At 41.8% G+C, this 144,179-nt stretch overlaps 6 protein-coding genes and 2 non-coding genes across 12 annotated transcripts; 3 read left to right on the plus strand and 5 right to left on the minus strand.

The window, feature by feature from the left end:
- Window positions 1–9,884: 9,884 nt before the first annotated feature.
- Window positions 9,885–10,737, plus strand: LOC143114848 (histone H2A-like). Its single transcript, XM_076276663.1, has 2 exons — window positions 9,885–9,945; window positions 10,256–10,737. Exon 2 carries the CDS (start codon window positions 10,258–10,260, stop codon window positions 10,666–10,668), a length of 411 nt encoding a protein of 136 aa, XP_076132778.1. The 5' UTR covers window positions 9,885–9,945; window positions 10,256–10,257; the 3' UTR covers window positions 10,669–10,737.
- Window positions 10,738–12,858: 2,121 nt separating this feature from the next.
- On the minus strand, window positions 12,859–26,336 carry naca (nascent polypeptide associated complex subunit alpha). Of its 2 annotated transcripts, XM_076275501.1 has the most exons (9): window positions 26,249–26,336; window positions 24,990–25,065; window positions 22,367–23,158; window positions 19,184–19,269; window positions 17,578–17,655; window positions 15,869–16,015; window positions 15,507–15,635; window positions 13,273–13,395; window positions 12,859–12,978 (listed from the first exon to the last, which is right to left on the minus strand). In XM_076275501.1, the coding sequence occupies exons 2-9, from the start codon at window positions 25,057–25,059 to the stop codon at window positions 12,964–12,966; spliced, it is 1,440 nt and encodes a 479-aa protein (XP_076131616.1). In that variant the 5' UTR covers window positions 25,060–25,065; window positions 26,249–26,336; the 3' UTR covers window positions 12,859–12,963. The 2 variants fall into 2 exon arrangements, with proteins under 2 accessions (XP_076131616.1, XP_076131617.1); XM_076275502.1 differs by lacking the exon at window positions 22,367–23,158.
- LOC143115664 (small nucleolar RNA SNORD59) lies at window positions 13,048–13,122 on the minus strand. Its single transcript, XR_012985267.1, has one exon. It is a non-coding gene; the product is annotated as a small nucleolar RNA SNORD59 (small nucleolar RNA).
- Window positions 15,730–15,805, minus strand: LOC143115665 (small nucleolar RNA SNORD59). The gene has a single exon (XR_012985268.1). It is a non-coding gene; the product is annotated as a small nucleolar RNA SNORD59 (small nucleolar RNA).
- tfip11 (tuftelin interacting protein 11) lies at window positions 26,333–43,644 on the plus strand. The gene is made up of 14 exons (XM_076275499.1): window positions 26,333–26,400; window positions 27,335–27,541; window positions 27,708–27,870; window positions 28,116–28,272; window positions 28,415–28,542; window positions 28,628–28,783; window positions 28,938–29,129; window positions 30,348–30,662; window positions 33,263–33,369; window positions 35,150–35,318; window positions 40,441–40,684; window positions 40,806–40,948; window positions 42,576–42,741; window positions 43,138–43,644. Exons 2-14 carry the CDS (start codon window positions 27,339–27,341, stop codon window positions 43,485–43,487), a joined length of 2,493 nt encoding a protein of 830 aa, XP_076131614.1. The 5' UTR covers window positions 26,333–26,400; window positions 27,335–27,338; the 3' UTR covers window positions 43,488–43,644.
- On the minus strand, window positions 43,638–52,963 carry prim1 (DNA primase subunit 1). The gene is made up of 13 exons (XM_076275503.1): window positions 52,717–52,963; window positions 52,206–52,363; window positions 48,483–48,589; window positions 47,250–47,323; window positions 46,956–47,092; window positions 46,533–46,591; window positions 46,229–46,339; window positions 45,392–45,482; window positions 44,924–45,059; window positions 44,603–44,672; window positions 44,404–44,510; window positions 44,165–44,263; window positions 43,638–43,922 (listed from the first exon to the last, which is right to left on the minus strand). The coding sequence occupies exons 1-13, from the start codon at window positions 52,823–52,825 to the stop codon at window positions 43,903–43,905; spliced, it is 1,278 nt and encodes a 425-aa protein (XP_076131618.1). The 5' UTR covers window positions 52,826–52,963; the 3' UTR covers window positions 43,638–43,902.
- Window positions 52,964–68,829: 15,866 nt separating this feature from the next.
- rnd1a (Rho family GTPase 1a) lies at window positions 68,830–84,598 on the minus strand. Of its 2 annotated transcripts, XM_076275996.1 has the most exons (6): window positions 84,579–84,598; window positions 81,395–81,476; window positions 80,712–80,799; window positions 73,076–73,185; window positions 72,628–72,762; window positions 68,830–71,489 (listed from the first exon to the last, which is right to left on the minus strand). In XM_076275996.1, the coding sequence occupies exons 1-6, from the start codon at window positions 84,596–84,598 to the stop codon at window positions 71,244–71,246; spliced, it is 681 nt and encodes a 226-aa protein (XP_076132111.1). In that variant the 3' UTR covers window positions 68,830–71,243. The 2 variants fall into 2 exon arrangements, with proteins under 2 accessions (XP_076132111.1, XP_076132110.1); XM_076275995.1 differs by lacking the exon at window positions 84,579–84,598 and having other exon boundaries at window positions 81,395–81,623.
- Window positions 84,599–87,359: 2,761 nt separating this feature from the next.
- Window positions 87,360–120,912, plus strand: LOC143114286 (YTH domain-containing family protein 1-like). Of its 3 annotated transcripts, none has more exons than XM_076275813.1 (6): window positions 87,360–87,439; window positions 88,572–88,596; window positions 89,058–89,137; window positions 94,548–96,263; window positions 118,071–118,121; window positions 118,449–120,912. In XM_076275813.1, exons 1-6 carry the CDS (start codon window positions 87,383–87,385, stop codon window positions 118,473–118,475), a joined length of 1,956 nt encoding a protein of 651 aa, XP_076131928.1. In that variant the 5' UTR covers window positions 87,360–87,382; the 3' UTR covers window positions 118,476–120,912. The 3 variants fall into 3 exon arrangements, with proteins under 3 accessions (XP_076131928.1, XP_076131929.1, XP_076131930.1); XM_076275814.1 differs by having other exon boundaries at window positions 94,548–96,254; XM_076275815.1 differs by lacking the exon at window positions 87,360–87,439 and adding an exon at window positions 87,447–87,824.
- Window positions 120,913–144,179: the final 23,267 nt, after the last annotated feature.

Genomic DNA, 144,179 nt, shown 5'->3' on the forward strand with positions numbered 1-144,179 from the left:
TTCGTGAATTACTGCTAGTAAAAAAAAATAGCAGTCCTAAAGTTACACGTGACGAAGTTACGAGTGCAAGCATCTCATATCAAATGACCATGGCATTACCTAAACAACATAAATCCCAATTAGCAACATACATCTCCTCCCTATAGCTAGCCACACAAAAAATTAATGATACTAAATCTCTGCTTAGCATGCTTCTCCGCTTAGCATTCTAATAACAGAAGGGGCACATTTATGTTGACCACTACAACATGACTCATTATGTCTGTAACGTTAACTGTATAAAACACTTACTTTCATAAAGGACGCACACCATCCAGCACATGGAAACCGATATTTTAGGTTCTTGGCCACAAACTCAAAACGTGTCTCTCTGAAGCCCTGTTCTAGAATCTTTGCTCTGAAGGCTGTGTTGCTAAGGCGACATCAACTAAACGAAATTATAGTCTTTCAGTATTAAATGTGTACGTGTGATTCCGAATGGATGTGTGTGGTTTGCAATTAGGATAAACAAGAAATAACATTTCCAATAATTTCCCATGATAAATGACATAATATTTGCACCTTCCTTACTTGTGAATCTCACACCGTATTTCAAGTAGGCTACACTAGTGAAATGTAATACAACGCTGCCACCTAGCGTTCAGATAGGTAGGCTATTTAACATTAACGTGACGCTTGTTTATTCTTTCGTCAACTCCATGCTTTTAGGAAAACAATCTTTTTATCATAGTTCCCTCTTCAATGGCGATTACCAGCTCATTTTTGTAACAGAGATAGCTGTTTATTGTCCCTAGGTTTACAGAAACACCTATTCATATTAATACAGGAAATCAAGTTAACGCTGCCGACCACTGCTTTGTCTATTACATGGCCCAGAATGCCTTGCATGTCTTTACAACAAAACAACACAGTAAAACCTAAATGCCCGTAAACATATGCATTTGCATACTTGTAACATTTTTAATAATACTCTCCCATTATGATATGTAACAATAATGAAAAATGTAATTTGAATACCGTCAATGTGAAAACAACTTTATTATGTAAGCTATATATAGCTACTGTTCTCCTTGCTATTTCAGTTCGTAAGTCCATACTATCCCATGGCAGAGCAAGGATTTCATGATTGGGCAAGGTTGCCTGGAGACGTTGTGGCTGCCCAGAGACATTGAGCATACTTGGAAGGCATTGTGATAGAAGGTGAATGGTGAGAGTTACCAAATACCTGTGGGTGGTTTGCCAAATGATGGAAACTTTTGGAATATTTCTTTCTTTTTTTAGCTTATGCACCCTCACACTGGAGTCCCCAGTTCATATACAAAATTTGGTATCGATATGTGACAGTGTTCCTGAGATATGGACGACTTCCTGTTTCGGAGCTTCGCCGCCAATTTCAATTGGCTGTGACGGGCAAACGCTTTTGAAAATCAAAAATCCTTCCGCTAACATTTGTGAGGCTTGGTCCAAGGATAATGTACGTCAAGTTTCGTGGCGTTCGGACCAAATTTGTGACCTGTGAAAATTTAGTTTCACTTTCTGTTCAATCCAATATGGCGGACGAACGGCACGCCCACCTGACATCATCTTCGCGACCAACTTACACTTGTACTGACCGGACGTTTTAAAGTTGGAACGGTGTCTCTGTCTCAAAGGGCCTAGGCGCTAGGGCTGACAAAAAATTAGGGAGACGGGAAAAATAATAATAAAAATAATAATAAATATAACCGCAAGCGGTGATTTACGGGGTCCGAGCAAAACGAACATGATGGCATAGCTTTTTAGCTTTACATATGCTTTGATTGTTTGGGCACAATTGTTCAAAAGAAACGTGATCGGATTTCGGTTATCGGATTTCAGTTACCGGATTTCAGCTATCGGATTGGATCAAATCTTGAAAATGGGTTGTTCAAAGGGAAACAAGGATCCTGAAATTGGATTAGATCACAATCTATTCTTGGTTTTGATCTGGATAAAACCTTCACTTTGTGTCGTTCAAAACTTTTGAGTTGGATTGGAATAAATTTGATGCATAAAATTAGGATTACCCTGTGCTGTAAAATTATAGTGTGCTAACCTCCACAACCCAACAGTATTCTAACAATACTTGATTCTACAGGACTATTTATTTGTTGTGGATAAGATGAAGGGTTTGATAATGGAAGGCAGTGTTTCCCACAGAATTGAATTGTATTTGTGGTGGTGGGTTCTGTGTCGGAGTCAATAAGATAAACAGCGTATAATTATACAGTTATACTTGCCTTGCACTACAAGTCCATATTGACAAGTAGCTGTAATGCTGTAATGTTATAGTGTGCTAACCTCCACAACCCAACAGCATTCTATTCTAGTATGCTAACCTCCACAACCCAACAGTATTTTAACACTAATGCTTCAGGTGGGATTTGAACACTCAACATAAGGATGACCAGTACACGGCATTATCCCACTAAGCCACTGTCAATCCTACATCTTTGCCAGTCACATTCACATGGTGAAAATGTGTATTGGTAAACACACAAGAAAAACTCCAAGTATACATTTGACAATAAAATGAAGGGCTTTCCTGAAAGAGAACACCTGAAAACGTTTGGAAATTCTGTGACAATTAGACATTTGTAGAGAAGAACAGTAATGGATGAAATATAAATATGATAGACTTAATGATGAAGGAAAAATAGTAAACAAAGAAGTTCCCCTATATGTCTTCGAATGTGTCGGCATTCTGATTCTTGGCAACTAATGAGTGTGAATGTTGATTGCCTGATGTCATTCAGGTGCTGTTCAATGGTGTGACTCTTCAATAACCAATAGCATGTGCATCTTGAGCCTAAAGCTCTAGCAGGATTCGAACTCTCAACCTAACAAACACCAGCACTAGACATTATCCCACTCTGCCACTGACAATCATACACATTCAGCAGTCACATTCAAATGGTGAAAATGTGTGTTGGTAAACACACAAGAAAAACTCCAAGTATACATTTGACAATAAAATGAAGGGCTTTCCTGAAAGAGAACACCTGAAAACGTTTGGAAATTCTGTGACAATTAGACATTTGTAGAGAAGAACAGTAATGGATGAAATATAAATATGATAGACTTAATGATGAAGGAAAAATAGTAAACAAAGAAGTTCCCCTATATGTCTTCGAGTGTGTCGGCATTCTGATTCTTGGCAACTAATGAGTGTGAATGTTGATTGCCTGATGTCATTCAGGTGCTGTTCAATGGTGTGACTCTTCAATAACCAATAGCATGTGCATCTTGAGCCTAAAGCTCTAGCAGGATTCGAACTCTCAACCTAACAAACACCAGCACTAGACATTATCCCACTCTGCCACTGGCAATCATACACATTCAGCAGTCACATTCAAATGGTGAAAATGTGTGTTGGTAAACACACAAGAAAAACTCCAAGTATACATTTGACAATAAAATGAAGGGCTTTCCTGAAAGAGTACACCTGAAAACTTTTGGATATTCTGGGGCAATTAGACATTTATAGAGAAGAACAGTAATGGATGAAATATAAATATGATAGACTTAATGATGAAGGAAAAATAGTAAACAAAGAAGTTCCCCTATATGTCATAGAGTGTGTCTGATTCTTGGCAACTAATGAGTGTGAATGTTAATTGCCTGATGTCATTCAGGTGCTGTTCAATGGTGTCAATCTTCAATAACCAATAGCATGTGCATCTTGAGCTTCAAGCTCTAGCAGGATTCGAACTCTCAACCTAACAAACACCAGCAGTGTGTAATGAGTGTGAATGTTAATTGCCTGATGTCATTCAGGTGCTGTTCAATGGTGTGACTCAGAAGGCTCAATGGTATGGAGTGATGACACGGAGATGGCAGGTTTCGGTGCAACACAAGTTAACTTTATTTGAGTTTCAATTCATCTGTTCTTTTGTTCTTTACTTGTATGTGTGCTGCATCAAAGAGGAAACAAACAGAAAATGGAGTAATCAGTGAAATGGGGTAAATCAGTACAGATCCCAACTCACAAACAAACCAATTGACATTTGAACAATAAACTGAAATCATATGGCTATATAAGGTACAACTAAACAATACTTGACATCCCAAGTCAACCAACATCACCTAATCATCTCTCACATGGGACTCCAACACACCAAACCAACAAACAAAGACCTTAACTTTACACATGATGGCAGAGCTACTCTACAAACTGATAAACATCACAAAAGTCATAGTGAGGGTGATTAAAGTGATGACTTACGTTAACTCAAAGACGCACACAGAGCAGGACACACTGGAGTGCTGGGTTGAGATGAACAAAAGAGCGAACTGAGGGCGAGCAAACAATTTATCCTGGTCTGAGCCCCTGCTCCGGAGCTACAGGGTTTCCCAGCGGGTAAACTTTGGAAAGATTTGCAAAGATTTGGAAAAGATTTTTGAAAGACTACAGTCTCAGACCCTCTCACATCTAAAGACAAGTAGTAGAGTTTTAAGTCACAGACTATGATTTTGCAATGACTAGGGATCTTGCAGGGTCACTATTTACAAGACTGCAACATGATTCCTTTAAATTATTACCCATTGTGCAATAGATAAACAGGAACTGAAAATTATAGCCTACTAAACTCAAAGTCGTATTTTCATGTTTCTGCAGCATTGTTTCATGCGTGACATCCTTAACCGATATGGAGTTGTTCTGTCAAGTGGAAGAGCCGACTAAATATGTATAAGAAATGACAAATATTATAAGAATAACAAATAATTATAGGCTACAGCTTATAATTATACAGTAATACTTGCCTTGCACTACAAGTCCATATTGACAAGTAGCTGTAATGTTATAGTGTGTTATCCTCCACAACCCAACAGCATTCTATTGTAGTATGCTAACATCCACAACTCACTAATGCTTCAAGTGGGATTTGAACTCTCAACCTAAGGATCACCAGTACAAGGCATTATCCCACTGAGCCACTGTCAATCCTACATGTTGGCCAGTCACATTCACATGGTGAAAATGTGTATTGGTAAACACACAAGAAAAACTCCAAGCATGGAGGGGCGATTAGACATTTGTAGAGATGAACACTAATAGATTAAATATAAATATGATAGACTTAATGATGAAGGAAAAATAGTAAACAAAGAAGTTCCCCTGAATGTCATAGAGTGTCTCGGCATTCTGATTCTTGGCAACTGATGAGTGTGAATGTTGATTGCCTGATGTCATTCAGGTGCTGTTCAATGGTGTGAATCTTCAATAACCAATAGTATTCGAGCTAGAGCCTAAAGCACTACCGGGGATTCGAACCCTCAACCTAACAAACACCAGCACTAGGCATTATCCCACTGAGCCACTGACAATCCTACATACTGGGTAGTCACATTCACATGGTGAAAATGTGTGTTGGTAAACTGAAAACTGAAAACTTTTGGATATTCTGGGGCAATTAGACATTTATAGAGAAGAACAGTAATGGATGAAATATAAATATGATAGACTTAATGATGAAGGAAAAATAGTAAACAAAGAAGTTCCCCTATATGTCATAGAGTGTGTCGGCATTCTGATTCTTGGCAACTAATGAGTGTGAATGTTAATTGTCTGATGTCATTCAGGTGCTGTTCAATAGTGTGAATCTTCAAAAACCAATAGCATGTGCATCTTGAGCCTAAAGCTCTAGCAGGATTCGAACTCTCAACCTAACAAACACCAGCACTAGGCATTATCCCACTCTGCCACTGACAATCATACACATTCAGCAGTCACATTCAAATGGTGAAAATGTGTGTTGGTAAACACACAAGAAAAACTCCAAGTATACATTTGACAATAAAATGAAGGGCTTTCCTGAAAGAGTACACCTGAAAACTTTTGGATATTCTGGGGCAATTTGACATTTATAGAGAAGAACAGTAATGGATGAAATATAAATATGATAGACTTAATGATGAAGGAAAAATAGTAAACAAAGAAGTTCCCCTATATGTCATAGAGTGTGTCGGCATTCTGATTCTTGGCAACTAATGAGTGTGAATGTTAATTGTCTGATGTCATTCAGGTGCTGTTCAATAGTGTGAATCTTCAATAACCAATAGCATGTGCATCTTGAGCCTAAAGCTCTAGCAGGATTCGAACTCTCAACCTAACAAACACCAGCACTAGGCATTATCCCACTCAGCCACTGACAATCATACACATTGAGCAGTCACATTCAAATGGTGAAAATGTGTGTTGGCAAACACACAACATCAAGAAAATTCCTAGCATACATTTGACAATAGAATTAAGGGCTTTATAAAAAAGAGTACATATCTGAAAATGTGCACTGTTAATGGTATCCACCTAATGATGTTTGTATGGTTGTTATCCAAGAAAAAAAAATTACTCATATAGGAATATAGGTGATATAGGAGAAATGGGCTGAGTGGTCGAACTTTATTGGCCTATATCTCTGAAATGGAACAACGTATCCAAATTCTTTTGATAACTTTTGTGAGGCTTTGTCTAAACATTGTCTGTGAGAATTTTGTTGAAGATTTGATAATTTTTGAAGCCTGTGAAACTTTTTATGATGTTTGGCTTTTCTCTGAAATTGTGGCAAAAGTAAACATTTTTAGAGCATAAGACCAGGGTGAAAAAGATGCATCTGAATGTAGAGATTAATATGATGAAATAATTTTGAGTCTAGGTGAATCTGGTAAGGAGAAATAAGCGTTTTTGACAAGAGCGCCACCTTTGGGTGCAGTACCCCAAATTTGGGTTATGGGTAGTGGGGGGTACTGGTAACAATACTTGAAAATGTCAAGTTTCTAGGACTTACGGTTTATAGGAATATAGGTGATCTAGGAAAAAAGGCCTAAGTGGTCTAACTTTATTGGCCTATATCTCTGAAATGGAACAAAATATCAAAATTCTGAGCGATAACTTTTGTGAGGCTTGGTCTAAACATTGTCTGTGAGAATTTTGGTGAAGATTCGATTATTTTTGAAGAGTGTGAAACTTTTTATAATGTTTGGCTTTTCCATGAAATTGTGGAAAAAGTAAACATTTGTAGACCATAAGACCAGGGCCAAAAAGATGCATCTGAGTTTAGAGATTAATATTCTGAAATAATTTTGAGTCTAGGTGAATCTGGTAAGGAGAAATAAGCATAATTAACTTTTTTTTTCAATAGCGCCACCTTTGGGTGCAGTACCCCAAATTTTGGGTTATGGGTAGAGGGGGGTACTGGTAACCATACCTGAAAATTTCAAGAGTTTTGGAGTTACGGTTTAGGCTGCAGTATGACTTTTACAGAATTTTGGCCAAAAAATGAACGGTACAGAAACAATAGGGTTCCTGCAGCTACGCTGCTCGGACCCCTAATAAAACTTAAGAAGAACAATAAGTGTGCTGCTTTGCAAGCACACTTAATAAAATAAAAACGGACGAAACAGCCTTCAACCATGTCATGAGTGTTGGCGTTGTATAGTTTGTCCTCCAGAGGGCACTCTACACCGTCCCTGCTGGCAACACTCGTGTATAACGCGCCACTCATCCTGCAACCTGCTGATCCAGCCAGAGTCGGGCAGAGAGAACCAGTTATCCGCGAGTGAGATCATCAGTGAAGTGTGTTCATGGTGATTTGGTCACGAGACATACATTGCTTGAAATAACAATTAAAAGAACATCCCCATCAGTTCTCTTAACTCAAATAAGCATGACAAAATTCGTGAAAACAATGTCCAGTTTTGCTGCTGTTAAATAAGCCGAGAGTGAAGCTAGTTTTTATTAGCTAGTAATTACGTTACGTTAACTACACTGTAGTTGACTGTCTGTCATTTTAACTTTTGACAATGTGACTGAAGATGTATTTCTTTAATAGCATGACAGTTATAGCAGTGAGACGTATCATCTCTCCCCGGCCTGTTATATGTTTTACAATTTGCAGTATGACGTTATCCATTGCTAAATTAGGGCTCATCATAGACTAGCTAACCACAAAGCTAGCTAATGCTATGAATATCAGTGGAAGACCGCTAACGTTAACATTAATGAGCTTGGAAACCACAACAAACGTATTCTGCCTAAATAAAGTAAGTACAGTCCCTGCATTGTAAAATGTAAATTAGACGTGAGAGGAGTGAACATTTAGACATAGAGAAAAAGTATCAAACGTAGCTTGTGCAAAACGTAGCTTGTGCATAAAAGTTAGCTTTTCTTTTACACGTGTGTGAAATCCAATGACGCCAAGTGTACGCTTCAGACTGTCGTTCAGCCGCAGCAGAGTTACATAATGGATTTAGATCACTAAATAGTAGGTTTTAGAGTGCAGGCAGCAACTGATGATTGAAAATGGTTTGATGTAGCTTGATGGAAATAATTTTAAAAGTGCAGGTAAAGGGATAAGCAAGCTGACATTGTAATTATAAGGTAGCTTAAGGCAATAGGGACTAAATATTACACACGCACACTCAAACATTTAAGAGTGACCTTTATCTTGTTTAATGATAATACAAATGATGATGATAGTAATAATGTCATCATTATTTTTTGTAATTATTAAGTCTTAGTTCAAAGTTATATTTATGAAGCTTGTTGTTATTGTGTTTTTGTTCAAAAAACTAAGTTTTATATCTTAACTAAGTTTCTATTTTTATACATTTTATTTATCAGAACTTTAATATATTTCAATGTTCCTCTGTTCCACTGTGACAATATTATTTAAAAATAAACAAGTTTGTTTTTGAAATGCATTATCATATTATTTTAGTCAATACTCATAAATAACTACAAATAACTAATGTTAGGGAAATCTGTTAATGTTTTGTTGCGCGTTTCTGAAAATATATATATATATCGGCCGATATATCGGAATATCGGATTTTTAAATCAACAAATATTTGTATCGGTATCGGCCTTCAAAATCCTTTATCGGTCGGGCTCTAATGAAAACCAATAGTGACCTCTGTCCAACACCAAACAGGAAGGGGCAAAGTAGGCGACAGCTGTAGCCTATGATTATTTGTTATTCCAATAATATTTGTAATTTCTTATACATATTTAGTCGGCTCTTCCACGTGACAGAAAAACTCTATATCGGTTAGGGATGTCACGCATGAAACAATGCTGCAGAAACACGAAAATACGACTTTGAGTTTAGTAGGCTATTTCAGTTCCTGTTTATCTATTGCACGATGGGTAATAATTTAAAGGAATCTAGTTGCAGTCTTGTAAATAGTGACCCTGCAAGATTAAAACTCTACTACTTGTCTTTAGATGTGAGAGGGTCTGAGACTGTAGTCTTTAAAAAAATATTTTCCAAATCTTTGCAAATCTTTCCAAAGTCTGTCAGTGTAAGGAGGGCTTAATTTGCACAAGCAGATTCAGGGACATATTTTGTGCAACCCATGGGACTATTTTGATTGGTTGAAAAAGAAGTTTAATATGGGACCTTTAAAGTCATCAGTCAGTCTATCAACAACTTTTAAACTATCTACATTTAACTTTTAAACTATCTACATTTAACTACATCTACTTTTAAACGATCAGCATCCATTACACTATGTATCAACATCAATTAAACTTTCTGTCTATCATCATTTATTAAACTATCTGTCTATCAATAACTTTTAAATTATTTACATTTAAACTATCAACTTTCATTAAACTATGCAACCACCATGCGTAACCATCTCTGCATTATCTGTTTTAACTATGATATTTTACATCACAATTTTTGCATTTTTATGCACTGGTAATTCCTTGGAATTGCATTTCTAGTTCTCTTTAATGGACTAATTGCACCAATAAAGTCGTTGCACAGGGCAGGCTACTGCTTGAAAACAGGTGCTGGCAATTGACTTCAATCAAGAATTGTGGTGAGCACACGTGCACACGTTGCTATAAAACACACGGGCAGGGTTTGAGCAGCAGTGGATTTGTCCTGTTGAATTTCCTCATCGCGCACTGAATACTGAGTAAGTAGGCCTACAATGTTTTCACACTTATTGTGTAAAAACTGATTGAAAAGTCACTATTCTGTTTCTAAGAAATAATCTGATAGGCCTAATTATAATTTAGCTATTTAGGCATGCCGTCTAATTTGCTTAATTTGTTATTCGTAGCCAAAGCCGTTTAGCGTGATCCATTTCTGTTTTGGTTTTATGTTTCATTTAGCTCACTCCTGCGCTATAAAGATAAAGCACATATGCTGTAACTTGCCCAGCTGGCTGGCTTTCAAAGATTTATCTAACTCTAGGTATCACTAACACCACCTCTCCTTTGCAGAAATGTCCGGTCGTGGAAAGAAAGTCGCCGCCGTTAAGGCCAAGTCCAGCATGACTCGTTCTTCCCGCGCTGGTCTACAATTCCCTGTCGGTCGTATCGCCCGCTTGCTGCGCAAAGGCAACTATGCAAAGCGCATTGGAAGCGGGGCGTCCGTCTACCTGGCTGCCGTGATCGAGTACCTGTGCGCCGAGATTTTGGAGTTGGCTGGTAACGCCAGCAAGGATAACAAGAAAAGGAGGATCTCACCCCGTCACATCCAGCTCGCTGTTAGGAACGACGAGGAGCTCAACACCCTGCTCGGAGGGGTAACTATCTCGGAGGGCGGTGTTCTTCCAAACATCCACGCTCAGCTGCTACCCAAGAAGACCATGAGGGCTGACACAAGCAAAGATGTGAATTCCCAAGAGTTTTAGCTGATTTTTAAAAAATGTAATATAAAGCATTTTAATTGTTTTTGTCTTTAATAATAAAAAAAACCTTTTAGATATTTGTTTTGTCTTTTTTTAATGCGGATCAGTTAAGATCTATTGCTCCCCCCTTCACCCCGTGAGGGAATCACTGAAAACCCATGATTCAATGGATCCGTCGTTTGTCTGGCATGGGCTGGCCTTGTCTGATGATTGATGTATATATATCTATATTGTATGATGATGGATGTGTGTGTGTGTGTGTGTGTATATATATATATATATATATATATAATATATTGTATGATGATGGATGTGTGTATATATATATAGTATGATGATGGATGTGTATATATATATATATATATATATATATATATATTGTATGATGATGGATGGAACAGTGCATTCAAGAGAGCAGAGGGCAGCAGGTTTAAACAGACATTTGTTTTTTCTGAAATTGAGTAAACAGTTGTATTTAAATTATTTGTTTACAAGACGTGCTGCACTTTTGAAAAGTGTTTGGAAATGGGATTTTCAAGACTGACCTGCAGCGCAATTTCAAATTTGCTAACAGGGTCCACCCCAGGCTAACCACTGGAGCGGTTTGGTGGGTACTATGAAGGGGAACACTTTCTGCACTGGAGCGGTGGGTACTCTGTGCTCAGGACCAAACTGAGGCAATATTTTATTTTGTAGGAACCATCAAGCATTCTGTGTGAGTGGGCTAGTTTTTAAATTTCATTTTGCAGGAGCCATCAAGCATTCTGTGTGAGTGGGCTAGTTTGTGAATGGAGAAAAGGGTGGGGAAAAATAAGTGAAATGTAGTTGATTTCATTGTTGCGACGTCAGCTTCCAGGCTCAACGGTCATCCTCCTACTATGGTTGTTATACAGTAGTTACCATTCATAAGCATTGATATGGAACGGTGATTAAACTTTTTTTTTACCAGATCTACTTCATAGGTGTATACTGTTATTCAGAATGAATAACCAATCAGAAAAGAGTATTTCTTCTCTCTGGGTGATAAGTGAAATTTAAAGTATTCCCTTAATTTTGTTGCAACAGTGTAAAAATGATCCCAACGTCCCATTTCTGGAGTAGACTTGGTGGATTGTTGAGGTCACAGTAGCAGTGATGCCAGTGAGTAGAGTATATAAGTATACAGTGATGCCAGTGAGTAGAGTATGTAGGTATACAGTGACAGCATTTGGCAGCATAAGCTCTTTATACAAGGTTCCTAAAAATTTTCCATTTCAAAATTCCATACTTTTTCCATACTCAAATGTTCAAACTTCTCGGTAGATTTTTCTGACCGCATTCTAGATATTGTCAATGGAGTGTTCTACTAGCATTGTGAAGAGCTGTATAATAATGTTTATTATTAACTTGTTAGCCCTCAGAAAACACTTGCCCATTGTTGGATACTTTTCGATGGGGAAGTGCTGTGTTGGAAGGTGCACTCGCATTTGATACAGCATACTACATTATGTTGGAGACTAGTGCACTGCTGGCAGAGGCCTCAGAAACCACCGTAAACAGTATTATTTGTTTGCAATAACAGTTTATCAGATAATGCAGCATCCATGTCTTGGTAACTTTTACAAAATCAAAAAAGTCTACCAGTGTTTTAGCCAAAAATAGCAGAGCTAGGTATAGGGCACGTGCGTAGAACTGGGGTTTTCGATTTGGTTTTGGTACCAGGGTCCCCTTGTGGGAGAGAATTATTTCTGAGGACCCCCATTCAATTGTATCTTGATGATGTGGACTGACATCTTAAGCTACACAACAGTAGGAATGGTTTATTATGACCTGAGTGAAGTGATTAGTACTGTAGATGCAATAGTCTGGAAACACAAATATTTCTCCATACCCTTGTTTCTTTTTTCCATACTTATCCAGACCTGGAAATTATTAAAATCAAATTCCATACTTTTCCAGGTTTTCCATACTGCGTAGGAACCCTGTTTATAAGTCATCAACACACCCACTATTGTAGCTAGTCTTCATTCTGTAAGTCACTCACACTTTATTGCATGAAGAGATCAGCTGCTCTAGGGAGCAAATTAGCATTATGTTTTCATATATTAGCATTATGTGTTCATATATTGTGTCTTGCATGCGCAAGTCCATCCATTCAAATACATCAGTGTCTGAGGATCAGCTGCACCCAGAAGAAATCATGTGGAGGGGGTGTTCACTTTTTGTCAAGCCACACCTTTATTTCGCTTGGGTATAAAGTGTACAAATAATAGTAGATTAAATCAGCAACATCTCATTTCAATCCCGACTGGAGTCCTCCTACATCGTCAGTTCCTGGAAAGAAAAACACAGAGGTAAGTATGAAAGCCAGGGCTTATATAGCCAACAAAACAACAGGAGTGCTCTTCTCAGGACAGAAAGGCTGGCTTCAGCAGACTCAGAAGAACGAAAGTCATACTGTTAAGTCATCACCGAAGAGTGGACATCAGTTCAAACTGTATATTACTGGCAAAAATGTGGATATGATGAATTTCTTGTATTGGTGGGAAAATAATAACAATAATTTATTAATAATAATAATAATACATTTTAAAAAAGACTAGCATGAACAACAGAGCAGGTGTTTACCATGATGGCGTTGACGATGTCATTGTTATTGTTCTTCAGGGCCCGTACAGCCTTTGCCCGCGATACGTTGGCTTGTGACATCACGAGTTCAATGTCCTTCACCTCGACCCCAGTCTCATCAACCTAAAAATAAACAAACAAATAAAAATAAAGAAATTCACCAGATCATTTTGCTTTGTAGAGGCGTATTCCCTGCAGAGCTGAACAAGGTTAGTGGAATCTGCAGACATCAGATTTGCATCAGCAAATTCAAAAACTGTTCAGCCTCTGCAGTCTTAATTTGCATTTTACACTCGACTATACTATACTCTATAGTATATAGGGCTGCACGATATATCTAAAATCTATCGTTATCGCGATATCAACACTTGCGATGGACATACCGCAAAGATTACTTAATTTTCGATAAATTCGATACATTTTCTGTGCCGTGCGCATTCCATACAGTCTATGGTGTATTCACATTCTGAATGTCAACATATTTTACCAAACTGATGCGGTCATGCAGCCCAAGAAGCCCGTCCCCTACCAGTTTAGGTGTGTGGTGTTTTAGGTGTTAAAGCGGGAGCTAAGTCGTGATGGCTGAAAATAGTGAGTCGAGCGAGGTAGGCTACAGGTGAAGAGGAATTAGTGACTAAAAGGAAAAGCACGTCTGTTATATGGGAATATTTTGGTTTTATGAAGGATGCCGTGTTACAAACACAGCGCAAATGCGTCCTTCTCCACCGTGTTAAAATAAACAATTTCTTTCGTTATCGTTATATCAGAAGTTGTCTTTCACTGTCTGTAAGGCTTGTATTTCATGATTTGCATTTAGCAAAAGCCCCAGACAGCAGCACAGAGGTAATCAGGATTCGTTATTTGTAAAAGTTGTTTAACCTACTTCTGGACTGTGCGATTGCAGCCCAATTACTTTCACTTTCCGCTGCCCTCGTAGTCGGCATGCCGGTAGCCTAATAACGTGGGATGCGCAGCGTACTGTATGAGGTTACAGACTGAGATGATTGCCGCGATATAGCTTAAGTAGGCCTAGCTTCTTTGCTAGGCCCATCAAAGGCTGGCAATGTGGAATATTCCGCTGGTTGGTGCACAAGTGTTCAGATTGGCTGTCCACCCGTCTTTTATGAGGATTAGGAGCAGATCTTCCACACAACTTCGATAGCCTAGTCAGTAGGTCTCTTAGCTGTCCACTTTCATCAGGCCATATAGGCTACATGATATTTTATATTATTTAAAAATTATACATTTATTTCTGTAATTATACATTTACCCCCCCCCCCCCAACCCTACAGTGTATGTTTGCAGCAAGCAGAATGAAAAAAAAAACATTAAATATACTGCTCAAAAAAATTAAGGGAACACTTCAATCATACACTGAATCACTCTGTCACTGTTTGGTTCTGAGCACAAGTAAAACTTTTGAGGCGAGTGTTTTATTTTGCAAGAACTGTCAGACATTCTGTGAATGTAGTTTGAGAATGGAGAAAAGGGTGGAAGGTTTCAAAATATGTGTGGAAAACCTTTATTGAGCAGTATATTTAAATATCGCAAATTATATCGTTATCGCAGTACTCAATAATGGTATCGCATATCGCATGTTTTCCTAATATCGTGCAGCCCTAATAGTATACTATACTCTATACTATACTATACTCTATACTATACTATACTCTATACTCTACTCTATACTCTACTCTACTCTATACTCTACTCTACTCTATACTCTACTCTACTCTACACTCTACTCTACTCTCTACTCTCTACTCTCTACTCTCTACTCTCTACTCTACACTCTACACTATACTATACTCTACACTATACTCTACACTATACTCTACACTCTACACTATACTCTACACTATACTCTACTCTACACTATACTCTACTCTATACTCTACTCTATACTATACTATACTCTATTCTATACTCTACTCTATTCTATACTCTATACTATACTCTATACTATACTCTATTCTATACTCTATACTATACTCTATACTATACTCTATACTATACTATACTCTATACTATACTATACTCTATACTAGAGTAGGATGCCATATAGGGCATTTTACACTCGACTATACTATACTCTATACTATACTATACTCTATACTATACTCTATACTATACTCTATACTAGAGTAGGATGCCATATAGGGCGGGGGGGTCCAAGCATTGTCATGTAGTGAGTAATAAGATCCTTGTGATAAGTGGTGCCACAAGAGACCAACCTCTTCCTCTTCGCTCTCCTCCTGTACGGTGGGCGTCTGTGTGTTCTCTTGGATGTTTGAGACGGCCTCTCCCTGCACCTTGAACTTCTCTGCAGCCGCCAGCTGGGCTTGCTGGGACAGATCCTCGATCTGACGGACGAGAGGAAGGGCAGACAAATGCACATCTTTTAACCTACAGATTTGGCAGTGGAGTCATGACCAAAACACACCAAACAGGACGATTCCCCCTCAGCACAGATGGATTTGGCTTCAGCAGACTCAGAAGAACGAAAGTCATACTGTTACATCATCACAGAGGGCAAGGCATTTTAGACAACACAAGTGATCCCTTTTCAAAATTTAACTGGGATTCCTTTTCTTACCTTAGCCTCACCAAACACAATGTAGGTATCTGAAGCGGGACTTTTGTACACGTCTGGTTTGGTGATGACGAACAGGATGTTCTTGGACTTGCGGATGGTTACCCTGGTGACTCCAGTCACCTGGCGGAGACCCAGCTTGGACATAGCCTGAGACAAATGGAGGGTCGAGATTAAAGGAATTATCCGGAGTAAAATGCACTTTAGATCGATTTCCGGATGATTGGGGGTACATACGTTGAGTTGACATCAAAATTATGTCATTCGGATGTGTTTTGAGAAAGTTCGATTGTACCGTTTTCAGTCACAACTCGTAGCCTGGAAGTGAGCGGGGCATTTCAAAAAACGCTATTTTTGTACCTCTTCTACAGTTCCAAACAACATAACACTTACGTGGTAGTGAGTAGAGGGTCCCTAAAGCCAAACCGAAGTATCCCGAGGTCTTTATGTGGTCGAATAGAGAGTCCAGAATGAATTTCATCAAGCCAGTACCTTTCCGGGAATGTTGCCATCTTTGCCGCCACCTTGAGGGGAAAGTCCGTAGGAGTCTTATTGCTGTGTAACACGCTCTGGAAATTCACAATTTCGTCGCCGTTTAAAAAAAAAAAAAAAAAAAAAAAATAGTCCAGTCCATACAACTTCATTTCAATTTCGAAAGAAATACGGGACTATGTTTAAAAAAAAAAAAAAAAAAAAAACGGCGACGAAATTGTGAATTTCCAGAGCGTGTTACAAACACACTCAGCAATAAGACTCCTACGGACTTTCCCCTCAAGGTGGCGGCAAAGATGGCAACATTTCTGTAAAGGTACTGGCTTGATGAAATTCATTCTGGACTCTCTATTCGACCACATAAAGACCTCGGGATACTTCAGTTTGGCTTTAGGGACCCTCTACTCACTACCATGTAACTGTTATGTTGTTTGGAACTGTAGAAGAGGTATAGAAATAGCGTTTTGTAGCGGCGCAATTGAAATGCCCCGCTCACTTCCAGGCTACGAGTTGTGACTGAAAACGGTACAATCGAACTTTCTCAAAACACATCCGAATGACATAATTTTGATGTCAACTCAACGTATGTACCCCCAATCATCCGGAAATCGATCTAAAGTGCATTTTACTCCGGATAATTCCTTTAACACACACACACACACACGGATCACACTGAGCAGCGGCAAGAGACAAATGGAGGGTCGAGGTTAACGCGCACACGCACGCACGGATCACACTAAGCAGCGGCAAGTTTCCTATTGTTCTCTTCAGTTCGCCAGCGGAATGGTGGCAGCGCTAGCATAACTAGTGTTGAACAAGCCGAGCGTTAAACTTGTTTCAACTTTCAAAGCGCAACACGAGCGTATTCAATTGTCAGTTTTGGCAAACCGTTTGTGTTACTTATGAACGAGATATAACTTATGGTCTGAGCATTGCGTTACGCTTGCCAAGGTGATCCCCACCTAAGGGAAAATACAACATCTAACACTCGATTGATTTTCAGCTTAATGGTGATTGAATCAAAGGCATTGTGAAAGCACAGGAGACACTTCATATATGTGTGCTCAATAGCATCACTAGCCTATTAGACTTCATATAAGTATGCTCAATAGTATGACTAGCCTATTAGACTTCATATAGGTATGCTCAATAGTATGACTAGCATGTTAGACTTCATATAAGTATGCTCAATAGCATGTCTAGCCTGTTAGACTTCATACCTTTCTGGCCTTCTTTTCACTTCGGCTTTGTTTTGCTTTGCTGACTGGCTCCTCATCGATTTCAGCAGCAGCTGCAAGCTATGACAGGAAGGAGGTGCATCAAATTCTCTTCAAATACATAATTCCGACAGATAATGTTCTTACAATAGTCACTTGTCACAAAAACACACATCACACAATCAGATGATTGACAGTAGCAGGTATAGGCCAACTAACAGACCCAAATTGAGCGTGAAACTGAACCAGGAAATAAAGTTCTGATCAGGGCTTACACAGCAGGGCTTCTGATGCCTGGAGTCATCAGATAAAGTTCTGATCAGGGCTTACACAGCAGGGCTGTTTAAATCTTCAAAACAATTATATATTGTAAATACAATAAACAACCTGGCCCATGTCTGAATTCCAGCAGAGTCCGAGATTTTTTAAAAGGAACATGCCACCTTTATGGAAAGTTAGCTTATTTCCTGACTACCTTATAGTTAGATAAGAGGTATATGCTCTTCTGTTTCAGTATAGCTCTTTTAGCTATAGGCTAACTTGAGCAACTCCACTTCCAGTCAATTATGCCAAGATAAACCAACGGTGTCAAACTGGGTTATTGCACGCACAGATAAGGGTATGCATCCTCTTATCCAACTCCAGGATCGACAGTAAATAAGGCAATATCCAAAAAATATGTCCTGTTCTTCTAAGCCCTGTGTGGTGGTGTATGTGGTGACCTGTGCCTGCTGTAAGCCCCGTGTGGTGGTGTATGTGGTGTGTGGTGGTGTGTGTGGTGTATGTGGTTACCTGCACCTGCTGTAAGCCCTGTGTGGTGGTGTATGTGGTGTGTGGTGGTGTATGTGGTTACCTGCACCTGCTGTAAGCCCTGTGTGGTGGTGTATGTGGTGTGTGGTGGTGTATGTGGTGTGTGGTGGTGTATGTGGTGTGTGGTGGTGTATGTGGTTACCTGCACCTGCTGTAAGCCCTGTGTGGTGGTGTATGTGGTGTGTGGTGGTGTATGTGGTGTGTGGTGGTGTATGTGGTTACCTGCACCTGCTGTAAGCCCTGTGTGGTGGTGTATGTGGTGTGTGGTGGTGTATGTGGTTACCTGCACCTGCTGTAAGCCCTGTGTGGTGGTGTGTGGTGGTGTGTATGTGGTGGTGTGTGTGTATGTGGTGGTGTGTGTGGTGTATATGGTGGTGTATGTGGTGGTGTGTGTGGTGGTGTGTATGTGGTGGTGTGTATGTGGTGGTGTGTGTGGTGTGTATGTGGTGGTGTGTATGTGGTGGTGTGTATGTGGTGGTGTGTATGTGGTGGTGTGTATGTGGTGGGGTGTATGTGGTGTGTGGTGGTGTGTATGTGGTGGTGTATGTGGTGTGTATGTGGTGGTGTATGTGGTGTGTGGTGGTGTGTGTGGTGGTGTGTATGTGGTGGTGTATGTGGTGTGTGGTGGTGTGTATGTGGTGGTGTATGTGGTGGTGTATGTGGTGTGTATGTGGTGGTGTATGTGGTGTGTATGTGGTGGTGTATGTGGTGTGTGGTGGTGTGTATGTGGTGTGTGGTGGTGTGTATGTGGTGGTGTATGTGGTGTGTGGTGGTGTGTATGTGGTGTGTGTGTCCTTACCTGTGCCTGCTGTGTCTGTGTCTGTGCGGAATCCTGTTCCTCCAGCTCAGGCACGGACTCGTCGCTGTCGGATTCAGTACCAGACCCTGCATGGCACCCAGAGAAGAGTTTCAGTGTGTGGTGTATGTGGTGTGTGGTGTATGTGGTGGTGTGTGGAGAAGAGTTTCAGTCTCAACAGCAGCAGCTCTACAGCAGTCCACTGAGCACAACATGAACAGCTTACAATTCACATAACCGACTGAATACATGTAGAATTCTGCAACACTGTGGGAGGGTGAGAGCCAATGTGCAATGCAAATAATGTGTGTGGACTGTGGATGGAATACTCGTCACTACAAATTTCAGATGAAATTATGTATAATACAAAATAAACCAAAACAAATGAAAAGCCCATACCACCCATAACACATCACCCCATTTTCTCTCTGAAACAGGCCAGTTTAGGGAAAAAAAAGGTACAAAATGTAAAACTCTATAACCAACACAAATAAAATAGAAAACTTTAGTAGTGTGAAGCTGTATATTGCGCATGTGGCTGTGGAGCACTACTGAGCAAAGTGGTCAGACTGTACACACAGAAAGGGTGAGAAAGAAACAGACAGACACATAAGAGGCAAAGAAGTACCCTTGTTGTTCTTGATCACAGGCTCCGGTTTTGATGGGGCTTTAGTGGGAGCTGGGGCAGGAGTGGGCACAGGCTTTGGGGCAGCTACAGGTGTAGGAGTAGGCTTTTGAGCAGCTTCTGGAGCAGGCTTTGGGGCAGCTACAGGTGTAGGAGTAGGCTTTTGAGCGGGTTCTGGAGCAGGGGCAGGCTTTGGGGCAGGTGCTGCTACATGTTTCTGGGCAGGTGCAGGGGCAGCCTCTGGGGGTGCTACAGTGGCAACAACAGGAGTGGCCTTGGGTGGAGCCTGCTCAACTGTTGGGGGCTGGAAGACAGGCATAGTAACTGGCTTCGCAGGGGGGATAAGTGGGGGAAGATCATCATCATCATCATCAAGGAGAGGTGCGACCACTGAGGGCTTGACCTCAGTCTTTGTCTCAGTTGGTGGAGCAACCACCACAGGCACAGGTTGAACTTTTGGAGGCTCAGGGGCAATCTTGGGAGACACCAGTGCCATTTTAGGTGGACTACAAGCCACAGCTTCAGCAAAAGACTTGGGAGCTGGAGCAGCTGGTTGAGAGGTAATTTTGAATGACACAGGAGTTGCCGTTTTGGGAGAGGATGGCAGATCAGGGAGAGGAAACGATGTTTTTTTTTTAACTTCGATTGGCTTGGCCTCAGACACTTTGGGTTTAACCTCAACTGGTTCAGCCACAACCACTACAGGTTTAACATCTACAGGCAGAGCCTCAACCGGTTTGGGTTTAACTTCTACAGGCAGAGCCTCAACCACTTTGGGTTTAACTTCTACTGGCAGAGCCTCAACCACTTTGGGTTTAACTTCTACTGGCAGAGCCTCAACCGGTTTGGGTTTAACTTCTACTGGCAGAGCCTCAACCGGTTTGGGTTTAACTTCTACTGGCAGAGCTTCAACCACTTTGGGTTTAACTTCTACAGGCAGAGCCTCAACCGGTTTGGGTTTAACTTCTACCTGCTTAGGTTCAACTTGTTTGGCCTCAACTACTTTGGGTTTGGCCTCAACTACTTTGGGTTTGGCCTCAACTACTTTGGGTTTGGCCTCAACTGGCTCAGCCTCAGGCACTAAAGGTTTTGATTCAACTGGTTTGGCTTCAACTTCAGCTACTTTGCACTCAGCTGGAGCAGACAAAATGGGGGGCTGAGGGGCAGTGACACAAACTTCTGGTGCAGCAGCTGGGACTTCTGACCTAACAGGCTTAAAGGACTCAGTCTTCTTGGGCTTCACAGGTTTGGCCTTGACCACTTTGGGTGCAGCCATGTCTCCATGACTTGACCCTGGAGAGCCAACTGGTGGGGAAGCCAGAGGGGAAGCCAAAGGAGAAAGAGTAGGGGTACCACGAGGACCAGAAGAAGATTTGGGAGAGGTAGGTGAGGAAGAGGAAGCAGACAGTGAGGAACGTTTTCTTCTACCAGAAGGGACAGGTTTAGGGGCAGTGGACCGTAGGGAGGAGGACAACTTATGTCCAGCCTTGCCCTCTTTGGGCTTGGCAGGAGCTGCAGCCGCTGCGGCAGGAGCAGAGGGTGTGGCTGAAGAAAATAAATAAACTCAAGTTGGAAACATTGTTTTCTCTTAACTGCATGGTAGCAAATCCCAAACCATGCATGTCTAGACGGATTGAGGAGGGCCAAGGGGCGATCGAATACAAACGTGTTAAGAGTGCAAACTTTGTGTTCGTCACAAACCTGCTGGCTCAGCAGCAAGAGATGCAAAGTAGCACCCATGCCTCACAACATGTCAAATCTTGTTAAGGGGAGGGAACGCCAAAACTGTTAAAAGCACTACACATTCACCAGACTTTGGCTTAGTCAAAGCCAAATCAATGAACACACACACAAACACACACACAACGAAGCTAATATCCAAGCTTAGCTTAGTTGTAAGTTAAAATTAAGCAGCAAATTTTTAATTTAGCACATCAACCAAAACCATTTGAATTTAGCACATCAACTTGGACCATGACGGCTAGTAAATCAAGATTGGGGGAGGAGCAACCATTTCACAAGTGCTTCTACAGGCGAATTTAAAGTCAGATTTACAAACTAAAGTGTGTGAAGCGGACCACTTCCTTGCATGCGACAAGTATGACACTTTATATTACCAAGCATTTCATTAGACGTTCAACTGTAAAGTTTTGGTTATGCCCACTAACACACAAGGTTAGACAACAATTAATTAGTACAGGAACCAGTCTACAACACTGCAAAGCCTGAGGTATATAGAACAACAAATAGACAAAAATATATAACAAGATCATATAAGTTATGGTAGGGCCTTTATAACTGACCTGCTTCGTCATTTGAGGTTTAACCTTAAGATGCAACTGCCTGACCGACCGCATTTCTGTTCAAATCAAATTGTGCCTGTAAATGCTAGTGATTTCCAGCTGCTAAGACAAAATCTGCACCGTTTCCATGTGACGAGTGCAAATACTTGGGTGTCGTGAGAATGGCTAACGAATGTTGCAGAGGACACGCAAGAGACAAGAGAGGCAGCTGCTTTTCAAAATAAGCAGCAGTTTCAGACTTCACACAAAATCACCCACCTGACAGGTGCCGTGAAGTGAGGGAGGGGCCAGCGCAATTAGGCTCCACCTTGGCCTGGACAGCCTGAGAGAAGATGGTAACCGGTTCTGCCTTCTCCAAAGGAGTTCCATTTTGAGTTGCTATGTCGATGGTAACCGTTGGTGGCTGTTCCAATTTTGTCAAGTCTGCTTCATCAGTAGGATTTAGACTCACAGCTTTTAAGTTCTCAGACAAAGTTTCACTATCCGCAGGTCCATCAACTTCAGCAGGTTCTTCAGCAACGGGTGCAGAATCAGGTTCAGTGGCTTCTTGGGCAGAGAGATCTTTGAGAGATTCTTGGTCTTCTGCAGCTTCCTTCGGCACTTCGGTGGCGGGTTCTTCTGTAGGCTCCTTCAACTCTTCTGTGGCGGGCACTTCTTCCTTAGCAACAGAATCCTCCTCGATGACTGCTTCAGAATCTTGAGCAGGCACTTCACTAGAAGCACACACTTCTGTGGAGGCAGCTAGTACAGCGGCAGTTTCTTCTGTGGAGGCAGCTGGTGCCGGGGCAGTTTCTTCTGTGGCTTGTTCAAGCTTCACATCAGAAGATGGCTGTTCCTCAGCAGTCACAGAAGCTTCAGGCACTTGTTTAGCCAGAACTTCGCCATTCTCCTGACCTTGCGCAACTTCGGCTGGAGTAATGGGGCTTTCCACAGGTTGGTCTACCACCGCTGTGGCTTCCGAAGCCACAATAGAAGTTTCCACTGACACAATCTTGGTAATTTCAGGCACAGCCGCCTCAGGGGAGATGGTGGCGCTCAACACCCCCGAAGCTGAGAGGAAGGAGAGGAGGAATAGCAGGAATAGTAGGGGGAAAGGTAGTCACAGCGAGAGTATCAGCAAAAGCTGACAAATTTGCAAGAGGGGAGATTTCGTGCCACGTGATCATTAAGTGTAAAGACACATGTTCCTTAAAGATGCAGGTAGATGATGAATACGCTCATGTTTACCAAGATCAGGAACTCTGACGCCTTCTCACTTTGATCACTTTGACACAAAATGGCAACCAGCTTAGAAACCAACTGGACAACACATCTTTCAAGAATATTAACGTTCTTATGGAAAACTGTGCTTTCTGATAGTGTTATTGTGTGTTCGACAAAAAAACGTTTAAGTGTGCCCTTTTCCCAGCATCTCCATGCAGTGCTTACATTCAGAATACGTGTGAGGATCTTCACACCCCTAGTAGCATACCCAGACAGTTTGAAAGAACACCTTGCGGTGTGTGAAATGGTTTAAAACTAGGGTAGTCTTACTCTAATGAAGTGGGAAATAGAGTGAAGGCGGAGTCAGGAGAACAAGTGGGCTGGACGAGTGGATGTAGCTTTAACTTTACTGGGTTTACTCTTTAACGTTACATTTTTAAAATGTGATATTCCAACCAGCCAAAGTACAAGCAAATAATAGCAATTTTACAAGGTGCCGCTAGAACAGCTCATCTACAGGACATACACCATGAGCTTCCAAATTAGTATCTATCCAAAATGTTGACCGTTTCTTCCAGCCCAAACCATCTTTATGAGGGTTTCCATGGGTTACTTGTCATCTTGATTCTTCTTCATCTTCAACTCTTCAATGGCATCATTATATAAAGTTCCATGGCACCAGACTGAACAATACAGGTACAGTTGTCTCTATTAAAAACATTCATAGATTGCTTGCAGTCTTGAAGAAGTCCACTCTTCTTCAATACAATTCTTCATCGAATGGACAGAAGATTCCAGCAAGGGTAACCGCAGAAGCGTGTCAGTACCGTCTATACGCTTTTGTCTATGTATCCTTTGGAAGCTCATGTGATGCCTTGCTTACACTTGAGAAGCTTTGCATGTCCAAGGCTGGATGGAAATGGATATTTACCCAGCCTAACAAAATGTATTAAGTTTTGGCTATGTGTGAACTTTGCTTTTAGTAATGTATATTTTGTGAAACATTATCAAAGGTGAATGTAGCACAAAGAATAAATGAATTGTATAGTTATTCCTATGAAAAAAAAGAAACTAACTTCACTTTAACGTTATACAAAATATGGTATCCCATGAGAAATAAATGATGAATGGAAAATCCATAGGGTGATGACTTAAAAGAATGATTAACAAAATATGAATATGTTTTGAAAGGGTACAAGTAAAGTAAGTTTCATTCCATCACTACTCATGCAGCAATATGCATCATGTTTCATGCACAGAGAAATCCTGTACATCTAATCACCAAATTTCAAGTGTAATCTCATTCAGTGCAGGCAACAAGGTTTTTTTTAAGGGGGAAAGTGGTCCTGGATCAGGAATCCTACTCAGAACAAGACCTTGCACGCTACGACAACCAACTAAAACTTTTCTTGACTGGTGTGACAGCTGAGTAGACAAACTGAGAGAAGCGGAAACAAATGTATCTGGGACAAAATGGGCCACAAATTGCCTTAACTGGTGTCTGTGTCAGGGACAGGTGTTGCACAACTTAAATGGGCCACAGCCTGCCTTAACTGGTTTGTGTTTCAGTTTAAATATCAGTAGTAACCTAACAGCACTGAATAGATTCTGAGTTCCAGGACCACATTGTTAGCCAGAGGGTTTAGTAGGAGCATGCATGGCTCAGAAAATTACGAACCAGTCTCCACTTGTGGCTGCTGCATCTCCTGCTCTGTCACTGGGACAGTTTCTGTGGCTTCACCGGGCATGTTTGCCTGTAACACACATACATTTATAAGCTTCCACAATCAATGGGTATTTTGTTCTTCCTTTTTCTTCACTCTTGATAAGATCACATAATAACTAGATATATATTTAGAAAACGTCAGTTATATCACTAAATACAAATGAATCTGGATTAGCCAGTAAAACAGTCATGTTCCTTTAGCATTCCCCGACACTTGCCTACTGCACATTTATACAGCAACATAATGACCACAATGATTATAAGACTAAATATCTATACACAGAATGAGAAGACGCAGTTAGAAGAACGTGTTTACTTAATTAGATAGCGGCCAACTTAAAATTCACATGTAGCCTAGCATCGCGTTACCCAACTTCATCAGAAAAAGGTAACAACCAAACGGAGAGTTAGCTCTACGTTACAGCGTCAGACTAAAAAGCTGCACACCTACAGATCCATGTTGCTAAAAACATTTATTCTGAATTCAGTTTCTTACGCCAAACTCTGGCGCTTTCTTAGAGACCGTATTACATGTTTTCACGTGGTAACTAAGGTTAGTGGTCGGGTCGGCTCGGCTCACTCGTAGAGAATGGCTCTAGCCAGCGTGCTAGTCCAAAACATGAACCGGGTGACAACTCGCAGGTATCTTAAATGTGTAAACAAACTGCTCTACAATGTAGCTTCGGCCTACACAATCTCAACTCTACAGTGGCAGCTCTGCGAACAAAGCCTTGGGTTATCATAACACTGACAGCACTGCCCATACTGGATAGCATGGTTAGCGAGTTGCCTCTTTCAGCCTCTCGAGGAACTGGAATATATCTAGCTAGCTAGCTAGCTAGTCAAGATAACCCGTCAATCGACAGCACTGATTAGATCTAATACCAAGTTACTGGCTAACATATAATATTCATGTTACACACGAACATCAAGAGCAACATCAATTGAATTAACTATTCCACAAAAACATGAGCCAAACAAGTTTAGCCAACTCTGAACAGGATAGCCAGCTAATAACTGTGTGCCTCTCCCCCATTTTGTACTGACAGTCGATCGGTTGAGTTAGGATATTTTTTCATTCAAAGCGTTGTCCAGGTTAATATTTATATCAAACGACCGACCAAACACTTAACCACAACTGAATCGAAAACTGGACAATTTTACAAGCGATTAAAATGTTAGATGCAAGTAGATTGATAACACCAACTCACTAGGTCAGGACTCGGGATCCAAGATGGCTGTGAGAGAGAGAATCTGACCTTAGACGCGCTGTGATATCACAGTTATCGATATTTCTTGTTCCGGGTCGACACTGCGGTAGGTAGGAAGCACGGAGCATCCAGCTAACAAGCTAGCAAGCTAGGTGAGTTACCGTTTGTTTATTATTTTCCTGTGACTGCGACTGACGTAATTTTTTGTTTTCCAAGTCTGCTGGTGCTATAGAGAAACGAACTACGCAAGGCACATTGTGTCTTATTATCCGCTGCAGCTAACGTTAGCTTGTTAGAAAACCATCTGTACCAGGCGATTTAGCTAGCTAACATTAGCGTTTCATCCTTCGTAAGGTAAGAACCATAGATAACAACAGCTTGGCGCTGTCAATACTTTGGGATAAGTTCACACCAGCGTCCAATGTTGGCGTTAATCATTCGTCTGTGGTGAAAATCAGAGTTCTGCATAGAGTGTATTCCCATTTGCAGGCTCTCAATATCTGGTGTATGCTAACTGTTACTCTGCAACCTCATCACCTATAAAGTAATGTTAATCCAACTTTTCCCAATCTTAAACTACCAGTGGGCGCTTGAAATAGGGTATAGTACACATGAATCAGTAACTACCGGTAATTTCAAATGCAAGCATGGATACATTTGGGGATAACTGATCAGTCACTAACGTTGTGGTAGCAAACAGATGATCACTCATATATATGATATATTTTTGATGACATGATTGACAGTAATATTTAAGACCTGTGGCTTTCTAAAGAAAATGACAATCTATGCATCATGGAAAAGTGCATGAACGAACCAGGTGTGGTTGAGGAAGAAAACATATTGTTGTTTAATGTAACTGTTGCAGCGCCTGTTATTGATGGCCTGTTTAAGCTATTCTTGTAATTTAACTTGTAGTGAATTGAAATGTCATATCTTGTGTTGGCAATATTAGTTTTAATAGTCTGATTATGTACTGCTTTCATTTCTGGTATTTCATTATGTGCCAGGTCATATCTCACCACAGCCCTGCAGTTGTTCAGTTAAAATGTATAACACCACGTGATTCACCTGACTTTCCCACAGGATCATGTCTATGTCCCACCTGTATGGGCGTAGAGAGGAGGAAGAGGATGGGGTGGAAATTGAGAAGTTTGAGATCTCAGAGTGGGACCTGGCCAACGAGTTCAACCCTGATCGCCGGCGCCACAAGCAGACCAAAGAGGAAGCGACTTATGGCATCTGGGCTGAGCACGACTCTGATGAGGAGCGGCCAAGTTTCGGCGGGAAAAGGTACGTGTTCAGCTGTATTGAAAGCTGTGATGAGGTGAACGATGATGACAAAGTATTGTCGACCATGACAGTGCTCAATCTAGTTGAATCAGACTTCCATCGTTCAATGTCGACACTCTTACTTACATGTCATGAAAATGATTTGTATGTTGTTTTTTCTTAACAGAAGCAAGGATTACTCGGCACCTGTGAGCTTTGTGAGTGCTGGGATTCGTAAGACTGCGGCAGAAGAGAAGCAGGAACAGGGCTCAGATGAATCAGACGCCGACGGAGAAGCTCCCCCAGCTCCCCCACCTTCTCGTGCTGCCGCACCCAAGAAATTACAAACTGTGAGCTCCGTTTCTCAGTCTCCGACTATAATCTGTGGTTCCTCATTCCTCTGGTTAATACAGACTAGCTACACATACGCTATTGTCATTGTTATTGTTTATATTTAATTAATACAGCTAGGGATTTTGGTTGCAAAACTAAATAGCATACCTGTCTTAACCATTAACCATTGAGTCAGTCTACATCTGAAGTTCACCATATGTTCATCTATATTGATCTATATTTTATTGTTTGAAATGACCAGGGTAGCAACTTCAAGAGTTCCCAGAGGGGGTTTGCTGGGAACATCAGGCCCGGCCAGGACTTGGGCACGTGGGAAAAGCACACTCGAGGAATCGGACAGAAGCTCCTGCAGAAGATGGGTTACGTAGCAGGCCAGGGCCTGGGGAAGAACGCCCAGGGTAAACAAACGTCTCCCTATGCCACTTGGCATTCAGTATACCCTTTGGAATGTGGATCCATGGATGTTGAACAGAGGATGTTGAACCATAGTGTTGTTTTCTGCCAGTGGTAAATAATGGTGTTGCACCCCTTTACCTCTAGGTATTGTGAACCCAATTGAGGCCAAGGTCAGAAAAGGCAAAGGAGCCGTGGGGGCCTATGGTCGGGAGCGGACCCAGCAGTCCCTGCAAGACTTCCCCGTGGTAGATTCTGAAGAAGAGGAGGAGAAGGTAACCAAGTGTGCCAGTGAGACAGTATGCTCCAGCAGCCTTGTTTCTCAGTCTTTCAGCCATCCTCGTGTCTTCTGGTTTGCAGGAGTTTCAGAAGGAGCTCGGGCAGTGGCGTCGAGAGCCAGGCGTTGGGAAGAAGAAGCCAAAGTACTCCTACAGAACCGTGGAGGAGCTGAAGGCTCATGGGAAGGTGTCGGACAGGGGCATGGTCACCCCAGCTGGAGAGCTGGCCAAGGTCAAGGTGAGAAGTCTAACTGGCCAAGGTCAAGGTGAGAAGTCTGTAACTCTGTCTGGTGAGAAGTCTGTAACGCTGAGAATTCTGTCTCTTCTCTCTCTCTCTCTCTCTCTCTCTCTCTCTCTCTCTCTCTCTCTCTCTCTCTCTCTCTCTCTCTCAGGTGATCGATATGACTGGCAGGGAGCAGAGGGTCTACTACAGCTACAGTCAGATGAGCCAGAAGCACAGCGTGCCTGAGGAACCCACGCTGAGTGAAGCCGTACGGGAGCAGAAGCCCTCGGGCTTCGCCCTGCCAGAACTCGAGCACAACCTCAAGCTGCTCATCGAGCTAACTGAACAGGAGATCCTACAGGTACATCCCACTCATCTGATCTGAAGCTTCAGGGGCCTTTTGGCTTCATTCAGATAGGATAGGGAAGAGGGACAGTGAGTGGGGGGAGAGAGGAGATGACCGCGGGTTGGTTGTGTGTGTGTGTGTGTGTGAGTGAGAGAGAGAGAGGGTTGGGGGGCTGGGGTCGGATCGGGAGATGACCGCGGGGTGTGTGTGTGTGTGTGTGTGAGTGAGAGTGGGGGGGCTGGGGTTGGATCGGGAGATGACCACGGGGTGTGTGTGTGTGTGTGTGTGTGTGTGTGTGTGTGTGTGTGTGTGTGTGTGTGTGTGTGTGTGTGTGTGTGTGTGTGTGTGTGTGTGTGTGTGAGTGGGGGGGCTGGGGTTGGATCGGGAGATGACCACGGGGTCTGTGTGTGTGTGTGTGTGTGTGTGTGTTAGTGAGAGTGGGGGGGCTGGGGTTGGATCGGGAGATGACCACGGGTTGGGATGTAGTATGGAAACTGCATCCATTTGTGCCACAGCTCCCCAATTCTATTGATTTGGATAAACCTTTAAATAATTGCCTTTTTTTGTATGTCTCCATTTATCCCTCTCTCGGTCTCTCTCTCTTCTCTCTCTCCCTCTCCCCCCCCCCTCTCTCCTCTCTCTTCTCTCCCCCCCCCTCTCTCTCCTCTCTCTCTTCTCTCTCTCCCTCCCCCCCCCTCTCTCCTCTCTCTTCTCTCCCCCCCCTCTCTCTCCTCTCTCTCTTCTCTCTCTCCCTCCCCCCCCCTCTCCTCTCTCTTCTCTCCCCCCCCTCTCTCTCCTCTCTCTCTTCTCTCTCTCCCTCTCCCCCCCCCTCTCTCCTCTCTCTTCTCTCCCCCCCCCCTCTCTCTCCTCTCTCTCTTCTCTCTCTCCCTCCCCCCCCCTCTCTCCTCTCTCTTCTCTCCCCCCCCTCTCTCTCCTCTCTCTCTTCTCTCTCTCCCTCCCCCCCCCCTCTCCTCTCTCTTCTCTCCCCCCCCTCTCTCTCCTCTCTCTCTTCTCTCTCTCCCTCTCCCCCCCCCTCTCTCCTCTCTCTTCTCTCCCCCCCCTCTCTCTTCTCTCTCTCTTCTCTCTCTCCTCTCTCTCTCCCTCCCCCCCCCCTCTCTCCTCTCTCTTCTCTCCCCCCCCTCTCTCTCCTCTCTCTCTTCTCTCTCTCCCTCTCCCCCCCCCTCTCTCCTCTCTCTTCTCTCCCCCCCTCTCTCTCCTCCCATCCTGCTCCAGAGTGCGCGTCAGCTGCAGCACGAGCGTGACACGGTGGTGTCTCTGTCCCATGAGAGCAGCGTGCTGCAGGAGCGGCTGAGTGAGGAGGACGCGGCTCTGAGGCGGCTGGAGGAGGTGCTGGAGCTGGTGGAGCGCTTCGAGGCCGGGGAAGGCCACGGTGACCAGCCCATCACGCTGCAGGAGTGCGCCGAGGTCTTTGAGAAGCTGCAGACTGGTTTCTACCAGGAGTACAAGACCCTGGGGCTGTCCGATCTGGCAGTGTCAGTGCTCCACCCCTTACTGAAGGGGAAGCTTAGCAGTTGGAATCCTTTAAAGGTGAGCAGTGTCAGTGCTCCACCCCTTACTGAAGGGGAAGCTTAGCAGTTGGAATCCTTTGAAGGTTAAAAACGAGTTCATACTCAAACGCATTTTAAAAATAACTCTACAGCCAATCAAATTACACCCCGCACTTCTGTGCTACAAAAGCAATGTGTTGGTTGGCGTTGGACTGTTAATGGTTTGGTCTCAACCACGATGTTATGGGTATACACTATGTTTGTATCCAATTTACAGAGTCTGGCCTGTGCTCAAACACAGGAGTTTATTTGAGCGCAAACACCTCATAGACAGCTAGAGCCGTGGACTGCCCCTTTAATCAGAGACTTTATAATGTGGAGACACAGCACTCAAAAAATCCTCCATAGAAATGCATGGGGCTAGTTTATATGGCCGTTGTCTACACATATCCCACCCCTTCCTCGGCAAAACGTCGACATGTGAATACGTTAAGCCAATCATGTGGTGTGATGTGAATACATTGAGCCAATCATATGGTGTGTTGTGAAGACATCGTGCCAATCATGTGTTGTGATCTCGCCGCTGGAGAAAGATTGGTGTCGTGAATCCTTGCGCACGCGCAGTTCGACCCAAAGACTGTGCCCGATGAGTGCCCATAAAACGTTGGTATATGGCCGCCGAGTGGAGGGACTTGCCTAAAAGGACTTTGCTTTAATGGAGCGCAAACGCCTCATAGACAGCTAGAGTCATGGACTTCTCCTTTAATGGAGCGCAAACGCCTCATAGACAGCTAGAGGACTGACATTTTATTTGGGGTGAAAAGGATTTAAAGTAGTGCTGAAACGATTACATTTTTTAATCGCGATTAATCGCTGAATTCCTATAGTTAATCACGATTAATCACATATTTTATCACATGATTAAAATTCTATTATTTTGTATTTCTTAACTTTCCAGGAGTCCATATTGACAATATAAAACAATTATTGTGTATCTTGATTGGGATTCAAATGAAAGCAAAGCAAGTTAGCCTAAATGTATTAACTTAACTTTAGACGTAGGTCTATTTGATTATTTCAAATCAAATTTCAAAAGATGTGCAGCAGGCCTTGAGGCAACACAATATAGGCCTATTCTTCAGAAATATAGCTGATATAAACTGAAATAAATGCTACCGCAGAAGTGCATGCACAAAATGTACACACATTATAAGGGCCATAACAAACAGAAAATACTAAATAAGTATAAATACTATAACTTATTCATACTATATTCATTATCTTTGAGTTCAGTTGAAAAGAATGGAGTCGAAAGCAGAGTGCATGCATTCATGTCGGCATTGGTGTCCACAGCAATTTAAAACACCATTCAGCCGACCGCGGGAGTTCAGAACTGCGTTGGTGTTTATTATCTCCACGACTACGACGAGGAGGAGGACTAGGAGGAAGTAAAGTTCTTAGAATATTTGCTGCTAGGAAGTGTCTGGCAGTTTGAGGACATCAAAGCCACATAAAGCCAAAGAGTCAAAATAGTAGCAGCCAAAGAGGATTGTTGATAACAGAACAAGTGACGGGGAAAAAATCTTTGACGGCACACAACTAATGCGTCAGCCTACTACTCTTTGGCCGGCTCGTAAGCCCAACCAAGTGTGTGCAGCATGCCTTTACGTAGCCTAGCCTACTAACAGGGCATCATCATAAAGATACATTTAATCTGCATCACGCCCCATTTTAGCGGAAAGTTAACATTATATCATTGATTCCAATGGGAAAGACAGCTAGTAATCACACGTTGACGTTACATCTAGTTATTAATTCACAGAACATTCAAAGCTACACTTACAATAATATCCCATGTAAAACAGTTAGCTTGCTAGCTATAGTTAACTGAGGAACTTTAGTATAACATAGCCAATTATCTCCTAGTTGTAGGAAATAGGCTACGTTCATATTACAAGTGATAGAATGAATGTGTGACTTATGTTTAGTTGATGTTATGACATGTAAAGTTAAGCTTGCCGAACTTAGTTATAGTCAGCCATGGGCAGTTTGACTGTGCCTACATTCATGACACTCCTGTTAGTAAACTGCAAGAACAACAAATAGGAACATAATGGTCATATTAATCCCATAAACACACAGATAACTCTTACACCAACCTTATTTTGTGCCTTTTATTCACATTTGTTTCAAGATTTAGTAAGTATATAAGCCCTTTTCGCTCCCCATTTCGATGCAGCGTAGGTTTTCTATTATATCCAAACAGTCATCTATGATCTTTCCCCTAAAAGGGGGCGTGTACGTGCAGCACATACAACGTTCCATTCCATTCGTCAGTGCGTATTGTTTAGTTTCCGGTCTAGCTGGATCCGGTGTGGTGTTGTAGTTGTTCTAACGTTACTAGTTGTTGCAACAGCATGTGAAAAAACTACAAAGTTTGTTAGGCCAAAAAGAACGTTAATCTCGCGATAAACAAATTGACGCCGTTAAAATAGGTTTGCGTTAACGTCGTTAATAACGCATTTAACTGACAGCACTAATTTAAAGTCATGGACTGCACCTTTAATGGAGCTTTTGTCTGTTAGTTCCAGCAAACTGTGCCTCAAGTGGTTTGCTAATGCTAACAACCCTCTCCTGTAGGACTGCTCTTACGGATTGGAGGAGGTGGGCCAGTGGAGAGCCATACTAGAGTCGGGCCAGATGCATCATGGCGCACCTGACGCCTCCAATATGGACCCCTACCACAGGTACTCGAACCCATTCATCAGATCTGCAGAGCAACAGTATGACCGGAGTGCTGTCCCCTCATTAGTAAACAATACACATCCACTCTCTGGAGTATGAAGTCATACAAATAGTAGTCAGCAATACAGATTGTGTACTGTGTAGTAAGTTTGTAAATAGAAGTAGTAGTAGCTTACTAGATGGTAAATTCTCAGATCAGCTGTGTGACATTCCGCAGCAGTAGCTTTCGTGTGTGTGACATTCCGCAGTAGTAGCGTTTGTGTGTGACATTCCGCAGTAGTAGCTCTTGTTTATTGTCTATAGGATCCCCATTAGCTGGGGCATTAGTACCAGCGATAGATCAGTTTGAGGCCCCTAACAACCGTCGTTAAGGACAAACTCGGAGGACAAGCAAACCCAGAGCCGTATAGCAAGACATTGAAGCAAAGACGCATGGTGCTTGAAAATAGTTAACATTTGTCAGAGAAAAGACTGAATTTCCTGCGTGCATTACAAGGGACATCTCTTTTTTTTGTCATGTGTCAGTTTAAAGCAACACCAAAGAGTTTTTTGTACCTTAAAATAATGTTTCCAAAATCGTTTAATTGGTTCATCAACTCGTAATAGGGTGAACGGCACTTTCTGCATTCGCTTCGCAGCCCTCTATCGGCTATAACCGCACTATGTAAGTTTGCCGGATCGGGTAGCGGATCTGTAGTTCGATGGAATGAGACATGAGAAACTACAAATTTTACTTGCATCTGATGTCGCAATACATCCTACTTTCATAAAATCATGCAACATATTCTACATTGTCTGTGAACATTGTTATTTGCAAAGATGGTGCTGGATAAACAAATAGTGCGTGCGACAGAGGAAAAGTTCTTTGGTGTTGCTTTAAAGCTAAAAATGCCAATAAAGTAGGCTATTGCTATTTAAAATAAGCCCAAAGACATTTGGATACGAAGCATTATGAAGTTACGAAGTTATGCCACAAATGTCATCTTCATCTTGCTCAAGAGGAAAAACTGAAATGATATAGGCTAATATAGGCTTGTTTCTGTTCCTTTTTTATGCTCAATGAGACCGGACGCTAACATTTCACACAAATTACAAGATGCAGGGTAGCCTAAAGTTTAGTTCACACTCCATTTGAGTTGATTGTTTTAAGAAAGTAGACATGGGCTTGCAAGTAACGTTATTGCATACTATAAAGTACCCTAGCCTAGCTAATCAGTCATGTATCTATAGACTACTTTCCTGTCAGTTACCATCCAGCACAATGCATTTTCTGCATTGTATTTCTGTCAATCGTCCAATGTGTGGCTCACGGCTTAGGCTATTTTATCAAAGTAATTATCCTCTGACATCCGGGGAAAATGATTGCCCGTCATAATGTAGCCTATGAGTAGGCAATGTTCTCACTTTGATCTAAATGTAAACTAATTGTTTGTGCAGTCGATATAAGCCTGACCTAATCTTACAGGCCAAATGTTTAGCCTACCTTCCGTAAAACATCAGTATAGGCATATGTAAACCCGCTTCACCTCTAGATGAACACAATCCAGACTCGGCATCGAAATATTTAGACAATATGCTTTTATTATTCATCTTATATCAAGTTCAGCAAGCTTGCATTCTATGCGCTGTCCGTGTTAACAAATTAGTGCTTGTCCTTTCAGTTTGTTCTTGACGTTGTTAGGGACCTGAAACCGATCTGTTCTTCCTGGGTTCCGACAGTCTTGTGTGTGACATTCCACAGTAGTAGCTGTTGTGTGTGACATGCGTGATTGTGTTGGTCAGGTTGCTATGGGAGGTGTGGCTCCCTGTGATGAGGACCGCGGTGACCCAGTGGCAGCCCAGGAACGTGGGGCCCATGGTGGACTGCATAGAGTGCTGGGCCCCCATTCTGCCGCTCTGGATCCTCGATCATGTCTTGGAGCAGCTCATATTCCCCAGGCTACAAAGAGAGGTAACATGCAAACACTCACACTCACTGTTTCTCGAGGCAAAGTCACAGTCCTGCTTTATTTGGGGTCATAGACAGTGAAATATTTAAGCAATATAGCACGAGTGAGAGTGGGGTTGGTCATGGATATTCCCACGGGTGTTGTTCGGCCGTAGCCACGAGGCCAGAGGCCGAGTGACGCAGGCAACAACAGCCGTGGGAATATCCATGACCAATCCCACGATCACGAGTGCTATATTGCTTTTATACAACAATTATACCACAAACTAAATAATCTGAAAACACCCCAATATTGTTTAAAAATGTTAATTTCGACATCGTTCTTACGCATCAAAAAATAGTTCCCTTTTCAATAGACAGCGTCTTGGTTGCTAGGTAACCAACATTCCAGATCCCTCTTTACGGGTCTTTGTGGTTTACGTGTCTTCTTGAAAGAAATGTTGAAAGTCGGGCTGAAATCACATTCATATCTAGGTTTGCTGCATGCATGTTATAAGGACACTGGGCCATGTCATGTAAGGGACATGGTACTGCAAAAAAACAGAAACATAGCCTACATTGCAGAACCACTCAACTTTATTAATTTATGGTGAATAAATGTTACACTACTGTGCACAGCCTGACGTGACGATGCTAGCACGTTAGCAGCGGTTAGCTAACTATGCTAACGTTAGTTATCTACAAGTCTCCTCCAAGTGACAATCATATTATACACAATGCTGGCAATGCTGAGAACAATTAGCATCCTCGTTTATCTTACTTACATTAAGTTGACTGTGTGGCTTAATCCACAGATGTGGTGAAGCACTGTTTCGTTATGGTTTGCTAAGGAGTAACCCATTGCTTAAAATAGTGGAGAGCTGGGATGAGAACATTGTGTCAAATCTTCGCATTGTATCGCGGAGTGATTTATTATTAGCTGTGCAAAGTCTGAGTTGAAATGTCCAGGGATATTCCAACTCATGGAACGTCTCTCAGCCAATCAGAAACAAATAAATAGTTCCATAGAACCCAATTGTTGTATAACACAGAATATAGGTGCCTATTCAATAAAGTCTCAATTATCACATGGATACACTTAATTGCTGCAGTTCAGCAGTCAATGTCAGGTGAAGTGAAGTGCACTAAGCTAGTGAATGGTTGGGCTAGTGTTAGTAAATGGTTGATGCTAGTGTTAGTAACTGGTTGATGCCAGTGTTAGTAAATGGTTGAGCTAGTGTTAGTAAATGGTTGTTAGTAAATGGTTGAGCTAGTGTTAGTAAATGGTTGATCAGTCCCTCCAGGAATTTGCAATGTTTGGATCACAACAATTAATGCAAATTCAACAAATCCCCACTATTTCTGGGTGACCTTGTAATTTTTTACAACTTTTCCGCAAATTTGACCAATCATTAGCCTGACGAGCCAGATCCATATCAACATGTAGGATCTGGGAACTCGCCATTGGCAGTGCTCAATCCGAGGGGCGGGATAAACGGTTGTCTTTCAAATTCCCTCTGCATGCAATAGGATAGCACTACAACTCATGAGTCCCATGCGTTTTCCCACCAGCGGAGCTAGTTGGCTAGTTGATCCAAACTTTTGGCAACTTAAAAAAAAGCTTAACTCGAGTCACGCTGTTCGCCAGCCTTTAATTTACAGGACAGTAGAGAACGACAGGAAGCGAGTGGGAGAGAGAGTCGGGGTGGGATCCGGAAAGGACCACGGGGCGGGAATCGAACCCGGGTCGCCGGCATACGGTGCAGGTGCCCCAGCCAGCCGCGCCACGGCTGGGGCCTGCCATCATTATGCTAAGCCCGTCCACGACTCTATACACAATGTGATTGGCCTGATCGAAGTTTAATTTTTCCAGCTCGCAAGCCAACGGAGAGTTGCTAGACTACCCTGGCTGCAAATTACATTGCTAGGGTGCGTTTAGATTTCTAGGCTAACCAATCATCGTAGTTTCTAGGGATGCACGATATATCGGCGGCCGATATATTATTAGCCGATAAGTGAAAAAATTAAAATATTATTATCGGTCCGATAACAGAATTCTGGCCGATAATTTGCGCCGATATTTTTTAAAGTCCTAATTTAGGTCTACGTAAGGTCCGTCTGAGACTGAGCTACTTGAGCTTGGTTGGCTATACTTTTTCCTCAATATAATGTCAGCGGTGTGAATGTATTTCACCACTCTAACAAAATCTGTGGATATGCGTTCATTTGGGACATCCTCTCGTGAATGATCCGCCATTTAACCTTACCAGAGCGGAGCTCAGCCCAATCTCGAGCCGTCTTGTGCTGGTGTGTTTGCACTTTACCGCGCTGGTCGGGGAAACAAATAAACAAACTCGTTAGTGGGACGAGTACATAAGTAGGCCTAGTTCTAAGTTGTGTTTTAGTATTATATTTGCAATACTTTAGCTTGGGTTTTGTATTATTACCTAGAAATATGCTAGCCATTCGTGCTTCAGTTCCAGACAGGTCATCATAATAAGTTATCAAAACCTTCAGGGCTAACGCCTTTCATTTCTGCTGCAGCAGATTGTGCGCAACAGAGTAGACGGACATAAGATACAGTCTGAGGAGTAGGGCTGGGCGATAAAACGATAGCGATATGTATCGCAATAGACATGTAATCGATATCAATAAAAAATGCGTTCGATAGAACATTCGATAATTAAAAGCAACACACACCTCCCGCCTTACGTTGTCCATAAATAAATAGGCTAAATATATCTTGCATTGTAGTTAGTATGTGCAACTCTACCAGAGTAGAAGATAGAAGTAGGCCTACCTCAACACAGACTCTCAATGAGTCCTTGCCCCATGCGCTCTCTCTCTCTCTCTCTCTCTCTCTAGGTGCATCCCTCCTCAGCATGCGCATGTAATCCAAACATTCACAATCGTGCAAGATGACTGAATTGCTATTAAATCCGGTTAGCATCATTAGCACGCTGCACAAATTTGTTCAAAACTGTTGCATTCAAATTGACTGCTAAATTCTAATCAACTCAATCCCGATGCAAATGGAAAAGTATTTTCCAAGACTCAAACGAGCCTGTCCCAAGGAGAAAAACTGAACAGTCTAACCAGTAGACTTACTAGTATAAACCAGCAAATTACTTTGTTTACAATATTTCCAGGCTTCAACCAGTGCTGCTTATGTGCACAATTATTTATTTGAGTGTTTTTCATGATTGTGTTGCTATTTCTTTTCCCTGTTTGCTTTGATTGATAACTGAGGTGATTCAAATCAGAGGACGGTTAAGTTTAAAATAAAAGTGTTTTAAATGGAACTTTTTTTCCCCTTCTGGTCCTTATCTGAAATAGATTTTAAAAAAATCAATAATTATCGATATCGATCGATATGAAATACTTATATCGTGATACAGTTTTCAGCCATATCGCCCAGCCCTACTGAGGAGTTCCAGCTTTATTCAGTTACCCGCAGTTGAAACTAAACCTAAGTTTCCCTCACAAACTCTGATTTGGTCGCTATACTGTAGCTTATTCCAAGCTGAGCCGTTTGAGCGTTTAGTCCTAAATGAAAACGATTCAAACTCTCTAGCCACTCACTCGCAATTCACTGACGTCAGGTTCCCTTAAAGGAGCCACACATACTGTAGGGCTAGGCTACTGTTATGTTGTTGACTGCCACACTATTGAGGACTATGAGTTCTGTCCATCATTTGGTGGTAGGTCAAATTACTGCGATAAAATTATGCTTATTAATAGGCCTGTCACGATAACAAATTTTGCTGGACGATAAATTGTCTCAGAAATTATTGCGATAAGCGATAATATTGTCGTTCTGAGAATTTTCCTCGGGAAGAGGAAGACTGCCCACTTGTTGTGTTTTTTTTCCCCAACTGGGAAAACTGCAGCGGATGATTGTGTTTTAGATGCATATGCATGTTTGTTGTGTTGCCGCTTTTAATTGCGACTGTTTTCCAACAAATGCGACACACCGACTCGCACGCGTTCAGTGGTTCACCACGGGCATTCGGTTTAAATCCGAAATTCTCCCACACTGCAGCTGTCGCGTTTGGCTTAGAAACAATTCCATCTTTTTTGTCTTTATTAGGCGTAGCCTACTGGAACTCGCAACTAGCTTTCTCTCTGCCTAGTGCCTACCGGTATACTTCTCACGCGGCTTTTTAGCTGCACTCTGTGGTAGGATACGCCAGTAGTCCCGCCTCCCCACACACCATGCGACTGACAAGTGACTGACTATGCAAAAAGTTATTTCCACTCGTAGCCGAACACAGTGAGATGCAAGCCTTCCAATCCACTCAGAAGTAATTAGGCTACTCTCACGTCCTTAAAGTGACAGGCACTCAATTAGACTGACACAAGACCAATACAATGTAATGACTTTAAAGAGAAGTGTAGCCTAATATTTTAAAAATCAATATGAAATATTGAAATTACTAAATACTTAGTTGGCTGTTAGTAATTATGCAGGTCACAGTATGAATTACAACATATATGAATGTATTGATATATATATATATATATATATATATGACATGATGAATCTCAATGTCCCCCCTCAGGTCTAAGCCCTGAACCCTCAAAAACTTAACTGTGAGTGAGCCCTCATGCATTTCACAATGTATAAGTCCTCACAAAGTTAGCCGGAATCAAAATTTGTGAGGGGGTACATTCAGATTCAGCCACTGTGTGTTAGCAGACAATTTAACTGGGGATCATAGAACATAGTGCCCTGGGAATATAGGTGTTAGTAAATGGTGCTAGTAAATGGTTGATATGCTAGTGTTAGTAAATGGTTGATGCTAGCTAGTGTTAGTAACTGGTTGATGCCAGTGTTAGTAACTGGTTGATGCCAGTGTTAGTAACTGGTTGATATGCTAGTGTTAGTAAATGGTTGATGCCAGTGTTAGTAAATGGTTGATATGCTAGTGTTAGTAAATGGTTGATGCTAGTGTTAGTAAATGGTTGATGCCAGTGTTAGTAAATGGTTGATATGCTAGTGTTAGTAAATGGTTGATGCCAGTGTTAGTAAATGGTTGATATGCTAGTGTTAGTAAATGGTTGATGCTAGCTAGTGTTAGTAACTGGTTGGACTCTACCTGACGTATCTGCTCTCTGAGGCTTGTTCTGGCTTGTGCTTGTGCAGGTGGACAGCTGGAACCCGCTGACCGACACAGTGCCCATCCACGCCTGGCTGCACCCATGGCTGCCCCTCTTGCAGGGCCGTCTGGAGCCGCTGTACCCGCCTATCCGCACCAAGCTGGCCAACGCCCTGCAGCGCTGGCACCCTAGCGACGGCTCTGCCCGCCTCATCCTGCAGCCCTGGAAGGACGTGTTCACGTCTGGCGCCTGGGAGGCCTTCATGGTCAAGAACATTGTACCCAAGCTAGGTCGGTCAAGTCATCTGAAGCTCTGGTTTAGCCTTGGGACTTGGCCAATCTGTTTTCATATCCTGGAATTCTTGATGGGCTTGTGTGCCTGATCTGTGTGCATATTCGCTCTTTTCTTCAGAACTGTGTCTGTCCGAGTTGGTGGTCAACCCGCACCAGCAGCACATGGACCCGTTTCACTGGGTGATGGACTGGGAGGGCATGCTCTCGCCCTCCTGCATGGTCGGCTTGCTCGACAAGAACTTCTTCCGCAAATGGCTGCAGGTTTGTGCTGCTGAAGATAGGAGAGGGAGTCTCGTGTAAAACACACCAGGCGTGTCATGTAAAACACACCAGGGGGGTATTCCATCAACCTCGCTAATGAAGGCTGCGCTTAACAGAAATAGCCTGGCTTGAACTAGCGTAGACTTTCACTTGGGGCTGAAGCCGTTCCGATACATGTCGTAAAATTAAGACAATACTAGACGATTTCTGTTCGATTTGGCAAGTGCCATCTACAGTATTTTCATCGCAAGTCATTAAATTAACAGAGAGAAAAAAATAAATTGCCTACAGAAATTGGAGAATAAAGCATACATTTAAAACAACAATGCTAATGATTTAAAATCAATTGCAAGTTTGATTGGCATCACTCTTAGACACATAAACTATACAGTCTATGCTTGAACAAAACTAGTGAATGAATAAATAGTATAAACTCAAAAACAACTTATGGATATCCATATGGATATTCAAAACTATCTATAGCCTAGCTTAGGCTACGTTCTTAGATTAAAAGAGTTCACTCCAAATTATTGTCTAGGTGTAGGTGGTCATAAAATAAATTAGTATCAACATAATAGTATTGTCTCCCATAAGTCCCAAAGTGTTTGAAATAAAATTATCTGAAATGCAATGGCTTTCAATTCAATTTATGCCTAGTATTTAATCTGTGTAGCACACAGTTGATTTGACATTCATGAACAATCGTCGACACATGAAGCAGTTTTAATTGTTAACTGCCTAGGCTACAGAATTATCTTTTGGCTTGCATCAGATATAATATAGCCCACTGGCAAAGCTGTCACTGAACAACCTACCAAATGTGCATGACCCTTTATCAGCAGTAGACATATGTCTTTAATCAAAGATTATAACTAAAAATGCCATTATCAAGGTGATAAACTATGGAGCCTTAATACTTTGAAGCGAACCTGCGAACACGCAAGAATGTAAATCCTTTCCTATACCGTCTCGCTGCACGTTACACCACCACCGAACGTAAATGACGCAGAGTAGCAAGATTCCTAGAACCACACGCAAAACATTTTAAGTCGCATAATCTTAAATTCTTTGGAGCTAGTGACTGTGTAAATCCATGCTTGGTGACACTGTCGGAAAAAAACATTTCTAGGCCTACTTCTATTTTTGAAGTCGTAGGCTACAGGTGACGAAAGCACAGGTTGACGGAAGCATCTTTTTAAACGCGTTTTCCGACTGATTGGTTTTTTTTTGCAACACAGCTTAATTTAGCTTTAAAGTTAACCTGCTACAGAGCAGGTTAGTTCTGTGGCATAAATTCCCATAGTTACCAAGCTGGGATTCACGTTAACCTCATTAATGGAACGGAATTCTCAATAAAATTAGCGAGACTTATCGAAATACCGGTAAGCCAGGTTTGGCCTTTAGCGAGGTTGGTGGAATACCCCCCAGGCGTCTCGTGTAAAACAAACCAGCGTCTCTGTGAAATTTGTGTGGTCTTCTATGGTAGTACAAGTAGGAATATTGTCTTGCAGCATACCATTGTACTATGCATACTGTACCATTGTACTATGGATACTGTTGTACCATTGTTTTTAAGATGGTGTTGACTTACCTTAATCAATGGCCTGTTTGTGTGTGTGTGGTGTAGGTGCTGTGCTCTTGGCTCAGTAACAATCCTAACTATGAGGAGATCACCAAGTGGTATCTGGGCTGGAAGTCCATGTTCTCAGATACACTGCTGGCTCAGCCGCTGGTGAAGGACAAGTTCAACGAGGCCCTGGACATCATGAACAGAGCAGTGTCCTCCGGCATAGGTCAGCCATCTTGCACTGTACTCTAGCATAGGTCAGCCATCTTGCACTGTACTCTAGCATAGGTCAGCCATCTTGCACTGTACAAACCCTCTAGTCTCTAGCATAGGTCAGCCATCTTGCACTGTACTCTAGCATAGGTCAGCCATCTTGCACTGTACAAAACCCTCTGGTCTCTAGCATAGGTCAGCCATCTTGCACTGTACTCTAGCATAGGTCAGCCATCTTGCACTGTACAAAAACCTCTAGTCTCTAGATTGCATATGTGCAATCACGGTTTTCAGTCTTTCCTTCCTGGGTTCTGGTTGCCTTTATTATTATTATTATTATTATTATTATTATTATACGGTCGGACTCGTCCGTATGCTCAGTGTCTTACCTGGCCTCTACTGCCCACAGGTGACTACATGCAGCCAGGTGCGCGTGAGAATATCGCTTACCTCACACACACGGAGCGTCGGAGGGACTTCCAGTACCGCGCTGCCCAGGAGCGGCAGGAGGCGGAGAGTGTGGCCCAGCGGGGCATCGGCGCCATGGCCGTGCCCACCAACTTCAAGGACCTGGTGCAGGCCAAGGCCGTGGAGAACGGCATCGTCTTCCTGCCTCTGGTGGGCCGGCGGCACGAGGGCAAGCAGCTGTACACGCTCGGCCGCATCACGGTCTACATCGACCGCGGCGTGGTGTTCGTGCAGGGCGAGAGGACCTGGGTGCCCACCTCTCTCCAGAGCATCATCGACATGGCCAAGTAGCGAGACAGACGGAGAAAGGCCTGAGGCTTGGTGTATGTATGTGTTGGTGTTACGTAGAACGCTGTAGCTTGTACTGTTTTTATACAGTTTGTAAATGTTAACCCTCTTACAGAAACAGAATTATGATTTCTAATAAATCGCTTCTTTGATATATAAACTTGTTTTATTCATTAAAAAAAGTGAGTGACCAGAGCTTTTTACAGATGGAAAAGAGTCTGCATAGTGATCTTGTTTACTAAGTTTACAATTTAGTAAAAAGGTTTGTAATTAAACCTTTAAACTACTAATGTATGTCTCTGTACATCAAGTGGAATCATGAAACCTGCTGCACTGAACATGTCTCCTGGGGCAGTTAGCTGGTCAGAATTCAGTGCGTCTACAGGGCGGTGTGAAGGCTGGAACGCTCAGCCCTGGGTTAAAAGTCCTTCTGGAGGTCTGTGAAATTAGAAATGAAAAATGTAAATATCTTGAAAAAGGTAGTGATTACATTACACTGTTTTCATACTCTACATAGATTACTCCTGTCCGTTTAAACATGTTTTGAGCAATGATGAGCATGTTTTGAGTGACGAGCATGTTTTGAGCAATGATGAGCATGTTTTGAGTGACGAGCATGTTTTGAGTGACGAGCGATGACGAGCATGTTTTGAGTGACGAGCGATGACGAGCGATCTTACCGCTCTTCCTCAGCATCTCCCCTTTGCGAGAGCGAGCCATCCCATCCAGGAATCGGTCAAAATGCTTCACATACTTAGCAAGGCTTGTTCTCTTGTAGTCTGGGCAGGGAATAAAAAGCCATTATTATTCTACACAAATATACTCCAAGTTAAAATCAAGAATTGTGCTGATTAATATGCTTGTGGTGACCAGATAGTGGAAGAAAAATCAATCTTGAAATCGTCCGCACAAGTCTCACCTCTGGCTTTGCGTCGCTCAGCTGCGTCCACCTCGTTTTCATTCTCCTTCTCCCCCTCGTCTTCCTCATCGGCAGCCCTGGGCTTGTCCAGCTCCTCACAGATCAGGCTAGAAACAGAATGGCCATAATGCTCAAGGCCTGCTACATTTGGTTCTACTGAGACAGAATGTCCAAAACATTTATCTTTTTGGTGACTCACCAGATTGTTGGAACTTCAAAAGGATCAAATGAGTCTAGTTCTTCAAGGTCAATTGGCACAGAGATTCGCCCTGTGTGTGTGACAAATTATTATTCATATTATTCAGGATAGTATTGTAATTAGTCACTCCAAACAATTTTGCAATCAGATCCAATAATCAAAATAAATATGAGTAAACACATTTAAGGTTTTAACAGTCCAGGATGCTTTTTAGTAGCTGTGAGCAACATTCAAAAAGTGGAAAGAAAATGTGCAACACAACCCCTTCCTGAAGATGCCCCCAGAGGCAACGCAGAGCAAAGGTGTGACCCTCATCCTCACCAGTTTTGGGGTGGACGCTGAAAGGGCTCTTCAGTAAGTGGTTGACTCCTTTGCTGACGTTGACGTCGAGTCTGGGATAGCAGTACTGCAGCATGATCTCCTTATCGATATACTGGCATCCTTTCTTGGACGTCACCTGCGCTCCCATCACAGGCAGAGGACAGACGGGGAAAGGTGAAGTGAGATTCAGTTTCACAGAACCGAGCAAACTTCCGTGCTTGTATTTAAAAAGGTATTTTATTGATTAATAACAGCCTTATTCTTAACAGGCCGTAAAGCCTTGTATTTAAAAATGTATTTTATTGATTAATGACAGCCTTATTCTTAACAGGCGTAAAGCCTTGGGTCAGTTAGGGATGTGTTTTCAGAATATGTCTAAATCTGCATCGGATCATTCCATTGACTCCAGAATATGTCTAAATCTGCATCGGATCATTCCATTGACTCCAGAAGCAGTAGTTCACGGACCCGCTGGTGCTGCACCACACTGCAGAGCCTGTTCCAGCGCTTCTGAGGGTTCTTTTCACTCTGGAACTGGGTCTGCAAGTCCTCTCGCACCTGTAGGACCATGAAGTTAAGGACTAACACGTCACAAAGCGCAGTCTCCTCAGAGCAGATCCACTCCTCTCTGAGCTAGTGTGGAAAATAGACATCATGTACAGCAGTGGTCCCCAAACTTTTTCTTCCGAGGGCCGGCTCACTATGCCTGGCTCTAAGAGAGGGCCAGAGACTCGGAGTATATCAACCATAAATAGCTTAGTGCTGTGAACAACAGCAGTCTACCTTAGTTGAATATTCCATTACATTTAATCATAGGCTACTGCAATTTAATACCATTGTTAGCTATGTTTATGTTGCCATCATGCCATATCAGTGTAAAATGTAGCTCACATGAAATAATACTAATAAAAAGACTCTGAACTCTGTTTCTTTGCATACATAGCTCAAGTTGTGAACGAGCAATATCCTACAAATAATTTAAAGTTATCAAACTATGAGAGTTTTATGAAGTGTTGGCAAAAACATCTGAAATGACCACCATTCTAACTTTCACTCACCTGAAGAGAACTTTCTATGAACATTTGTGAACTCTGTATGAACATTTGAACGAGTGCATTCTGCTGCCAAAGCCTTAGTGCAACCTGAGAGAAATGGCCAAATAGAGCCAACTGCTAACCTCCAGGCCAGGCAATGGTGTTCCCTGTACCACTCACAAACAACCGTATACAGTGCATCAGTGTTTACCAACCCCTTTGATTGCATTAACATATATTTCTTGATATACAACATCATTTTTGAAGGATATCTTCGGGCACAAGAGCCAGCACTTTGTCCACAGTCTTGCTGTTGCCCAATATGTCCTGATCAGTGAGGGCATACTTGGGAAAGTAGCGCTCAACCACAACAAGAGATTCTCTGTAAAAAAACAGACAGTTGATAACATTACAGATTTGTAACCACTTTGAGCATGTTTACAGCCAGCAAATAATGTAAATCAATGGTATTTATTGTAAAACAAGTCGTGGTCTGACTTGGTCAATTTTACAACCTGGCTTTTCTAAGTGATATTTGGAGAGCAATAAAACATACACACCCAGTAACACCCTACCTGATGAACGGATGTAGAGGATCTGACAGCTGAACCTTCTTCATGGTCTCTTCACCACCCTAGTAAACCGGAAACACTGAAATAACTGACCACATCCAATACAGATTTAGAAACAAAATACTTGGGTGGGTGAATGTATGAGAATTTCCTGTTAGAACCAACCTAACTATACAGTCTATAGTTTGAACGAAATACCTTGACTAGACTGAGGTACTCTTGACTAGACTGGGGTACTCATACTAGACTGAGGTACTCGTACTAGACTGAGGTACTCATACTAGACTGAGGTACTACTCGTACTAGACTGAGGTACTCATACTAGACTGAGGTACTACTCGTACTAGACTGAGGTACTACTCGTACTAGACTGAGGTACTACTCGTACTAGACTGAGGTACTCATACTAGACTGAGGTACTCGTACCTTGACTAGACTGAGGTACTCTGCAACAGCAGAACGAGCTGCCACCGACAGCTTCCTCGCTGCATCATCACACACCCAGCAGTGGATCCCTCTCCGGCCAGAGTACACCCACAGAAGGTACCGGAAGCCAAAGTCCTCTGGAATCAGTCAAATAGAGGAATCAAATATGTTGTTACAGGATTATTGATATCAAAGGTTTGTCAATGGAATGGCCTCATGTTCTCTTCAGTGTCTTAGGCTTTCCAAATATAGCATGAGGTTGTTAAAAGCTACACTGACGTGTCTGATGCTAACCTCTCAGTGCCCGGTTAAGAATTCTGATGGCAATGGTCATCAACGTCCAGCATTTGGCACAAATGTCAGCAGCACTGCAAAACACAACAACGGGATTTCAAACACTAGTGTCAAAAGTAACTAGTGTTCGCGTCACTATATGTGACTAAATTTCAGGTGTGTGTGTGTGTGTGTGTGTGTGGGCTTCAGGTGTGTGTGTGTGTGGGCTTCAGGTGTGTGTGTGTGTGTGTGGGCTTCAGGTGTGTGTGTGTGTGTGGGCTTCAGGTGTGTGTGTGTGTGTGTGGGCTTCAGGTGTGTGTGTGTGGGCTTCAGATGTGTGTGTGTGGGCTTCAGATGTGTGTGTGTGGGCTTCAGATGTGTGTGTGTGGGCTTCAGGTGTGTGTGTGTGTGTGGGCTTCAGGGGTGTGTGTGTGTGTGTGTGTGTGTGTGTGTGGGCTTCAGGTGTGTGTGTGTGTGTGTGTGTGGGCTTCAGGTGTGTGTATTTTAAATAACGTTGTTTGTTGCTGCTACCTACGTTATCTCCAGTGGTTCAACAGTTTCACTTGCACAGGTGAGCACACACATTGAATGAGCGCTCACACCACAACCCCCTAATGCTACACCTCTTTATTTGATAACACTAAATTAAAAAATATTTCCTAATCTGGAAAATGTTTAGTTTCCTTTTCTTTCGGTCCGCGGGTCTGATACCATTAAATTGTGCCGCAAATTATCCGCAGACCAGCAATCTCCTCGTCGAGGAGGCCCTAAACCTGCAGATCATAGACAGATAGATAGATAGATAGATACTTTATTGATCCCCAAGGGGAAATTCAAGAAATAAAGCAAAAGATAAAGCATGCTCTGGGAACAGAACACAGTTGCACACGCGCACACACACACACACACACACACACGCACACTAACCCTGCAGATCATAGACAGATAAAGCTCTGGGAACAGAACACAGTTGCATGTCCAGTGTAGCCATCGGTCTATTTACACAGAAAATGACAAGTGTCTTGGTGCGGTTTGGGGTGGGCCGCATCCCCACTTCCAACGTCACTGTGTGTGGGTATGTGTGTGTTTGTGTGTGTGTGGGGGTGTGTGTGTGTGTGTTTGTGTGTGTGTGTGTGTGTGGGGGTGTGTGTGTGTGTGTTTGTGTGTGTGTGTGTGTGTGTGTGTGTGGGTGTGTGTGGGTGTGTGTATGTGTGTGTGTGTGTGTGTGTGTGTGTGTGTTGGGGGGTACAATACCTGCAGCATGTTCTGACATCATCATAGTCGGTCATATCAATATCAAATACCAGTTCCTTCTCCAGGGCTTGGAATGCTCCGGACTTCACGGTGTTGTGTTGATTGGGCTAAGAAAAAGTACATTTAGATTTTAGAGCAGGGCAGTGGTGGAGGCTAAACGCAAGTATACGCAGTTTATCCACCTCTGAAATTTCAGAAATAGAGTCTATCCACCTCTCAAAAGAGTTTATTCACCAATTTCAACTTTTAACATTTAAAAATCACACTGTATTATCCACATTCACAATATGTACACTCTAGGAACTATTTACAGCAATACCACTGATATTGGCTCCCCATTGGCTCCCTATACCCAGATAGCAAAATCAGATTGGCAGATAGTGGACCGCTGGTGGTATGCCGCGGGTGGCGTGCCACTTGTGGTCCACCGTTGGACCACCATCACTTTAAGTTTAACTTGTCATAAATATTAAGAACATTTATTAAAATGATATATGGAGTATAACTGAACAAATGAAAAAGATTTTAGACCAATAGTGGCAAAATATTGGGCAATTTGTCTGTAACCCGCCAGCGGACCGTCAGAGAACCAATGAGCAAAATGCTAGCGGAGCACCAGATCTGCCCCCAGTGGACCGCCCGCCCCTTGCTATCTGGGAAGCCAGAATGAAATGGAAATCTCTCACTTTGGCCGTAGGACTCTGGATCTGCTCCTTGTTATTTGAATTCAGTGATCAAGACGTACAGTACTGTACATCCCCAACCGCCCACTGCTCTTCTGATGAGCGTCTGTTGTGTCGACCAGTCATAAACACTAGGTCAAATTCAAGACTCTTTTCCTCAGTGGTTCCATGTTGGTGGAATGAGTTGCCCAGTGCTCTCCGTTCCTGTGATAGTTTTGGTTCGTTTAAGAGGGGTCTAAAGACATTCCTATTCAACATGTACTTAGTTCTTTAAGCGCTTCTTATGCGTTATGGTTTGTATAGTATTGTTTTATTTTCATCAGGCTGTTGATTCATTTGACATTGTTGTTTATTGTTGTTATTCTCCTTAATGTAATCTTACCATGTCATTGACTTTATATTATTGATTGAATGAACATTATTGTTTATTATTGCTGTTTTCCCTTATTTACATTGTTTATTTCATTAGGCTATTGATTGAATTAACATTGTTGTTTATTATTGCTATTCTCCTTATTATAGTCTGCTATAGTATAGCTCCTTGGCTATCAATTTGGTAACGATAACGGGCTATTTGACGTCTTTAGAACACTAAACATATTGGAGGTGTCAAATGTTGAGTTACTCCAGTCTACATTTTTTGACGTTAATCACTCCTATGATGTATTGCTATTGTCTATCCAAAGTAAAATGCCTGTTTCGAAGTTAACTGATGGTCAAATCAACCAAAACTCAGATTGTTTGCACCTCCAAGTTGTGTGTGGGGCAGTTCCAGTGTTATGGATGTGACAATTGGACTCATATTGGTAAACAAAATGCCTTAGAGTGGGGGCAAAATTAGTATCAGTGAATTAATTTGCTTTTAATAACATTAATAACTTTTAATGTAACCTCTGTCCTCTGAATACTGAGAAATTCTCAAATTTCATATAATCAATTTCATCCTAAGAATACTTGGCATTTTATCAGCGTTATGGATGTGACATGAAATGGACACACTTTTGTGAGAGATTACAGGTTTTCTACAAAATTTTGAAGGAAACTGCCGAAACTATGATATATGTAGCATGAAGGAGACTTGAATGAACACAAAAAGTGTGTTTTTGAAACTGCGTCATTTTCGTAATGCATTATGTAGGAAAAACTGGCGTTATGGATGTGACGGTTTCACGTTATGGATGTGACATGTCTGAACCAGTCCTCGACAAACTACATAAAACACATAATTAAGTAGTGAATTTTGATATGAAAAAATTGAAATAGTAATCATGAAACACCAGGGAACATGAAACTTGGTGGCCACTTCCCTAAATAACTAGCCCTACCTGAACCGTTGCACCCAAGATAACAAAATATTTATGGTATGTTAGTCTCAACAGCCCGCATCAGCCTAACCCATACCCACTCATTTGTGATTTGCACACATAAAGTACATGCACACACACGTGCACACACGCACATGCACACACACACATGCACGCACGCACAGTACAGACAGGCAAGCACACACACATATAAACACATACAGACAGGCAAGCACACACACATGCACAAACACCCACCCACATGAATGGAGACACAGGCACGCATACGCATGTGCGCATGCAAACACACACACACACACACACATATGCACACACTCATTTACATGCACATGAGTTGAAGGAGTAGGAGATGGAGACAAATTGACAAGCGTGATTTTTTGCGAAGAGAATATGCAGGACTGAGAGGCGGTCATATTTTGTACCGCTATGCGGTACATCTAGTTTATTGCTGCCGTTACTCAGGTTACTCTGTGGGTATTAGCTACAGAGGACCTGACACTTCAAATGCTGGCATATCGCGTCACATTTAAAATTAAAGTGTGTTAAGCAGATGTGAACGGCAGGCTGAACAGATCTGCAACAGAAGGAGGTTGCTATGTTAACTCCAGCTGCAAAGTCAGCCATCTTCACCAGCTAACACGATAATCCAGTTACTGTACAACAACAGTATGACAGTTACGGGAAGATAATTTTTCGATTTTCGTTATTAGGCCACTTGAAAATAGGCTATGGCTAGGCTAATCACTGGAGGTATTTTAATATTATGTTTGTTTTGCTAATGGTTAGGCAAGGCCTCCCTGTGGTTTTGATCAATCTAAAAATCTTTGAAATTGTAAACACTAAGGTGAAATGCGTTGAAACTGACATGCCACCAGAACAGACGTTTTATCGGCTTTGAGGTATAATAAAGTCTCCAGTCTTGTAAATTCACATTATGTAACATCCATAACGTCACATCCATAACGCACCATTAAAGGTTTTAAAAGTAAGAAAGAGGCACAATTTGGTCATTACACTTTACATTGATATAAATCAGCTTTGCACAGACACTATGGACATTGTCGCATCAACACTGTATGTGTAGCATAAACTTTTCCTATAAAACGTTATGGATGTGACATGGCCATGGAACTTGCTGACTTAAAAACAAAAGCCTTACAAATGTAAGGAGTTGTGCTCTTAAAGGCAAGCTGAGCATAGACATTGCTCTACCATTCCCTTGTCAATCTGGAATTTGTCAAATGACACAATTTGTTTGAACCTTGGGTCCATTTATCCACTTTTTAAATATGTATAATATTACCATGTGAAAAATGTTGTTTCTGTATGGTTGCACACCATATTTATGATGTAAAAAGAGTGTAATTCTCCATCAAATTCAATCAGATCAGTTACAAACAATAAAATATAGACCTAAATGAAGATTTTAACAACAGTTCTATTTGCGTATGCACAACTTTTTTTTTCGATGGTAAGGATGACCTTTGCATGGAATTGCCACCTCACCGTGATCACAGAAATCATAGTTTACCCAATACCCACCTCTTATTTTACCACTACATCCCTGTTTTAGAGATACATTTAACTTCCCTGTGTTGTGTTGATTAGGCTGAGACAGAGTACATTTAGATTTAGATACATTTAAGGGAGTGGTGGACATCCTTGAGAAGATAAAGACAGCGTCATTTCATACTGTACGCTAGTAGAAATGTTACCCTGTGGCTGTATACGGCTCCAATGTCAATTTTGTACGGGTTCATCTTCTGCATCTCTTTCTCCAGCTCATTCTGCGTGCTGAAAGACTGGTATCGGACATAGATGTCATCTTTGAGGGTGAAGGAGAACTCACGGTTCTGGAAGTAGCCCTTGGTTACTGTCAGGTCAGAAATGTTTAGATCATCACAGATGCAAGCTACTGATGAATAATAACTTTCCAATCTTAGCCTGGAAATCGAACGAATCTGATGCCTCGTTAAATTTGCTCTAGCATTAAAAGATAAAAGTGATATTATTAGTTCCTTCACTGAACTTCCCAGACAACTTGCTGTGTAAGCTTTCAAACAGCGTAACGTTAGGGTTGGTTGTTGTTAGTTAGTTGGCTGATGTTTACCTTATAAATTCTGAGATACAATGAATAAAGTCTACCATATGAATCTATGATTAGTTAGGCAGGGCAGCTGGGTTTAATTTCAGAGACAGATACAGACAGATACATAGGCTACTCACCACCTCCATAACTTAGCCACCGATAGTACTGTGAGAAAGGGAACAGGCGGCGATAGTACAATGGTAACAAGTCTGGTAAACTGGCAGGATCATAATCTGTGGCTGGCATGTCTACGGCAAAATAGGGGGAAAAAACAATCTGTGCAGCAGTATATGCGATGGCAATATGCGTTAAGTAGCCTACTTCAATAATTTAATTCTTCCGTCCGCTCGCTGACAGCCAACTTGCAACAAATGCGCGCGGGAAACTGAAGGTAAATAGGAAATAACGTAATTTCCGAGGTGAATGGATCGATGGGATATGTAGTCAATTTCTCTGTTCTATTACATTACTGTCGCTTCATGCCACCAGGTGGCACCCTCTCTCAAACTGAGTGCATGTGATCCAGCTCAGCGTCTTCACCCATTCCTTATGAAACCACTGATCACATGCGCTTGCCCCCTCCTCCTCCTCCACCAACCCGCTCCACTGCACTGCAGACAGTCACACAGAGGAGAAGAAAGATGTACTATCACACAGCACAGCAGATGAGTCATGAGCCCCCAAAGGGATCAGGAAACTGTGATGCCAACGGCATCTGCATCTCATATTCAGGCCAAGGAGTCCTCATTTCCATCTTACAACATATTCCATGCATCCATATATTAAATGATAAATAAGTATACAAACACACACACACACACACTCATTCACACACACACACACACTCTCGCTAACACACACACACACACACACACACACTCTATCTCATATACACACACACACACACACACAGTCAAGTTCCGCATAATTTACAAAAGTCCCTCCGGTCCTCCAACAAGGACCAGCTGGCTACACCCCGCACCAGACTGAAGACCTTTGGGGGCCTTTTGCTCCGCTGTGCCTCTTCTGTGGGCCTGTTAAAAAAACACCTCAAAACACATCTCTTCACTGTGGAAAAAGATGTGCATTGAAAACCAGGGTGTAAATTTCAGCACGGGATTGCGGGTATTGCGCATAAGTTATTAAGCATTGCGCATAATTTATTAAGTCCCGCAACTCTAGCCATCATAATGCGAGAAATTCCCGCACACATTTTACAGCGCTGTCTGATAACGTTAATCTAATAATGGAGCGGCCTGAATGCGGGACTATTGACTGGACGGACCAACTCTGACTTCAATTGAACGTAGCCCCATGCAAAGACACACACACGTACGCAGGACCACTTTGCGGGTGCCTCTCTCTCTCAGCAGGATTTGTCACAGCTGAAGTCAAATTATAGCCTAGGTGCTTCTACATCAACTGCCATCGACAGAAAAGGAAAACAAAAGTTTAGCGATCAGGAACCGTCAGGAATTTTGCAGACACAGAAGCATGACAGCCTATAACGCGAGAGAACATGGATGTGTTCTCCATTTAAGGGAACGTTATAATCGATTGTGGACGTGAACAGACAGCTACAGACACAGAGCGCATAGTAGGCCATTCATTACGTGAAAGATAATTTGTAGCAAAACAGCGATCAAATATGTCAGTGAGTTTTGTTTTCAAATGTTTTCATGCATGTCTAGATAACGGGTGAGGAATGTTTAGGAGACAGACTATCATAAATCCTCAAATTATGGCTGGGATCCTCAAATTATGGCTGGGGTCCTCAAATTATGGCTGGGGTCTTTCATTTAGGCTGCACAAAGCACAGCACCTTTACTTGGGGCAGGCTTGTATTCGAGGCAGCTAGGCCTTTATTTCTTATCTGGTGCGTTTTATTGTGAGACATAGCCTAAGGCCTACTTTTCGCTTGGAGCGGCATACCGGTAGGCTATCAAAAGCAGAAGATGTTCGATTTGGGATTTAATTACGTTTGGACTGTTTAATTATATTGCTAAATATCGGGACTGATGACCACTGAAATCTGTGGGGTATTTGATGGTTCACTGTTCATTATTGTGGGGTATTTGATGGTTCACTATTCATTATTGTGGGGTATTTGATGGTTCACTGTTCATTATTGCGAGACAAGGCAGCCGCTTTCCTTCCTGCATAGAGCGTGTGCTGTGCTGGAATGGAAGAGCTCTACGATAGCCTAAGTCTAAGCCTAGTTATTTCTTTTAATTATGCATGATTTACTTTTTTACAAAATTCGTAGGCTGATGCCTGGCAGCAACAATTGTGTTTAAATGGTCACTGCAGAGTGTATAGCCGGCTTCAGACCGTCAAGCCTCATGACCCTGAGACCTTTGTGTTCAGACTGTCAGGCCATTAGCCTCTCCGCATTACACCTCGACACGCCCTCGCTTGTGAAAACGTCACCAATACCACCCATTTTCAAACAGTATAAGCATAAAGTCGTGTATCTCTTTCCTATACTGTATGCTCCACCACTAGTCAGTGAAAGGCCACTATGGATGACCTATGTGTGAACTAGTGAATGGCCACTAGCTGTCTGTCTACTGAAGCTGTCTGTCTGCATGAGAGCAGAAGCTGTCTGTCTACTGAAGCTGTCTGTCTGCATGAGAGCAGAAGCTGTCTGTCTGCATGAGAGCAGAAGCTGTCTGTCTGCTGAGACTGAGCGGAGGGAGCACGGGGTGTCATGGCGATGGACCCCATGACATCTGCTGCTTCCCATCTGCTTACCCACACTCTTCAGGATGTATAGGTGGCAGTATGATCTGAGGCAGGACGTATAGTATGATCTGAGGCAGGACGTATAGTATGATCTGAGGCAGGATGTATAGGTGGCAGTATGATCTGAGGCAGGACGTATAGTATGATCTGAGGCAGGATGTATAGTATGATCTGAGGCAGGATGTATAATATGATCTGAGGCAGGATGTATAGTATGATCTGAGGCAGGATGTATAGGTGGCAGTATGATCTGAGGCAGGATGTATAGGTGGCAGTATGATCTGAGGCAGGACGTATAGTATGATCTGAGGCAGGACGTATAGTATGATCTGAGGCAGGACGTATAGTATGATCTGAGGCAGGATGTATAGGTGGCAGTATGATCTGAGGCAGGACGTATAGTATGATCTGAGGCAGGGTGTATAGTATGATCTAAGGCAGGATGTATAGTATGATCTGAGGCAGAATCTATAGATGTCAGTCTGATCTGAGGCATATAGTAGATTCCGGTTCCGGCGCCGACGAGAGAGGCAGCCTGTCGAGGTAGCTCCATGTCTTTGCTTGAATTTCCCCTTGGGGATCAATAAAGTATCAATCTATCTATCTAGTATGATCTGAGGCAGGATGTATAGTATGATCTGAGGCAGGATGTATAGGTGGCAGTATGATCTGAGGCAGGATGTATAGTATGATCTGAGGCAGGATGTATAGGTGGCAGTATGATCTGAGGCAGGATGTATAGTATGATCTGAGGCAGGATGTATAGTATGATCTGAGGCAGGATGTATAGGTGGCAGTGTTACTAGGCTGAACTGATGCTTATTCGGTGCTCAACCAGTGCCTCCACAAACACAATTTTTAGAAGATGTTTTTCCTTTCTCCACACAGCCTCGTGGTGATGAGCTCTTTCTTGGGAGGTGAAAATAGCATGAAAGGAAGGTCCATTTTAGTAGGTCATCAGGCCCATGCAGGAAGGTTACAGGATTATAGGAAGTGTTGGATGAAAAGATGAATACTCCAAAGGACACACTGTAATTGGTATGGGGCCAATATGCTGCCACCTCCTCTTTTCCAGTGTGTGTTTTTGTCCTGGGTAGCTGGATATGACATTTTCCTTTTCATAAGGAGAGATTAGGGTGCTATACGGATGTGCTTCAGAGGATACACAAGCACATAAAGAAAGCTAGTTGGATCTCAATTGTATGGTCAAATGGTAGATCCAAAGCTAGTTGGATCTCAATTGTATGGTCAAATGGTAGATCCAAAGCTAGTTGGATCTCAATTGTATGGTCAAATGGTAGATCCAAAGCTAGTTGGATCTCAATTGTATGGTCAAATGGTAGATCCAAAGCTAGTTGGATCTCAATTGTATGGTCAAGTGGTAGATCCAAAGCTAGTTTGATCTCAATTGTATGGTCAAATGGTAGATCCAAAGCTAGTTTGATCTCAATTGTATGGTCAAATGGTAGATCCAAAGCTAGTTTGATCTCAATTGTATGGTCAAGTGGTAGATCCAAAGCTAGTTTGATCTCAATTGTATGGTCAAATGGTAGATCCAAAGCTAGTTTGATCTCAATTGTATGGTCAAATGGTAGATCCGTACTCTACTCTCTGCTGATATCTGTAGAAAAATAAAGAGGTAAGGAGAGAAATTAAGAAAGAAAGGCATTTCTAGCAAGACATTATAGCAATGTGGTTGATAAGGAACACACAGACTTTCTTTCCCAGGGGCCGGCACCCCAACCCTGACCCCTCGACCCCCCCCCCCCCCCTTGACCCTTGGAGTATTCCAATTGAGTTGGGCACCCCCCCCCCCCCCCCCCCCCCACACACACACACACCCTGACCCATGGGTCCTCCCGTGCAGGTCATGGCTGTTGTGGGTCCTCCCGTGCAGGTCATGGCTGTAGTGGGTCCTCCCGTGCAGGTCATGGCTGTAGTGTGGTCAGCTGGCTGTCTGTATGTCTGAATGCCTGTAGATTAAACAGCAAACAACATTAAACAAACACACAACCGGGTTGTACATGTCTGGCCCAAAGGAACAGTACACTTGTTGTGGAGCAGTCTTTGATTGGTCAGAAGGAGCAGTCTTTGATTGAGCAGTCTTTGATTGGTCAGAGGGAGCAGTCTTTACAGTTTTTTACAATTGTTTACACACGTTTTCAAAACTCTGTGTCTATTTTTCAAAACTCCACACACAAAACCCACAACTGCTCACACAAAATGCAAAATGCCTCAAATCTCCAGCAAAATGACACACAACATTCAAAATGTCAAAAACACATGTTTAAAGCAAACATTCGCCTCACATTACAAACACTTTTGTCATAATATGACATTTTGGATACATCATGTACACACTGTTGCTCAAAATCTAAAGCTCTTCTGTCTTAGGCTTTCTATATGTATTTCCATACAAGAGTGAAAGTTACGGTATCAACAAAGAGAAGTTGAAATACACAGTAAAAATGCAAGCAATATTAAAACCAAAAATAGTGATTTTTCCCCAAATAATTTGCTGTTGTGAATACAGTATTTTACAGCAAACAAGAAAAAAAGCAAAGAAGAATACAGTGACCACCAGATGTACATGGAGTTTTGAAAACACTGACTTAGTTTTTTTCTTCTAAAGACAAGTGTGTGTGTGTGTGTGTGTGTGTGTGTGTGTGTGTGTGTGTGTGTGTGTGTGTGTGTGTGGGAGGTGGGTGGGGGGGGGGTCGTGTACAGTATGTATTCATAGGCCTTCAACTGCAGAAACAAACAATTCTACAGTAAGCTTTCCTAAGGCATTTCTGGAGGCACAGAAAAATGTATTGAGCTAATGGTACTGTAACATGGGGACAAACAAAAATAGAGTAAAAAGACACATTTTACATAAAGTCAACTTTTTGTAGAACATTACTGTAAGCTAAAGTCCGATTACTGTATTTTCTCTATTTTTAAAGTATCTGCATTGGTTCTGAATATTTCAACCGGAAATCCTCTAGGAGCAGATTGAAAGGGTCTATACCTACAGTATATACAGAGTATATCTATTCATAGACCTATACTAAGGCAATGATTGGATGGTGTTCAGTAAAGTAAAGAGTGTTTGTACATGTGAAGAGAAAGAGTGAAGCACTGGTGATTTAGTGTGGCATTTTGATGGGTTGTGTTTGAAGAACGAAATCAAGTTACTTCCTGTTAGATTTTTGTGTGTTAGGTAGAAAATTGTGTGTGGTGTTTTGCAAAATGTGTTCTAGTCAATTGAAAACTGAGTCAAACACTGAGAATTAGTGTATGGTTTTGCAGATTTGGTGTCGGGTTATGATGTTTAGAGGACATGTTTAGAAAATTGTGTGACAAGCAGAGATTTAGTGTGTATGCAGTTGAAAAAAACTGTATTTCAACCGGAAATCCTCTAGGAGCAGATTGAAAGGGTCTATACCTATATAGAGAGTATATTTATTCATAGACCTATACTATGGCAATGATTGGATGGTGTTCAGTAAAGTAAAGAGTGTTTGCACATGTGAAGAGAAAGAGTGAAGCACTGGTGATTTAGTGTGGCATTTTGATGGGTTGTGTTTGAAGAACGAAATCAAGTTACTTCCTGTTAGATTTTTGTGTGTTAGGTAGAAAATTGTGTGTGGTGTTTTGCAAAATGTGTTTTAGTCAATTGAAAACTGAGTCAAACACTGAAAATTAGTGTATGGTTTTGCAGATTTGGTGTCGGGTTATGATGTTTGGAGGACATGTTTAGAAAATTGTGTGACAAGCAAAGATTTAGTGTGTAAGCAGTTGAAAAAAACTGTAATTGGTCAGGAAGAGATTAAGAAAAGCCTTTTGTAGGAGAGAATGAATGTCAAGTCAAGTCAGTTTTATTTTTATAGCGCATTTAACATGCATCGAGTGCAACCCAAACGCTCCACATACAAGACATTACATTACATTACATTACATTACATTACATTTGGCTGACGCATTTTTAACCAAAGCGACTAACAACATGGTAAACAGTTTAAGTTTTAGAGCAATTCTCAACAATATTAGGACAATTTAAAAAAACATAAGAATAAGTACAGTAAGAATAAGTGCATCAGTGAGTGCTGTTTTTAACAGTTACGTGTCGGCTGGTGAGTGCTAGGATCAGCAAGACTTGTTGTAAGTGTTGCTATGAGAGGAGATGTTCTCTAAAGAGCTGGGTCTTCAGGAGTTTTTTGAAAATGGAGAGGGATGTCCCTGCCCTTGTAGGAACTGGCAGTGTGTTCCACCAACGAGGAACAACAGATGAGAAAAGTTTGGATTGGCCTGAGCGTACCGGAGGTAGAGCTAGACGTCGTTCGTCTGAGGAGCGCAGCGGTCTGGAGGTAGCGTATGTCTGTATGAAGGCATTCAAGTAGGTGGGAGCAGAACCGGAGACTACTTTGTAGGCAAGCGTTAGAGCCTTGAATTTGATGCGGGCCGCCATAGGTAGCCAATGTAGCTGGATGAGTAGCGGGGTAACATGTGCCATCTTGGGTTGGTTGTAGACCAGGCGCGCCGCCGCGTTCTGGATCATCTGAAGGGGTTTCACTGCGCAGGCTGGGAGACCTGTCAGGAGGGCGTTGCAGTAGTCGAGTCGTGAGATGACTATTGCCTGAACCAGAAGTTGGGTGGCATCTTGAGTTAAGTAAGTCCTGATTTTCCGTATATTGTAGAGTGCGAAACGGCATGACCGGGCGACTGAGGCAACATGATCTGAGAAGTTTAGTTGGTTGTCGAGAACAACTCCTAGATTTCTTGCAGTCCTGGTAGGTGAAACAGACAGGGAGTCAAATTTGATGTTGATGTCGTGGTGTATGGTAGGTTTAGCTGGGAGGACCAGCAGTTCAGTCTTTGAGAGGTTCAGCTGGAGGTGGTGTGCCTTCATCCATGTAGCTATGTCTGAGAGGCAATCCGAGATCCGTGCTGAAACCAAGGGGTCATCAGGTGGAAAGGACAGATAGAGCTGTGTGTCGTCTGCATAGCAGTGGTATGAGAAGCCATGCGAACGGATAATCTGTCCCAAGGAGGTGGTGTAGATGGCAAAGAGAAGGGGGCCCAGTACTGAGCCCTGGGGGACCCCTGTGGTGAGATGGTGAGGTGCAGATAGCTGACCAAGCCATGATACGTTAAACGAGCGTCCTGTGAGGTAGGATTCAAACCAGGAGAGAGCAGAACCGGAGATTCCCATGTTAGCGAGTATAGAGAGAAGGATGCGGTGATTAACCGTGTCAAAGGCAGCCGATAAGTCAAGCAGAATGAGTACTGATGACCGAGCGGTCGCCCTGGCTTCTTTTAAGGCTTCTGTTACAGACAGCAGAGCCGTTTCGGTAGAGTGGCCGCTTTTGAACCCAGACTGATTTGGATCCAGAAGGTTGTTCTGTGAAAGGAAGTCAGAGACTTGTTTGGAGACTGCTCGTTCAATGCCTTTGGATAGGAAAGGCAGGAGTGAGACAGGGCGGTAGTTCTCGACTTGAGCAGGGTTGAGAGAAGCTTTCTTAAGTAACGGTGTAACCTGGGCCATTTTGAACGCTGTTGGAAATGTGCCGGAGGCTAGCGAGGCATTGATCACGTGTGTGATAGCTGGTGCGATGGTCGGGCTGATGGACTGAAGTAGGCTCTTAGGTATAGGGTCCAGCGAGCATGTGGTAGGACGGCTGCATGTCAGGAGTCTAGATACTTCATTCTCGGAGATAGGCGTGAATGCTGAAAAAGATGATCTAGCATCTTTGACACCTAACAAACGCTCCACATACAAGACATTGACACATAACAAACGCTCCACATAACAAAAGACAATAAAAGATGCCGGACGGAGCACACCCCCTACCCACACCCCCCCCCCCCTTGCCACTCTCAATGCCTCCATGGCTGGGTGCCCTCATGGCTGGCTAATTACTGTAAACCGAAAAATAGGGGCATCCATCATGGAAATGCCCCCAGGGCTCACCAAAGACAGGCAAGCAACGGTGTGTATGTGTGTGTGTGTGTGTGTGTGTGTGTGTGTGTGTGTGTGTGTGTGTGTGTGTGTTTGTGTGTGTGTATGTGTGTGTGTGTGTGTGTGTGTGTGTGTGTTTGTGTGTGTGTATGTGTGTGTGTGTGTGTGTTTGTGTGTGTGTATGTGTGTGTGTGTGTGTGTGTGTATGTCTGTGTGTGTGTGTTTGTGTGTGTGTATGTGTGTGTGTGTGTGTGTGTTTGTGTGTGTGTATGTGTGTGTGTGTGTGTGTATGTCTGTGTGTGTGTGTGTGTGTGTGTGTGTATATGTGTGTGTGTGTGTGTGTGTGTGTGTGTGTTTGTGTGTGTGTGTGTGTGTGTGTGTGTGTGTGTGTGTGTGTTTGTGTGTGTGTATGTGTGTGTGTGTGTGTGTGTTTGTGTCTGTGTGTGTCTGTGTGTGTGTGTGTATGTGTGTGTGTTTGTGTGTGTGTATGTGTGTGTGTGTGTGTATGTCTGTTTGTGTCTGTGTGTGTGTATGTGTATGTGGGTTTGTTTGGGTGGGGGTGGGTGGGCATATGGGTGGGGGTTGACTGTTCTTCTCTCTGTTATTGGGGGGTGGTGTATGATTTGTGATGGGGGGGGGGTGGTGTATGATTTGTGATGGGGGTGGTGTATGATTTGTGATGGGGAGGGATGGTGTATGATTTGTGATGGGGAGGGATGGTGTATGATTTGTGATAGGGGGGGAGATGGGGTTTGTAGAGGATGCCTGTAGGGGTCTGGATGGGGGGGGGGGGGGTGATCTCTGCAGTCAGGGAAATGGGGCCCCACAGCGAGCAGGGCTGCCAGCAGATGCCATATGCAGGTATGATGCTGTCATAGCACCTCAACAGGTATGATGCTGTCATAGCACCTCAACAGGTATGATGCTGTCATAGCACCTCAACAGGTATGATGCTGTCATAGCACCTCAACAGGTATGATGCTATCATAGCACCTCAACAGGTATGATGCTATCATAGCACCTCAACAGGTATGCGTCATTAACTCATTGAATGCCAAGCTGTTTTCGGAAGCTTTGTCCTAGAGTGCCAGCAATCAAGACCATTGTTGATGATTTTTGTACAGCCACAGCATATTCTGTGTTATAGCTATGAACACATACAATGGCTCGTTTAAAAGGTGAGACTTTAAGCTCTCAGTGGGTGCAAACCGTGTACTTCTACACGCCTCTGTTCCTGAGAAATCCCAAGCTAAACAGTGGCGTTTTCATCCAAATCACTGTTTTTTTCTAGAAATGGAGATATAACGTCTTTCATGAAATATGAAGTGTTGCCTGTTACTTACTTGTGTAGACTTTCCGGGAAGTGATCAGCGAGACCTGGCGAGACTGCCACCTAGTGATAGACCCACGAAAATGGGCTGGTTTTGAGATGACGTGCATGTGTCACTGATTCGACCCAAAGCGGCAACCGAGTTATGATCAAATGTCCAGATAAAATGTCCAGATTGTGCGTTTTCATGAGTTTTCGATCGTCATATATTTCATTTCCATTCATTACAGAGTTCCCAAAATCACATATAAAAGGTGTGTTAGAGTGTCTAGTTTCGTAATTTTAAAAAAAAGCTAAAAACGTAATATTACGTTTTGGCACTCAACGCATGGGAAGGAAAAACGTAATATTACATTTTTGGCACTCAATGAGTTAAGAGTTCACCCATCTCCCTATCATAGCACCTCAACAGGTATGCGTCAGTAAGAGTTCACCCACCTCCCTATAACACCTCAACAGGTATGCGTCAGTAAGAGTTCACCCACCTCCCTATAACACCTCAACAGGTATGCGTCAGTAAGAGTTCACCCACCTCCCTATCATAGCACCTCAACAGGTATGCGTCAGTAAGAGTTCACCCACCTCCCTATCATAGCACCTCAACAGGTATGCGTCAGTAAGAGTTCACCCACCTCCCTATAACACCTCAACAGGTATGCGTCAGTAAGAGTTCACCCACCTCCCTATAACACCTCAACAGGTATGCGTCAGTAAGAGTTCACCCACCTCCCTATCATAGCACCTCAACAGGTATGCGTCAGTAAGAGTTCACCCACCTCCCTATCATAGCACCTCAACAGGTATGCGTCAGTAAGAGTTCACCCACCTCCCTATCATAGCACCTCAACAGGTATGCGTCAGTAAGAGTTCACCCACCTCCGGCACATCAGTTATCAGTTGTATATCAGTTGCGTTGTTTCTGATGGATGGATGATGGGTGTCGATAGAGCTGGAATAGCATCTCAGCGTGAGGAAGCATTATTTGAGCGTTACTTACCTGAACACACACCAGAACCAACCGGTGAAGATTTAAACATGTATCTGAACATGTTAGATTCAAGCCTCATTGCTAATAGCAAAATATTTGGCAAAGGGTCTAGAATTATGCAGATGAAAACATTATTATTGTTTTTAATTTTTATTATTATGATTATTATTATGAAAACATTCCAGAGAATCAGGTATCCCTCTTACAAGCTGGTTTACAGCTCGTACATGTTCACTTTGATGGACAGCTTTAGGGTGACTGGATGTACAGCACCCTCCAGAATGATTGGCACCTCTGCTAGTTGACTAAAAACCGGTATAAAAAATAATCTGTTGGTGATTTATTGTAATCTCACAATGAAAAAATTGGAAAAATCCAACCTTGAAGGGAAGCAAATTTATTTTGGGAAAATGGAAAATCTCATAAAGAAATAAATATGTTTAACAAAAACATATTGTGGGGATGCAGCATGTCCACCTCTATGTCCACCTCTATGTCCACCTCTATGTCCAGCATGTCCACCTCTATGTCCACCTCTATGTCCACCTCTGTGTCCACCTCTATGTCCACCTCTATGTCCACCTCTGTGTCCAGTATTGCAGCATGTCCACCTCTGTGTTCAGTATTGTGGGGAAAGGCTTCAGTGAACTGCCCTAAGCAGACAGGAGAACTCTGTCTGTGTCTCCGGCCAGTGGGGGTGCCTGGCTTCATCTTGTCCAGTTTTATGAGATTGCTGTATTAAATTGCGGGGGCTTTATTAGATGCAAATGCTGTTTTATTGGGGCAGGCTGTTAATGTACTGACGTGCTTCTGCTTACACACACGTCTTCAATCTCTCTCAAAGACAGATGCACACGCAAACTTGTGCGCACACACAGACAGACACAAAGATAACAGCACAACACACACTGATAAAATGACACACACTAGATATCCTGGGCACATCAGTTCCCCTCCCCTTTGCCAAGTGTGTGTCACAAGCACACACTCCTTCTCTAGGAGACAAAATGTATAGGGTTGTTATGGCAACACCCGGACAGGGTTGTTATGGCTACACTCGGACAGGGTTGTTATGGCTACACTCGGAGTGGTTAGATGAAGGGTAAGGCTACTCCCCCTCCTCTCTCTCTCTCTCTCTCTCCACCATCTTCTGTTTCTTAAACACACACACACACACAAACCTTCACAGTCTCTCTCTCTCTCTCTCTCCTCTTTTACCTCCAGATGCATGAAAACAATGCACGTCAACGCACTTTGTGATTTCAACCAATTACACACTGGACAACAAAATGTCTGTTCCATTTGTTTCTCATGTTTCTGGTATCAGAAAAAAACTGAAAAGACAAAATGTACCGAATAAAACATTATTTATTCATTCCTCCCAGAACATTGACAGTTCCTATGGTATATCATATACGGTGGGGCCACATATGGCCAGCTCCTATAGTATATTGTATACGGTGGGGGAACATATGACCAGCTCCTATAGTATATTGTATACAGAGGGCCAATATGGCCAGTTCCTATAGTATATCGTATACGGTGTGGGAACATATGGCCAGAAACCCCAGAAAACCCATGAAATATGTAAACAAGCAGGGGTGTCCAAACTACGGCCCGCGGGCCAACTGCGGCCTGCCACGCACTTTAATCCGGCCCGCCGAGCATTTATTAGTTTATCATAGATCCGGCCCGCCACGCACTTTAATCCGGCCTGCCCTGCATTTAATTAATTAGGTTATCATAGGCCGCTCGCTATTCCAGCATAGACAACGTTGTGAATAACTGTAGGCTACTGCAAACTGCTTTACACTCTTCTTAGAGAGCGTTTACCATGTCAATGTCAAAACAGCTTGTTACATCGAGATAGTATCTCCATTGCAGCAGACTGCATTTAATTGGGAACGCATTTGAGCGTGCACAAGAGGGAGAGACTGCGACAGCTTCCAGCTGGCTTGTTATTGTTGATAATTGATATCTCCTTTTTATAAGAAACGTTTAAAAGGAAATCGCGATGGCAACAGTAGTTTCCACTACTGACCATTTATAAACTGTGAGCCATAGGCACAGCACTAGCCATAGGCTAGCGGAGCTGGCAAAAGAGCCTTAAAGTGACAGTGCACCATTTATAAATGAATTAAACAACATCAAATGAACAGTATTTCGTAAGAAATTAATTTTCTACAACAGTACTACTTAGATGGGTACTACTAAAACAATATATACACACACACACACACACACATATATATATATATATATATATATATATACAGGCTTGGAATTTCACCATTCTGGGGGCAAGGCCACTTGGCCTTCAGTTGGGCATATTTGGTGGGGGGCACAAAGGCCACATGTCAGGGCACCAAGGCCAAAGTTAACTATACAGTAGTAGGCTATAAAAATTATCAAAGTTGTATTTAGCCTATTCACTGTAGACCTGCATCACTGTATGAAACATTACAAAAACATGAAACATGACATATTACATATAACTGTAAATCATCTGATCATCTAATAAAAACAGATATCTAGGCTATATATAAAATGTATTTTATATTTGGCCTGCTATTAAAATTCATGTATTGAACAGCACAGCTCAGCTTTAAGAAACTCAAATAGCCTAGATGCATGCTTAGCATTTTGTGATCATAAATACTTTCACAAACTCTTAGTCAGCTGTCCTCTGATTTACCAATGTCTAGGCGATATTTGTAACATTTATTTTGTATTTGGCTTGTTATGAAATCATGTGGAACAATTTAAACACATTGTAAAACTTAAAGCCCAAATTTGGAGACATCCATGCATGTCGAAATTTACTGCAAATTCAACTGGATTACTCTGGAACGGCTAACTATACAGGGGACTGCTTTCACCTTTGTGTTCGGTAAGGTCTGCTGTTTATTGTGATATGTGGTTTGTCATGTGTTAAAAGAAGGGTTCGTGAAGTATTCCACCGAGATGAATGGGTAGGGAGATCATGGACGCAAAAGCTTCAGTAGAATGTATGATTAAATTGAATTATATTATTTACTTTTCTCGCGAACCGTTCAATACAGCAATTATCGGCTAACATCGTTTAAAAGCTGAGAAAAAGCTCTTTCATGTGATACTTGTGATGTCTGTGTGATGAATAGGCTACTTCGCGAGTAGTTCCACTGAGAAGAATGGGTGAATTTGGACGCACTTTCTTTCTTGCGCTGTCACTTTCTCCACTGCGTAAAAGACTAAATTAATTTGCGCTGTGAATGCTAAGATTATTTTGAAAGGCCACAGGCTAAATAAAAATTGCTATTAGTAGGACACAAAGCAGAATATTGAAAGAAGGGGGCACCAAGGCCACCGTGGCCTGTAAACCTATGATTTTCAAAGGGGCTTCACGGCCAACGCAAGGGGCTACGACGGCCATGGCCGTCGTGGCCGCCGTGAAATTCCTACCCTGTATATATATATATATATATATATATATATAATATATAATGTTTTGTATCATTTAAATGACAAAGTAATTCTGTTTTTTCATTATTTATTTTTTTGTGTGGCCCGCCGGCCAATTTTCAAAACCCAATGTGGCCCTTGAGACAAAAAGTTTGGACACCCCGATGCAGCTGCTTATGAAACAGGGCTCCCAAGCTTTATACAAAAGTTATATCATTTGAAAAGAGAGGCTCTTTTTTGGCCCAATCCCTCTAGCAGCCTGGCAGTGAGAGAAACAAATAACCTTTAGTGAGGTCACAAGAACCTTCAGAGTGAGGTCACAAGAACCTTCAGAGTGAGGTCACAAGAACCTTTAGAGTGAGGAGGGAGGTCACAAGAACCTTTAGAGTGAGGTCACAAGAACCTTTAGAGTGAGGAGGGAGGTCACAAGAGGAGTGAGGTCACAAGAACCTTTAGAGTGAGTGAGGTCACAAGAACCTTTAGAGTGAGGTAAAAACTCAACCCCTGCAAGTTCAAAACAAACAAGAATTTGGGCTAATAGACACTATTGAGGTCTGATGGTTGCAGCCTGGGTCTGGGCTCTGGGTCTAAGTCTGGGCGCTGGGTCAAAACACTGAAGCAGTACCATCCTTGCTGACCCAGCACCCAGACCAGACAGACCATTGTAACAAGTCAATCCACTGAGGAATAAGATTAAAACAAATGAGTTATTTGAAATGAAGAGACACTTTCAACAGACAGAGAGACAGAAAAATCACATTGATTCAATACCTTCAAAAATAGACTTTGAAACAAAATTACAAATGCTCATGAAAAATAGTAACAAACAAAAAAGTGGGAATTTAGCTTTAATTAATAAATTAAAGCTAAATAAAGATTACACTATATTACATCACACATGTCAGTTCCTTGCTTGCTTTGTTTTTTTGCTTGTTTGTCACTTACTCATGAGGTTGTACAAAGAGAACATATAAAACAGATATGTACAATCAGTCTCCCCTGGACCTCATCTAAGGACACATATGACAAAGTGTGAGAAGTACCAACTACTTCAGACACGATGGCTGCACTGACAGAAATCAGAGGAGAAGTACCAACTACTTCAGACGCATATTAGAGCCCAGCGGTGAACCCACACTGGCATATTAGAGGCCTTGAGGCTCTCAGCACAGCAACCCCCCCCCCCGCCCGTCGCTAGGCAACACAGTGGAATGCCAGTGCACTGCATACATGTCCAAGGATCTAGAAGGCCGTCTGTCTACAACATAAAAGGAGCGCTCATCAAACCAAACCCTAACCAAAAAGAAAAATATCTTATATATCTATCTATATCTGTCTATCTATAGTCCATGAGTTATTCATGATAAAGGAGAACCAAAGGATTTAGATGATTAAAGAGGAAAACATACACAGTGAAAGCCAGATAAGGCTCTTTGGACAGGACCTGCCTGTTCTTTTTGACTTGACCTGTCTGCCCACAGCACCCTTTGAGACGCTACATCGTCATCCTACTGGAGAGTGAACACTTCAGCGGTCATTCTGTCATGAGGCTATCAAATCACAACTGTAGTCTATCTGTGTGGGCACCATTGTAGTACAACCTCCCTCACTTTCCAATGGTCGGATTATTTAAAGTAAATCACAGGACTCCATCATGCAGCGCTTATCACGTGCTGTGTGTTGAAATCAAATGCAAACTAATTAGTCTTTACATTAATACTCATTTATCTTCTTTCTTTGTTACATAGTTTAATGTACATTCACAATCAAAATATCAAATTCTGGGGATTTAGCGTTTTACAAGAATACACAAACTAAAATGTGAATCCTAAAAGAAAAGACACAAACTCAAGAGTCCTAAAAGGCTCTGAGAGACAGTTGAACGTCAGCAGCTGCGGCTGTGTGGCTAAACTGAAAAGTCACAGATTTGTTTTCACTGTTTGCGTGTTATGCAATCACAAGGGAACCGGGATTTACCAGTTTAATTCCTCCAGAGAGAGTAAGAGATTACTTAGAGATGTTTAATTCCTCCAGAGAGAGTAAGAGATTACTTAGAGATGTTTAATTACTCCAGAGAAGAGATTACTTAGAGATGTTTAATTACTCCAGAGAGAGTAAGAGATTACTTAGAGATGCTGCAGTTTAATTCCTCCAGAGAGAGTAAGAGATTACTTAGAGATGTTTAATTCCTCCAGAGAGAGTAAGAGATTACTTAGAGATGTTTAATTCCTCCAGAGAGTAGAGTAGTTAGAGATGCTGCAGGCCTCAGGAGAGAGACAGACGGGAACATCAGGCGAGAGGAGAACCCGACTTCAAAACAGACCGGAGAAAGAGATTAGTGTTTTTGCTTCAGGGAAAAAAAACAACAAGGCAGTGCACTAGTGCTATTATAATCCAAAGATGGAATTCCACACTACATTACACACTAACAAATCTGTACACACAGGGACCAAACTAACACTGACAACCACGTTGAGATGGACATGACGTGGGAGCATAACAAAACCCAGTTGAGATGGACATGACGTGGGAGCAGTTGAGATGGACATGACGTGGGAGCATAACAAAACCCAGTTGAGATGGACATGACGTGGGAGCATAACAAAACCCGAACAGGGATATCAGGCACATTGGTCAGCAGCCCTTGCTCTAACGTGACACCTAATCCGCGATGGATGCAAAAGGCTGGTGTCTTTTGCACTTGTGTTGATGGTCAACTTTAGCCCCAAATGACCTTTTCAAATGTAATTCCCTACAAATCCCCCCAACAGCTGGAGGAGTTCACCATGGCAACCCATTCCTGCACCAGTCCATCCCGTGCCTGTTGCTTTGGGATTTAGAGTGCATCGCCCTGAGTGACAGGAGATGGATTAGCCCCATTAGGCAGAAGCGCCCCCTAGTGCCTGAGTGACAGGAGATGGATTAGCCCCATTAGGCAGAAGCGCCCCCTAGTGCCTGAGTGACAGGAGATGGACTAAGGATCAAAAGGCTGGAGGGGGAGCAGAAGGGCGAGAGACAGAGAGACTAGAGGATGTATGTGTCAGCAATTTCCACGCCTTCCTACCCAGCAGATGTAATTGGATACCTTGTCTTGTAAGATTTATAGCCATTTCCTTAAAGGGGGAAATGATTTCTTATGTCCCCTTCCTCTCTGTCCTCTCTGTCCTCTAGCTGTGTGTGGCAGCTTCACGCTTTACTGATTTAGGGCTGCTGAGCAGTGGGCACTGCCAGAGGAGCAGGACGTCTATCATCCGAGCAACTGATCTGGAGTCAAAGCAAGCTGATGCTGATCTGGAGTCAGAGCAAGCTGATGCTGATCTGGAGTGATCTGGAGTCGGAGCAGGCTGATGCTGATCTGGAGCGATCTGGAGTCAGAGCAGGCTGATGCTGATCTGGAGCGATCAGGAGTCAGAGCAGGCTGATGAGTCAGAGAAGCTGAGACGAACCCTCACTGAACCATTTGCATGCGATAGAGTGACAGACCCACAGTAACTCACATAAATACATACACATGTACAATTCTGCTCTCTCCGCCACAGACCCAACATACACTTTTTTTGCAGTCTGTCATTCTTGCCGCTCTCTCTCTCTAAATCATTTCAATTTTCATCTCATAGACAGACACACTGAACAAACACAAACACCCACACAAACAAACCTCACAACCAATCAGATGCTACTCGGAGTGGCGGCTACACGTGCCCCATTGGCCACCAGCCAGTGACGTTTCAAACACCTTAAAGTGCATATTCAACATGAGAAATACGCTTTGCATTAAACACACAGGGATGACTTCACCTCATCCTCACAACTGTTTTTCTTTTACTGCAAATGCATGATTGTTAAATACGCCCAATATCCAAATGAACACAGTCCGCACCAACAACATTGTCCATGTTTCGGTCTTTGTTTTCTTTGTGTATGTGACAATGGGATCAGCAGGATGCTACGCTGGTGAGAGACTTCTCTCAGTGTGGAGACTGAGAAACTGATGTGCACCGATGAAACCCTACAATCAAAGATGGCAGCTGCCCGTTTGGTGTTTCTTTAGAGAGATGAGGGCAACGCTGGAACAGAGAGTGACCTGAAGAGGTAGGAGGGGCCTGTGACAAAGCCCCGCCCCACATCACCCCGACCCCAGGTGTCTCTGGAATGGGAGCATGGGAACTGTTCTTTGGCTCGACGAGGGGCTTGGTTGGAACTAGGGCGGAGGGCAGCTTCACATGATGGAGCAGCTCCGGGCCTTCTCCTTGCTGAAGGTGGAGGTGAGCAGCTCCGACTTGCTGGGCAGGTGCAGCAGACGCTTGGACAGGTGTCGGGCGGGGCTGGGCTTGCCGGGGGGCTGCAGCTTGTTGATGCAGGCGAGCGCCGCCATACGGAACACGCTGTGGACGCTCTTCTCTGAGGTGAAGGCCGAGCACTCTAGGTAGGCCTCCGCACCCAGCTGCTTAGCCATTGCTGACCCCTGCAGATAGGAAAGGGAGAGAAAAGACTATAAGACAACACATACATATATACCAGAAGACTACAGGGGAAGCTCAGCCTCCTCTAAAATATCATGGAAAACCGCATCAAATAACACTATTACATTAGCTTCTAGCCTACTATTCCAACTACAACATGCTGAAAACATGTTCATCTTCATGGCTAGTTTGTTCAGCAGTAAGGTTTTACCGGTCATTTATCGTGATTTTGCACCCGTAATACATTGCTGTGACGACTCGATCCATCAAAAAACCATGCAAAAAACCCTTAGACGCTCGGATGCACTGGACTTTCAATAGCACTACAGTGGGCTGATCTCAGTGCAGAAAACCTAGACGTGTATTGGACAAGCGCCACAAAATCGTCATTTCCAGGGAAGCCCGGCGTCTCTGGGAGTGAATGGGACAGTGGGATGGCCCGGACGCCGAGCTTCTGTATGATGATTGGAGGAACCGTCATAGAGGCTGGATTCTTTTTGATTGACAGCATATGTCGCGATCTGACAGGAAGTGGTTCAAGTTCAAGGGATTTGTTAATGTTAGTGTTGGCAGGTGAAGTCGAGAGGCAAGGCAAGTTGCAGCTCAAATTCTCATAATTTGTGAGCAATACAGTCGGTTTCTATTTGTCTTTGTAAATAGCATACTGTAAATAAAACCGTAATGTGGAGTTACAGAGTTTGTGACTTGCTTTTGTTTCAGTTGTGTATTTAGGCTAAGTTAGGTAGTGCACTATATAACGGTAGTAGGCTACATTATGCTAATGTTTACTTGAATTTTAAAAGCCCACCGGGGGAGATTAAAAATAAAACAGCAAAGCAGATGAATGTACACAGAGAAATAACTCTAGAAGGCCTAAACTCCCCCCAAGCTGCCATGTCTGCCATGCCAGCTCTATAGCCTACTGTTTGCTCTATTCTGGGCTCTATAGCCTACTGTTTGGTCTATTCTGGGTTTTGGGATAATTTTTGCCCTCAAAGAACAATATAGCACCTTAATAATATTAATTTAAAAATTTACCATTTTTATCAGAGCTTCCCTTATTCCAAAGAGCAGCAACCGCCACTGATATATACTACATACACTCTCCATACGTGGCTAAAGAACACAAATATAGTTTACCTGTTCATGTGAGATGGGTGTTTGCCTCTGATTTGAAAGCTCCATCAGAGTGCAGACATCTGTGCGGAGGTCTGTCTTGCAGCCTACTAGGAGGATGCGTGTGTTTGGGCAGAAATCCAGGATCTCGGTCTTCCACTGCAAGAGAGCATTCAGGAGTTGTTTTGAGGTTGTCATAAACACCATAACACCACACAATGGTTATGGTTATCGTATGGTTATAGTTATGGCTATGGTATAGTTAAGGTATTTGGTAGATTTCCAAAGCGACCCACTGCATAAGAACATTAAAACTTTTAAAAATAATAGTTTCAAATAAAGTTGAAAAGTCTACATTATATATAATATTAACAGTAATAATAACAATATCAATAACAATATCAAATATCAACAATGAAAATAATGACTTTTGATATTCACAAAAAACGATTGGGCTGAATTTGCCTCTTACCTTTTTCAGTGCACTGTCCACTGTGTCGGGTCGGCTGATATCGAAACACAGCAGGACGGCATCAGAGTCGCTGTAGCACAGAGGCCTGACGTTGTCATAATACGGAGATCCTGCAGAAAGACAAGCCCTATGTTTACCAGATGAACTCTGCATAGATCAGGTTTTATGAATCTAGTTTATTTTCTGAAAACGTACATTTTGTGTTCCAATACACTAACTCCCATTGGGTGATTAGGAGAGCTTTAAAGAGTGCTTTCAGGATGACCACCACTGTACTACATCCCCCAGAATCCCATTGGGTGATTAAGAGAGCTTTAGAGAGTGCTTTCAGGATGACCGCCACTGTACTACATCCCCCAGAATCCCATTGGGTGATTAAGAGAGCTTTAGAGAGTGCTTTCAGGATGACCGCCACTGTACTACATCCCCCAGAATCCCATTGGGTGATTAAGAGAGCTTTAGAGAGTGCTTTCAGGATGACCACCACTGTACTACATCCCCCAGAAAAACTCTGGGCAGGCAGAGAGGATGGTTCCACACAGGACCAAATGTACAGCAGTGCTGCAGAATGCCCCAGTCTTCTATATGAGCACATAGTGTCAGTGCTGCAGAATGCCCCAGTCTTCTATATGAGCACATAGTGTCAGTGCTGCAGAATGCCCCAGTCTTCTATATGAGCACATAGTGTCAGTGCTGCAGAATGCCCCAGTCTTCTATATGAGCACATAGTGCCAGTCTTTATGAGCACATATTGTCAGTGCTGCAGAATGCCCCAGTCTTCTATATCAGCACATAGTGTCAGTGCTGCAGAACGCCCCAGTCTTCTATATGAGCACAGTGTCAGTGCTGCAGAATGCTCCAGGCTTCTATACGAGCACATAGTGTCAGTGCTGCAGAATGCTCCAGTCTTCTGGATGAGCACACAGTGTCAGTGCTGCAGAATGCTCCAAGCTTCTATACGAGCACATAGTGTCAGTGCTGCAGAATGCTCCAGTCTTCTGGATGAGCACACAGTGTCAGTGCTGCAGAATGCTCCAGTCTTCTGGATGAGCACACAGTGTCAGTGCTGCAGAATGCTCCAGTCTTCTGGATGAGCACACAGTGTCAGAGACTCTAAGAGTAGCAGTGCTATGCACACATTGTGGGCGACATGACATGGTGGGGGTAGATGGGTGCATCCCCCCCCCCCCCTCTCCCAGCGAGACACCCCAGCGTGCGCCACACCTCATCTCCCACAGTAACTATGGCAACGGCATCGCAAGGCACATACTGGGGACATGAGCACTGTGGTGCAGGCTTGTCCTTAAGCCATCCCACCTACATCAGGATGGAGCACTGTGGTGCAGGCTTGTCCTTAAGCCATCCCACCTACATCAGGATGGACCACTGCAGCCCAAGCCTGGGAAGCCAGTATCTTCATAAAGGAACACTGTGTCGCAATATGCCATCACCACAACAAGAAACCATATCACATTTTGCAGTGGCAAAAGATTACATTGCTACTTTATCTAATTTCAAGTTATGTTTGTCCACACAAACAAACACACATATACAGACTATAATCTGTGTTATGTGATTATTCTCATAATGATAGATAGCCATTTATTCCTTATTTAACCTCTAAAACTTGCAGGAGAGCTGCCATGAATGAGATCCAAGTGACCGTTTTTCACAATTGCTAAAACACTAAACTCCATTCTCTGAACCAATTTAACTAAATCCTAACCCTAACCCAATTGCTAAAACACTAAACTCCATTCTCTGAACCAAATTAACTAAATCCTAACCCTAACCCAATTGCTAAAACACTAAACTCCATTCTCTGAACCAAATTCTCAGTTGCCTGAACACATTTGTTGAATCAATCACCCTTTTGGCAAAGCCTTTCACGTATAAAAACAGTTTGCAGATCTCATAGATTCTTTTTTTCAAAACTCTAAACACATTCTCATGCAATACAATGGATTTTGCATTGTGATGCACCTGTGATGCATAATGGCAACCACAAGTGGCAAAAGGTAAACACAAATAGAGCACAATACCACGTGTTCAACACAACGAATCAAAATTAATCACACTTGTTTTAAATTATATGACATAACCCATATACAGTACACTACTTTAGAGTGTAAACAGGTTGCTGAACACTGCAGGTTCATATCAACAATGGACAGAAACTATCAGATTCAGATAGATTCAGAGTACATTGTAGGCTGCAGACTGCAATGTACTTCACATTTACAGTACCGAAATGCCTGTTTTTTCCGGTATACAGTTTTCATAGTTGCTAGAACACATTTTTTGAAACATTCCACTCAAAACTGTAAACACAAACCCCCATTCTCAATACTTTATGTTTACTGGATTTACAGTAAATGTTGAATCCACTAAGTTATGAAATCTTTTTGTTTTGTTTTTTGTTTTTTAGAGGCAAAATGATTTACTGTGTTGTAAACTATGAACATTTCTCCTGGAGCTATATGAGTTTTCCATTTTTTGATGTAGTGTGTAATGACTGCTCAGTAGTGTTTTCATTTTGACTGCTTTGTGAGATGATCTGAAGACAGTGTTTGGTTTTGCCTGCCTATATACCATTGGATGCTAACGTGAGAGTGAGGGTGGTAAGCAATGAGGGTGGCAATAGCTACAACTATGTGAGAATGCTGTTCATTGACTTCAGTTCACCATCATCCCCTCCAAACTGATCACCAAACTCAGTGAACTGGGCATCAATACCTCCCTTTGTATTCTGGACTTCCTAACCAAAACACAGTCTGTTAGGTTACACTACACACACACTCTACACTACATACACACACTCTACACTCCCCGGACCCCACTTTGAGAACCACTGGGTTAGATAAGCTCACTCTACCTTCACCTTGAACACCGGGGTTCCACAGGGCTGTGTGCTGAGCCCTCTCCTTTACTCCCTCTTCACCTACGATTACCAGCATCTCTCCTTTCTGAGACGACTAAAGAAGGTCCACCTGTCTCCTCAGATCCTGGTGAAATTCTACCGCTGCACCATTGAGAGCGTTCTCACCAACTGTGTCACAGCATGGTTGGCAACTGCTCTGCCTCCGACCGGAAAGCACTGCAGAGGGTGATAAAAACTGCTCAACGCATCACCGGTTCCTCAATCCATCGAGGCCATCCAGGGCAAGCAATGTTTATGCAAGGTGCGCAGCGTCATCAGACTGTTCTCACCCCAACCACAGTCTGTTCACCCCACTCCCACTCAGCAGGCGTCTCTTCGCACCCAAACCAGCAGGTTCAGAGGAAACTTCTTCCCAGCGGCTGTCACCCTACTGAACTCTACCTCGGCACCCCAGTGACAACCAACCAACTAAGCCCCCCCACCCCCCCCCATGCCTCCTTGCCTGTGCCTGTTGAGGTGTCACAACCATGGCAATCTTGACAGGGATAACTAGGAGGCGGACAATCAAGGCTGACTTTTTGTTGCAATTTACCTGAATATTCACAAATACAAATTGCCAGCTCTAGGTTAAACTACTCCATTATTTCAGTTTCATTCACCCTGTCCTTGATCTCTGTTAGTTAATCGCTATCATTTAAGGGGCATGGACATGGAAAAGCAGTTTAAGAAATATGATAGGTAGGAGATCGAACTTTGCCATGTTAACCCATGGAGACTGTGGGCTGTGGGTCGTAAAGGGCACTTATTTGGATGTGCAGTGGCCTAACCTAACATTTTGCATGGTAGAAACATTATATAAATGGAAACACTTACTGTTATAGCTATAAAAATAGCAGAATCATCCATATGCATGATATTTCTATAACGGTGTGCGATATGGTTCAGAATGAGGGCAAAGAGTTATTAGACTCACTAATACGTATAGCTCAGTGTTTCTCAAGTTTTTTCAGACCAAGGACCACTTAACCAATAAAAAAAATCACAGACCACCTAGCTAAAAAACAAAAACAGTAGACCTACTTCAACAGTATTACACAATAGGCCTACTCACTGAACCACCTTGCTTATTGTCTTTGCACCTTGCTTAATGTGTCAGAGGATTCATATGATTTAAACTGACGTAGCTTACATAGGCAGTGTTGCAGAACTATTTGGATTTACATACAAGTTGGTTCAATATTGCAAACAACTCATCTATATTATATTTTACCATGTCTGCTCGCGAACCACTTGGGATAGCTGCCGGACCACCTTTGAGAAACACCAACAGCACTCTATCTAAAATAAAACATTTTGAAAGTACCATTCATGATTTGTTGTAAAGTATTGAGGTTGTGGGAAGTTTAGCTTAAACTGCTTCATTCATTCATCATGCCCGCTTCACTCGTCTCGACTGAGGAATTAAACATTACGCACGTTCCACTTTTGCTAAAATAATTCCTGAATGGTTTTGTTCAGAGCTGAAAATGCAACTGTATGAGGACAGATGTCGATGTAGGTTGCTAGGCCAACTGTATGAGGACAGATGTAGGTTGCTAGGCCAAACCCAGGTCCAAGCCTTTGTCCATGACAGCTTAATCGGACACTGTTGTGTATGCCAATTGTTTTTTGTTTTAATTGATTTTTTGTTTTTGTTTTGCCCCCTTGGGAACCACCTCAAAAATGCAAAGGGCGGCAGGACCAACGATAATAATAATAATGATAATAATAATAATAATAATGATAATAATAATAATAATAATAATAATAGGCAGACCCAGAAATGGACCTGTCCTGGGGCATAAAAAGCTTACTAATGCTAGGTACAAATATGCTATCCATTACATTGATAAGCATGAACAGGTCATGAGAGCAGATGCTATAGCTGACAAACTTTTATGTAACAATATTACTGGCTTCTGGAAAGAGGTGAAAGCTCTGAATAGGACAAACATATCACTTCCTGATGAAAACACATGTAGATTGTGCAACTTTGCAAAGTTAATATAGCCTACTTATCACAACATTCTCAATCGTGTTGTCCATCGCAACCGAACTACCTGTGGCTTATGCTACGTTTACACGTGGCCGGCTATTTTCATAAACGGACATATCACCGTCTCCTATTTCAAAAATAACATAGTGCACACCTGTCAGTTTTCATAAAAGTTTTTCTTTACACAAACCATGGTATATGCCTTCAAGAGCATGCCAAACCTGTACGTGGCAGTGTAACAAGAAGCTCAAGCCCATGTTAGCCAATCAGAATTCCTAAAATATCAACAACAGCAACGAATCACTTCCTCTTTCTCTTTTGAACTGACTAAAAATCTCCGCCTCGTCACATAAATCTCTGTTTGTACCTCTTTAGACGCAAATGAACAAACAGAGTTTTCCCCAAAAAAAACGATCAGCCCGGAGTTTTTAAAAACTCAGTTTGCGGGGGGATAAAACCTCTGTTTGCGTCTAAATGACAGATAGATAGATAGATACTTTATTGATCCCCAGGGGAAATTCAAGCGTGGGTCATGACAGGGTCAAGCGTGGGTCATGACAGGGTCAAACGCAGAAAAACATCACCGGTTGCATCGTTTTCATGTCGTCTAAGCAGGGTTTTAATTTGCGGAGGACGTAGAGAAACCAATAAAATGAGCCAGTAGTGGAGAAATAACATTTAAAAAAATAATCTGTAGCCTTGGGTAGGCAAAAACATTGGGTACTAATGACGAAAATCAGCCAACCACTCACTCTCAAACCGAACTGGCCAGTTGAATGTTAATTCTCTAAAAGGCAAGCAGTTCAAGAATGTGCTAAGAAATCATTCTGTTTTTGATACTGTAGGCTCCTTAAATTGGCAATTGACAAGCTCCATTTCTCTAGAGACTGAAGCTGTAGCTGCAGCATGTTGATTGACATGTTTTAATTATGTAAATTATGTGGAGTTCAAATAGAGCCAGTATCAGGACCATATTTAGTTCAATGTGTTATATTTACTATTTTTGGTAGCCTACTGTAGGCTACTTAAATGGCCAGTATTTTCTTTATTCATGGAAGCCTCTATGTTTACAGGCTTGTGGTGGCGATGCGCAATGTGCTATAGGTGCAGAAAAATCTGTTTGGTAGGCTACTGCCAATTTGTTTTGTTTTGTCATGGTTCATCTGTGCAATAAACATTACACTTAGTGAGAAAAAAATCGTCGCAGAGAATCATGATATCAATTCTAAGCTAAAAAAAATGTGGCAGAGAATCGTGATATCAATTAAGCTAAAAAAAATAGATTAATATTTTCCACCGAATCGTGCAGGCCTACGCCCCTCCCCACTCTGCACAGAACACTCAAGCAGTTTTGGGTTGTGTGTGTGTGTGTGCTCCTGCAGTCGGTAGCATTATAAACCACGTCGAAATTGTAACTAGAATTCTCTGCTAAGTTTGTTATTATGACTGTCAATCGAGGCGACCAAACTACTCAGAGAACTTATGGCAAGATAGATAGATAGATAGATAGATATGGCAAGATAGATAGATAGATAGATAGATAGATAGATAGATAGATAGATAGATACTTTATTGATCGATCAATTCCCCAAGGGGAAATTCAAGAAGATGGCTTATCTAACGTTATGAATAAAACACACCTGGGTTTTTTTAATCAACACATTACAACTTGTCTATTAGCTTTTACTGGTAGTGCAAGAGGATAACATTAGGCAAACGCGAGGATAGTAACATTCGGCAAACGTGAGGATATACGCGACCGCTGCTGTTAGATCACTAACACTGATTGTTTGCTCCTTCAGTCCAAAGGATTATGAAACATATTTTCCAAGACTCAGAGAAGAAGCATCTCGGCTAGCCTACATGTAAAGTTGTAAACTTAAGAAAACCTGTGGGGAAACTAAACACTCTGACCAGCGTGAGTAACTTTTATATTAGCAGTGATTTCAACCAGCGCTGCTGTGGCAACGGAAGCAGAGAGCCAAGAACAGATAACTAATGAAAAGATGTAAAGAGGAGAAAGAGAAAAGATAACTAATGAAAACAGGAGAAGAGAAAAGATAACTAATGAAAACATGTAGGAGAGGAGAAAGAGAAAAGATAACTAATGAAAACATGTAGGAGAGGAGAAAGAGAAAAGATAACTAATGAAAACATGTAGGAGAGGAGAAAGAGAAAAGCTGCTAATATGCTGCTACGGAGAGCCTGCAGACACAAGCAGTGATGTAGGCAAGACTACACATGACAGAAGAACAATTCTAAAGAACCCAAAAGAAACCAAAAACAACATAAAAAGAGTATTCGTTTACAGAAGAAACCAAAAACAACTCATTAAAAGAGTATTCATTTACAGAAGAAACCAAAAACAAACACTTGCAGATCTTTGAAAGCTTACATGATGGTCATCCAAATCATTAAGTATTTTTGGATCTCTGGAATGTTGAGTGTCATTACAACATTTCTGGAATGTTGAGCGTCATTAGAACATTCCTTTAATAGAAAAAGTGGACTGCAGCCAACTCTTCATCCATCACCTCAAATTTACGTGGTCCTATTTGTTTATCCGAAAAGGCAACACAAAAGTGCTTCTAAACATAGTTTTTGTTTACTATAGTCAGATGGAATGCCTTGCCAATAGCACAAACGTTTCACCTGATTGCATTCAATGAAGTGTAAACCATCACAGTGATTTCATCTGAAGCATATTGTAAATCTCTCACCCGACGTGTCCCACAGACTGAGCTCAATGCGTTGCCCTTCAATCTCCAGGCCAGCAGTGTAGTTCTCGAATACTGTCGGGACATATGTCTGTTCACATTTGGATGGCCAAAAGAGAAAATATTGAAAAGATGAAAGCATTGCTCTGCCAACATACTTTGTATAGCCATAGCCTGTGACATTATTTACACATCTCTGTTCACTTGTTCACACACTGACATAAAAGGCCAAAATTATCAACTGCGCTGGGAAAACATATTTTGTCTTTCTAATGTGAAACTGCGCTAAATGTCGGGGTGCTGAGCTCCAAAGCAACATGCTGGACCTGGGTTTTAGCGGAGCCAATTCATATGCATGCCCGGGCACATCTAACGCAATCCCATGCACTCCGCCAGGCACACGTGCGTCGTCACAAGGAAACAACATTAATATTTGTAAATGAGTAGGCCTACATGGTTTGATGGATGGCAACAGACAGAAATGATCAGTTTTCGTGAACTAATGGAAAACATTTTCTTACGCAAAACATTTTGTTGCGCATACTGACACCCCATGTAATGAGACCATACATGTATGGTATGCAGGTTAAAATCACCCCAAAACAATAAAGGCCTATATAGTTGCATTAAAAGTTCTGTATCCACTGAACTCTGCAGTATGATGGCATGAACATCAAATAGCCTACCTCTGGATAGCAATCTTTTGCCAGGACTTGGAGCATTGCTGTTTTTCCGCATTGGACGTCTCCCACCAAAACAAGCTTACACCTCACCACCACAGGCTGTGGGATTCTTCGCTCCTTCATTGTGAATCAGCTGGTACAATCTGAGGTACGATTAAAACAATCCAGATAACGAGCGCATCCACTTTAGCAATCCTGATGAAACGCTCAGCGCATCGGGGTCTGTTATATAGTAGAATGCTCCCACTTCTCCAGCCGACAGTTGTCTACAATGGAATACAGCACTGGAGAAGGGTAGACAGATAGGCTACTATTGCAGCACTGCGGCATTTTATATCACAGCGCTGTCCAATGAGCGCAGAGGCGACGGTTGCGCGCTGCATGTGAAAGTTTCAGTGTCAACACACACAGGTCCAGCAGTGCTATGGCCGCTCAACGCAGGTGATTGAACGTCAAGTCAAGCTTATTATGACCGCCGCTATAGCGAAGCTACTTCATCTACTTCCTGAATTTTTGGTCAACGATACCCGGGACACCGAAACAACGGTGCACATGAAATTTGGTGGGTATGTAGCCCCACTAGACTTTTACTGAAAAATTTCGTTTCGTCCCCGGGGGCCACTCCCCCCCCCCTGCTGCCCCCCCCCCCCCGAACCTGCAAAAAAAGCAGTTTTTCCTAAATAACTACCTGAACCGTGGCACTGAGGATGAAGAAACTTTTATGGTATGTTGGTCTCAAGGACCCACATCAACCTGGCCCATAATCACTCATTTGTGATTTGCACCCCCCGGTAAAAAATGAAAATGCAATATCATTCTGCTTTAATCGCCCCTATCTTCAGTTAAGATGTTCAGAACTGCACCAAATGTTATGTGTATGATTGACCTGGCATTCTCTGGGGGTATGCCAAGTTTCGTAGAATTTCATCCATGGGGGGGTCTAAAAAAATGTAGGTTATGTGTACATTTAGTGACTGTACACTCATTGGCCTGTAGATGGCGGTGCACACATATACATATACACATGCACACACACACAGGCACGCACATACTATCGGTATTAGAATGGCCGATACATAATTACAAATTCAGTAGGATTAAAAGAAAGCCAAAAATATTCATCATCATCATCATCATGGCTGCATTTCCAGTATTGGCGATACGTAGTCGTTTGTCCACTAGATGGCGCATCGTTGCAGTGAAACGTAATTTTGTTGGAAGTTAAAAGTGGGTTGGAAAAACAATGGACGCTTCCTACAAGGACTCTAGTTTACCGCAGAGAACGTCTAATAAGGATAGGACGATGTTCACATGAAATGTAATTCCCATTTCTTCTTGAAGCTGAAATAAATCTGAGAATGTTTATCAGACATGCTTGTTTTTTACTGCAGGTACGTTAATCTTATAATATCAATAAGGACCTAGGTACAATAATGTTACCATCAGCGTTGGTTGAGTGATGGAGGCCAATTTGATTGCATTTGTAGAAAACTATAAATGCGGTTATACCAAGCAAATTGATAGCAGCACTGTAATTGTATCTTTCGACTGTCATTTGTTGCACGTGCTACAAAAATCATTCTGTGCAATGGAAAATTTACCAACGTTACACCGGTCTGATACAGTTTTGCCTATACACGCGTGAGACTGAGACGCCTGTTTATTTGTTTTAAGTGCGTGCAGGGTGTGAGAGGGGAATCAATGTGCTTTGATTCCAGCTTGGTAGTTGTTGTCTGAGATTAAAAAGCATGTGTGTGTGAAGTATCCAAACAATGACACCTTCATTTCATTATGGCTGCTTTAGCAACACACCTTAAGCTACTGTGTAGTGGGTCCCATTTAGAAGTGGCTACTTCATTCGCGCTTTCCTTGACTAATGGAGCTGCGTGAATTTTATTACAACTTTTCGCCACGATATTGCAGTTTAAGTCTGCTTGATACTGTAAGGCGTAAGCCATTGGTTTCCAAAGGAGATTTTATTTGTGTCGCCAGCATAGCCTATTGACAATTTATGTTGTAAATAGGCCTACCTTATAGGCCTACCTGTAGCTTAGGGAAGCTAACAGCTTTCTATTAGGATCTAGTTTGTTAGTTACAGTTTTGTCATAACTCCCTGATGCATTTTTGCATTTAGAATAGCCAGAGCGTGGATATCTCAATCGGAAAATTAAACAACATCGGGCGCCTATGGACTAGGCTGGGTGAACCCTGATCTGCCCGCTATTTATTTTTTGATTTCTTAAAAAGATTGAGCTTTTTTTACTGGCCCGTCTGCCAACCCACCACATGCCCCTCGACAACTCCCTTCCCCTGGACAATTCCAACGCTGGACTATTGAACTTTCTGTCACTAAATCAGGAATAATGAATTACCATAACGGACACGTAATCATCCCACCTCTTGTAACTTTCAGCTCAAGTGCTTAACACCATGTCTTATTCTCTCTTATTGTCATGTATACAGACCTTACTGTCATGTACTGACCCTAGGCAGATGGGTCAGGCCCTTGAGTCGTGGATCTGCTCGAGGTTTCTTCCTATATATATCTCCAATTCTAGGGAGTTTTTCCTCGCCCCTGTTACCCATGGGCCTCTCTCTTGCTTTTCTTTTCTTCCTTTCTTTCCTTCTTTCTCTGATTGCCTACATTCTGTAAAGCGCCATGATACATGTGTTATGTTTTGGTGCTCTATAAGCACAATAAAATTAAATTAAAAATTAAAAGATTGAGCTTGGTCTGGTGAAAGCCAGACAAGCCATGGACCTCAGTTACACAATGCAAGGGAACATGAATCAGCCTATATTTGCCCGAACAATAACGGACAACAGCTCTTCAACTTTGGCCCGTTAAAATGTGTATGAACAGTCTAGCGACGCATTTCATCAAGGCCCATTTGGACATGTCAGTTATTTGCACCACTGGTTAGATGTAAAACAGCATTTCGTTTCAGACTACTGTTACTTAATTTGTGCATTGACAATAAAGTATCACATGAACTAAAGATGACTAAAATCTTATGTAGAAGAAGAAACATTCACAACATTTTTTTGATAGCTGTTGAAAACGGCATGGAACTGACACAGATGTTTTTGTTTATTAATAAATAAATAAATAAATAAATAAATAAATAAATATATAAATATATAACATTATGCTGATACATTTTGCTTTCCCCAAATACAATGTAGCCTACAGGTGTGACCTTTCATCAATCCAGTTGCAATGGATGAACTGTGATGAACTGCCCTACTTGTGATTGTTTAGAGATTTTAAAGGTTTTATAACAATGCTACAACCTCTTTGGCTATTCTACAATCTATTCACCTTTTCAGCGCCAGTAGGCTACTTTCTGTGCAGCCGCACACACACACACAGGCATGCCAAACAAGCATACACAAAAGTTTCAAGAGTGGGGGATGGAGTAAAAGATGGAGACAAATTGATTAGTGTGATTTATTTTCGCGGAACGGATGTACAGGACTGAGCGGCGGTCATATTTTGTACCGAACCAAACCAAACAATAATAACAAATAAAAGCATAGAAAGGCAATATAGTCAAAGAATAGTTAAAAGGTAAAGATCATAATAAAAAGAAAACATAAAACACAAGGTAAAATAATTTAAAGATAAAGAATATTTAGTAAGCAAAAAACAAAGGCAAAAGTAGTAAAAAAGTAATAAAAGACAAAGTAGAATAATTATCAAGGCAGATTCAGAATCTGTAACTCGGCAAAGTTAACAGAAAGCATCTGAGAACAGTTTGGTCTTAAGTCTAGATTTAAAACTGGCTACAGTTGGGGCCTTTTTGATGTCATCCGAAAGTTGGTTCCACAGCTGAGCCGCATAGCAGCTAAAAGCTGCTTCACCATGTTTAGTTCTAACTGTAGGTTTTACTAGCAGGTTTTTCACCTGGGACCTGGGAGGACGAGAAGGTGTGTACTGCTGAATCATGTCTGACAGGTATTTAGGTCCTGCTCCATTTACTGATGTATAAACAAGCAATAGTGCTTTAAAGTCAATTCTGTGACTTACTGGAAGCCAGTGCAAGGACTTAAGAATTGGAGTAATGTGGTCAGTTCTTTTAGTTTTTGTTAGAATCCTAGCTGCTGCATTTTGTATCACCTGAAGCTGTTTAATAGTCTTTTTAGGAAGGCCTGTGAACAGTCCATTGCAGTAATCAACCCTGCTGGAGATAAATGCATGAATGAGTTTTTCTAAGTCATGTTTTGACATCAGCCCTCTGAGTTTGGCAATATTTTTGAGATGGTAAAAAGCTGATTTAGTTATCGCTTTCATGTGGCTATTGAAATTTAGATCACTGTCAATTAATACACCAAGATATTTAACAGTATCCTTTGCCTTCAACCCTTTTGTGTCAAGGAGAGTGGCAACCCTAAGTCTTTCCTCCTTTTTACCAAATATAATTACTTCAGTTTTTTCTTTGTTCAGCTGAAGAAAATGTTAAGACATCCAGGTGTTGATTTGTTCTATACACTGACACATAGGGCCCTATCATGACATTCTAAAGTGCATCGTCACTCGTCAAAAGTCTATTCAAATTTAGTAGGATGTCCAGTTCACATTGGGAGGGGTTTCGTTATCAAACGTGGAGTGCATGGCGCAACAAGGTGTTCCTAGGTTTTTTAAGAATGACTATTCCATACGGTCTCGCATGCAGCCTCCTTCAAATGTGCCGTTGAATGCCAAAATACAGATGCATTTATTTGACATATCTTAAACCATGCTTTACTAAAACCTAGCATAGCCTTCACGCATTTGCACTCGTCTATTATTTGAACTCATTGGCAAAGTGAAACTAACTTCACCAAGGAGTCAGTCAACGACAAGACAGTTATATGCAGTTACTTTCACTATTGACTGACAATGGGTTACCACCGAAAACATAGGCTGGAAAAAGCAACACTTACCCTAATATTGCTCAAATGACTGAACAAAACAACATTTATCCTGCAGAGGAGTTGCTTATATCTCGTGACAGTGTCTTCAGCTGTGCTCCATACGTGTCTCGCCTCTCCCCTAATCACTTTTAACCGTCATTACCAATTTGCAAATGATGGTGAATAACTACTCATTATGAGATGTACAGTATTTCGTAATATCTTTGTTCTAATTATGTTTCCCATTGTAATCGTGCAATTTGTAATGCTTTGCATGGATGTGCGCTGGTGTGCGTTCATGAATGATAGAAGGATGGTGCGTGCACCTGCCAATATGACTGGTGACATGCGCTCTTAAAATAGCAAATGAACAACTCGCCATTGACTTCTGACCAGGTTTAGGTGGTGTATGATAGCGATTTTTAGACAACGCGCTAGGCCCCTCCCTAGGTTGTTAATTGCCACACCCCTGGGCGCAATGCTTAAAAAATAAACGTGCAAAATACCGAATTCAACTTTGCGCGGGTGAATAACGAGTATTACGCCATGCGCTGGTGACCCAAAATACAGCCCTTTGTCTGTAATTGTCCTTAGCCCAATCCACATGTCCCTGGTGTTAGTGTTCAAGTATGTGTTTTTATAAAAGTTTACATATTCAAGCATGTGTTTTTTGGGCAGCCGTGGCCCACTGGTTAGCACTCTGGACTTGTAACCGGAGGGTTGCCGGTTCGAGCCCCGACCAGTGGGCTACGGCTGAAGTGCCCTTGAGCAAGGCACCTAACCCCTCACTGCTCCCCGAGCGCCGCCATTGTAGCAGGCACTGCTCTGGGATTAGTGTGTGCTTCACCTCACTGTGTGTTCACTGTGTGCTGTTTGTGTTTCACTAATTCACCGATTGGGTTAAATGCAGAGACCAAATTTCCCTCACGGGATCAAAAAAGTATACTATACTATACTATAACTTGCTATAATTTCACTTGTGGTGCAGAGCTGCCCTCTCGTGGCAAACACTAGATATGTCATTAACGTCTGTCTTGGTCTTCCCATGGTCTTCGCCAGAGAATGACGGGCTCTGTTTTTTGCCTTTGGGAAACCATGGTTGTGACGCGTTTCTCCTTGCGCAGATCCCGGATGGAACAGCCATTGGGGGAGGTAGTGGTTTGGGCTGTACAATTAACGTTACTAAGGAGGGTTACAGAGAGGGGAAAATAATTAAAGTGGTCGTTTGCAGATTAAAAAAATCTGTAAACATTTCGGGAACTATCGACTGTGGACATTTGAGAATCTGTTCGCGGCAGTGTAATTCTGGGATCTGAATAGCGGTCTGGAGAAGACACACAGTAGCCCTTTTGAACTGTGAAAGTTGAGGTGCTTTACAGCTAGCTCCAGCAAGCTAGACTACGTGCCGCTGTGAAAAACACTTTGCTGCTAAACAGTGAACGCAACACGGAGCTGGGAAGACTTTTACTGGCTCCGTTCGTGTTAAGGGGCTTGCTTATGAATTAACGTTATGTCTGCCACAAGCATTGACCCTCAGGTAGGCAGGGAGTTGCTTCGGTGGGCAAATGTAATTTCTTCCTCCCAACAGGAGCATTAACTTAGTTCAAATGAAGCCCCGGGTGTTCGTGATAAGAGTTGATAGACGTTTGCTAACGATAGCTAGCGATACATCTAACGGTCTAGTGGGACTTATGGCCTCGTTCAAGCCGTAGGACAACCAGTTTAAGTTTAACGTTAATGTAATTGTAAGTAAATCAACACCAGTGTGATAATTTGACAAGAAGGTTGTCCTTCTTATGCAGGTAACAGACAGGTTTGTTAGCCGGCTAGTCAGTTTCCCACTACCGGTGAAAGTTAGCTGGCTAAACAGCCAACGCTATCAGACCAGATGACAAAGCTTCTGATCTGCATGGACATTATGATCGTTATAACACATTGCCCCAAAATTAGCACGTGCTGGACTATAATATTTGTTTCTCGAGTATGGCCGAGCAATTGTGAAATTACGGTGATGCTATGGCTAATGGCTGTCCTCAGCAGCAGCCATTAACCGCTAGCTGGCAAGTTAATGTTAGCCAATATTTTGCTAATAAGCTTGCATGCTATGTGTGTTCGGTAGAGGGGTTTATGAACATGGCATGGATAACGCATAGCAGTAACAATCTGTTTACTTTAATGTTAGTTGTTAGGTTGGCAATATGGTTCTGTAAAGAACTAAACATGCACGTTTCCAATGTTATGCTAATGTCGTTCTGTGTTTTTTATGTCTTCACCCAAAATTCAGAGACCAAAGGGACAAGCATCTAAAGGTGAACACTTAAGTCAACTCATTTGAATATATACCGTGATTCTTTCAGGACTTCATCGTGAACATATGTAACTTACTGAAGTGTTAATAACAGTTTGTTCTGTGTTTTTGGGAAATGACAGTAACGTTATTTCTAAAAAGTCAGCTGAGGTATTTTGCCAACCTTGCTGTCATTTGGATGTCTACTACAAAGCAGTCAGTAATGCCCCCACCAGTTATATGGCCTTACTGACAAACATTAAAGTGTTTTGGTATTGGCACATGTCTTTACAAGTCCAGTGTTGTATCATGTTGGTATATAGAAATGTGTTGTTGCATGTCAAAACCCAAGATAGTTTAGTTGAACAGAACATCACATGGCGACATGCACATACCACTGAAATGAGCTATTTTATGGCTGTATTCATGTGCTGATGCTCAGACATGTTTATGAAATGCTGCTGTAACGTTACTTTGTTGCAGTACAAAACGGATCTCTCCATCAGAAGGACACTGTTCATGACAATGACTTTGAACCATACCTACCTGGCCAGTCCACTCAGGTGAGTGCCGTAGATCAGGTGTGATAACGGCAATGTTGTTATGGTGATCATTAATTATAAAATGATTTTGAGAATTATTCCTGCTGCCCAAAAATCATACAAAGAGACATTATTGTTAGATTTGTGCCGGTGTGAAAGCCATCTGTGAAAATCATTGTGTTTTGGTGATATCACTTATGGCACCAGTGTTAATCTGTGAAGTAAATTGGTCTGTTACTTCAGGCTACTTCAAATTGCCTGAAAAGCACAAACAAATCACACAAAAATATTGATAATTATATCATATATGATGTGACATAAACATAATATACTAAGATAATTCTGTGATTCGATGTGCACATATAGGTCATGTATTGAACATAATATACTAAGATAATTCTGTGATTCGATGTGCACATATAGGTCATGTATTGAAGTCAGTATACACTGCAGCTCGTGTGTTAGACATCAGCAGGAATAAACTATCCAGAGGTGCTAGAGGCATACCCCCCCCCCCAAACACACACACACACCTATAGGAAAAGGGTGTTCCTCTTTTACCCCTTTGGTTTCAATAGTATGCCAACAGTGATTGTCATAGATTTTAACATGCAGCCTGCCAGGGAAGTATTTAATGCAATTGAAGTCATTGAATTGGCGTATTATGAATTGCTACAGGGTTGAGGGATTATTAGAAGATTTATGGTTATGCTTTTGCGTTTGATCTGTACGATTTTTTGTGGTGACATTAATCATCGGCCTTTGCCCCTGGTGCAGGACGTGCAAGTTGTGATGTATGCAGTGATGCCAGTAACACGTTAGTCTATTTTGACCACTTTTTTGCTTTCTTCTTGTCTCGGGGATTAACGTCATGTAGGCTATGCTCACGTTTTCAGCATGAGGACAACTCACGTGTAAAACCACGCAGCGACACAAACGTAAACAACAATGGAGGGAGGAGAGAGATGCACGTTTTATCTATGCAGTCATTATTTTGAGTTTGTGTCAGCTAAACATGACAACATTAAGGTACGTTGTACATTCTGTGCTGGCGACTAAGTGCTGCCAACTAGACATCCCAAGTCTCCCGACGTTTTGGGAGTCTCCCACATATTGATAGCTGCTTCATGACGCCCGCAAATTACATAAAATCTCCTGGAACCTAGAGCGAACAAGAGCACGCAAGCCAGACCGGACTTCAAATCGTGTGTGCATCTGAGTTTAACGCCACACAACGGAGAGGGAGAGAGAGAGGAGTGGTGCGTGTGTGCCTGAAGCGCATTCAAGACAGAGAGCATCCTGGTCTGTTTTGCTAAATCAACCAATCAGTTTTCAGTGTAGGTGGGCTTATATCTCTTTTCTCCCGAACTTAATTAATCGGTTCAGTCAGTGTATCTAGGAATAGCAGCGCAAAAGTGTACCCAATTCTAGGCCTGTCGCGATATTCAATAAATCAATTAATCGCATGATAATTAAAATTAGCTCGATAATTTTTCTGGCCGCGATAAATGCCATTTGCATGCTTGTTTGTTTTCCTCGTCTCTCTCTCTCCCTCTCTCTCTCGGGTCCTTAGAGTAACGATGAGTGAACCCTCATGTCAGTCACTTGTCAGTCGCATGGTGTGTGGGGAGGCGGGACTACTGGCGTAGCCTACCACAGAGTGCAGCTAAAGAGCCGCGTGAGAAGTATACCGGTAGGCATTAGGCAGAGAGAAAGCTAGTTGCGAGTTCGAGTAGGCTACGCCTAATAAAGACAAAAAAGATGGAATTGGTATCTAAGCCAAACGCGACAGCTGCAGTGTGGGAGCATTTCGGATTTAAACCGAATGCCCGTGGTGAACCACTGAACGTGTGCGAGTCGGTGTGTCGCATTTGTTGGAAAACAGTCGCAATTAAAAGCGGCAACACAACAAACATGCATATGCATCTAAAACACAATCATCCGCTGCAGTTTTCCCAGTTGGGGAAAAAAACAACAACAAGTGGGCCGTCTTCCTCTTCCCGAGGAAAATTCTCAGAACGACAATATTATCGCTTATCGCAATCATTTCTGAGACAATTTATCGTCCAGCAAAATTTGTTATCGTGACAGGCCTACCCAATTCTCTCATAAGAGTAAACATAATGATAGTCTTGCACACTGCACTGTTTGCTGTCAGCATTGCTCACGGCGGGTTAAATGATTGCAAAAGACTTGTTGAGGTGAGTTTAACAAGTGTAATTTCATTTGCATATTACTCAGGCCTATACTAGATGGCTAGTTGCCAAGGCTACATGAAATGGCCAAACTACCAAAATCTACATATTTTACTATCACAATTTCTATCAATAGGCCTTCCTTATTTGGTGTACTGACATTATTGAACAAACGTCTGAATTTCAGTATCTAAGTAGGTTAGGTTGGGATGTCTGCTATACATTGTTGACATTACTGTTAAAATGCACTTCCAGTATGAGTATTGGCTAAACCGGTTATCATTTTTATGTTGAGGCGGTGGGGGTGTTGTCGGCAGCTGCTGAAAGTAACTAATAAAGTAACTTGTAATCTAACTTAATTACTTTTAAAATCAAGTAATCAGTAAAGTAACTAAGTTACTTTTTAAAGGAGTAATCAGATTACTTTTTCAAGGTAACTGTGGCAAATGTATGTTCAGTATGTGTCGTAATTAGACCGGTTCAGGTGAGTGAAATATGTGATGTATGTGTCGTAATTAGACTGGTTTGTGATGTATGTTCAGTGTCGTAATTAGACTGGTTTGTGATGTATGTTCAGTGTCGTAATTAGACTGGTTTGTGATGAGTGTTCAGTATGTGTCGTAATTAGACTGGTTTGTGATCAGTGTTCAGTATGTGTCGTAATTAGACTGGTTTGTGATGTATGTTCAGTGTCGTAATTAGACTGGTTTGTGATGAGTGTTCAGTGTCATAATTAGACTGGTTTGATATATGTTCAGTGTCGTAATTAGACTGGTTTGTGATGAGTGTTCAGTGTCGTAATTAGACTGGTTTGTGATGTATGTGTCATAATTAGACTGGTTTGTGATGAGTGTTCAGTGTCGTAATTAGACTGGTTTGTGATGTATGTGTCGTAATTAGACTGGTTTGTGATGAGTGTTCAGTGTGTGTCGTAATTAGACTGGTTTGTGATGAGTGTTCAGTGTGTGGTGCACTCAGTTATCAGCGCACTTCCAATGCAGATTCGTGGGGGCGTAGTTATGGCAGAAGTTGGTCGAGAAAAAAACATCCAAATGATTATTTCTTTGTGGATGACCATACTCATTCTGAGTTATCATTGCTGTGTCTGTCCTGAGAGTCTGCCAAAGTGGGATGTTCTATTTGACCATCACTGACCTCACTTTGATGGCAACCTCAAATCCTCAAATAGCTTGACCTCTGGGACTGCTAGACTGCTTGTTGCCTCTGTGATTTGACTTCATGTAGCCACCTGCAGCCGTCTTAAGCAAACTGCATAACGCAATTATTTCTGAGATCCTGATACGATTTCAAACCGGAATTGTGCATACATCATGGTTAAAAACGTATCAGAATCTCAGAAATAATCATGTTATGCTGTCCGCTTAAGAAACGTATCAGAATCTCAGAAATCGTCACGTTTAAGACGGCTGCAGACGGAGCCGCATGCTGTTGTGTTGAAAGTAACAGGAAATTGCGGGTCCTAGCAAAAGTTATTTCCTATTTAGGAACCATTTTGTTTTATCCTGTTACTATTTTGTAGGGGAGCTTAATTAGCAAGTCAGCCTTCATCCTTAGTTATAATGTAGTTACAGTAGTTACGCAAGGGATAATGGACGACACGGTGGTCAGTTCACAGAAGTGAATGCACGGTCGACGCGAAGCGGAGGGCCGTTTAAACCTCGTAGTGCATTAACCTCTGAACTGACCACCGTGGAGTTGACTGGACAGACTGTTCATCTGTTTTAACAGTTTAGCTGTGTTAACATGATTATTACACATTGACCAAAAAAAAACAACAACATTATTAACCAAAATAATATGTATGAGATGAAATTGTAAGTTATTTTTTTGATACAAATGTGATTTTGCTACTAATTTTGATAATAAAACTATATAATGGTTATTTAGGCTCGTCTGTATACATAATTTCAAAATTAGTTATTTAGAGTTCCTTTCACCCAATTGCTACCAAACTTGGTATTTATAACATGCTGTGTTGAAGCTGTAGACCTTCACAAACTCAAAAAAATGTATATGAATAAATATGCAAATGTTATGCTAATGTATGCTAATTAGCACATATAAATAATACATAATTGTCATGTCAAACATATATTTGTGTAGCCTAACTATCTGGCTTCAAGAGAAAATGGATGGTTTCTTTGAGATATGCTTAGGTCACCCACAGCAGAATGAAATATCAAAGGAGTCATTTTTGGCATATTTTGGCGGGAAAGAGTTAAGGTCCTGTGTAGGCTTCCCAGTTGACCGTTAAAAACCATTAACACGAGGGTTGCTTGAGGACACCAAGGTTCCATCCATATGACCTTTTGTCTTTTGATACTGGTCACCCCAAGCATATCCTGGAACATAGTGGATTTGTCTGTGGCAAGCAGCAGTGATGGGAGTTATCAAGTGGAGACTTTTTGTCTGGATACTGTGGACAGAACAGCTTCACTGTGATTTTTACATAAAGGGCGAACAGATCACAAAGTGGAGGAACTGATTTGGGAACAGAAGGGCCTTAGTGAATTGTGTAACAGATCTTCTGGTTGTCTCCTGCGAGGTGTCTGCGTAGGCGAGGCTGTTGTTTTCTCTCTGCTGCTCCCGCCTTCAAGCCAAGCTGAGTGTCATGCGACTGGCTGTGGCAAGAAGCTATTAGGCCTGATGCATGCTTCTGCTGCTGGTCATTTTATCTGTGTGTGTCTGTGTGCAGAGCAACAGCTACCAGTCCATGATCTGTGTGTGTGTGTGTGTGTGTGTGTGTGTGTGTGTGTGTGTGTGTGTGTGTGTGTGTGTGTGTGTGTGTGTGTGTGTGTGTGTGTGTGTGTGTGTGTGTGCAGAGCAACAGCTACCAGTCCATGATCTGTGTGTGTGTGTGTGCAGAGCAACAGCTACCAGTCCATGATCTGTGTGTGCGCAGAGCAACAGCTACCAGTCCATGATCTGTGTGTGTGTGCGTGTGTGTGTGCGTGTGTGCAGAGCAACAGCTACCAGTCCATGATCTGTGTGTGTGTGTGTGTGTGCGTGCGTGTGTGTGCAGAGCAACAGCTACCAGTCCATGATCTGTGTGTGTGTGTGTGTGTGTGTGTGTGTGTGTGTGTGTGTGCGCAGAGCAACAGCTACCAGTCCGTGATCTGTGTGTGTGTGTGTGTGTGTGTGTGTGTCTGTGTCTGTGTGTGCAGAGCAACAGCTACCAGTCCATGATCTGTGTGTGTGTGTGTGTGTGTGTGCAGAGCAACAGCTACCAGTCCATGAGTGACCCCTACCTCTCCAGCTACTACGCCCCGTCCATCGGGTTCCCGTACCCCCTCAGCGAGGCGCCGTGGTCTACGGGGGGAGACCCCCCGATTCCTTACCTGACCCCCTACGGACCGCTGAGCAATGGTGACCACCACTTCATGCACGACACGGTGTTCGGCCAGCCGGGGGGGCTGGGCAGCAGCATCTACCCCCACCGCTTCAACTTCTTCCCCGAGAACCCGGCCTTCTCCGCCTGGGGCACCAGCGGGTCCCAGGGCGGCCAGACGCAGAGCTCGGGCTACGGGGGCAGCTACAGCTACCCGCCGAGCTCCCTGGGGGGCACCCTGGTGCCGGACGGCCAGAGCGGCTTCCACAGCGACACGCTCAGCAAGGCGCCGGGCATGAACAGTCTGGAGCAGGGCATGGTGGGGCTGAAGATCGGCGCTGGTGACGGCCCGGGGTCAGGGGTCAAGGCGGTGGGCTCCGTGATTGGTGGTGGGCCTTCCATCGCCACGGGCAACAACGGCACACCCATCGGCATGGCCCTGTCCAAGCCCACGTCCTGGGCCGCCATCGCCAGCAAGCCGGCCCAGCCGCCGCAGCTGAAGCTCAAGAGTAAAGGGGGCGTGGTCACCCTGGGCGCCGCCCTACCACCGCCACCTATCAAACACAACATGGACATCGGCACCTGGGACAACAAGGGGCCCATGTCCAAAGTGGCCTCCCCTCCCCACGAGCTCCAGCTCCAGCATCAGCACCCCCACCCACACTCCCACCCCCACCCACACTCCCACCCACACCAGCACCCAGAGCAGCAGTCCTCCCAGCCCCTCCCCAACTCCCACTCCCTCCCCCTGCCACCGCCCCCCCTCCAGCAGCCCCAGTCTCTGGTCCAGTCCCTCGTCCAGTCCAGCATGCCCGCCCCGCCCTCTGGCCCTCACCAGCCCCCCCTGCAGGCTGCTCCGCAGCATTACCAGAACCACAGCCAGCCGCCGCTGGCCCAGACACGCTGGGTCGCTCCACGCAACCGTAACCCTGGTTACGGGCAGAGCTGTGGCGGCGGGCCGGGCGTGCTGGACGGCGGGTCGCTCCCCCTGGGCGTAACCAGGGTTACGGTGGCGGGCGTGCTGGGGGTGGCGGGGGACCCCCACCCCGTGCTGGAGAAGCTGCGCTCCACCCACAGCTACAACCCCAAGGACTTCGACTGGAACCTGCGCGGCGGCCGCGTCTTCATCATCAAGAGCTACTCGGAGGACGACATCCACCGCTCCATCAAGTACTCCATCTGGTGCAGCACGGAGCACGGCAACAAGAGGCTGGACGCCGCATTCCGCTCCGCCACTGGCAAGGGCCCCGTCTACCTGCTCTACAGCGTCAACGGCAGCGGCCACTTCTGCGGAGTGGCCGAGATGCGCTCGCCGGTGGACTACAGCACCAGTGCGGGCGTCTGGGCGCAGGACAAGTGGAAGGGCAAGTTTGACGTGGACTGGCTCTTCATCAAAGACGTGCCCAACAGCCAGCTGCGTCACATTCGCCTGGAGAATAACGACAACAAGCCGGTGACCAACTCGCGGGACACCCAGGAGGTACCCCTGGAGAAGGCCAAGCAGGTCCTCAAGATCATCGCCACCTACAAACACACCACCTCCATCTTCGACGACTTCTCCCACTATGAGAAAAGGCAGGAGGAGGAGGAAGAGGTGCGCAAGGTAAGGGGCCCTCAGATCCCCTCTAATCCCCTGTAGCTGGTCTTCATATCATTTCCCTCTAATCTCCTGTAGCTGGTCTTCATATCATGTCCCTCTAATCTCCTGTAGCTGGTCTTCATATCATGCCCCTCTAATGTCCTGTTGCTGGTCTTCAGCATGCTGACATACTTTATGGAGAAAGCTACTATCGCTTTTGAAGAACTTATTAAATTAAATGTATTATTCAGGGTCTGTACAGGTGCAAATCCTTGAAAATGCTTGAATTATAATGTTGCGTTTTCAAGGTTGCATTTCAATGCTTGCATTTCGGATAAAGTGCTTGAAAATGCGTTTTAATGAGCGTTGGTTAGAAAACAGCTATTTCGAACTGCTGAACAGACATCATGTAGGGTTATACAGATGCATTGCTAGCTAGGTCGCCATTAAAGCTAACATATTATTGAATAGGCTACTTAGCTCCATGTTATGTACTATGTACTAACTAACGAACGCAACACAGTGTTTCACGCAGCTCAAATAAACTTCATTACCCACAAATCCATTGTCCAAAATAAATAATCGTCAGACCTGAACAAAGGCTGACTTCAAGGCCTACTCAAAATGTTATGCTGAAATTCAGTGGAGTTGCAGCTAGCTAACCTGCACTGAAAATTAGATATCAGAGTCTGGACCAATAGTAGCATATAGATAGTAGCCTAGATAGTAGATAATAGTAGATATTTATATGGACATTATCTAAGCATGAGTTGATTATTGGTCAGTTATTTACACAGGAGAAGGGAAATCAGGCAGAAAGGTGGAAATGAGGGGAAAGAGTTAGCAGAAGAGAGGGAAATAATAGGCAAAGGGCCCTCACAAGTGAGTGAGAGTCAAGATGTGACACTCACTGTGTCAGAAGGTACAAGCTCCGCAGCCTACAACACTGCAATTTATAAATGCAACATTCACTACTCTGATGAGGAGAAGCAGAGCATTCCTAATTAACCCTTAGAACCCTAAGCTGTTTTTAGGGCATTTTCACTACCTTTATTCATAAGGATTTATTGTGGTCATTGTAAGTGCCACACACACATATTATTATGAATTGTTTTTTTTTCAGCAGAGTCTAGGCTATCCAGATCTGCCATCATTTCATGTATTAGCACTAGCATTGATTTTATTTTGATTTTTAAAGAATTAAAATATAAAAAGTGTATTATAAAAATTCTTATATTTCGAAATGTATCTCACCACAGCAAGCTCATAGCTCTATGTGCATTTCATGTGTGTGTAGGGCAGACTGTCCTGAATCGGGCAATATAATTGCCATGTTGGAGGGATACTCTGGGTCTGAGCAATTTACAGAAATATGTGGTGTGTGATTTACGGAAATAAATGCCATTTTTTATTTAGTGATGAAAAATGACCTTTCTGCGCTCCATATCTGTGACACGAACTGATCTGACCTGACTTGACCCGAGGTTGCGTTATGCACTCATAATGATTCTCAACTTTTTACTGCATTGCCATGAACAAAGTAAAGGCAAAAAAGGTGTTTCTTTGTTGAACAAATTGGGATGCAATGTGAGCCTTGAATTGGATGCCATGCAGGAATTTGCTAGGATCTCAAAACCAGCTGAACGCAGAGAAGTATAGACTGTAAATATGATGCAATTTGATTTAATTTCATGATTTTCTTACTTGATCGTACAGACACGTGTGTAGTCTCTTTGGAAAGCCCCACTTCTGCTCTGTCATGCAATAAAGGTTTCATCTCGCTGCAATGAACAGTTCCGGAGCAATGTAACAGAGAAGAAAGGGTGTGTTTTTTGACGCACTTTGCGTCAATCGGGTTCTAAGGGTTAAAGATGGAGCAGAGATCAGTATAAATATCCTCAAAACCAATAGGAGAAAAGGCTCTTGAAATATACAGGACAGGTGCATCTAAAAAAGTAGAATATTGTGGGAAAAGTGTGTTGGTTTAAGTTATAAACAAAACATGTTATAAACTGAACAAATGTTTCTACGTCATACGGCAAAATGATCATGATGGCCTTTACATTACAGCCCTCTATGGTTAAGTCTTTCATAGGCATATATTAGCTACTTTGCTCTTTTATAAATGTACCATATGCCTAATAGGCTGTATTTCTAAGTGTGATTTATGCTATAATGTATACATTATATTTATGTCAATTCATCTATTAGTTTCCGCAATATTCACCATAAGTCGTCATTTAAGGGGTTATTTTTCACATTTTTCTTCCTTGGGGGCATGCCCCCGGACCCCCATAGTATTTCGTGGGGGGCAACATTTCTATCAACACCCCTGACCTCGGTATTTGAATCCTGGCTACAGCCTTGGTTATGTCTCAAACTTAAGCTCAGTTTTGTGGTTTAATGCTTATAGGCCCTGCAAGTGAAAAAGGACATTAAAACACCATGCATATGTGCATATCGTGCCATTTGGCAAGAAGTTAAATAGTTAAATGTATCTAATTATATGACAACTCAGTCATCTTCACGTCACCCAACGTCACATCTCCGCATTGCTAGCCTACTGGTTGGTAGCTCATGATATGCATGTTGTAGGCAAGAAAGAGACATAATCAGTCTTGACTGTCATGAAAGAGCGAGCCTTAACATTCGTTTGAGTTCACATATTCAGCAAAGTTTGTTGAGTGATTATTTTCTTATTTTATTTTATTTTATTTTATTTATTTAATGTTTTTTTTTGTTGTTTTTTTGTGTGTATATTGACTCAGCCAGTTAGATAGCAAGCAAAATCTTCTTCCACATTTTTAAGTTTTCCTTTAATTTCTTTTCCTGCTATTAAGAAATACAATTTTGTCTGTTAAAACCATCTCTAAATGATAAAAAAGTAAAAATCATTTTGAGTTAGTATATTCGTATGTCATTTGCCACCACTGTAAAGTGCTGGAAAAGCTTGAAAATTGACCTTGAAAGCGCTTGAAAAGTGCTTGAATTTGATCGTGAAATAGTTGTACGAACCCTGATTATTAATATTATTAATATTATTAATCGGGTAATGGCAACCCTTACCTTATAAATCCCTGGTGATACAGTGTTTTTTTATAACTGTTTTAGGAAAGGTCTACAGTGACTATAGTGCAAGGCATAAAACAAAATTTTCCGACTGACCCTGTCAATTTATGTGCGACCCAAATTTATTTTATGAGCTTGGGGAAGAAATAATACAAATTAAATAAATACGCAAATAAAAAGTTTAAGGCGAACTATAATTACGTTTAATTGAGTGCACATTGGTGATGTGTAGGTGTAATTGAGTGCCTGTCACTTAAAGAGATACGTGAGAGTAATTGACCTTGTCTCACGGTTTTAGTCTAGTGAATAAAAGTTGCACATAGCGCATAAGGATATGTGGATGCAATTAATTATGTTTTGTATGTCATTAGATAAAATAAATGTTCAAAAAATGTACAAGTCGAAGAAAATCTTTCTGGGATCATAGAAGAGATAAGTGTCTTGCAATGTTCATTAATGATTTTAGCCAGCACTATTGTCAAACGTGACCTGAGCTAGCGGGATAGTTAGCAAGGATCTCTCTTCAGATGTAAAAGTTTGCCATGGTTGCTTAGCCTATTTCTAAATTACATTGAACCCAAATAGTAGGCCTAAATTACCAAAATCCCACAGTTTAGGTAGGTTAGCAACACAAACTTCAGAGATGCAAGTGAGCAAATCAACTTGATATTAGCCTATTATTATGTGTTACCATAGCATCACTTGAACTCAGTGGCGTCGTTAGTAGGGTTGGGTATCGTTTCAATTTGAACGATTCCGATTCCAATTCCGATTTCTTATTTCGATTCCGGTTCCTAACGATTCTCGATTCCGATTTTTTTTAAAGGCAGGGTCAAAAAAAGTTTAGGATATTTTAAATGAGCTAGCTAACCAACGGTCTTTCTCAGGGTATCTGCACATTTTCCAAGTGCAAATTTAAAGACTTTTAAGACCTTTTCAAGACATCTAAATGAAAATTAAGACTATACCACGGCAAAAAGATATACAAGACTGTTTAATGCAATAGTTTTTTTTTCCTACTAATTTTAACCCCCACCCCATTTTGGATGTCTACAGAAGTTACCAAAAATATTTTGGCGAAAGAAAATAATTGTGTGTGAATTACCTTCACAGCTATAAATGCCCAATTTTAGGGTCTGGACTGCTTGCTTTTGAAGCTGGCTGTACTGTACATATTTGGTTTTGCTTACTGCTGAGGCTGTTCTTCACCTGTGTCTGTAGTAGCCTAGGGCTACTTGCCAAAGACATGTGCACTGGACTGGATTCCCTTAAATATTTTTTTCAAAGTTAACTAAGCTATTTACATATTTTAATAAGCCTACTTTATATAATTTACTATGTGCATCTATTGTCCAATATGCAGCACAGCAAATTAAAGTTAATCCACTACTTTACATTTTGCATACCAGTTGTATCTAAACCAACCAAAGCTTGACTGAAACATTGTAAAACCATTTACTTGTTTTAAATTAATTAAGAGACAGGTCCTCCTAGCATGATCCTGCTGAAAACTGCTGGTTTCATCTCAAGCACGCACGTATTATGAACGCACGTATTTTTATGTAGCAGTCGCCGACATTCAAAACATATGCGGTTATATTTCACAACTTTTGCTAAGTAGGCCTAGCCTACTGGGAAACGCTGGCAAGCAAGCTGCTGGCAGATATTACAGGTAGGCTATTATAACTTAGACAGATATTTTCTTCCCTAGGCTAGGCCAGCAACACACGCTGGAAAGATGCAAACAGATCAACTTAACATACCGGTATACAGTATTTCCTCCTGATTGCGAAGCACTGCACATAATTTCACCAGCAGTCTTCGCGTCCATAGTTTGTGAAACGATGCTGCGTCCGAGCAAAGACTTTAGATGCCAAGCGCAACTCCAAAAAGGAGAACAAATAAACGTCCGGCTTGAGGCTGCGCCGGACGCCGGACAGGGCTTTTAAAATCCATATGTCCGGCCTAAATTCGAACATATGGCCAACCTATCGCTAACTGGCTTACCAACTCTTTCTCCCGCTCATTCTACCGTAGGCTCCCTCATTCCACGTAGGCTACCCTGTCTATCTCTCAGGCCTCAGCTACACCACGAAAACGCCAGGCATATTATTTTGTACATAGGCCTACTGTATTATTACCGTTTTCACACCTTTAACCAAACCCGTGAAAAACATCTTCACTCTGCAACCACTACACTTCCTCCCGTAGCCTAATAGCCTATCACGTATACAATTGCGTTTTAAATACACGAAACTGGATGGAGACATCACTCGCTCTCTTGCACTCGCTGGCGGTCCCATACGCACATTTAATACCTCTCTTTCGAAAATTCAGTTGTAGCCTATTTAAGACTTTTTAAGGATCCTCGGGAACCCTGCTTTCTGAATGAAATAGTCTGACCTTCTCCATGAATTTTAATTCTATTAACTATGCGCTTCTTCGTTGGTGTTCAGCCGTTTCTTCTTCCTGTCGGCAGACTGGGAATCGAAAGTAGGAATCGAAATTTAAACTTTTGAACGATTCCGGGAAAATCGCAAAGATAGTCCCGGTTCCAACCAATACTCGATATTCGATACCCAAGCCTAGTCGTTAGACCTGGGCATTCGGGGCTATAGCCCCGGATCCTCTGGGGATAGCCCCGGATCTATGGGCCGTCAACAACAAAAACTCTAATCGTGAATGAAATAAATAGCCCCGTAGAAGAGACTTTTGTGTTTTGTGTCCATTGTGTGCATTAACAGCAGCACAAGAAAATCTCAGTGTGTCATCATCTCCCGCAAGCCAGGAGGACATTTCGATCAGCTCAGTTTCAGTATATCGTGATTTACTATTGAATCACATGCGCAGTAAATATAGTAAACCTGACCTCGTTTGAGGGGGCTTCCAAGCAATGCATGTTGGGCTTGATTTTGACAGAATGGAACTTTTTCTTTGGGCAAAAGTTCGTGATACACAACCCAAATGCATTGCTTTCAAGGCACCCATAGCCCATTAATTGAAGGGGATGACGTCCAAATGTTTATCCCGAGACGAACGCTCACACCTGTGCACTTGACAGAGGTGCATGACGATGTTTATTCTACAGGCTATTTTAATGTCATATTTTGGGTGTTGTGGTGCACTTTGGCAGAAGAGACGTTCTCCTTACACGTCTTTAAACTCCAAAATATTCAGAATTCTGTGACGTGAGTCATTACAATTGGCCTTCCTTTTCATCCTCAAAGTAGGTTAAAATTGCATGTTCATCAGCCCGATTTTCAAAATCTCTCGGGGGAGAAACCCCCGGAAAAAAAAGGACTATAACTTCTGGGGTCTAGCCCCGAATGTTTTACATAGCTAGCGATGCCCCTGCTTGAACTAGCAGCCATCTCTCGCTGTTTATAGCACTACAGCTGCGCTTACGTGTGTGTGAGGAGAAAAGACGCACAGCCACAGGTTAGGGGAGGAGGCGCTAGAAGCATGCCTTGTGCACACTCATGTTACTTCAAAAGAACACGGTCATTCTCAAATGTATCGATACTAATAAAATTAGGTATCGTGACATTTTTTATTTCAGGGTATTGCGATACTTTTGTAGTATCGGTGCACCGTGCAACACTATTCTGTCTAAAACAAGCCTCCACACTGGCACTGTGTCCATATCTTAATTAAAGGAGAATTCCGGTGTGATATTGACCTAAAGTGTGTTGAAACATGATACCGAGTGTGAACGTATGTCTCATAGCCCACCACGGCTTGTCCCCTGCACTCCAAAATCTGGCGCTAGTTATTCCAAAAATAATTCCGTGGAAATGCATGGATTCCAGTTTCTTCCAGTAGCAGCAACTGGAATCCATGCATTTCCACTGAATTATTTTTGGAATCTGATCCCTTATCATACCTGTTCATTCTTACTCGTCGCTCGACTTATCGTGACTAAATTTAAGATGGCTGCAAACGCTAAACTTCGTGAAGATACTCTGTAAAAATCGTCTTGTAAGTAAACTACCAGTGCTTTTTCAAAGTTCTCAATGTCTCGTTTTAAATGTCAGGGCCCTCGGAAGTCTACCAATGAAGTGTGGAGATACATTGAGCCTCGTAAATGGTGTAAAACAGTGATTTATTTGCATGGCTAGCCCGATGCCGAAGCACCACCATTGAAAAAGCTGTTGGTAGCATCGGCTAACTAGCGCCAGATTTTGGAGTGCAGGGGACAAGCCGAGATGGGCTATGAGACATATGTTCACACTCGGTATCATGTTTCAACACACTTTAGGTCAATATCACACCGGAATTCTCCTTTAAAGACATTATTAACTAGATTATTTTGCACTGTGTCCATATCTTAATTAAAGACATTATTAACTAGACTATTTTGCACTGTCTGTCTCAGTAAGGGCAACAAAACATGATCCCATGTGACCCTACTGTAGTTCTAGAGACCTTTGTAATGATCCCATGTGACCCTACTGTTAGTTCTAGAGACCTTTGTAAGGATCCCATGTGACCCTACTGTAGTTCTAGAGACCTTTGTAAAATTGGTGTGGCTCCTTTAAAGGAACACGCCACCCAAAATCAGTAGTGATATATGTTCTTACCGTAACTTTCACGAGTTGAGTCGTACCTCTCCCGCGTCGGTAGGTGCACTCAAACGCTCTGTCGCGCGGCGCGAATGTGTTAGCATGTTGCTATGCTAGCGGGCTCTGCCGTGGCCGTAGAGAGAGGCACATAGCAGTATTCAAACACCTCCACGTTTTATCTACTTAAATACAGTTGCACGAGTAGTTGATGAAAAATGTTAGGGCACACAACATGAAACGTGACGATTTTCCAAGCGAATAAACATGAGAACTACAATGTGTGGCGCAATAGCACTTGGGAGTACTTCGACCTAGCGTGGTAATATTATTAACACCTAATTGTAGATCCTATCCACCACAGAGTTTAGAATCCATGCTGGATCGACCCTCAGCCTCTCCCTCCCCTCTGAGCGAGAGAGGCACACACACTAGAGATGCGCTGATGGGCTATTATTTCAACCATAACTGCATAGCAAAACGTATCATCCATCAGCCATCCATCAGCACTAAAGTTTGTTGACCAATTTTCAAAACTGCACCCGCCATCCGCTGGTTGTTTTAATGTAGGCTATATGGGTGATGCAGCGCTGCTGACGTGAGGCTAGAAAGCCCTTGCCTGTTCTAGAAAGACTGATCTAATGCAGCAAATATATTAAAAGGCAAAAGTCGTACATTGGCTAGGCCTATCCCCAGAATATCAGCAGCAAACTCAGTCTCTGTCGCGCAAAACAGTCTCCAAATAAAACGCACACCGGCCTGTTGCCTATTCTGCCAGCTTGTGACAATATATCGTCCAAAATGCTTGATTGCATTGCATTCTCCACATTTTTAGCTACATTTTCATGTACCACATCAGCATTTTTGTTCAGTGAATCTTTTGTAAATTGCTTTACAATTACCGTCGGGCCTATAGGCCTATTGCCTGGCTTGCCTCAGCTTCGGTCACGTCCTTTTACAATTTTATCATTGTAATAAAAAACGCAATTTGCCACATAATTTCAGCATGCTCCTGGCCTACTAATTAATGCCTATTGTAGGCTTCTTTATTTTTTGCAAAAAGAAAGAAATCCTTGATAAAATAACAAGTCATTCACATTATAGGCTACTTTACACACTGTTATGTCAGGTTGACTGACAAGCCTGTTCTGAAGACTCCCATTCATTTTGACTGCACGAGCGCGTCTTTTTCAGACTGACATCGCAATTCATTTTATAGCCTAGCAGGCCATCGGACAAATATGACGCCTCGATATTAAAGAAACTCCGACTCCATTCATTCTGAAAGTCCACTGCACAACAATGCAACGTGCATGTTCACATTTTTAGTAACAACCGCCACATTTTAGTAACACATCTAAGTTTTCCGACTATTTTTCTTACCTTCTTTTTCCGCTGTGGATGTTAGTGAGTTTGTAGAAGTTTTAGCTCTTACGTTCTGAACATCTCGCACTGCCATCGCCCGATGTCATTTCTTAGTCATATCACTCTCTGTCTCTCTTTTAAATGCCTATTCCCTGAATGGTAGGCTACAATTATGTGTTTTATATATAGGCTAATATCTAAGCAAAATAACCCAGGCAGTCTCATCTAGGATATAACACAGGTTGAAGTTGGTTCTATTTAGGGAGGTGAACATCTGTAGATGACTCAGAAATGACATCGGAAGACAAGGAGTGAATATGGCAAGAGGCAAGCCGAAGTCTGCTGACAAGGGCCCGACGGTAATTGTAAAGCAATTTACAAAAGATTCACTGAACAAAAATGCTGATGTGGTACATGAAAATGTAGCTAAAAATGTGGAGAATGCAATGCAATCAAGCATTTTGGACGATATATTGTCACAAGCTGGCAGAATAGGCAACAGGCCGGTGTGCGTTTTATTTGGAGACTGTTTTGCGCGACAGAGACTGAGTTTGCTGCTGATATTCTGGGGATAGGCCTAGCCAATGTACGACTTTTGCCTTTTAATATATTTGCTGCATTAGATCAGTCTTTCTAGAACAGGCAAGGGCTTTCTAGCCTCACGTCAGCAGCGCTGCATCACCCATATAGCCTACATTAAAACAACCAGCGGATGGCGGGTGCAGTTTTGAAAATTGGTCAACAAACTTTAGTGCTGATGGATGGCTGATGGATGATACGTTTTGCTATGCAGTTATGGTTGAAATAATAGCCCATCAGCGCATCTCTAGTGTGTGTGCCTCTCTCGCTCAGAGGGGAGGGAGAGGCTGAGGGTCGATCCAGCATGGATTCTAAACTCTGTGGTGGATAGGATCTACAATTAGGTGTTAATAATATTACCACGCTAGGTCGAAGTACTCCCAAGTGCTATTGCGCCACACATTGTAGTTCTCATGTTTATTCGCTTGGAAAATCGTCACGTTTCATGTTGTGTGCCCTAACATTTTTCATCAACTACTCGTGCAACTGTATTTAAGTAGGTAAAACGTGGAGGTGTTTGAATACTGCTATGTGCCTCTCTCTACGGCCACGGCAGAGCCCGCTAGCATAGCAACATGCTAACACATTCGTGCCGCGCGACTGAGCGTTTGAGTGCACCTACCGACGCGGGAGAGGTACGACTCAACTCGTGAAAGTTACGGTAAGAACATATATCACTACTGATTTTGGGTGGCGTGTTCCTTTAAGAGTTTAGAGCAAGCGGCCACCTAGCAATAGAGGGAAAGAGAGAAGATGCTTCTGCCGTCTACTGATTGCTGCCAAAACAAAGTTAGTGAACGAGACTTGCATTGTCTAAACTATTGGCCATTAAAAAAGTGGTGATTTTTCACACATGTCTTGCATCTGCCTGTTGCTCATCAGTGTTTCCCACAGAATTGAATTCTATTTGTGGTGGTACAGTAGGTGACGTGGTTATGATGCTAACGGATTTAATCACGATTTAGCCAGTCGTCTTCTATGCCAACAACAATCCTTGCAGGATTTGTAATGTTTTCTTTAAACGTGCATGCAGGTTTGTTGAGGGACAGAGACTCAAGGAGAGGCTGTGCAAAGGTGCACATAGCTCTACAATGAAAGGATTTCATCCAATTTAAGTAGTACAACATAGAAAATTGTGTGGTGGTCAGTGTTGATATTGTGATGGGCGGCTGTCTTTGGTCTAGCATATAATTATAAATGATCCGACTAACGTGACGATCTGGACTGAAATACAGGCAGGGAAGGTAACATTTCTCAGTATAAATGACCAAAATGTGTGATAACAAAACACATTGCAAACAAATCACATTTATCTACTGAAACGGAAATCCCACAGAGTTTGTTTTGTATGCTAGGCTAGCTACTTATTTCCACTAGTGCTAAGTACAGAGCTACACCAGAGATTGTTGGCTACACTACACCAGCGACGCACAACAACTAGGCTACACTCACGCATAGTTTAGGTGAGCTATAGTTAAACCACTACGCCACACTCACGCATAGTTTAGGTGAGCTATAGTTAAACCACTACGCCACACTCACGCATAGTTTAGGTGAGCTATAGTTAAACCACTACGCCACACTCACGCATAGTTTAGGTGAGCTATAGTTAAACCACTACGCCACACTCACGTATAGTTTAGGTGAGCTATAGTTAAACCACTACGCTACACTCACGCATAGTTTAGGTGAGCTATAGTTAAAACAACTACGCCACACTCACGCATAGTTTAGGTGAGCTATAGTTAAAACAGAAAACCATATGTGCGAGGGTATTAGCTGCATTCAACGCAGATACATGAATCTAGCTTGTTGTATGTTCTTCAAGTGCAAGACTGAAATAGCTGCTACGCGTCGCGAGTAGGCTTCATGAAAGTGTAGAGGCTACAATAATTTAGGGGAAACTAAGTATCGTTGGGTGATATCGGGGAATTTTTATAAGTACGAGTATATGGGCCCAGTATCGGCCCGATCCCCGATTGCCAGTATCGGTATTGGGTAGGGCTGTCACTTTACGTTCGAAAATCGATTGCACAATCGATTGGACCAAACAACACAAGTTTCGAAAACTAAAATGGGGAATCGATTTTAACCAAATATTTACACTATTCATTTTAAACGAAATAAACAAATAAAAAAGATAGATGTAACAGAATTCACAAACAAGAATATAAGAATATAAAAGAATTCCGAAGTGCAGTAAGCATTGCGAAAGCTAAAAAGAAAATTCCCACCAAGTTTACGCACCGGGAACAGCTGTTTCAATCAGCTGCTGTGCTGCTCGTGTTTTGCCAAAAAATGGAGGACAACGCGATCAACCTGTGTGACATGTAGAGAGACGAGTGATAGGCCCTAATAACTTGAGGAGTTCGATGTGGAAGTACTTCGGATTTTTGGTATATCAAACTATGGAGAAGAACAAAGCGGTAGGCTACGCAAACTGTGCAATCGAGTTCTACGTAGGCGAAATTTGTTTGACATTTCTAATAATAAACACAGACACAGCTACGTTGAAGCCTGCAGTCATGTCACTGATGTAATGGCAGTCCACTCGGCTTACTGGTTTTCAAGAATGTTGCACTTCTGTTTGTCATTGTGCACGAAACTTCACGCCAATAAATCATCAGAAATATTGCTGGCTTGCGTCTACAAGCGCCCTCTTTACGTTCGTCCTAATGCCTGTTAGTTGTTTGTGGATTGGCCTATATTTGGCGTTGAAAATGGAAACGTCTTTAGACATAAAAAATCGATTTTACAATCGATTCAATGAACACTTATGTCTCAAAAATCGAACAGGATTTTTTCACAAAAGTGACAGCCCTAGTATTGGGCCATCACTAGCTACACACAAATACAACTCACCTGAATGCAGGCCTATATTACACACAAATACAACTCGCTAATGTTAGAGCTAGTTAAACTTCTCCATCGTTTCAGTTTAATTTGCCCTGTCCTTGATCTCTTAACACGCTGAATGGCGCGCTGTTTTCGGAAGCTTTGGCTCAGAGTGCTAGCAATCTAGATCATTGTTCATTCTATGTTATAGCTATGGACACATACTATGGCTTATTTGAAAGGTGAGACTTTAAGCTCTCAGTGGGTACAAACCGTTTATTTCTACATACCTCTGTTCCTGAGAAATCCCAAGCTAAACAGTGGCTAGTTTTCATCAAAATCCCTGTTTTTTTCTAGAGATATAGCGTCTTATGAAATATGCGCTGTTTTAGCCTGTCACTCTTGACACTTACATTTCGGTCAAAGGACTTAAGATATATAGTTTTTCTGTTCACAAAATCACCTTTCTACTGCTGTCGGGCTCTATAATTCCTCCTCCTCTTGGTCGGTAACGTCTGTGTCGCTATCACCGACATATTCGGCACTCTGGCAAGCACGTGCCCTCTTGCAAACGCGACTCGGCCTATCACCCACTCCTCGCAGCCCGGCCCGTGGTGGAGATGGAACTCCCTCCTGGGTCAAAGACAAAACTGGGTTTTCAAGCCTCCGACTTAGTCGACCTAATCGACCATGAAAATTAGTCGACGGCAATTTTTTTAGTCGAAGAGTCGTTTTACTATTGACCGCCTATTTATTTTTGGTCTCACACGGCTGTAATGTTATATTAACTCTATGTTATTAACTCTTGAAAAGTACAATGACTGTCTTTGGATGTTAAACAGGCTACTAAGACTTTGGCATGTTTTAAACCCCACTATGCACGCAAGTGTTAATGCCAGCAGCAAAGCTGCGTGCCTGCCTGCTTTCAGCGCAATTAATTATTAGGCAGAGCTAAGTGGGGTTACGCTAGTCCAGACTCTGACTAATATAGTAGCCTATTGTGGAAATTGAAATAAATGAAGTGAAGTGTCTCACGTTGACAACGCAACGGCGTGTCATTACTGTAATTCATTCATACAAAAAAACGTTAAACCGAACATGCCGCCGCCCGTGATATCAACAATCAAGGTGCGTCATTTCCCATGGTCAATAAGTCACAACGCATATTTTTTTAGCGTTCAAGCCAACTGATAAAGTGAAGTAACCTATGTGGTAAGACGCGCAAAGTGCCTGTAGCCTACTTGTTTTGAACATGCTGATGTTAGGCTCATTTGCAAAGTCCTCAACTCCTGTCGCCTTTCAAAGTCCAGCGTTTCTCAAACTATGGGCCGCGCGGACCAGCACCGGCCGTAACGTAGACATTGCTGGTCCGGAGCCGCGGAGTGAAATTATTCCCGGGGCTTCGTCTGATAATTTGCTGCGCAATTGATCAGGGAACCGCGGACCGACAGAAAAAGAAAACAAATTTTTCTGCAATCAGTATGAATTACTTGCTAATTTGGTGTCATCAAACATAGAGGCATACAATTAAATGGTGGTATGAGCGTTCATTCAATGCGCGAGAGAAACTGAAAGCACTTGATAACGTTGGTAGCAAATCTCCAATTCAACCTATTGGAAAGCTATTTAATTATGAAACTACATTTAATAGAACAATGTGGATTTATGCAACTTCCATAAAAACAGAGCACAGACTATCTACGGTATTGTATAGTCAAATTTGAATAACGTGGCCAAAAGCTTGTGGCATAATTAAATATGTAAATATTCTTTCCATTTGCCTACCAGTATATGATGCTTGCATGAGGGAAACATCCCAAAACAATGACACCCATATAATTGCTGTTGTTTTGAGAAGTATTTATCATGCAACCATGCAAAAGCAATGGAACTATTCTAATTATATTTTACATTAGTAAAGCAGTCCTCTGATGTGCATGTTTTCAAACTTTTTGTGAACAATGTTAGCACTTTAAACACTGGCTGCTTTGAAGTGCATGTATAACAATATAGCATAACAATAATAATTGTGATGTGATATAATGATAATTTGATGGGGGGTGGGTTCATGTAGGTGGGCCCTATGACCCCAAAGTATGCCATGACCGGGCCTCAGGTCAAAGAAGTTGTGTATGTCGATGGCAACACTGGCATACAAATAAAGTCTATCAAAGGTCTGACATTACTGTAGATCTGAAGGTAGCATTTTAAATGGGTGTTTTTTTTTAATACATAATGTTTTTGAACAGTTTACTTACAGTAATACAGCTTCTAACAAAAGTAGGGTGATATATATTTTACGTTTTCCCTTTAGTTGAGTTCAAAATAAAACGTACACAACAAAATAACAAACACTTGATTTAAAAAAAATAGTCGTTTAGATTAGTCGACTAATCGAAAAATTGGTCGAAAGATTAGTCGTTAGAAAATTAGTCGTTAGTGGCAGCACTAAACAAAAGTATTCAAGAACTCAGAACTTTTTGTTCTTTCTGGACATTATAGTGTATATTATGTAATTCAAATATTTTCTGAACAAAAAATAGTAGAAAACATACATTTTTACTCTGATTTCTAGAAAACAACCCATAAAACGTCATTCAGTGTAATACATTTTAAAATAGAGCCCGACCGATAAAGGATTTTGAAGGCCGATACCGATACAAATATTTGTTGATTTAAAAATCCGATATTCCGATATATCGGCCGATATATATATATTTTTTTTTCAGAAACGCACAACAAAACATTAACAGATTTCCCTAACATTAGTTATTTGTAGTTATTTATGAGTATTGACTAAAATAATATGATAATGCATTTTAAAAACAAACGTGTTTATTTTTAAATAATATTGTCACAGTGGAACAGAGGAACATCGAAATATATTAAAGTTCTGATAAATAAAATGTATAAAAATAGAAACTTAAGATATGAAACTTAGTCTTTTGAACAAAAACACAATAACAACAACAACCAAATCAAAGTTACCAGTATTAAAAGACTTGGTAAGCTTAATAAATATAACTTTTAACTAAGACTTAATAATTACAAAAAATAATGATGACATTATTACTATCATCATCATTTGTATTATCATTAAACAAGATAAAGGTCACTCCTAAATGTTTGAGTGTGCGTGTGTAATAATTAGTCCCTATTGCCTTATAAGCTACCTTATAATTACAATGTCAGCTTGCTTATCCCTTTACCTGCACTTTTAAAATTATTTCCATCAAGCTACATCAAACCATTTTCAATCATCAGTTGCTGCCTGCCTTCTAAAACCTACTATTTAGTGATCTAAATCCATTATGTAACTCGTTAATACTGCGGCTGAACGACAGTCTGAAACGCACACTTGGCGTCATTGGATTTCACACACGTGTAAAAGAAAAGCTAACTTTTATGCACGAGCTACGTTTTGCACAAGCTACGTTTGATACTTTTTCTCTATGTCTAAATGTTCACTCCTCGCACGTCTAACTTACATTTTACAATGCAGGGACTGTAACTACAGATATACTAGTTATAAATACAGTAATCATTACTTTATTTAGGCAGAATAAGTTTGTTGTGGTTTCCAAGCTCATTAATGTTAACGTTAGCGGTCTTCCACTGATATTCATGGCATTAGCTAGCTTTGTGGTTAGCTAGTCTATGATGAGCCATAATTTAGCAATGGATAACGTCATACTGCACAAGGAAAAAAATACGCTTTCAAAATAACAGGCCGGGGAGAGATGATTCGTCTCACTGCTATAACTGTCACGCCATTAAAGAAATACATCTTCAGTCACATTGTCAAAAGTTAAAAGGATAGACGTGTTTGATTTAGTAAAGCACTATATGTAAGGACTGCATTGCCATTCCAAAATACGAATTAATTGTAATTTGAAACCTTTACATTCTGCAAATATTATTTCCACCACCAGGTTTTACCCATTTGTCAGGAATAAGTTTTTGCATCAAAGTGAATTCTGTTTAAAAAACAATATTATTTAGTTTAATTGCATATTTTAACAAAATAAATAGCTAATAATAACTAAATAAATAGCTAATAATAACAAAAGTTATTATTAGCTATTTATTTATTTTTTTAGATAAATATATGCATTACACTGAATGACCAAGTTATTACTCTGAATGACGTCTTATCAAAAAGGTATAATGCAATGCCACTATTAGCACAACTATTGTTGTATTGTTGTAATATCATTAGACTAAACTAGACACAATCCTAAGTAAATGATGCAGCAGAAGATATTGTCAAAGAATAATAATTTTTTTATTGAACATTTAAAACTTAACAAATAAAGGAACATTTAAAATGAGATGAACGCCAAATAAACATTCTTTAATTATTCCAAAAACGTCTCCCAGTCTCCATGGCTAAGCTTGGACTGCCTCATTGTAAGGGGCTCTGGCTTAGACACAACAGCCTTGATGTCCTCTTTGAAATAGAACACTTTGTCTGCTATGTCTGACCAGACAAATGCGTTTTTACCAGCAGCACTCTGGTGCATGCAGTTGACTTCTACCTCCCCTGCAACTACCTGCTAGCCTGGAGGACCAATCTGAAAGATTAAGGGTCTGGCCACGAATAACATAATGGCCCAACTCGAGGGGCGGCTCCAAGCACGCATTTGAAAATCTCACTGCACGCAATTGGAAACAGTATACGATCAATGTTAACTGACTGATTCAGGACTTTGACCGCAATTGGATAACACTATGTCAGTCATCTGTTTAGCTCGCCTCTGGCCCGCCTATATCAGATACACAGATATGATTGGTCCCCCGCGATGCAAGGGGCAAAAGTTACGTGCATCATTACTCGTTGCCAGAGTCTCTCGCTGAGCAATGAGGTCCTCTGGCTTCAGTATGTCGCCTCCCTTCTTCACATGCTTGGAAGGCATCTAGAATATTCTGTAGAAAATATTAGATTCACGCCCCCCAGGTATTGATTTGAATGGCATTATGCATGTGGATGGGTCTGAGAATGTTTTCTGCAGGGTAACATACAATACTACTACCATAGATCAAGCTGCTTCATGCAATAGCATGACTTATGCTTATAGTTCTATTCCAACGTTGATTTCTACCCAACGTATAGTAAAAAGAAAAGACAAATTTAAAACTAGAAACCTAACAAATATTCTTTCCATACCTCAGCATATTCCTCTCAAGCCAGAGGCATTTTCAGCAAACATGGGTTTACTAAATATAGGTGCACTTACTATCAAAACCTTAGCAATCAATGATTTTATTAGTGAAAAAAAATTGGATTTTCTGTTTCTTGTTGAAACCTGGCTGACTTCAGACAGCGAAGCTGTTCTTGTTGAAACTTGTCCCCCAAATTATAATTTCTTCCACTCAATTAGACAAGGCAAACGAGGTGGTGGAATTGCCTCCATTCTCTCAAACAAATATAGTTGCACTAGAGTCAACTTTGGCGAATTCGCTTCCTTTGAGTATATTGCCCTCACTCTGAAGGCTGACCCAGCTGTACTTCTATTAACCTTATACCGCCCTCCCAAACTATGGACTGGCTTTCTCGACCAGTTTTCTGAACTTATGTCGCTCATCATCACTAGCTATGATCGGATAATTGTAAATGGCGACTTTAATATTCATGTCAATAAGACAACTGATGCTAAAGCCAGTAAGTTCCTTAATGTGTTGGACAGTTTAGAGCTAAAGCAGCATGTTACAGGACCCACCCACAACCTTGGCAACACCCTCGATCTAGTCATTTCTAGAGGGATAGAAGTCACAGACTTATCAGTAAATGATATAAATATGTCTGATCATTATTGTGTATCTTTTAATATAGTACTACATACTCCAAAAATTCATCCCGAAATTGCAATCAAATCGCGACTCTTGGACATTAGAGCAGAACAGCTGTTCATAGCTCTTATAGACTCCATAAATTTAGATATTTTACATCATCCCATTGATCAAATGGTAGAGGCTCTCAATCGTGAATTAGGTGCTCTGCTTGACAGAGTGGCACCCTTAAAGACTAAAAAAAGGCCCTGTAGCAAACTGACACCTTGGATGAACAAAAATATCCATGATCTAAAAAGATTATGTAGAAAAGCTGAGAGAACATGGAGAAAAACTAAGTTACAGGTTTACCGTGCCATTCTAAAAAAAAAAAACACTTCTCTAATGTAATTGCTGAAAACAGTGGAAACTCTAGGGTGTTGTTCTCTACCATTGATAGGCTATTGCATCAAACACCTTTTGATACACTCAGTCAGGCATCCTCTCTAAGATGCAAAGAATTTGCAGACTTCTTCAAAAACAAAGTCATTTCTATAAGGGAGGCTATTGGTGACACAAGTAATATGTTTGATAGTACACCCAAAAACAGCGCCCCAAAATTAAGGTCCTTTAGCACTATTACTCAATCTGAGCTTGGTAAAATTATAACTCAAACCGGCTCCTCAACATGTGTTTTAGATCCAATCCCTACTAGATTCCTCAAAAAAGTATATGATAGCTTAGCTCCCTTTATTCTCAAGGTAATAAATACCTCATTAGAAACAGGTATATTTCCAACTGCTTTTAAAACCGCTGTTGTGAAACCTTTACTTAAAAAGTCAAATCTTGACCATACCAATCTGAGCAACTACAGGCCTATATCAAATCTACCGTTCCTGAGCAAAGTACTTGAAAAGGTTGTTTGTAATCAGTTAAATACCTTCCTCAACGAAAACAGTATCCTTGAAAAATTCCAATCAGGTTTTAGATCAAATCACAGCACAGAAACAGCTCTAGTAAAAATAGTCAATGATCTCAGACTGGCTACTGACTCAAACACAGTCTCAATCCTTATTCTTCTGGATTTGAGTGCGGCATTTGACACCATTGATCATAGCATCCTAATTCACCGCCTTGCGAAGTGGGTGGGTCTCTCTGATAATGCTCTAAACTGGTTTCAAACCTACATTACTGGCAGAGATTTTTATATCAGTCTAGGAGATCATGTATCTGAAAAACATGACTTGCCTTTTGGAGTGGCCCAGGGGAGCTGCCTTGGTCCCCTGCTATTTTCCCTATATATGCTTCCATTGGGAAACGTCATAAGTCAGCATAATGTAAACTTCCATAGCTACGCAGATGATACCCAATTGTATATTTCTGTGGAGCCAACTAACCCAGATGGCCTTTGCTCCCTCACTGCATGCCTAACCTCCATTAATTAGTGGATGAGCAAAAGATTTTTTGAAACTAAATGATGACAAAACAGAGGTACTTTTGGTTGGACCAAAACTAAAGCGAGATATTGTTCTTAGTAATCTGGGGAACTTGGCGCACCAGGTCAAACCAAAAGTAACAAGCCTCGGTGTCATCTTAGATGCAGAGTTAAGTTTTAAGCCCCATATCAGTAAAGTTACTCAGACAGCCTATTTCCACTTGAGAAACATTGCCAAAGTGCGGCCTTTTTTAACTCAACAAGATGCAGAAAAACTAATTCACGCCTTTATCACTAGCAGGTTAGACTATTGCAATGCACTTTTCACTGGTCTTCCCAAAAAACATCTAAAGAAATTGGCACTCATACAGAACTCTGCGGCTAGACTTTTAACTAAGACCAAGAAGAGAGAACACATCACCCCTGTGTTGGCTGAACTGCACTGGCTCCCTATTTCCTATAGAATTGATTTTAAGGTTATGTTAATTACTTACAAAGCTCTGAATGGCATAGCACCTTCATATATCTCTGAGCTTTTAATATCTTATCAACCACAAAGGAAACTTAGATCATCCAATTCTAATCTTTTAATCGTACCCAAAGTGCTCCACAAACAAAGTGGAGAAGCTGCTTTTATCCATTATGCCCCCAAACTATGGAACACCCTGCCTCTGTACATCAAGCAGGCGAGTTCAGTAAATATTTTTTTAAAAAGATCTGAAAACATACCTGTACAGGAAAGCTTTTAGTTAACTCATCTTATCCTGTAGACTACTTTTTCAGATTATTCTACATCTGCTGCTATTGGAGGGCGCAGCCAGCCAGAAGCAGATGGGCTCCCCCTATTAAGTCAGGTTCTGCTCAAGGTTTCTTCTTGGAATATGGGAGTTTTTCCTTGCCACAGTTGCCATATGGCGTGCTTGTGGGGGGTAAGAGGGTTAAGGCTGCCAGTCTTATGACATGTAATTTTCTATATTTTTGATATGTTGCTGAGTGGATCATAAACGGCCCCAGCAATGAAGAAAAGTGATTGATAATGACTGACTGAATATTATTGTGTTACATGCTTCAAATGTAAAGCACTTTGAGCTGCATTCTGTGTATGAAAGGTGCTATACAAATAAAGCTTATTATATTATTATTATTATAGAAAAATCAATAAAAAGTGATTTTAAAGTTTAAAAACATTTCATTATTAATCATTTTAAACACATTGTTTATTAAAATGTAAATTACAGATACTATTATGGTAATATGTTACATTAACTTAATCATTAAATGTGCATTATAATAATAATAGCAATAATAATGATAATCATATATTTTATTACAAATATGATTATTAATGCATTACTACATTATAATTACTGTATTACTACATTATTATTACTGTCTCACTACATTATTATTACTCATTATATTAATGCCACTGCTTTACACTGAATGACATAGCCATTACACTGAATGACATTTTAATAATTAATCATATTTTACAGGCAAACAGTTAGCCACCTATATCAAACAATGACCTTGATCTACAAAGTTTATAACAGTTATTTACTAAATACACTTGTTTAGATGAATATCTAACAATAAAAGTGTTTCCTGGCATTACAATAATACCATACATGATAAGATGTCAACAAGCAGGGAGATAATGAAGATCAGTAGTTCTACTCAAACTACTTGTGCACGTAGGCTATGGAAGATTGGTCAAATCTAGCAAGTAGGAAAGTTTAAGTGAATGACGTGAAAGTAAGACATTCGAAAAGGCCAACGAAAGTTAACATGGTATATAGCTTATGTAATGGTATGTAATTGACATGGTGTATAGCTATGTAATGGTATGTAATTGACATTGTGTATAGCTATGTAATGGTATGTAATTGACATGGTATATAGCTATGTAATGGTATGTAATGGTATGTAATTGACACGGTGTATAGCTATGTAATGGTATGTAATTGACATGGTGTATAGCTATGTAATGGTATGTAATTGACATGGTATATAGCTATGTAATGGTATGTAATGGTATGTAATTGACATGGTGTATAGCTATGTAATGGTATGTAATTGACATGGTTTATAGCTATGTAATGGTGTAATTGACATGATTTATAGCTATGTAATGGTATGTAATTTATGGTGTTATCATGGTATGTAGCTAATAGGATAGTGGACATGTGACCTTCATCTCTCTCCATTTTATTTCATCAGAACTTTCAACCAGAGCCTGCACCCATCCAGAACCGGTCTCGATTGGATCAGGTAATGATGTAATGAACCTCGCTGAATCTGATTGGATCAGGTAATGATGTAATGATCCTCTCTGAATCTGATTAGATCAGGTAATGATGTAATGATCCTCACTGAATCTGATTGGATCAGGTAATGATGTAATGATCCTCACTGAATCTGATTGGATCAGGTAATGATCTTCCTTGAGTCTGATTGGATCAAGTAATGATCTTCCCTGAATCTGTTTGGATCTGGTAAATGATGTAATGATCCTCACTAAATCTGATTGGAAGATTACATGTGTGGTTATGCTGGCCTGTTGTCCTAAGAAGTGCTCTGCTTTCTGTTTGTCTTCAGGAGCGCCAAAACAGAAATAAACAATAGAAGACTGTCTCCCCAGCTTCAACAGTTATATTGAGGACTGGCATTTCTTTCAAAAGGAACACAGAAGAATGAAAATTGAAATCAAATGATTTTTTTCCTTATTTAATCTTGGAGAATTTCAGCCAACATTGTGACTCCAGCTTTTTTGCTCCAGGTACCTCCTCTTGTGCAGGGATATAACAAGCCGTGATCACACCAGTTCTCTTTTCTTCGCTTGTTTTATTTGATTTCTCTCCTGTTCAGATCCCACCCTCTTGCTGCCTTCCTCTCTCACTCTTAGCCAATCAGGGTTTAACAGCTCCCTCTTAGCCAATCAGGGTTTAACAGCACCAATGAAGAGAATCTGACATGTAATCTTTTCCCCCCTTGTTAAATCACGGAACTGAATTGTACTGCTCCTCCTTGGCCACTAGAGGCCAGTGTTGAGCTGTGTGTGCCAACAGGGACTCAGGGTCCTCACTCACTCTCATCACTGTCACAGAACAGGAAGAGATCCACATCTCTGATTTCAACTCATTTGTTTTTATTTTCCGTTGATAAAGAAAATATGACGGTGTATTTATTTACTCTGAGCCTTAAGGATTTTTTTTTCTTCTGTACTTTGCGATGACTCTTGGTAAAAAGGAAAGAAAGTGACAGAACAGGAGAATCAGGGAAACTGAGGGAGAGTTCTCCGACTTTTGGACTATTAAGAGGCACAGAAGACTGTTGTGTTGGCATGGGAAGGCTTGTTCTAATCCTGATGTTTTACACTTGTGTTTATCCACCTGTTTGTGTGTGTGTGTGTGTGTGTGTGTGTGTGTGTGTGCGTGTGCGTGTGCGTGTGCGTGTGCGTGTGCGTGTGCGTGTGCGTGTGCGTGTGCGTGTGCGTGCCTGTTCAGCAGTGTAAAAGGAGCAAGTGTCTTGGGGAAAAAAATAATTGTGTACTCTAGTTGGAAAGTATGTAGCATACACAGACATAAACAAATGAGATTTTATTGTTAGAAAACTCTGTGATGACTTTGCCATGTTGAATGCCTGTGTTCACATCTTCACTGTTGACTCTAAATCCTCGCTGTTCTGTTTCCTCGGTTACCCCTGCTCCAGTTCATGCCATCTCTGTGCTATATATTGCCCGTTTGTCCTTTTGTAATGCTTGGCTCTAATGTAGCTGCTTTTAGCAATGTTGAAAGCCTTACTTGTAACCTACAAATCAATGTAACTGACACCTAATTTGAGCAAGGATGAGTCAGTGGGAGGGTTGAGGTTTTTTTTTTTTTCTGGATGGAAAATGCTGCTAGTTCCTTGTACTGTTAATTATATACGGTGTTTAGGATTTGAGCTAATTCCAAATAGGTAAGCAGTGACAGAAAGACAAATAAGTTGCGCAAGACTTTTTATGATTGATATTTGTCAATGATTTTCTTTGGCTGGACAGATCACAGGAAAAAAGAAACATGGTACCTATTGTAAAAAGGCACCATCAGGTCAATAAACAGTGTGTTGAGGGTTTCATTGAGTGCAGACGCTACTTCACCCAACAAGCAACAGCACACAGAAATGAAAGCGCCAGGCGCCATTAAGGCAATGTTTACTATTTAACCATATAAAATAACAGGGATGAAGCATAAGAATGCATTTGTCTGATGCATTGTTGCCATTGACGCTATTTCCCATGGTATGTCCAAACTGTGTTGCCATTGACGCCATTTCCCATGGTATATCCAAACTGTGTTGCCATTGACGCCATTTCCCATGGTATGAGAACTGTAGCTTTCCTCTAATGACGTGTTCTTTTAAAAAAAAATGTGAAACATGCACTTGTGCATTGCTGCGTTCACCTGCCCTTCAGCAGAGCGCTGCGTTCACCTGTCCTGCGTTCACCTGTCCTGCGTTCACCTGTCCTGCGTTCACCTGTCCTACACCTGCCCTTCAGCAGAGTGCTGCGTTCACCTGCCTGCTGGCCTGAAGGGATGTTTGGAATGAGTTTGGTGGTGACTACTGACCTGCCTGCTCTCATGCGTGCTTCTGTTTCTTCTCTGATTTGAGTCCAGCAGCCACTCCCTTTGAAATCCCCCACAGCATCTCAGTATTCCCACAGACTTCAGCCCCTTTAAGCTCTCTTGTTTTAGTACAAAGCATGACCAAGATTGCGATGCCTGTTGCTCAAGTAAAGGACTTTTTACATGCACGTGAAAATGTGTCAAGAGGGTGTTGCAATAGAAAGCCACTAATATGGTTCTAATATATGAATATATAATTATATTTACACAAAGGACTGACAAAATAAAAGTTATTATTGATATCATCTTATGGACTCCGTAATAGCACTAATGAAGGCATTGTGTTAGTGGTTCTAGTCTGTAAGGCTTAATCTTTTTGCTCTTTTTCTTTTTCTTTTGCTTTAGAAAGAATTGAAGCCTTAATAAATAATATCCAATTAGAAAGCGTCTCCCTTTTTCAGTTTCTGTCTCCATCTGTTCAAATAAAGACCACACTTAACCTTGCTGTCACTTGTAGTTTTACAGTATTCTACTGTCGCCTTTAGGTGGTGCTATAGGATCATGTCTTAAAATGGTGCCGTTTTGTCTGTCGTAGATGCTGCTAACATCACTTGCAAATGTGACAGATTTACATGCAATGACTAATGTACTATATGTGATTCGAGAACACTCATTTAATTTATTTAAGTTCAGACTACACGAAGGCTGAGGCCCTCGGAAGCTGCTAATTCCTTTGCCACCATCGCGAACCAAGTGTTAGGAGCTCTCCGTGGTGCTGAGCTCGATTAAAACAATCTTGTGTTCTGTTCTCGTTGCCTACCGCAGGACGTCTCTGATTCTGTTCTCGTTGCCTACCGCAGGACGTCTCTGATTCTGTGTTTTTATGTAGCCTAACTGTAAGCCTACATCTGATATAATTGTTTGGAAATAAATTTAAAGAAAACAATTTTGTGAATATGATGGAATACATAATGAACAGACGTTTGCAAATTCCATTTGTAAAGTCGATCAGGCAACCAGTAATGACAAACCAATAGACAAAAGAAGCCTGGGCCGCGGTCACACGCGTGCCTTGTTAGTTGAAAAATATTCGGATGTTCTTGCCATTCTTTAAATATGCCCACAACTAGGCCAACAAGCAAGCAGGCAGGTAGTGTTGGCGGAGAGGATTATCGTCATGTTTATCAGTGTGTAAATAGGCTAAGCCAAAATGCATTTATTACTTTTAACACTCTACCCATACAATGGTGTTTATTATTAGAATAAATTAATTAATGTAGGCTATGATAAAATAACATTTCGGCATTGAAAATAAAATGTCCTTGGCACATTTAGAAAAAAAAAAGGGGGGGGGGGGTCTTTTCAATGACAGTTTACGTTTTCCCTGAATTGTAGGCTAACGTGTTGTTTTGGCGATTGTGTGACTTCCATGGCATGTGTAGGCCTACTTCAATGCCATAATGTGCTAGGAATGATTTGCGGCGAATTCAATAAGACGCTTTAGGCCTAGGTCTACTTATCTGTTTATTCTATGCTTCCGTTAACTATAGTGTAAGATTCGACCTAAGCCCAAGTGTGATGGAACACTTCAGCAGTTTTTCCTGCTGCTGTAGGCCTAAGCCTAGACATCACTGGTGAGCCTCCTGGAGGTGTCGTTGGCCTAATTCAACAAAACATCGATGAAGGAAGGTGCCTGCTTGATAACCCCAGTGAAATGCTCAAGAAAGCTGCCAAGGTCATGCTGTTTTAGTCCACCAATGTCGGTTTGTTGATGTTTTTGATGGTAAATAAGGTTGGTCCTGTGTACTTCTGAAATGAAATGGAAACGAGCCTATTGGAATGTCTGTTTAGTGTGGGCCATTTAGGACAAAATGACTGAAGCTTATTCTTTTTGGAAAAAATAGGCCTAGGCTATATGAACAATTCATTGAGATGTCTTTAAGACATAGCTCAGAACTAGGCTGCAATGGCAGGTTTCCACGCTATATTATCACTAAAGTAGGCCTATGTGATAAACCGTGAGTTATAATGACATGAGACACACATTAATTAAAATGTACATTTATTTAGCATTTATCCAAAACAAAGAATGGAAATTATTTCCAAAAAGAACACATAAAAAACATCACACAATATATCAGATCGTACACTAAAGGCCAAATGCCGGTAGCCTACTTATCTATTTTGTTGGCAAATGCTACATTTCCTAGGCTATTCGCGATGACTGTCCTTCCACCAAACAACCCCTGACTATTTTTTGTGTCACGTTTTATTTCTAAGATTTATAAAACGAACATGAAAGAGTAGCCTACAATAATTTACAGGCAACTGAAAATCCCAAAAGTCCAAAGATAAATGTGGGCCTAGCTTTTTGGCGTCATCTCAACTAGGCTAGATTTAAGCGAGCGTAACATTATAAACATCAAACATACCTGTGAATAAAACAATAAGTTTGAAATATTTGACCAGTTGATATGCTGATTGACATGCAAGCATACCTGTCAACACTCCCTTTTTTCCCCGGGTTCTCCCGTATTTCAAGGTCATCTACCGGCACCCTCCCGTTTTGTTATTTCTCCCGGAAAACTCCCGTAATTTGCACGGCCATCAAACTTCATTTTAAAATCACTGATCCATTCATTTTTTCTATTAGTCTGACATCTCCCAGGTTGCCAGATTGTGTATGAAATACACCCTACACATACACGATCACTTAGTTTCAATTTCAACCGTTTTGTCATAGGCTAAAACCTGGCAACCCAAAACCCAAATAAGGAAGCGGGTGGCAACTGCGCAGCCTGAGTCTCGTGGTAAGCAAGCGGTCTATTTGAATGGCCTACTCCAAAACTAGCTGTTGTGAAATTGTTGGGAATTTAATTGATTAACACATCACATAAACTGTTATTGAGTGTTGTTGATACACAGAACTTGTGTCCTCGGAACCAAATCAGACAGCAAGCAGCTTTGGAGTTTTGGAAGTAGGCTGCAGGCAGGCAGCTGGTGGACATATAACTGGCATGCATAAGGTAATGGTAAGGTAAAAGCAACGACCGAAATGCAGTGTTGAAACACGTGTATGAAACGTATTACATATGCAAACACAGATCCGGTATAAACACTGACCCCCCCCCGAAAAAAAAATCTCCCGTTTTTGGAAAGCTAAATGTTGACAGGTATGCATGCAAGACCATCACCTAACCCTTATTTTACCAAATGACTGAATAGCAGATGTAATTAGTGATTTTTCAATGTAAAGGAATATAATATCCTATGCATTTCGAAGGCCTTGTTGGCCACGTGATGCATTGCAATTTATCCTAGGCTATATAATAGTGTGATATAATATATAAAATAACTCATTATTCTGCTACTGCTGCCTGAACTATTTTACATATATAATAATCAACCCAATTAGACCTATATGGCTCACGATAACGATGGTGGGAACACAACTGTCATACTGCTTCTTCGTCGTGGTACCCAACGATGGCGCTCATTTACACGATACGTGTCAGACGGCCTTTTAAGGTGTAATCACACGGAAGGACAAGCAGGGCCCAACATCACCTTTAAAACGTAGTCCTAAGCTCTTTTATGATAGGCCTATATATTAAACATCACCTTTAAAACGTAAGCTCTTTTATGTTAGGCCTATATGTTCAAATACACACAATGGTATTACTCAGATAGGCTAAATTAACACAGAACTTTTGAGAGGAGCGCAATTAAGTAGGTTGCCAAACTATCAAGCTCTCCACGCATTTGTTGGGGCAACGTCATGCCGGGGAAGTCACTGCCATGTTACCATTAGTCCCATAGCTGCCATTAGTCTCATAACTGCATGTTCAGTTCAAATCAGTGTGTCTGCGTGTAGCCTAGGGTATCTCAATAGTACATTCTTCCGTGATTGTGTCAATGTAATATTAGATAGATAGATAGATAGATAGATAGATAGATAGATAAATATTTTATTTATCCCCAAGGGGAAATTCAAAAATCTTATTTCTCAATATGGTTAAATCAATATTATTTAACCATAGTAGGCCTATGTGACAAAGCTGCCGATTTTAAGCCACCAAATTCCAGGTCAAGGTTAGATATCAATTTCTCTATTGTAAGACAGCATTTTGCCCTTAATAGGCTACGACACGCGACTTGACAGACTTCAGTTCTTATGTGCTTTTCAATACACTTGATGTGGGCAAAATCTCGTGATTTTGATAGACACAAGACAAGTAACAGTAGCAGGTAAGACAGCTCACATTCATACGATCCATACATTCAAACTACGATCAATTGTGGTCGTTACATTGTAGTCGGACCAAGTAAAAGAGATGCTTAATTTGGAGAAGCGATGCTCAGAAGATTCCTCTCTTGGCATTCACCGCGTGCCTTAATTGCATGGACATTAAATCAAGGTCCGCTGTGAACACGCAGAGCGGCAACCCTATATACTATCCACACACACACACACAATCGCCTTTAGAGATTGCGTTGGAGATAATGTCCTCATCATAACCCCATTTGACGCTCAAATCTCGCGCCTGTAGTTTAGCAGCAGTGTAAGTCCAGACTCTCGCGAATGGAAAAGTGTGTAGTGTGATCACACGTTATGATGGCCCCCTGCATACACTGCATACACTGCTGCCATTGCGCCAACCCCCACCCTCGACACCAGAAACCACTCGAGTTCCAATTTTGTTATCGGAAACGGTTCTGACGCAAACGGACAACACTATGGATAGCGACGGCCGCATGAATGCAAAACCAATATGAAACAAGCACACGCAAGTATAAGCATCATTGCCTCGACAAAATCCGCCTTCTCACTATCACAATGTACTCAATACTGAATGCCGGTCGGTAGTATGCTACTGGACATCAGAAACAGATGGGTCGCGCAGCGCCAATATGGATTACTTTCCCGAAACGCTATCAATAAACATCCCTTGGCTCTATGTGAGGTAGACATCCGAATAATGCCCCTAGCCGGCACAATGGAAACACTACACAATTGATTCAGCAGAGTTACTCAAGCGCTCAATTCAGTTAGGTGCTCCAGGGTATCAAAACGGCTATTTATCATATTTGGTGCTCCCTCCTCTCTTTACTTTGTTCTTCAGAATAACGTCCAAGGAAATTGTGTTACAACTTTCCGCCAGATGAAAAACACTCTTATTATCTCTCGGTAACCAAACGTAACCATCCCAGTCCATTTGAGTGGATTCTAGAGCACGGTTCAGTTGGAGTCTCCCTTCTTGTCCAAGCGAAACGCCCTCCCTTGGCTCGTAGCTTGCGTTTGCTTACGTTTGCTCTCTTCTCCCGCAATATTGAGCGTGCACTTAAAAGCCAACGAATATAGGGCCTACTAAAGCAAAACTGTCTGACTAATCAGTATTCATACTTTGTGTCTTCTAGTTATCCTACACGATTGAGTTCAATGGTGTAAGAAACTACAGTCGTTTGCTTTTCGTCTTGTCGATGACCCCTTTTCTTCTACTGGCTACAAAAAGACCTTCGCGTGCTCCCGGTAAAAATCTCCCGACCATCTCGCACTCCATCAGCCGAAATAACCTCTGGGCGTATCCTTTTCGATCCTTCCCTTTTTTATCTTGATCATCCTCGGCAAAATGTTTTGGTCCAGCCCTGGATGTGTTCTCAGCCTCTCTGCTCCGGTCTCACGGATTAGTCCTCCTCTCTCCCGTCCCAGACACTCGCGAGCTTCTGCTGATTGGGCTCAGCGCAAGAGGATTACATCGGGGCATAATGACGTCATGGCCCAGGCCCAAGATCTCCCCCATTAACCAAATCCTCATCAGCAAGATGTCCTTGAAACATGCGCCTGACATTCTGAAGAGAGCTATGCATTGTGAGACATATTATTATATAGAGGCCTCTGAGGGGGTCTGACGCACACGACTGAGCGCATGCTGTTGGGCAGCCCCTATGCAGGAAGGGTTTCAGCAACTGTAACAATTGTCCACACAATGTATTTAACTGTTGAGTTTAACTGTCTGACACTAGCAACATAACCCGGCCTGAGTTTGTAGTCTGCTGTCTGTTCACTAGAGGAACATTGCACCTCAACTGTAAGCAGAGACGTTTTGGTGTAATGTTTCTGGACGTGTTTGTTGTCATTGTCATAGGTTTACTCAAACTCGTAGCCTACTCTATTTCAGAGTCTGTCACAACTAAGGATTTCAGCAACTTGGTAAAACAGTTCAAATAGCCGAGCAATGTATAGTGTTTACTGTTTAGCCACATGAAGGGGAAAACAGAAGGATTCTGTTTTCAAAATTGTAAAGCAGAGCTCTGTCAGAGCTGAGGATTGATTTTTAGATGCATTCTCTGTAACTGTATGTTGCATGGCAGGTAAGAGTCAGCATTATGGAATGTGCTTTGGATGAACATAATATATCTGACATTTCCGCCTAACCATGTTGGGAATATTAGGAAAACACATACAGCAACACTCTCATATGTAGAATAGGCCTACCAACATTTAGATACTAGGCTATATCATGCGGTATTGCATTGAGTTGGTTGAAAAAGACATTAGGGAAATGGGATGTGCAGATGATGTATGTTTTTGAACAATATGTCGTAGGCTATTTATTTATTGATGGACGCTTAAAGAAGGCGAATGGGCACCGTCACGGACTTAAAGCAATAAGCGACATGGGACAGAACATAAATCGAACTATAAAATATGAACATTGTCCATATGCACATCACATAGTCTTGTCGCAGTATAGTCTCCACCATACAGAGGCATAGCAAATTGCCTTTATATACCAGTATTCTCAGGTTGCAATGATGAAGGCCTTTTCTAGGCTACTGGGAGTTTAGGTTTCGATAGCAATAAGATGGGAGCTCACCAGTTAAATTGCTCAATTTAACGTTACGTTAAATTGCTCAAAATTGTTCGACTCACTGATATGAAATTATGGTTGATCACGATCTAGTTTTTGAAGACTTAATCACTTTCACATCGTCAACTAAACTGCAAGTGGTGATATTGCCTGCATCTAATACATAAGCAATGTGAAAAGTGGCATGGTCCTTTTCAGCAAACAAAATAGTAGTTTATTTGGAAAAGGTTATGCTTAATATTTTTCGAAAACAATTCATTTTAATATTTCGTTTTACCCGCAAATGAAACCCGTCTCTTTTAAACTGTATATAAGATTAAGCGAGTCTACCTCTCACAGAGCCGTGCACGAACATGTTATTTCCCAAAAATGCAACACTAACCGCGTGAAGGAAAAGCTATTACCACTGTAGCACATGTTTTAATGATAATTAACCACACATCGCCATCACAAGGATATGTTTTTTCCCCCACATAATTAATAAATCGAAACTACATATTTGGTCCTTCTATTTGGAGTTCAGAATCCGCAGTTTCAACGTCATCTTAGCCTACTGTAGGCTACATCATCGCGGTGACGACTGGTCACTCGACACAAAAATATTGCTCCTTCCTTTTATTTAAAATGTAGCGCGCGCGCACACACACACACACACACTAATTCTAAACCGGATGCTTCTCTCATGAAAGAAAATACCGGGGCCATAGTCTGGCCGAATCTGAAGGAAACGTGTTTGTTGTTCCTTACACAACGGTGCTTTGAAGAATTCATCTTCCTACAGAGATCCGCTCTATTGACGCTCCTAGCCTCTCAGGGAAGTGTTAGCCACGAGTAGAAAAATACCTCTGGGTGGATTCAGTAGGCTGTGCAATGATTGTCACTTTTCTTGGAGAAAGGGAGAGAGAGAGAGAGAGAACGAGGGCGACGACGTTTTCTCCGTTGCTGAGCGGCCTCCTCAGCCTAAACTGCGTGGAGGGGGAGTTGTCCTGTTGAATTACAATGACATTCAGTCCCCCATTCATTCACTTGCAGTCTAACGGTCTTTGGATAGCAAATCCAGCCCATCGGGGGGTCGCAGCCCCCTCATTACGCCCCCGATCCCAACACGCAGGCACTACAATAGCCACAATAAAAGGAGAGGGGAGTGGGCCCCAGTTGTGCGTGGTCCGGCCACTGAACTCTGGGCCCAAGCGAAAAAATACCCGTATGTTTGGGGGACGATTTGCAGCATGTGTTTAAGTGTTGTGTTATTGATTTATATATAAATAAATATATATATTTTAATTTCTTGTTCGTTGGCAGATTTTTCTTTTTTTCCCGAACGTCCACACAGTGCACCAGCTCGTGCGTTGTTCGCAGTGGAGTGTGGAATTGGGAACATCCAGTAGTTCAACCAGTATTTTTATTTCAGATATTTCTTTGCGATGTAGGCTACAGATTGCAATGCGCTGATCTAATTTATTGTAACGTTGTCATCAAATGACCATTCTCCTTAGATGATCTCATATCCTATCATGCCAATAGCTTTGTCATCACTCAAAGTGCGCCCAAGTTATGGTAGCCCAACAGCTAGGGCATCTTATAGAGCCACTGGTCTGAAATATGATGTAGGCTACGTGGTAATTCATATTTCTACAGCTCCTGATATAGGCTTTAATTATACGATTCTAAATAAATCAATTGACACATTTAATCTGATAACTGTGTTTAATGACAGAAGTTCTGGCTACTCTTGAAAATATTTCATAGGCTATAGGCTACGTTTAAATTGAATGGTTTAAAATAATGTGGGATTGTCTTTGGGAAATGTCGAGTAGCATATGGATGGGTTCAAAAACACCTCATCAGTAGACTACACTGTAGAAAACATTTCAAATAAGATGACATCAGTGCTCAGATGGTACATCATCCATAACATAGACTGATATTTTGTAGCACGTGTTACATATGTAGCACTGTACAGCCCTGGTGTAGCCTACGTGAAACGAACAGTAACAAGTAAACCCCAACAATCTGGAAACATACATAATAGTCTAAATCTACGCACACTGCCTTACGGACAATTTTGTCCGGAAAAGTTAAAAGGCCCAGGCGATTGTTTCCCAGGGAAATCATACCAATTTGTGAACTGACGTTGAAGGCCCAGATAAGCGCAGCTGGGTGCCCTGCTTACGCGGCCGCTCAACCAGAGGACGGAGAGGTCGCCTCCATGGCCTCGCGAGCGGAGACTGCTGTGAGAGAAATGCTCTTCACATGGCTGAATCCGCGGGAAACATGACCATGTAATAAATACGTTTTTAAAATATAGCACTTACACTGCCCACCATGAGTCAATGACCGTTTAAGCCTTAAAATACCGCGGATGAACGGTGCATTGTAACGTTGATTTAAAAATTAATAGTGCATTTTAATAGCTACTGAAAAGTCATAGGCCTGTTCTTGAACAGCTGAATTCCTTGACCAGTTATTTAAGCTATCTAATGTTTGCTAATGGTGGGCCTACTGGTGACAATGAATTTCTTGCCAGCGCACAAACGCACAAACAGATAGAGCGCTTTAAAATGTTATATGTTGTACTTGCTTGGAGAGCCAGAGAGAGCTATAATTTTGCAAACATTTCCCAAAAGTAGAAGCCGAAGGACCCTCAAGTATTGTCTTCGGATATAAAGAGGAACACCTTCACAAAAGAAGCCATTGTTCGCCGCGAACAGTCTGAGGGGCCTCGTAAGCTGTCTTCCACAATCATGATGGTGGGCGATGATTTGAATACGAGAGGGGCACTCTCTTTGGTGTCCGCGAAATGGTAATCAGGAGAGAGTAAACACTCGGTCAAACTCCGCACCCCAGCGCTCTCCGATCCATTCATTTATCTACCCTCTTCATCTGGAATCATCCATCTCTCTCTCTCTGTCTCTCGCGCTCTCTCACACACGACACACGCGCGCACCCACACCCACACCCATACACACACACATATCTATTGTAAAGTAAATATTGTAACCCCAGGCAGGCAGAAAAGTTGACCCACATAAAGTTGCAAAGTGAGTGATCAGGCTATAGTATTAGACTCTCTCTACCATCTGCAATGGCTACAGTGTGCTTGCGCCACGCAAAAATTCGTTTTCATGGGCCATGCTATATTTAGGCAAAACGTTTAACGGCATTAGTTATCCTAAAATAAACATTTAAGATATGACATACATATAAAACAAATAATTTAGGCATATTATTATTATCATTATTAATTTTATTATTAGGCATATTATTATTATTAATATTATTATTACACATATTATTACAGTGCATGAAAATGCACTGTACTGTTCTTCCAAGGCTTTTTCTGATTATTACAGTGCATGAAAATGTACTGTTCTTCCTAGGCTTCTTCTTCTTCTTCTTCTAACGCACTTAATGCAGCTTCAACCGTTTAACGTAGAAACTTCATTCAAACTATGTTACGTAGGTCTTACTTATGACATGTGGGCTTTGTATTTTTCAGCTTTGTAACGTTTATACTTTTTAAACTATTAATTAAAAACTACTCAAAATTTCCCCATAGACTTAACATGGGCTGATGACATCACAATGGACTAATTAACTTGATTTGCACCTGTATCATCTTCCAGCTGCTCATCTAGGCCCCATCAAAGAATCAGTTCAACTGATTGCACCTGTATCAACTGCTTTCTACTGAACTAGACCAACTCTCTCTGTCTCTCCATTCTACAAGGATATAAGACACATTTCCTCCAACTTTCTATCCATTCATCCTCTTCAAACCATTCACTCATCCACCCATTAAACTATCCATCAACATCCATTAAACAATCTGCCTATCAACATCCATTCAACTTTCTGTCTATCAACATCCATTACACTATCTACATTTAACTTTTAAACTATATACTCTGTCTCAGGCTTTAAGCATACAATATGGCTCTATTAAGACTGCCGTTAAGCAATTAGAATCCTAGGCCAGGTGGCCAGGCTATATTAAACCTCATCTACCTAGTTCAGTCATTCCAACTATTAAACATCATCTACCTAGCAAATAATTTAACCTTTTACACTATCCACCTATTTAACTGTTCAGTCATTCCAACTATATTAAACCTCATCTGCGTAGTTCAGTCATTCCAACTATATTAAATCTCATCTACCTAGCAAATAATTTAACCATTTAAACTAATCACCTATTTAACTGTCCAGTCATTCCAACTATATTAAACCTCATCTACCTAGCAACCAATATAGTTTGTTTTTACTCTGTATGATATTTTACATCATATTTTTGCATTTTCATGCACTGTATTTCCTTCAGGAAATGCTTTTCTAGTTCTTCTTCTTCTAACGCATTTAATGCAGCTTCAACCGTTTAACTTAGAAACTTCATTCAAACATTGACGCGTAGGTCTTAATTAGGACATGTGGGCTTTGTATTTTTCAACTTTGTAACTTTTATACTTTTTAAACTATTAATTAAAAACTATCAAAATTTCCCCATTGACTTAACATTGCCCTTTATGACATCACAGCAATTAGAATCCTATGGCAGGTGTTCGGGCCACCTGCAGTCTCAGGCTTTAAGCATACAAACTGGCCCTATTAAGACTACACATCCTGTTCAACTGCTTCCTCTGCCAAAAACAGTTTCAAAATAAAAATCCTCACTACAATATTTCACTGTTAAACAATTTAACTCTTTAAACTACTGAACTTATTAACTGTTCAGCCATTGTAACTGTTACTTGTCATCAACTATGACTCCTACCCACTGTAGCTAGTTAGCTAAGTTAGCATGCTAGCATGTTAGCATGTTAGTTAGCATTTTTAGCAAAACTGCTAAAAACGATTAGCTAAGTTAGCTAAGTCTCATGGTTAGCATAGTTAGCATGCTAGCATGTTAACATGCTAGTTAACATTTTTAACAAAACTGCTAAAAATGATTAGCTAAGTTAGCTAAGTCACATGGTTAGCATAGTTAGCATGCTAACATGTTAGCATGCTAGTTAGCATTTTTAGCAAAACTGCTAAAAATGATTAGTTAAGTTAGCTAAGTAACGTGGTTAACATAGTTAGAATGCTAGCGTGTTAGCATGCTAGTTAGCATTTTTAGCAAAACTACTAAAAATGATTAGCTAAGTTAGCTAAGTAACATGGTTAGCATAGTTAGCATGCTAACATGTTAGTTAGCATAGTTAGCATAACTGTTAAAAATGATTAGCGAAGTTAGCTAAGTAACATGGTTAACATAATTAGCATATTAGCATGCTAATTAGCATAGTTATAACTAATAAAAATGATTAGCTAGGTTAACTAAGTCATATGGTTAGCATAGTTAACATTTTAACATTGTTAGCATGCTAGTTAGCATAGTAACTTGGTTAACATTATTATCTTTGTTAACATAGTTAGCATAACTGCTAGCAAACATTGGAGCCATTCCAACTGTCAGTTATCGTCAACTAACTGCCTAAATAATTTAACCATTTCAATAATCAACCTATTTAACTGTTCAGTCATTCCAACTATATTAAACCTTATCTACCAAGCAAATAATTTAACCATATGAACTCATCATATTTTTGCATTTTCATGCACTGTATTTCCTTCAGGAAATGCTTTTCTAGTTATTATTATTATTATCATTATTATTATTATTATTAATATTATTATTTACATGTCCCGTGATATATATGGCTTTCGTTATCCCTTCCTATTTTTTCCTTCCTGATATTTTTTGTAGAAGTGCTGATTGTGCTTTACACACAAACCAGCCCAGAGCTGGGGTCTGGTGTGGAGGCTGGTGTGCTGCTCGGTACTTCCAGGGGATTTGGCATTTTCATTCTCCACCATCCCTTGTGCTTCAGTGAGATCAGGACAGAATTACTGTCCTATAAGATCTGTCCTAAAGAGTCCTAAAATGTGTGGATTTTTATTCATTTAAATGTCATTAAGTTGAACCAGTTTGCTTCATTTGGATATCTGTAATAGGATATCTGATAATAGGAAAATGCAAATAAAATGTGTTTTGTATATTTGCAAAATATTATTGAAAACCTGATTTCCCTTAGAAAGAAGCAAAGTTCCAACCACAAGCTCTGAAAATTCACACACACACACAGACACACACGCAGCACACAGGCTTGCTAATGTAAAGCCTCTTTTGAATGAGAATGCACCAACTGCCTTTTTGACCTACATGAGATTTATGGCAACCTGGCACCCTCAGGAGGCTTACAGCATGATACGTCTTTGTGAACACACACACACACACACACTCTCACACACACTCTCACACACACACTGCAGTGTACAGTGTAGGCTACTGCATGTCATTCACTCTGCCACTGGTATTGTATTCAGTTCAGCCACATAGACATGTAGAAATGTGATAACAATAACGTTACAGATGTGTACAGGCTCACTAACGTGATCCAAATGTGTACAGAAGAGATGGTTCACTCCACAACACGCCATTCTTTCCACTTGGTCTTGTGCTGTTCAGCTGGGATGGAGAGATGAAATGGAGGTGATTGTCATCACTCTTGCATCATGGTGAAACAGCTGCTAGGATAATCTCTCTCTCTTTCTCTCTGTCTCTCAGACTGTATTTTACGCTCTCTCACCATCCTTTATGGGGGTTTTCAGTGTGATGAAGGCTTTTGTGATGAAGCATAATAATAGCAGCTTCAACATGCATTAAGTATTATTTCACAATGATTGTTTAATTCAATGAATCAACAGTCAGACAGACAGAAATAAAGCATTATTTAGACAAACACTTTTGAAAGACATGCTGGTTTCAACACAGATGTGATTAGCATTTTTTTGACACTCCTCTATGATGTCTATAATTGACACTCAGTCAGGGACGGACTGGGACTAAAAAAAGGCCCTGGACTTTCTTCCAAATAGGCCCCCTACCATACGCAGTACACACGCACACACACCCTTGCTGTCTCACATAATTTGCCATTCAAAAATAGGTTGTCACAGTTTACAAAAATGCTAATTTTCCGCTGCTGAAGAAATTGGACCCCATGACATCAAATACTTTTGGGAGTCCCAAATGCTCAGGGAGTTCGGGAACATGCTGCCCCGTGACAGACATTTTGAAAAAATAACCCCTAAATGATGACTCCTGGTGCATTTAGAAAAATAACCCCTAAATGATGACTCCTGGTACATTTAGCGGAAACTAATTGATAAATTCACTTAAACTATATCACATCCATTGAAAGCATAATACAGCCTATAATAACCTGCACAGGTTGTTATATTCAACTCATTTTAAGCAAGTCTATTTGGAGTTTGATCTCATCACATACTACATCAATGGAGTAAGCCTAACTCCTGAGCAATCTTTGAATAATGTAAAGGTCACACCTGTTAAACTCACCTTAACATGACATTTACTGAGAGTATAAAATGTTTTTTTCTATCAACCTTATTTTATTGCCTAAACAAAGCTCATTGCTCCCCCTCGGTGACATGGTCAGATGCAGATTTGACCTTATTACATTGACGACCCTCTGCTACGTTCCACTGCTAGCAACCTGCCGATTCAGGCTGAAGATCAGCACCCTCATCATATGCGGGAGAAACGTTTTTCAACCTGTGCACTTTTCTGTATTTTGCAGCACTAGGCTTTGAACGTCTCATTAATGACTGTTACTTAACCGATATCACTGAAAATTAATTACTTGCTGCTCCCGCATAAACCGTCTATGTCATTCTTTTACAATGAATGTGTTTTCAGTGTTGTAGCCTATAGCTCACCACGCTGTGGCGCCCCTGGTAGTTTGACGCCCTGGACAATTGCCCAGAATGCCTATGCCTTCCGTAGGCCCTGCAAGCCGCTACGCATGGGCATTTTTTTTAGGTCCTTTCTGGACATGTCCAAGTTGTATTAAAGACATTTTTATCTTACGGAGTGCCTTGGTCGGAGAGATCTTTTTTTTTCTTTTTCTCATATAAAGAACTGTAAGACCTTCATAGAGCAGTTTTCTTTTTTGTGGATGTTGCCAACGAATGTGAGCTGGACTTGACCCCCCCCCCTTACAGTCCCCACTGTATGGTCTTACCGTTTTATTGTCTGTTTGTACGGAGTGGGAGAATAGGCGTGTGTATTGTGTTAAAACCCTGGCTGTTTGCAACCAAAGGAGCAGTTATAGAACATCTCATCAGGGTGTATGAAATGTTATATCTATTCTGTCATTAGCATTTATATCTATAGCAGTGAATGGGCCCTATTTTGACGATCAGAAACGCAGCGCATAGCGTATTCTTATCACAATGCTCAATATGAATGATGATCACAAGTTTATTACCATCTTACACTCAACTTTTTTGCCATGGCCTTCTCTTTTATTACACGATGCACCCAGAGGTGTGGAAATTAACAATATAAGGTGTGGTCTGGCACGTGATCTAAAAACCGCTATCTTACACCATCTAAAAAGCATTACACCACTGACCAAGGAAAAGCCAGGTCTATATTTTATAGAGAAAGGCGCATATGAAGCTCAACTGAAGTCGCACTGTCATGAGATGTAAGCAGCAACTCTGCAGAATAAATGTCCTTAGGTTTTTTATTCAGTCATTTGAACATTATTGGGGTAAGTGTTACCCTGGTTCTCGCAAGAGCACAATGAAATTGTCTCTGCGATACACTCTGGCAATGAGCATTGATGCACGTTACTTTTTCCCCTTGCATCCCGTGGAACCAATCAAATCGTTTCTGATATAGGCGGGCCAGAGGCGAGCTAAACTGATGACCACAGCGCTGCAACGTTGGAAACATTGATCGTAGTGTTATCCAATTGCGTTGAAGCCCGGAATCATTCAGAGTAAACATTGGTCTAATGTTATCCAATTGTGCAGTGAGATTTTTAAATGCATGCTTGGTTCCGCCCCTCGGGTTGGGCCATAGACCTCTCCAGAATAAGTCCCGCCTCCTAACTTCCGTATCCATCCAACCTTCGGTCGTCAAATGTCTATGGGAAATAACATGGCGTTTTGAAAGATTGTACCTGTCAAACTCTGTAGGTGACAAAGTAGAAAAAGCTGCTGGGCAGATTGGCCTACACACTTCTGCCATCTAGTTTCCGCTGGATTTTTTGATTGTCGGTGCCGTTTAAGTAGTATACTACTAAAACGGCACCAAAAATCAAAAAATCCACCAGCTTTTTCTATTTCGCTACCTACAGATGTTTTACCGGTATGATATTTCGAAACGCCATGTTATTTCCCATAGACAATCGACGCCAGGAAGTTGGATAGATACGGAAGTTACGGAGGCGGGACTTATTCTGGAGAGGTCTATTACATTGTTAGTGTCCAGACCCTTAATCTTCCTAGATTATCAGCGTCTGGATTTTCCAGGCTAGGTAAGTGTTGCTTTTTTCAGGCAATGTTTTCGATGTAACCCATTGTCAGTCAATAGTGAAAGTAATTAACTGTGTATAACTGCTTTGTCTTTGACTATGACACCATGGTGAAGTACCTGTTCCATACGGTCTCGCGTGCAGATTCCTTCAAATGCGCTGCTGACTATAAAAATACAGATGCGCTGTTTGAAGTTGCGCTGCATGCTGGGAAAGGGAATGACAGTTGTCATTTTTATTGATTTAAAGGATGTTACGCCCAAAACATGACACCAGCTGTAGCCCACTGGTTAGCACTCCGGACCTGTAACCGGAGGGTTGCCGTTTCGAGCCCCGACCAGTGAGAACGGCTGTAGTGCCCTTGAGCAAGGCACCTAACCCCTCACTGCTCCCCGAGCGCCCCTGTTGTTGCAGGCAGCTCACTGCGCCGGGATTAGTGTGTGCTTCACCTCACTGCGCCAGGATTAGTGTCTGGGTTTAGTCGTGTATCTGCGCACTGTATAGAGTTGTGTATCTGTGCACTGTATAGAGTTGTGTATCTGTGCACTGTGCAGCTATACCCATGCAGATGTTGTAAAAGATGGTATAATGGTTGGATGATGGTGTAAAAGATTTCTTGAAAATGTTTTTGGTTGAAGTAGGTACTTTACATAGTTGTACATCTGTCTGGGTTTAGTCGTGTAACTGTGCACTGTGTAGAGTTGTGTAACTGTGCACTGTGTAGAGTTGTGTGTAGTGTGAGTTGTGTATAGAGTTGTGTATCTGTGCACTGTGTAGAGTTGTGTGTAGTGTGAGTTGTGTATAGAGTTGTGTATCTGTGCACTGTGTAGAGTTGTGTATCTGTGCACTGTATAGAGTTGTGTATCTGTGCACTGTATAGAGTTGTGTATCTGTGCACTGTGTAGAGTTGTGTATAGAGTTGTGTATCTGTGCACTGTGTAGAGTTGTGTATAGAGTTGTGTATCTGTGCACTGTGTAGAGTTGTGTATCTGTGCACTGTGTAGAGTTGTGTATAGAGTTGTGTATCTGTGCACTGTGTAGAGTTGTGTATAGAGTTGTGTATCTGTGCACTGTGTAGAGTTGTGTGTAGAGTTGTGTAACTGTGCACTGTATAGAGTTGTGTATAGAGTTGTGTATCTGTGCACTGTGTAGAGTTGTGTATCTGTGCACTGTGTAGAGTTGTGTATCTGTGCACTGTATAGAGTTGTGTATCTGTGCACTGTATAGAGTTGTGTATAGAGTTGTGTATCTGTGCACTGTATAGAGTTGTGTATAGAGTTGTGTATCTGTGCACTGTATAGAGTTGTGTATAGAGTTGTGTATCTGTGCACTGTGTAGAGTTGTGTGTAGTGTGAGTTGTGTATAGAGTTGTGTATCTGTGCACTGTGTAGAGTTGTGTATAGAGTTGTGTATCTGTGCACTGTATAGAGTTGTGTATAGAGTTGTGTATCTGTGCACTGTATAGAGTTGTGTATCTGTGCACTGTATAGAGTTGTGTATAGAGTTGTGTATCTGTGCACTGTGTAGAGTTGTGTGTAGTGTGAGTTGTGTATAGAGTTGTGTATCTGTGCACTGTGTAGAGTTGTGTGTAGTGTGAGTTGTGTATAGAGTTGTGTAGAGTTGTTAAGACATTGAGCATCTCGCCTCTCTGCTTTGTCTCCAAGCTTTGGTCCTCTCTTGTGTTAGGTGCTCTTCCACAATTGTGCTCATTCTGTCAGCACGTCACCTTTTCTTGGCAAAACATGATTGGCAGCGATGAGGACACCGAGATGAGAAATGAAAGTGGAAAAGCAGCTCGCACACACGTCTCCATGACCCCTTCTTAGGAGCAAAGCTTTTGACTGGAGATGTTTGTCAAGATCCACTGCTGTTAGCCTGCCTATGATCTTTGCTCTTAACTTGCCTATAATCTTTGCTGTTAACTTGCGTATGATCTTTGCTGTTAACTTGCCTATGATCTTTGCTGTTAACTTGCCTATGATCTTTGCTGTTAGCTCCTCTATGGTCTTTGCTGTTAGCCTGTCTATAATCTTTGCTGTTAGCTCTTCTATGATCTTTGCTGTTAGGTCCTCTATGATCTTTGCTGTTAACTTGCGTATGATCTTTGCTGTTAACTTGCCTATGATCTTTGCTATTAACTTGCCTATGATCTTTGCTGTTAACTTGCCTATGGTCTTTGCTCTTAGGTCCTCTATGTTCTTTGCTGTTAACCCTCTAGGCGCCACAGGCGACTTTAGTCGACAAGATGCGGTACTGAATAAAACGGCCGATTTAGTCAAATAGGGTGTCATATTTCGTTCGACCTCCACTCCACTAGATGGCAGACATGTCATACGTCATCCCCGAGTCGAAAAAAGTGCATGCTTTAAACAAAACCTTCTAGCTACAGCGCATTGAATCAGTGCGTGAAATACCGGAGCTAGTGTGCGTGTGAGCCACTTTGTCAGAGCGATATGGTCAGTGTCAGCGAGTATTTGCATTAGATTATCGTCTAATGGCATCAAAAAATAACATGTGCCTCTCCGCAATCGCGGTGACAGTAACGTGGTGGAGCCTTTGTCTAATGCCACTGGGTATGTTAGACGAGGTCGAAGTGCTCATAGGACAGTTAGGGGGGAACGTAGTGGCAGTGTGGGGAGTCGCAATGAGAATGACAGTAGGCCTAGTCCGAGCTGCGCAAATTCTCTCCACTCGGCGCGCGTGCGAGGCAGATCTGGCCATGCTGCTCGCAGCAGGAGCAGAGGTGGTGACACGGGGCAGGAGAGCCATTAGGTCATGCATAGTCTATCACAAGATGATGGGAATGCCGGCCCTGTATGGATAGGGATAGGGTGTCATTATCTCTACAGCAAAAGGCCTGCTACATAAAAAAAAAAATTGTCAGCCATTTATTAGTAATGATTTACACTGTTGATTATCTAGTTCCCTGACCATTTAGGACATATATGTGTTCTTTTTTGTGTGTTCATGTCCTTGTGATGTGTGTGTCTTTGTCAGCTAAGAAAAAAACAACAACAAAAAAACATCAACAAAAACAACAAAAAGAAAACAAATACTAACATTGTCTCTTGTCTTGTCTCGTCATCTCACTCCTGATCTGTGCCTTGCCGTGGCAAGTGAGCTTTTGAACTAAACAGGTCTTGTCTACTTGTGTTTGTGTGTCATCTGAATAATATATATGTGCCCCATACATGGAATCAGAGTGCCTACTGTATGTAGTAAATGGAAAATCTCTACATCAAAAGGCGCCTACCGCTACATGCATTTGGTTTGTTTCTGCCATTTATTAGTAATGATTTACATAGTTTGTTTACTACTTAGTATTTACCTGAGCATTCAGTATTGTGCAATATAGCATACAGAAGGTGAGGGACATTTTTGGGGGAAAGAAGTGGTGCATTTTATCATTCAAACATGCGACTTTTCATGAAAATTCTATAATCCAAGATGGCCGCCACCATATGACGTCATAATATGCAAATTAGATATAAACATTTCATTCCTACATAAACTTTGGGTCATCCTTAATATTTCTCTAATTTACAGAAAGTCTCTATCTCTTATCACTTTTAAGATATAGCCTTTTGAAATGAAGATGTCAAAATCGAACGTTTCGAAAAAAAAAAACTCTGGCGCCTAAAGGGTTAATGCAGCTCCTCTATGATCTTTGCTGTTAGCTCCTCTATGGTCTTTGCTGTTAGCCTGTCTATAATCTTTGCTGTTAGCTCTTCTATGATCTTTGCTGTTAGCTCCTCTGTGATCTTTGCTGTTAACTTGCCTATGATCTTTGCTGTTAGGTCCTCTATGTTCTTTGCTGTTAATGTAGCTCCTCTATGATCTTTGCTGTTAGCTCCTCTATGGTCTTTGCTGTTAGCCTGCCTATAATCTTTGCTGTTAGCTCCTTTATGATCTTTGCTGTGAGCTCCTCTATGATCTTTGCTGTTAGCTCATAACTAGTGATGTGCCCAATGAAGCGAGGCTTCGGAGCTTGTGTCGAGCAGAAAGGGGCGTGCCAGATGAAGCCCCGGTTCGAGGCTTGTGTTGTTTTCATAAAAATCACTTGACGGATGACAAACGAGGCCTTTATGAGTGTGACGTCTGAAGCTTTGTTTGGGACACACACCCACGGGACTGCTTCGGAATCTGATTCAAAGGCTTTGAATTGCTTGAACCAGGGCACCCGTTCTAGTGTCAGAATGTGTTGTGAGAGTCAGGCCAAATGTGTGTTTCTATAGGGTAGTCCTGTTTTATATAGGATGCTTTCTCTATTTATGAATTTACATTCTTTTCTTTCCGTAAAATGTCCATAATCCATAATGTCTTGCACATAGAAATAAAGAAGAAATAGCCTAGGCCTCGCCTAAAGCTTTGCCATTTAGAACGATGACATTAAAACGTGTCTGTGTTGCAATCTTGTCTCAACTTCAATCATGTAATTTTAAAGCAATACAGGCTAATAATTTCTATGTAGGCTAACAATGATGTCCATAGCGTGTTGAGGTTGATAATACTTTGTCCCTCTTCAGAAGCTAAGAAGTGTCTAATGCGGTCGTTAAGTGGATGGGAGACCAATTGGATCATTGACCGGAATAACACATAATTTCACGGCTCCACCGAAACACCAATCTTCACGTGATAACGAGTGATGGGATTATGTTGCGTAATCGTATTTTATTATATTATATTGAATTGAGACAAACAGAAATGGAAATTTTTTGCAACACTTTTAATGTAATGAATGAGAACATTTCAAAGCTTTGCCATTGTGTTGTAGGCATTCTTTTCACTAGTCCGTGGCTGCTATAATTTATGCAAACCACCAGATGTCACTGTGTTTTCCTTGTCTTCCATGTTTCGAAGCTTCGGCACATTACTCAGCACATTAGGGAAATGGCTTCATTTATCCATCACTACTCATAACTGTAAGTCATCAGGATGGACGTGTATTCTGCTTTGTCCAGTCCCACCTCCGCCCCCTCCTCATGGCTCCGCCCCTACTCCTGGGGTTATTCCACTGGCTCCGCCCCCTACTCATGGGGGTTATTCCGATGACCCCGCCCCCTACTCCTGGGGTTATTCCACTGGCCCCGCCCCCTACTCATGGGGGTTATTCCGATGACCCCGCCCCCTCCTCCTGGGGTTATTCTCATGGCTCCGCCCCCTCCTCCTGGGGTGTATTCTACTGGCTCCGCCCCCTCCTCCTGGGGTTATTCCGATGGCTCCGCCCCCTACTCATGGGTGTTATTCTGATTGCTCCGCCCCCCTCCTCCTGGGGTGTATTCTACTGGCTCCGCCCCCTCCTCCTGGGGTTATTCCGATGGCTCCGCCTCTCCTCTTGTCTGAGACGCTCAGGTTCAGGAAGTGCTGCTGTGGTCAGGTGTGGCAGCAGTGTGTGTGTGTGTGTGTGTGAGCAAATAAAAGAGATGGGGGGGATAGCCACAATTTTCAAGACGTCTTTTCAGTGCAATCAGTCGTCATTCGGTGACTTTACTTCATTTGAATATCTGTGTGCACGCATTAAGTCTTCTCCTCAGATTTTATTACTGACAATTTACAGGCCTCCAATACATTCAGCTAAAGTTTTTCTTGAAGAACTAGGTGAACTGCTATCAGTTGTTTGCATAGAGTTTGACTGTATTATTATATCAGGGGATCTAAACTTGCATGTGGATAATCCTGAAAACAATTATACCAAGGAATTCATTGCACTAATCGATACTTTCTCCCTAACACAGCATGTACAGGGGCCAACACACTCTCTCGGCCATACCCTCGACCTTGTTATCACAAAGGGTCTCGATGTCTCTACAGCTGTTAAAGACCTGGCCTTATCTGATCATTTCTGCGTGTTCTTTGATGTGTCTATGTCCCCACACACTCAAAACACAGCTATGATGGTAAAAAGGAGAATCATAAATGATCAGACAAGTGCTCTCTTTGAGCAAGCACTTTCACTAAAGTCAAGTCAACTGTCAGACTCTGAAGACTTATTTGATCACTTTAATGCAAAAATGGCAAACATTATGGATGACATTGCTCCATTACAATTCAAGAAAGTTAAGGACAAACAGAAAGCACCATGGAGGCAAAATCCAGCAGTTAAACTTTTAAAAAGAGAGTGTAGGAAGACTGAAAGAAAATGGCGTAAATACAAACTTCAGATCTACTATGAAATCCATAAAGAGATGCTCCGCACAGTGGCGCAAAAAGTGGGTATGAGCTATATGCGGCGCATAGGGGCGCAGCACCATGGGGGCGCCAAAGCCATGGTAAAAATAATAATAATAATAATAATATATTTGGTATATTCTATATGTAACTACTGTTATACGTTTCTAAATCATTTCTGCATTTCCTCAATGTTAAATAACATTTTAGAGGACTAACAGGCTAGAGTAGGCGCCCTATCTCATAAGATTTAAGGTGAGCGCTGAGTGAGCAGGGAGTAGTGAGTTGCCATCTATGGAAAAAGATGGATACAGCAAAAAAAGCTGTCGGGGGCTAAACATAGAAAAAGAAAGAGGGAAAATGAGATGGCATGTCAAGGGATGCGACAGTAGTTAAATAAGTGGATGGTGAAAAGCAACAGGTAGGATTTAAAGTGTGACGTCTGTGCTTGGAGGCTTGCAAATATTCATGTTAACAAACTAACTAGCGTTTGCTAAGCATATGCCGATTGAAACATGACCTATTCCATTAATATAGCTACCATGCTTATACTGAACTTTTAATGGCAAACTGCAAACAGAAATGTCACTCTAGCAACAACTCATTACATATTTCCATTTCCTAACAATCCTAATATTATTAGCTTAATATTGTGCTGATAATGTGGCAAACAAAGGCTAGAGTTGGATCAGCCTTATCCTTCGTGAGCAACAACTGGCAAAATAACGTTATGAGAACCGTTAAGACTCTCTTAAAATGACAATGCACCATTTAACAATACTTCAAGTTCAAATTGGCAGAATTTCTTTAAAAAAAAATAATTTAACTAATACTAACTAAACTAAATTATTGGTCTTTTGTTTTACTTTAGTTGATTGTGGTTTTTTTTTGTTTTTTTTTGGGGGGGGGGGGTAGCAATTTGTTGTTGCATACCCCTCAAAAAATGGGTAGCTGCGCCCCTGGCTCCGCACATATAACTCTGAAATATGCAAAGTAAGACAGTCTTTCTTTTCTAACATTATCAATAGAAGTTCAAATAACACTCGTATTCTATTTTCAACTGTTGATAAGTTAACAAATCCCCCCTCACAATTAGCGCCTGAACTTCTCTCAACTAATAAATGCAATGAGTTTTCATCTTTTTTAAAAGGTAAAATTTACAAAATCAGACTCAACATATCTGCTCAATTACAAATTCAACAACCTGGGGTCCGTTGCACAAAAGCAGAATTAAGACATCCGGGATAAGTTACTGAGCTGCAACTCAGTGCAACTGGATCACGGATAAATTGA

This window comes from Alosa pseudoharengus, unplaced genomic scaffold (assembly GCF_046254945.1).
Source record: "Alosa pseudoharengus isolate Yale_2024_CS ecotype anadromous, Long Island Sound unplaced genomic scaffold, YU_APseudo_1.1 YU_APseudo_1.1_scf_9, whole genome shotgun sequence".
Classification (NCBI taxonomy): domain Eukaryota; kingdom Metazoa; phylum Chordata; class Actinopteri; order Clupeiformes; family Clupeidae; genus Alosa; species Alosa pseudoharengus.

Coding starts and splice junctions, on each gene's coding strand:
- naca (XM_076275501.1), bottom strand. CDS start 25,059: ATGCCCGGTGAAGCCACAGAAACTGTCCCAGTGACAGAGCAGGAGATG. Junction 23,159..24,989: donor GCAGCCACAAGTGGAGACTG/GTTCGTAATTTT, acceptor CCTTCCTCTCAG/CTTCGGGGGTGTTGAGCGCC. Junction 19,270..22,366: donor CACTTCACGGCACCTGTCAG/GTGGGTGATTTT, acceptor GGTGCCATGCAG/GGTCTGGTACTGAATCCGAC.
- rnd1a (XM_076275995.1), bottom strand. CDS start 81,514: ATGAAGGAGCGAAGAATCCCACAGCCTGTGGTGGTGAGGTGTAAGCTT. Junction 73,186..80,711: donor CAGTCTGTGGGACACGTCGG/GTGAGAGATTTA, acceptor GTCTTTCTGCAG/GATCTCCGTATTATGACAAC. Junction 71,490..72,627: donor CACCCATCTCACATGAACAG/GTAAACTATATT, acceptor TCCTATCTGCAG/GGGTCAGCAATGGCTAAGCA.
- prim1 (XM_076275503.1), bottom strand. CDS start 52,825: ATGCCAGCCACAGATTATGATCCTGCCAGTTTACCAGACTTGTTACCA. Junction 46,592..46,955: donor AGTACCTCAGTCTAGTCAAG/GTACGAGTACCT, acceptor CCGGTTTACTAG/GGTGGTGAAGAGACCATGAA. Junction 46,340..46,532: donor CCTCTACATCCGTTCATCAG/GTAGGGTGTTAC, acceptor GTTTTTTTACAG/AGAATCTCTTGTTGTGGTTG.
- LOC143114848 (XM_076276663.1), top strand. CDS start 10,258: ATGTCCGGTCGTGGAAAGAAAGTCGCCGCCGTTAAGGCCAAGTCCAGC.
- tfip11 (XM_076275499.1), top strand. CDS start 27,339: ATGTCTATGTCCCACCTGTATGGGCGTAGAGAGGAGGAAGAGGATGGG. Junction 28,784..28,937: donor GAGAGCTGGCCAAGGTCAAG/GTGAGAAGTCTA, acceptor TCTCTCTCTCAG/GTGATCGATATGACTGGCAG. Junction 35,319..40,440: donor TCCCCAGGCTACAAAGAGAG/GTAACATGCAAA, acceptor GTGCTTGTGCAG/GTGGACAGCTGGAACCCGCT.
- LOC143114286 (XM_076275813.1), top strand. CDS start 87,383: ATGGTTGTGACGCGTTTCTCCTTGCGCAGATCCCGGATGGAACAGCCA. Junction 89,138..94,547: donor TACCTGGCCAGTCCACTCAG/GTGAGTGCCGTA, acceptor GTGTGTGTGCAG/AGCAACAGCTACCAGTCCAT. Junction 96,264..118,070: donor AGGAGGAAGAGGTGCGCAAG/GTAAGGGGCCCT, acceptor TTATTTCATCAG/AACTTTCAACCAGAGCCTGC.